Below are 144,179 nucleotides of genomic sequence, written 5' to 3' on the forward strand. Positions count from 1 at the left end.
ACCATTATCTCCCCTCTCCACTGTGTATTGCTATAAAGAAAAGGCATTTGGCTGATTTTTAAAGCAGTTGTGGGTGTTTGATAACCTTAAATTCTGGGTTTGCAAGTGTTACAGGCAAAAAAAGAGTGATGTCAAAGTTCAGAATACCAGAGGGAGGCTCAATTATGACCGTTTCTCACAGATAGGTGCACGGCGGAATTTGTGCTTCATGAATTATTAATCCAACAGGACGACTCCATGGTTTTTTTTTTTTCGTTGAGATTCTCGTGAGCCGGAGGAGTCACGTAGCAGCGTTTTATTAATATCTAGAAGTAAATTGACTGATGTTACTTCTTTCACAGCAAGAACGGTCTTTTTTTCTATAATGTGTTTCTGTTGCTTCTCCTGGAAAGAGAAGAGTCCAGAAGTTTCAGGGAAAAAGTTTTTCAGCCTGAAAACTTCAAAGATGTTGCAGGTGGCCACCGGTGAGTCAGCGCTCATGAATAATTTTCATTTAAAGAACAGTGCTGGGGGGGGAAGTGGAAGCAGTGCTAAAGACAGAAGTTTATATATTTGCAGTAATCAGACATTAAGCTTCTCACATTTTTAGAAAGAAGCTAAACATTTTTCAGGGAGGTACCCCAAAAGTGATTTTTGTCAGTTGAACCAGATTTGATTCACAAGGGAACAAACTAAATCGTCTCTTTGTTGACGATTGAGTCGCCAGTTTTTCTGACAGTTGACTCCACCTCTGCCCATCGAGGAATGACTTGACGTAGTGGAATGATTTTAAAAGCGAGGAGTGTTCATTACGCAGCTCCATCAGTTAACTACACACCGAGCGATCCAAGAAAAACAAGTTTTTTAACTAATTGAACTAAGGTATCGTTGTTCCTCATAAATCCAGCGGACTCAGTTCTCTTTATTTTGAGATTCCAGGGTAGAAAATATCTGCTCTCTGTCTCACATCAAGCGCCCGGGCCTCAGGTTGAGAACCGAAATTCTAATTTAGTAAAATAATATTTACTCAAACTGTTTATCTCCATTTTTCTGCATTGTTTAGTTTCAATATGTCGCAGTATTGTGTTTATTATGAAAGCCTGACAAAACAGTGTCTTGGCAAACAGAAGCCGGCTGAATAATAACTCATCAAAGATGGCTCAGTGGAAGTGGCTGCACTCAGTGAGTCACAGCACCATGGGAGTTTGACTCGCTCTCGTCTCTGGCGGAGGGAAACTCATCGGAGGCTGCTGCTAAAGTAGAGATGAATGCAGTGGATGAAAGCGGAGCTGCATGCAGTTGCAGTGTTTGCCCACATCAGTGTGTGTGTGTGTGTGTGTGTGTGTGTGTGTGTGTGGGCTCAGCAGTGATCCTTCGTGCTGAGCTAATTACTGGAGGTAATTTAACAAAACCTTTCGCTGCTCTGCCTGGCCAGTCTAGATAACTCTCTGGAGGAGGTTGGTCTCGGGGGAGTCGAGGGGCAGGAGCCCCCAAACAGTTTTAGTTTTTTTTTTTTTTTTTTTAAAAGCATTTGCTGAGGGATGTTATTAACACACTACCTCTGAAGAAGCCCACGAAAAAAAAGACTCTGCCTTTAAGAAACATCTTTTACAGAAACACAGAGTTTAAAGAGAGGGATAATTGAATTTCTCAAGGTGTTTTGTTTTTACCCTTAATTACTGCACAGTCCAAAAGAAGGTGGACATGTGTGTTGAAGGAGATAAATGGTGTTGTCTTTTTTTTCTGCGCACAGTTTGTTATTGTTGTTTTATTTTGTGTGTGTGTGTCGCAAATGGAAAGTGACGTTCTCGGCTCGCGCACAGGTTGGAGTCGAGGTGGCACACAGGTTAGAATTGCTGTTCCGGTGAGCGCCCAGTGAACTTTATCACCAAACAAAGTTTGTTGAAAAGAACACTGCTCAGTCTGACAAAACCACGTCCACTTCCAAAATGTATTCGCCGAGCGCTCCCTCTCTTCAGTTGGAATATGAGATGCCGGTGTTGGAAAATGAGAAATGAGGACGTAAACAAGCGAGAACCTAAGAGCAGCTCGCAGCTGCTGCGGTGGAAATTGGACTTGGCAGACAAGTTTGATGACAGCCCTGAGCTGTAAAATTAAAAGCTGCCAGTCTTCTTCTGTATGTGTTTATATCGTTTTTTTACACAAGAGTACAGATATGTTGGTGTTATCATGGGCAGCCCTCGCTTTTTTTTTAATTGTATACTCTCCAGATGAGAAATACATTTTGCTTGAGGCAAAAACAGACGTGTGGACTGGAGCAAACTAATCCCGGCTGGACGGCTCCCGGCAAGGCCAAAGTACTTGTTTCATCTTTCCTCGTACCGAGGGATCCAGGAGCAAAATGAGCCGCGTTGTGTTATTGCACCACCTGATGTTGCATTGGAACAGTTGTCAATATCCTGACCCCAGATCTGTGTGTGAGATTAATATGTTGTGACCCGGAGGAACGGTAAGTCTGGTGGAAAACAAACTGGTAATTTGTGTAAAGTGTTCAATTAGGAAACCTCTACCTGGTTCACTTCCACCTCTGAGTTTTGTTTGTGGGATACAAACCTTTTTGACTGGAGATATAGAAGAAGTTTAATTTTCACCGTCATTTCTATGAGTTGATCAAATTGAGAAAGATTGCAGCCATTTTCTCCCCACGTCAGTCGTGGAGTCACTTAATGAGGTCGATCAATACACGATTTGAATCCTGTAATTGCCACTTTAAACAGAAGTGTTCTAGCCGACGTCCAACGCTGACGGGATTCAAAGGAGAGAAGAAGCCGAACTTCTCTCTCGTGTCAGACGGCGCTGTGGATTTCTCTGGATGTGTTTGTCGTGTTCTTGAAGTGTGAAGTGCGGATTAGACCTCGTTAGCTGCCCCTCGATTGATAGTGTAGATTGTATGTAAAGACGGACTCAACTTCCGCTTTGTGTTTGTTGACATGAATCACCCTCTCCCCGAGTCAAAGCTCCGTGTTAATGATTTATCGTTTAATTTCCAGCGCGTCGTGGGATTCAAACGTGTGTGTCTCAGCGTGTCTGTTGCTGCTGCTGGTTTTACTGCAGTGTGGGTCTTACCCTTCACAAGCTCATTTGTCTGCATCTGAACTCTTCCCCCCTCAGCTCTTAGAGGGGCTGTAACGCTGCTTGTGTGTGTGTGTGTGAGTCCAGGATCAACACAGCTGAAAATTGCTGCAAGCTCTGAGGCTTAATCCACACACCGACACACACACCGACACACACACGTGCACTGCGTACAACCTCTTCATAACCTTTTCTGTCCGAAGATGCATAAACAGCAAGTTCTATTATGCACATACACCTCAGCTCCTCTCAGCCGTGACATCTTTTTAACATTGCTGACATCATTTGTTATTAATAATGACTTTGAAACAGTTGGTTTTCATCACATTACACAATCACAGCATCAACCCTGTGGATCCCGGAACAGATCCTCTCCTCAGCTGAATCATTTATCGGACGGAGATTCTGCAGCCCGTCGTGTGCATAATCTCACAACTTCCAGAAGTGAGCAAGAAATCATTATTTTCTCATTTACTCTCACACGATGCTGGACGTTCGGTTCGGTCGAGAAAGTTAAGAATTCATTGCATCTGGTGGACTTCGGGAGCCGATCAGTCAAATGTCATCGTCAATAAGAATTTGGTCCAACAGATAATGAGGCCTGAGAGAGAATCTGAAGCTCACACTGAGCAGGAAACGATTTCCCATCATGCAACTGATGATGCAAGGACTCACAAAGCTGTCAAGCATATAGTTTAAAAAAAAAAACTCTTCTTCCTATAGCACTATAGGTGTCATCATGATGTCACAAAATGATGTCATACACTGCCGTGACGTATTTCACTTTTGCAACCACACAAAATAAAAGACCCCCCCCAATTATAAAATTCTTTTCCTCCGCCTCTTTCAGTATTTTTTTATAAAACTGATCTGAGGTTGGTTAAAAAAAGAAAAATCACTCAGCAACGTTTACCTGGATCCTCTAACCAGGATATAAAACCTGTGAAGGCTCAACAGAGGTAGATGTGTTGTTGCAAGTGTTATTGAAATAGTTCAGTTTGCCTCATGAGGTGCGTGTGTGTGTGTGTGTGTGTCTGTGTGTGTGTGTTGAACAGTGAAGATAATAGAGACTAAAATGCCCTTCTCTGTCAGATCCTACTTGAAACAGTTAGTTGCACTGATATGAATGTGAAAACACACATCCGTGAGGGCATAAACAAATAGAAAATCCCCCGCAGACACACACACACACACACACACACACACACACACACCCACCCAGAGGCTTCCAGGTCTTTGTGCCACTTCCCCAGCTCCCTGTGTGACAGCCTGTGTATCCTGCTGGTATGAAAGGTAAGCCTCAGAGAGACGGAGCGCGGAATAAATGTGTAAAATGGGTCAGAGCCTGAATATCATCACTGTCCCGCTCCCCATGTGTAGGCTTACGACGTGTGTGTCTGTGTGTGTGTGTGAGAGAGGTTGTGTGTTTGTTTATGGGATAAACAACCTTGTCAGGACCAGTAGTCCCCGTAGAGGGAATAAAGTCTGGTCCTAATGAGGTAATTTATAATCTCCAAAGATTAGAGATGAGGTTTTAATTGACTTCAGATGAAGGTTAACTGTGAATTTGTTTTGGTGAAGCAACTGAATTGAAGCCTGTGCGATGTCCTGACAAGGATGGCGTCACAAATGTGTGTGTGTGTGTGTGTGTGTTTTCAGGGGCGGTGACAGGAGTGTGTGAAACCGTGCCACGGCCCAGTTTTCTGTCCGGTTCAGGAACTCGACTCACCGAGCGAGAAAGAAATAGGAAGGTTATTTTGTATGCGGGCGAGGTGGCAGTGTTCTCCAGATCCTCTGTGGAGGTAAACCTATGAATACTGTACGAGGAGCGGCCACAGATTCCGCCGGTGTTTACAGGAGAGGGAAACCTCATCCCCACATATGGATGAGCTGCTGATAAACGCCAGGAAGTGGTATAGAGTGTGTTAGGCCGCCTGCAGCGACAGGAGTTCACCCGCCAGCACCACTGACACAAATCTGTGCTCCCAGAATCACCGCCGCTCGATTTCCAGTCGTGGGCCACGCTGCACACGAGCGGCATTGTCCTGAAATTGTGCACGGTGGGTTTCCTTCGTGAGGGGGGGGGGGAGGGGGAGGGTGGGGGTTAGAGGTTGGTGAGAGAAATCCAATTTGCGCCTGCAGATCAGTATGTGAATCTCAACGGGGGGGTGGAAAACACTTTTTGGTCTCTGTTCATTTCGCTGACACACACAGGAACAGCAACACGTCTGTTTTCCACGTGTTTGAAAGAATGTGTGTTCACCAGCCTTATTTTTTTTTTTTCTTCTTCTCTTCTCCACAGTCTGTCCCCAAACCCATCGCCCTCGAGCCGTGCTTTGGCAACAAAGCCGCCGTGCTCTCCATCTTTGTGCGGTTACCCAGGGGCACCGGTGGCATCCCTCCTCCAGGACAGTCTGGTAAGACGCAGCTGCTAGTCTCCTCACTCTCTGTCTGTCGCTCGTTGATCTGCCTCCGTCATACAAAACTTTATTAATGGTTTGATTGGATGACTGTTCTGAGCTCTGCAGTAACATCTTCTAACTTGTTCCACTCTCGTTTCTTTATTCTGTCTCATTGATTTTCTGATGATCCATCCCTCACAGTTTTAGGCCGTTCTGGCAGCACAGTAGATAAAACAGAAAATACTGCTGATTGTGTCCACAGTAGTGTTTTCTACTTTTCTAAGTGTTCAGGTTTCTCTGATGTTTCCCCACATAGTTGTCTTGGCCCAGATTTGGCCTCAATTCCACAAAACACACATAAAGCTGCACAGAATGATGTTCACCAGATCTGAGCCCCAGACAAACTGCACGTCAACCAAATATTCCTATAACTTGTTTTCTGCTATTTGAGCCGTATTCACCATTTACCCCATGAGCCACTTTGCGTCCACATTTTACTATTTTACTATTTTAGTGCGCTGTGATTGACAGCTGCCAGCGACTCACGACTGGACCTCGATTGGACCTCGATCTTAACAGTGGCACAAGATGGCAGCGTTCGTATCCTGGAGAGTTTGGCTTGAGGGGACACGTCTTCAATCTTTACTTACAGTCTGTGACATTTAAAGCGGAGGCAGACAATCATCCTAAACCAAGTTGTCTTTTGTTTTTAGCAGGTCTGTGTTTTTATTTGACACAGACGCAGCGACTTGTCGGAGACTGCGGTGATTTCCTGCTCTCTCTGTTTCTCCTGATTCTTTCTCCTCCTGCTGCAGCTTTGTAGTTACTTTCTCGTCTGCTTCCTCTCTTCATCATCTCTCCGTCTGCACCTTGTCTTGTATATATTAAGCTCGCTGCAGCTCGTTTCTCATCCACTCTTGAGTTTTATTTCTATCTCCGTTCTCCCGTTTTCTCTCTTGTCTGGGTTTAACGTGCAGTCTGGTCTTCGCTCCCTGTTCGTCCCTCTGTTCTAATCCTTCTTTCTTTCCTCACTAGTGTGATTGTGATAGTGTCCACTGTCATTGTCTCCCTCTCCTGTCTGTCCTGTATCTGTTTTCCTCGTTCTTCTTACCACGACCCTCAGGTCTGAGCACTTCTTCTGTTTCTTCCACCGTCTCCTTCAAGAACATCTTCCTTTTCTTTCTCTACATTTTTTCCCCTTGAGTTTTTTTTTAGCCTCCCACAGTTGCCGTCCCCAGACCATCCGAACGCCCCGGGCCCTTATTAATTACCACATAGTCTTTTTGTCATAACAAAACTGCCTCGACTCTCTGAGGAGCTTTCCCTCGGGCGGCTTTTGTTGAGTCCATGTCAGCCATGTTCTTACCATCCTCTCATGCCCGCGAGGGTCTTCTGTTATAATGCTTTTAACTCCTTTCCCATCTGGTCACGTTCTTTTTCGATTCCTCGGGCTGCCGTCTGTCGGCGGCGCCGCTACCTCACGGCACATCTGTTTACAGTTTAGCTCTTCCCAAAATGGCTGCTCTCCAAACAGCCAAGAGGAGGTCAACGCCTGGATCGGGTCTGATTGGTGTCTGAGCCTCGGTAGCGTGAGCGAGGAGTCGAAGGCCTGTTGCGCTTCAGCTCGTCAGACTGTGATTTTAGAGGGATGTGATCGTAGCTGCAGCTTCTCCCCTTGGAATTTCGATTTCGCCGTCGGCTATGTGTTCTTGATCGGGGTAAATGCGTCCATCATCGGAGATAAATGGAGTTTATTGGAATTTCACGGCTCAGAGGGTATTAATAAATGTTAATGAAGTGCTGGGATACGGTAATGATTGCTTGCGCTACGAGGCGATGATCTCACCAACTGAGTGTGAGTGTGAGTGTTTTCACTACACACTTTTTCTAAACATGTTTTCAGTAAGAAAAATTATCTTTTTACCAAATCGTCAACATGCGTAAAACACTTTTTTAAATGTTTGTGTTTGCAGGATGCCACTAGTTTAGATTTTTAAAAACATTATCAAACATTTTGGTATAAATCTTTTTTTTTTCCAGATTTGTGACAATCAGAATATTTTAAAGAGTGAAAACTTAATATTTCACGGTTCCTAATTAATTGTGTATCTGTGATTAACTAGAGTTGATTTATTTATCTGCCAGGTTGTTTAATCTGTGACGTGTGTTATTGTTATTGTGTTACTTATTGGACAATATTACACGTTTGCATCTGATATATCATGAATATTATAAGCTGTTATTAGATGTAGTATATGTCCTCCTCATCATTAACGACTCATTTTGTGATTAAATGACAATTGAGGTTGAATGTTTGATTTATCTTCTTAGTTTTCATTCTTCGGGACATGAAAATGTTTTGAAAATGGGAAATCTTGACCTTATATTTGAACTTGATATCTATATTGTATCTGTGTGTGTGCAGGACTGGCAGTGGCCAGTGCGCTGGTGGACGTCTCTCAGCAGTTGTGTGGAGGCTACAAGGAGAAGTCTGGAGGCCTGAGGAACCGCAAACAGCAGCCGACCGCACAACCATCCACCTGCATCTGACCACACCCCCGTCCTACTCCACCATTCCCAGCCAAATGCTCTCCCATTAGCCCCCTGCCTCGGCCCCCTCCCGAAGAGACTTCTGCCGGCTCCGCTCTGGCAGGGACAAGTGCATGCTGGGACACAGGACTGGGACATTGTGGCGAGGGGCAGAGTTGTCCGGTGGACTGAAACCTCGGTGGGCTTCCCCTCCCCTCTCCCCCTGCAGGAACTTTGCAGATCCCTCGAACTGAGCGACAGAAACTGGACATGGATGAGGGGGGGGCAGCAGAAGGAGGGACGGACGAAGCCGGTGCTTCCTCCGCCTTTTTCCATCTAAAAAAAACAAAACAAACAAAAACATTTACATTTGTCGACACCGCCTCATTGTTGTCAAGGCGACCACGGCTTGCTGCTAGAAGAGATCGTCATCTCGTAGTTTTCGAAGAATCCAGAGACTTTGCAGCTCTCTGTGTTGCAGAGTCATTTTACTTAAATTATTGTTGCTCATTGTTTTGTATTGTGTTATTTTGAAGGCAGGAACAAACTGGACATGTGCAGTTGTACATGCAACCCCCCGCACACACACACACACACACACACACACACACGCGCTCTTTCTCTTTTCCAAAAACCCCACGATCCAGGCCCCTGACCCGTTCCTCCCCCATTGCTGTTCTGTTCACAGCTCAGCACTGAGGGCTTCCCTTAAATGAAGATCCACTGTAGGAGGCCGGCCGTCTAAAGAGTGTGTGACATTTGCAATTGGCCCCGTGTCTTCTGTCCCTCTCTGTGGCCTGTCGGGAGCCTTGTCTCCACCCCTCTCTCTCTATCTCTCTCTCTCTCTCTCTCTCTCTCTCTCTCTCTCTCTCTCTCTCTCTCTCTCTCTCTCTCTGTGTGGCCATCTGGCTGCCGAGCCCACCTACACCCCCCCCCTCTCCCTCTCAGCCGCAACAAAACAAGACCACGGCAACATCTCATCCACGTTGGCTGGATCGTAAGCCGATTGAAACTCTTCCAGCTAATTACTCCTCCGGTTGCAGTGAAAAACCAGAACACACAGGTTCACACCGGGCTCTCACACACACACACACACACACACACACACACTCTCACACTCTCAGTAAAACAGTCGGCGGTGAGAAAACCCTCCAGCGTTCAACGATTGTCCCTTTGGCATTGCTGCGCCTCGAGCTCATGTGAAACTTCCTATAGATTGTCAGACTGATGCAGTGATTAGTCTGATCTGCGTGAGGCGACGGTTCAACGTCCTGTGTGATCGTTGCCTGAGAAATCCATCGCCTCTAATTGCTGCTGCTGCCGTGTATCTAAATGCAACGCATGCCCCTCCCCCCCCCCACTGGCCGAGCCCTTCGGTGGCAGCTCTTCAATGTCCCCGAGCCATCGGCAGCTGCAGCGGTGAGGCCTGTGTTCATATCGATGCAGCCACGGTGGAGCTAAAGCCAACATTTAAATGGTACCAGTCCGACAGCTTTGAACATGAAGTGAACATACGTCACCGGGATGAGCCGCCGCTTCTCAAATGTCAGTGTCTGTTTTTTTTAATTTGCACCTTTGTTAAATGGATTTTTTTCTACATGACCTCACCTCAATGACGACCTCTGGCATTTATTCTCAAACACAAAGACAACACGTCCATTTCTTTTTCTTAATATTGTCTCTGAAAACGATCTCACTGCCTGATCTCTGGCTCAACATCTTTTTCTCTGTGAGGTTTCTTTAAGCTGGTCGTATTTTTTTTTTTTTTTTTTTATCTCCACCCCCCCTTTTTTTTTTAATACCTGCTCTTTCCACCGTCCTTATCTGAAATCAGAGGTTTTTAAAGAAACGCTACTTTTCTTCTTTTTTTTTTTTGTCGAGTTGGAAAATGAGGGAAAAGAGAAAGAAAAACAAACACAAGAGACACAAAAAAGGTTCAAACGGAAATTATCAGATGAAACGTTTTGTCAGGGCGTCGCAGTGACGGACCTGTGCTCCGCCCCTTTAATCTTCAGTTGCACAGACGGCTCGCGGTCGTCTGTGCAGGATTTCAGTTTCATACTACGCGTCGGTGAAAGCAGAGGAGCGTCGATATAGCAGATATCTCTGCCTCCCGCGCAGAGTTATTAACTTCCCGCCCTCTGAGAAGTACAGTAATAGAACAATTTAATAACTCGCTCTGTGGCCTGAAGAGCTCGATGTATTTAGTTCCAGGCTCTCACATGTGTTCAGCATACTAGAACTGCTCCCCGCCTGGTTAAAGGGCAAACTTTTAGCACTGGAAAAAGGTCAGAGCAGAAAGCATGAACAAAGTTGACATTCTGTAATTATAGAGCTGGATGTGCTCACGACTCCACTCAGAGAGCAGTGAGGAGTCAGCTCCATTCACATGTGCACACTTCATCTTGCACTCTTTATTATCAATCCCCCTTTTTTTTTTTTAAATGCCATTTTCTCCACCACACTCGGTTTTATTCTCGACATCACGGCTGCTTTAGGTTTTGAGTTTGATGCTTCTGCAGAGACTCGATCGTGGAAAATCACCGTGAGCTGTCATCTCAGCATTCGGTCGGTCAGCTCGTCTGAGCGGAGAATAAAATCATCTTAGTGCATATTGTTTTTTGTTTTTTTGAGGCAGTGGGAGTTTTTATTTTTACAGTTCGTAGCAGTTTCCCTCCCACGCACCTGTCACCTCTTCTCAGCTGGGCAGGATTTAGTTTCCCTGCACTATCAGTGTGTTTGGCAGGTAACCAGCCGGTGTTCGGAGGTTTTGTTCAGTTCCAAATATCTTGTCGGGGGTAAAACGCTGTCGGCGGTGGGAACGTCTCGGAACGTCCAGGCTCTATTCTTCTAACCGAGCAGAACTGATTCCACCATAGATCCTTTTTGTAAAGAGACGAGAAGGACAGAAGATCGGAATTTAACTTGATTTAATCGTTGAGGCTCAACTTAAAGCAACACTATGTAACTTTGACTGAGCAACAGCGCCCCCTGGAGCCACGTGTGAGGAAGGAGATCGAACCCCACTCGTAAAAAAGTTAGTTTGAATAAAAGTGAATCCATCAAATAAATGTGGCAGCTGATTTGAAACCAACACGCCTGAAGTGTCTCTTCAACAAGAGCCGCTCTGAGATCTGCCCACACCTCGGATTTATTTGAACTCTTTCATTCCACTCTACACCTAAAAAAAAAAAATCCCTTTATTCCATTCTTTAAAAAAGAACCGCAGTCGTCTTCAGTCTGAAACCTTCATTTCACACAAATCTCATTTGAGGAATCTCGGCTGATTCAGATGTGACGTTGAAATAATTTCACCAAGAAGCAAGATTGTGTTTGTTTCTTCTTCTTTTTTTTTTTTTTGTGCTTTTTTATAAATGAATGTAAAATCTGCAGCCAAGGTAAATCTGTCACCAGCCTGTGATCATCACTGTGACACGGTGGTGCAGTGGTTAACACAGACAGCACAGTCACAGGTTCAACACCACGATCTCCGTCGAACAGATCTGGGGTCTGATTGTTCCTCTCACTAAATCTCATTTCATTTCTTCTTTCCTCAGTTTCTGGTTTCGGATCAGTTTCACAGTTTTCCCGTTGCGGCCAGTCTCACTCATCTCAAACTGCAGCATCAGCAGAATGATCCCAAACAAACTCTGTTATCTGTGAAACGCCGTTTGACCCAGATCTGTTGTCGGCAGCCTCACGCTGGGTTCCTACACACGTCCCGAACGTCCCCGAGCAACGAAGGGAAGTAGATTCAGCGTTTATCTAAGATTCTTTAAACGTCAGCTTCGCCCACAGCTCTCAAACCACAACTCTTGTCTTTTAAACGTCTTCGCTTTACCGGCTAACACGTCGACGTGTTTACTTTGCCTTCGCCGCCACCTGCAGGTCAGCGGGTTTGTGTGAAATGTGTTTGGACCCGTTGATATGAAAACATTGATCCGCGGAGCCGCACGTGGCCGGACGCCCCGCAGCGTAACTCTCGGTTGCTGCTGATGCAATCCCAACATTTCTTGCTGCCGCTGCTTCACATTAAAAGGTTTCCAGCAGGAAACCGGTGGGAGGCTTTGACTGAGCAGCGGCAAGAAGAACACGCGTCTTGTCTCAGAGCTGCGGAACGTCTCACTGGTGCAAAACCACGGAACTTAAAAAGCTCCTGTCTTGATGTGGCGACGGATTAAAAAAACGCCAAAACTCTCCGTACAAATGCACCTTTTTCATTTAACTGTGGCCTCGACAGAGACGAGGTCGAAGGTCACGAGCACAAACACGAACCTCGGCTCTGTCTCGGTGAAGATTTCTCACGTCTCGGTGTGAAGTTTGAAAAACGGGGGAACGTGTAGGAACCCTGTGCTCCATCTGCCGCTCACACTTTTGATTTGAAGCGACGAGCAGCTTCTCCCGCGCCTCCTCCCGCGCCTCCTCCCGCGCCTCAATATTTATCGAGCAACACTAACTTTACCGCGGCCTCTTTTTCCAGCTCATTCATCTCTGTGTTAACTGAGACAAATGTAGAGCAGACGCATATTTATAAAGTGTTTTACTGGAAATCCTTATATTCACTACACGAGTAGACGTATCGTCAAACACTGGTAATATTTTAAAATGCTTTGATACACAGGTTGAAGCGTGAGAACGAGGTCATCGTGAAACTTGACGTTACCCTCTGTCTTTCTTTGTACAGCGGCATTATATATATACTGATGAAGTAGTTTGTTAATATGTATAATTTAGCAGTTGCAGTTTTGTTTAGTTTTTTTGTAAATAAGGGGAAAGTATTGTGAATGACATTTGTCGAATGGTTTTAAAGGAAAAAACAAACAAAAAAAAGAAAAGATCATTCGTGGCTTTTGAAGATGTGACGCAGCGTATTTTGTATGTGGGACGGCGGCGTGAGGACGAACAAGCATTGATGGAAGCTGATTAAAAACTACGTGTCAGACTTGAGGATAATAGCTTAATGAACTTGTAATTACTGATGTACATAAACAAAAAAAGAATGACACAACATTTTTGTCTATTATTAAATGTGAAAATCCACCCGAGGCTGTTTGTCCTGGTAAATACTCTCAATGTCAAGATTTTCCACCGAATGAGCTCGACGCGTTTCACGTCGGCCACTTTTCACTCGGACGTCGACGCCAGAGATTTAAAAAAAAAAAGTTTGACCTGAGTGTGGCGCTGCAGTTACAGATTCATCCTCTGGGGACCACGATCGTGGCGACAGAGGTAAGAGTGATATTTGCTCGTCCCTCTCTACTTCTTTCTCTCTTTGCTTCTCCCCTCCCTCTCTTTTCCCTCCATCTGTTGCTCTTTTTTCCACTTTTTACCTCCGTCTCCATCATCCCTTCTCCATTTTCATTATCTTTTTCAATCATTCTCTCCCCTCTTTCTTATTCTTCCTCTCCTTCCTTATTTCGTCTTGTATTCTCTCCTTCTTTTCCTCTCCACTTCTCCTCCACTGCCCTTTCTTCATTTGCTCTTTTCTTTCTTTCACTTTCATCACATTATTTTCTCCTCTCTGTTCTTCTGCTCCTGTTTTCCTCCCTATTCTCTCTCTTTTCACTACCAATCCATCTGGCCTCTCTTCTTTTTCTCCTCCTCATCCTTCTTCATTCTCTATCTTCACTTTCCTTCCACGGCCTCAATTGCACTCCCCTTTTATTTCTCACTCCATTTTCTCTCCATCTTCATTTGTCCTCATTCTTCACTGACCCTCTTTCTTTTCCTCTCCTCTTCTGCTGCTTTTCTCCTACAGCCACCTCCTTTTTTTTCTTTTTCTCTCACCTCTCTCCATTCTCTCCATGTCTTTCTCTGTTTTTATCTCTACCTCCTCTTTCCCCTTCTGTCCTTTTTCTCCCACCATCCTCTCCTCCTCTTCCTTTCTCCTCATTCTCTTCTTCTGGTCCTTTTCTCCTCCCAGCACCAGTTTTTCTCATTATCTCACCCACTCTCCCTTTCATAACAGATTCACCTTCTCTCCTTTTCTCCTCCTCTTCTCTTTACCTTCTCTTCCCGCTCACATTTCTTTCTACTGTCTTCCACCTTTTCTTTCACCCTCTCCTTAATTTTCCTTCCATCTTCATTTGTCCTCTTTCTTTCTTTCATCTCTTCATCTTTACCCTCTTCTCTTCCTTGCACCTCCTCTTCTTTCTAATTCTCTCACCTTCTCTCTCTATCCTCCCATTTCCTTCCACTACCCATATTCTCTCTCTTCCTTTTCCCTCTCTAACAACATATTCACCCTCTTTTCTCTCCTGTAAACAGATGATGAAGTTTCACTCTTTGATTCAAAGTCTCCAACGATTTCACGCATCATGAAACCACTCTCCTCCTCTCCCTCCTCTTTCTCCCCCTTCTCCAATTCCCACTCTATCATCTTCTCCACTTCCTCCTCCTATTTCTCATCGTCGTCTTCCTCCTCCTCCTCTTACTCCTCTTCCTCTTCCTCCTCCTCCTCCTCTTACTCCTCTTCCTCTTCCTCCTCCTCCTCCTCTTACTCCTCACCCTTCTCTACCTCTTATTCGTTTTCCTCCTCTACCTCCTCCTCTTCTAACTCCTCTTCCAGCTCCTTGACCTCCTCTTTCTCCTCTTCCTCCTCCTCCTCTTACTCCTCAACCTTCTCTACCTCTTATTCGTTTTCCTCCTCTACCTCCTCCTCTTCTACCTCCTCTTCCAGCTCCACTCGTCCTCCTCTTCCTCCTCCTCCTCACCTTCCTTTTATTCCTCCTTCTCATCCTCCTCCTCTACCCCCTCTTCCTCCTCCTCACCTCCCTTCTATTCCTCCTCTACCTCCTCTTCCAGCTCCACTCCTCCCCCCCTTCTCCTCCTCTTCCTCTTCCTACTCCTCCTCACCTTCCTTCTACTCCTCCTCTTCATCCTCCTCCTCTACCTCCTCTTCCAGCTCTCCTCCTCCTCTGCAGAGGAGAGATAATTCTCATTTCAGATATTTGATGAATAAAGGTGACGTGTAATTCTCAGAAACGCTGCATTTGTGTTTCCGTGCACAGGTTTCTCTCTCTCTCTCTCTCTCTCTCTCTCTCTCCCTCCCCCCCTCCTTCTCTCCTCCTCGTCAGGAGGAGCAGACAGCTCCACACACACACACACATTAGCTCAATTAGTAAAGAAATCTCAGAGGAGTTTCCCTCGATCCTCCCGCCTCCTCTTCATCCATTACTCCGAGCTGTCAGATCGTGAATCTGTCGTGGACCAGAGAAGCTTCCTGCTGATTCCTGCTGCTCCTGAACTGATGACAGGTGTCGTGTCAAACTGTCCATTTCCTCCAAAATGGTTCTAATAGCAAATAATGTCCCTGCGAGGTTTGAGTGTAGCACGACTCAGCTGCGACGACTAATCAATAAATTCATTTGTCGTTCAACGGAAAAATAATCAACTCATAGTTTTAGTCCTTTTTTAAGTGAAAATGTCAAAAGCTGCTCGACTGGTTCAACTTCTTAAATGAAGGAATTTTCTTATATTTGATTATTTTCAGTATTTTTATAAACCAACCAATCAATTAATTCAGACATTAACGTGTTTATATAGAGAAACAGTAGCTTAGTAACAGTTTTATACCGATGTTCCCTTCAAGTGGAGCATGAAGTGAGTATTAATTACTAATCATAGTTTAATTATACTTTATTTATGTTTTCAAAACCTTTAGTAACATTTTCCATGATGGTATTAGTACTTTTAATTAACAGAAAGATTTAAATACCACCTCCATCACAGCTAGATAGTTTAAAAACTTCAAATCTTGTCCTCATGAATGTATTATTTAACAGGTTTCAGTAGTTTATTGGCTTTAATTAGAAATAATAAGATATTGTATGTGTCTTGTTGGTCTGTTTTTCTCCAGATTGGTTTTTCCTCTTGGTGTTAGAACCATAATAACTTCGAGATCTTCCGTCAAACCAACTTTAAAAGAGACGTTTATTACTTTAAAATGTAAATGATGTCAGCGACTGAAGAAAACTGCAGCGGGAGACATTCGATGCCACGTCTCTGACGATCTGCTGACGTGGTGCAATAAAATTCTCATTTTTCACTTTTTAATATCTACTGAGCCGTTAACAAGACATCGGTCAACACGTGCTCTGCCGTGTCGCCATCCGGAGGAAGTTTCCCACAGTGCAGCAGGGTTTCCACACTTCCTCACACTTTACGACGTCTTCTGTGATGATGCGTTCGATTCTGTGTCACCGGTTACTTCTTGCAGAGGACGTCGTGTTTTCCTGCGTCTGTCAGCAGGAAAATGCAAAAACTAGAATTTATTGAAAGTTGGTCGACGGATGGAACTCGGGCAAGAGAAGAAACGATTCAGACAAAGGGGCTGATCCAGGAATTTAACTTGAATTTAATTTAAATCGACACGTTCACCACTTTCCCAGATAATAACTCACATGTCTGGAGGAGAAATGGGCTGAAATCCAGATCTTGTGGATTTAAATATGGTTTCATAAGGTGGCTGTTAAATTCTGCCTGTTTCCTTTGGTGGAGACGAGCTCCTCCACTGCTACAACCTGTCGTCATGTACGTTTTATTCCTGAAGCGGTGTTGTTGTCCTGCTGTTTCTCTGGAGCAGTTGGTAGAGAACAAACTCTCCTCTCGTCTTTTCTTTTACATCATGAAGGTCAATTTTACAGCTCGTGCTCCCGGAGCTTCACAGAGGAAGCTGCTGTAATAACAAGCTAACGAAACACACAAAACCACGCAGTCACACAAACAGCTCAGTGTGTCCAGCCTCGCTCATCGTTTTATTTTTCTACCACTAATCTAATGTGCTGGAATCGGTCCAAATGGAAACAGAAGCAGGAAATGTGATTTTAATGCTGATTGACCCGGCGGTGTTGAATTTCACTCGTCCTGTTTAATCTATTTTCATTTGTTTTTGCACGGAAATGAAAACACTTCTCTTCATGACACGGTTACTTTCGATGGTCTGATTATATCTTTTTAGATCAAGTGTATTGGCTCATATTGTTTTTTGCTGTTGACTACACGCAGTGTAGAAGATGAGTGTTTATTAAAAGATACAGACGGACAAACTTCTAATGATGACAAGACGACAGAAAAGTATAAAGGTAAAGAAATCGTGTTTTAAGTTTTGAAAACCAAACGCCGTCCCTTCCTGTTGCCGCTCAGACGTTCAGCAGCAGCAGTATGTGGGACAGCAGCAGCAGCAGCAGGTCTGTCCCACATAGCCGATGACCCAAAACACAGAGACCAGCACCAATTACAGCCTCCAGATGTGAAGCACAACTGGCACACAGGTAACTGGAGTCTTGCTCGGTCTAAGCACGACTGCCTGAATCAAAGTGGATGAGTTGATTTTTAACGAACTTCTTTTTTTTTAAAAGTTTTTTTGGTTTTCCAGCTGCAAAGTTCTTTACCTCAGCTGCCTCACAAATGCGCCCTTGCACCACAGCCTCGGGCAAGAAGAAAAACAAATTTGCTGCAGCTTTGTTTACACCAGGGGTCTCATTTATTCAGGTTTCTGATGCACACGTCTGTGCTCAGAGTTGTGCTTTGTAAAGTTCTGATGTCAGAATCAACCTCTCTGTGATTTTCACTGTCCACTGACATATCAGAAGCCAAACTTTGGATAAAATCCTTTTTATTATTCCTCAAGGTATGAATGTAGACATCATATATATGGTATACACTGTGCAGCATATACAATATACCATAAGATCTTCACAAGTCACGCCCTGTGTGTGAGGAGAGGAGAAGCCTGATCCTCTGAAACACCGATGTGATGCTGAGAGTCGATGAGTGTGGACGAGCAAAACGTTTCTCGACAGGTGAAAAGAGTCCGAATCCACAGAGTCGTCTATATTTGCAGGAAGTGACACGTGTCATATCTGGGATTCTGCCGCCGCAGACGGACAGGGAGCGGCCCGTCACCGCAGAGGACGCGACGCCCGCTGACTGATAAATCACAGCACGAATCAAAATATGGACGACAGAGCTCGGCCGCGTCACGACAGGTGACAGAGGCTTTGTGACGACCGGAGGGAATCAAACGCCCGTCACCAGGGAAACACACAGACACAGAGACGCTCTCGGTTTGAAGGGTCGCTTGATTCAAATCACAGAAGTGAAAGATTGTGACGCTGCAGAGAGAGTTTATTTCAGCTGCCCAGGCTCAGAGACATCGGCCTTTTAAACTTCTCAACTTCAAAACAAGAACTTTAATTAAACAGCAAAGCTTCAGTTCCACTGTTAAAACTCTTCTTCTGTCTTTGCAGAGAAGTTTGAATCCTACTTATGTTGTGGCCACAGCGCAAATACTACACTCACAAGATACCAGCTCACCACATGAACCGTTAGTTAGGGAGCAGCACGAGTGAATGAGGATGAGTTTAATTTATACATAAGCTCAAAACTCATAGGAACAAAGCGAAGATAGAAGGAGTCGTTGTTGGTGATCACACAGACGATTCTGTGGAAGAACAGGACGGACGAACCAGAGAGCAGAATAAAGAACCCAGAGAAAACAGTGCAAATACAAGTGAACTCTCCGTCTTTGTGTTTGAACGAAGGCAGCGATGTCTGAGAACCTGGACTGTCTGCATGTTCAAACACCACTAAGTGAGAAAAACATGGCGCCGAGGCCCGACCCTTTAAACCTTCATTTCAAATTTGAAAAAAAAAAAAAAAAAAGGGGGGCGTCACGGTTTTTAGTCGGCAGGAAAAATATCCGGCCGCTCTGGTGTTGTCATGGCAACGTCATGAGCTCATAGTATGTCGATTTGGGTCCAGCGTGAAGTGGGAGGAGTCATTTTCCTCAGCTCCGTCTTCAGGTTCATGTTTTCTCGCCGGTCTACGATCTGCAGAACGGATTTTCACAAAAGTTTGAGCCAAGAGAGAATTCAGTCAACTTCTTCTTTTCACTTCTTGTATTTTTTTTTTTTTTTTTTTGACATTTACACAGATTTCCCTGCTGCACATAATTCATGGATCTGGATAATAATTATAATAATAATAATAAAAATAAAAAAAAGATTCTCTATTTAAAGGAAGTGTTCGGCCCCGGGAGCGATTCTGGTTCAACAACGCTGTTAAATAAATGTTGCTGTTTCTTCAGATCGCCACGTGACAGCGTCGGAGACGACACATTCCTCAAACTCTCGCAGAACATCAAACACTTTTCTCAGACTCGTCCACGAAACAGATCTGTGCCTTCACATCTTGTAAATCCTTCTTGGTCCCGCGTTGACGGGAGAGAGTCCCAGCGGGCAGCGACCAAACACCGGTCTGATTTCTCTGCAGCAAAGTCCACATAGATTTTTAAAAAATAGAAACTCGTCTCCATGTTTTTGTTGCTTCTCCTGTTATTAATATTTTTACATTTCTGAAAAAAGGAGTCAAACATTTGTTAGGCCTTCACACTTAAAGCTCAATGGATGAGGATATGAAGAGTCTCCTTCCAAAACATCGACTGTGAATGATTTCAAACATTAAAAATAAATGAAATTACAATACCTTTAAGGATAAAAACATAATAATAATAATAATAAGTAACGTAGGTCCTCGTTAATAAAATAAAACAAGTTCAAGGATCTTCTTAATCTTAAATTTCAATCACATTGTTTTCTGTATATTTATTTGGAAATTAACTCACATCTGCAACTTAAAACACAAAAACAAAGAGAATTTCATTGTGATTCCTTTTAACATGTTGGGAAATCAACATCTGAATAAAATAAAACTGTGGCGTCTGAATAAAGAAGCACGATGTGCTGCATGTGGAGACACACACACACACACACACACACACCTTATGTCTCATGTTACACTTCATCACAGATCATCTGAGAGAAAAGTCTTAACATTAATATTTTTCTTTAACATCGAGGAATGTTCAAGGACAAAAAGTTTTTTTTGTAGTTTTTTATAAGTATATTTATATATCTATATATATTGTTATAGATTTCCTGCACTGCGTCCTCAGTGTCTCTGTACACGTTCTGAACCCACGTTTCACCAAACTTATTTTCCCGATGAGCAAAGTCTGCATGTGTGTCGTCTGTGACAGTTTGTGTTTTTTTGGGGCGTGAGGCGAGAAATGAGGTGTGTACTTCCTGGTTGTCCCCCCCCCCCCTCCCGTGGTGCGGTCACAGCAGCGCCCCCTTCTGGTGGTCGCGTCACGGGCTGCACAACACATCTGCTCCGAGTCATGATTCACAAAAAGAGATTAAGTGTGATTGTTGTGACGGAGAGGGAGCAGGGCGGAGTCTCCCCCCCCCCCCCCCCCCCCATCAGTCATTTGACACATAGAAATGGCTGTTTCTCTCTCTCTCTCTCTCTCCTCTCCCCCCCACCCTCCCCCCCCACCCCCCACCCCAGGTCTGGAGTAGTGTCCATGGAGGCCAAGGTGAGCGAGGCCTCGTATTAGTCGGAGAGCAGCAGCAGCAGCACGGCGGGCAGCAGCCAGCCGAGGCCCAGCAGCAGGGACAGGTGGACGGGCTCGGCCCCGTGGTCCGACAGGCCCGGAGACGGAAGAGTGGAGTCTCCCTCGTCGCCCCACAATCTGTCGTTCTCGTTGACCTGAAGGAAAACAGGAGAGAGTTGCGTTAGTTTCCCACCCGCAGATTTGTTTCAGGACGAGCGGCTGAAAAAACAAACAGATCAGACCGACGGACAAACGATCCACATCCACGGCTCCAGAGTGAGACGAGTGGACGGGAGGGACGTCGCAAATTATCAGACAAGAGACGCAAACATATATATTTACAATAAACTCTTCAGTCGCTCCATGTTTACATCGTTTCCTTCTCTTTTCTCCAGCAGACATCGATTACTCTTAAAATAGAGAAACGATTTAAGAAACTAAAAAAATATTAGAAACAGAATCAACATATAATCATGAAATAAGATTTATGATTGATTGATGTTGGATTCAGTTCTTCCCAAACTATCTGGTGAACTAACTGACGACTTTTCATTCAGGAAGAATAAAAATAATTAAAAACACGTTGAACTGAAGCTCATGATTCTCTGTGAATTCCTGAAACTGCTCCAACTTCAACCCCTCAGTCAATCAGCCAATCAAATGTTGCTTCTGTAGCCGATGTTCACACAGTTCTTCGTATTGTTCTCAACCCCCGACAACAGTAAAACCACCAATCAGCTCCTGTTTACAGGAGAAATAACCTCAGAGACACGAGAGGGATCAGGACGGACGTTGCCTGTAGCGCTAAGACATAAAAATGTGGTGGTGTATAGTAAGACAAATATCTTTAGTCTGTTGAGGCATCAAAAATATAAAAATGTCAGAGTTCAGTAAGTCATAAAAATATATTGTGGGGAGGCACCAAACATGTCATAGTATAATATAGTGGCCATTAAAATGTCATAGTTTAATAAAAGCGTAAAACTTCAAACTATTGACTCAGTCGTCAGGAGACGACGTGTGACCCTGAAAGATCAGATGGCGTTACCATGGTTACTTAATATTCTCCTCAGCGGCGCGGTTGTTTTTCGCTCGTCTTCTGTTTGATCCGGCGCTGATTGAAATGCACGGAAACATCTGCGATGTCGATTTAACTGCAGTTGATCCATCATTGAAATGAGTCGGATGATTTGACCCAACGCAAACTGTCCACAGCTCATTCACCGGATTCTCTCTCTCTCTCTCTCTCTCTCTCTCTCTCTGACGGGCGTCGCCTCGATGACACTGTGTTTATACTCAGGTGACAGAATGTCCACGTTTACCTCAGAGTCACTTCTCTGCGTCTCCGCTCCGTCGTGTCAGACGCAGCGAGGCGACGACACGGAGCTGGAACAGCGCTGCGTGATGCTGCGTGGGATAAATCACGAGCCCCGAGGCCACAACGTGTAATTTGGGCTTTTGGCTCATTTCTTCTCTTCCCCCCTCTGGAAATAAGCAAGTGGCCTAGTTATTCATTTAGCCTGTGAAGTTTATTTATATCCGCTGGCAGATTGTCAATTATGTTATCTGCAGTGTTTTTTGAGTTCCCATTAGGAACCACATGCATGGAACAAACTCCCTCAGCCTGAAATGAAGTTTATTATTTATTAATTTCCCCTCATGATTAAAATGTGAAATTCTGCAGAAACAGATTGTCTGCATTAAAACTGATGTTTACTTCTTCATTGTGTTTGCCACATTAACAACGTTAACAGAGTTTATACTGTTGATGAAGCGGTCGTGAACATGGGACGGTTGTTTTATACGTCTACACTGACAGTTTATATAGAAATACACAGACGGACGTCTTCAGGACGAAGATTCGATTTTAAATAACTTTCGAGGGGAAGAATTTAATCATTTGCAAAATATCTAGTTTCATTGTTGATGTTTTCGAATGATTGATTTGGACAAAAGCATCCGTCAGATAAAGGTGAATGTGAAACGAACATTATTGAGATTTCAAGTCATGATTAGCGCCGAGTAACAAATGTCCAGTTTGAGTTTTCCCCATCTGAACTTGAGTGTAACTGACTTTCTCCCCGACGCAGTCTGACTCCCACAGATTCAAGGTTAAAACAAACACGACCCAGTTCTGACTGAGGCTGTCTCCATCGCTGCCGTTCTGTGGGAGAAAGTTTTGCATCAGACTTCAGTCTCACCTGAGTGGGTATCTGTGCTCGCAGAATGTTCTGCTCTGTTTCCATGGAGACACCTGGGGCGGTGGTTGCCAAGAACGGGCTCTGGTTGTCCGTCGCTGGACTCGGCATCCCGGGCTGACCGGCACCCGTCTTCACATCTGATCCATTTCCGAAGGCCAGGATGGAATTTTCTGGAACACATGAAGGGCAGAGACGTTTTAAAAAGAGACACGAGCGTCACATTTTCCTAATTTCTACCCCCTCTTGTTTCCTTTTGCAGACTGAATGACTGAGTACCTTTTAAACTGATGACTGCAGAATATTAGAATTACCACCCTGCAGTTCACAGATCACAGCACTTTTACTTTTCGACCCTCGACCACCAAAATCCAATCAGTTCATCTTTGAGTCCAAGTGAAAGTTTGTGCTAAATGTGAAGACATTTCCTCCAGGCCTTCTGGAGATATCGTGTTCACAAGTGCATGGCAGATGTACAAATGTTCCAACAACATGAAAACATAACTCCTCAGTGAGGATTTGATTCTAGTTATATTTCGTGTTTGTGACTAAAGGAAGTCGTGCATCGGTGGTTAAAAAGAAAAAGCAAATCCTCCTTCGACACAGAGCAGATTTCTGGATAATAGAATTTTCAAAATGTAAAGATTTTCTAGGATTCCAGTGAGAAGCAGCCTGAAAGATGTGAAACATATGTTATTCATGTGTCCGGGGAATAAGTTTAAATACGTTATTCCTCAGGCAACAAAAATACTGCGGTCTGCAGTGTTGAGCACTGACGGCTGTCTGCCATCACACAGGGGACACTCCAGGGCTGTGTGAGCAGGAAATCCACTTTCCTCTGTATAAAAACCTAAACTGAGGCTGGAAGATCCCGACGCTCGAACAGAAAAGAGCCGAGTCAGTGGCAGAGCGAGGCTTTGGTTTTAATTAGAGAAATGTCAGAGGCCAGAGTCACACGTAGCTTCACTGCATCTCAAACAACTGGAGGACAACTCAGGTCATAAGAGAAAATAATGAACAATAATGAACAATGAACTCAGGCTCATGGACTCGTTTACGTTAACCGCTGCAAAAAAGATCTTCCTATTGCGTCACTGCGGCTTGGACCCGCCCTTACGGCCGTCGCCTAGCAACAAAGCTAAAGACGATATAGTTCTTTGGTTGATTAAAGACGTCGGAAAGATGTTTTTATTTTCAACACGTCGTTATCTGTGCGGTTCTTACATTTAAAGACGAATTCTTCACGACGTTTTTCGCCATTACCTCTTTGAAAAAGCACAATGAATCATGGGATATGCAGGGAAATTCTATGCAAATAAAAATTAGAGTTAGGCCAATAAATTACATCATCACCATCGTTTGGCAGAAGAGTCGTGTGGGCGAGCGGGGATGAGGCGTTGAAGAGTTTAGTCTACGTTAAAAGAAAAAGATCCACAGAGGAGAAGATTATTAATTTACACACACTCCTAAATATCAGAGCTCTGAAGAACCCATGAATGATTCCCTGAGGAACTGGAGAAAAGATGCATTATCTCACGACTTTAATGAAAGTGATAAAAATGTTACGATGAGCACGAAGGTCGTCGGGTCTCCTGAGGACCGTAGACACAACCTGCTTCTGTGTGACTGGCTGAATTTGCAATTAAGGTAATTTAATGATCGGCAATGACGATGTGTACACGTGTGCTCGTGAACACGCGTGCTCGTGAACACGCTGTAATTATTGTTCCTTGTTCTCCGAGCTTGAATTGACGATGTTTTTAAATCACCTGCTCTGTTCGAAGACATTTGATTAGCATTCGTTAGCATCGGGCTCTAACGAGGCTCTTTGTTTCTCTTTCTCGACACGAACACTTACTAACTTGTTGCTTTAAGTGAATCAGGAATTCCACAATAACAAACATTCAATCAACTCAATTAATCCTCCCAGAATCCTTCAGGGCCTAATCTCTCGAGAACACCTGTAGTTGATGATGGATCAACCGTCATCGAGGGAACGAAGGCGATTCTTAGTTTTCTCAAATTTAATTCACACCTCGTGCGATTTATAATCTACATGGAGGTGATTGATTTCGGTGTAAAAAAAAAAAAAACTGAATAGAAAATAAACGAGGCCGACATCACAGGAGGAAAACACACACTGTGAACAGCTGAGTCATGATAACATCCGCTCACCAAACAATGCTACTGTTGAATATATTTCGATTTGCCGACCGGCCCCAAAACAATTATGTTCAACAAATGCACCAAAATGAAAAGTTGTCTCCTGCAGTCGCCACCAGCAGCGTTCAGTCAAACCGCAACCTTTCTCTCCGCTGTCGACTCAAAACACTTTCCTGAGCAGATTTTTAAATGTGGTGTAATTTCAGAGTTTCAAGCTTTTAGAGAACGTTTGATGGACGCTGATGTGAAGTGAACGCAACAGCGGAGCAGGTAAAAATCCATCTTCTATTGTTCATCTGGTTTGAATAAATAAATGTCACTGATTGAAGGAGAGAGAGTTTCTGCTTCTCAAGCTGGAACGAAGCTTTAAACTCAAACACAGCGGCTGAATGTAAAAAAAAAAAAAAAAGGACATTTACTCAGAGACTGTACTTCAATTAATTTCAGAAGACATCACTATTGTACTATTTTCATTACCCCTTCTTAGACTCTCATCCATTCAACCAACAATGGCCTGAAGATGCATTGAGCTCTGCAGAAACTCATCTCGATGAACGAGCCCTTCCACTTCACATTTGATCCAGTACTAATTTAAATATAGAGCTTGTAGCTACTTTAAACACATGATCTTATCCGACTTGTGTCTCGCGGCAGCAGGCGGCCATGTTCGGCTACAGCAACAAGCTGAGATGAACACACTCTACGTTACCTGGTCCCTGCGGACGATGGCACAGACAGTTAACGACTGGCTAGAGCACCGTGTGGAACGCTCGGCAGCTAAAGAGCCAGATACTGTGTGTTGATGTCGTGGCTTGTTCTGTGGAGCCAAGAGGACAACAACCTTATGAATACAAGTACGAATACTACGTTCTGTCAGGTACATGTGAGGTTTTTTATTACTCGTATTTTCACATTGAGCCAATTATTAAAACCAAAAGTCCAGATGATTCAGAGACAAATCTCTAAAAGCAGGGTTTCATCTACTGCTGCGAAAATCTTCAAGCGGTTGCTCTCAGATGTATAATTACCTCCACAGAGGAGCTTATGTTTTCACCACTTCTCATTAGTTTGTTTGTCAGCAGCATTACTCAAAAACTATTTTACGAATTTCCACGAAACTTGGTGCGAAGGTGAGAAATGGGCCGAGAAAGAACCAAATTATATTTTTCAACACGGATCTAAACATCTATCCTCGTTCTAACTCTGAATGTTTCTTTATCATAACAAGAAGAAAAAACTTAAAATATTTATGAGTGTGTGCAAAGTGGTGCAGAAACAAATAGCATCTAGCTATAATTAACTGTTGGTTTCTTCGGGGGACTGATGGCAGATTGTTGAATGTTCAGGTTTGGATGCGAAACATTATCTTCAACGTAACGAGATTCCATCATCAGCTGACCGAAGCTGACAGTAGTTGTCGTCCTTGCCAACACGAGTGCATGAGAAAGTTGATTTCAGGCAGCGGCAGACACACAGGAACACGTCTTATTGGTTTTGAAATATTTATTAGCAGCACGATGACGCGGCCTCATTGTAACCTCAATTTCCCCGAAAAAGAAAAGTAAGACTTTGACCCAGTCCGCGACAAATGAATTAAAATAATCAGTCAGACTTTGGATTTCTCATCTGCCAGTTGTCTGTGATGATGTGATAATATAATCATGATGCATTTTTAAATGGGCCACTTACAGTAAGTAGGCTATGACTGGGAGGAATACTACAGTATGTGCATCCTGTACTATGTATAATTTACAGTCTGCTGGGTTTATATGGTTTTATACAACCCAAAGGAGGAAGAGCATTCCATCAAGTTCTTGGAATTTCCACGAGCAGAATGACTTATGATCGTATGATGAATTAATATTCTATGAGCATTCATTTTCATTCAGTTAATGGGCTACTCGACAGCAATTACGTTTGCATGAAAGTCATTTCAATTATAATGTGCTCAAATGAAAACATGAATGAGAGATTCATCTGTTAATGTCCCCGGCTTAGACTGTGAGATGGATGTGGTGCTTAGACGTAAAAATCAAACCATTATTCCATCTTTTCCCGGCAGAAACACTCAGAAGCCACTGGCTGGTTATTAGTGATGGGATTTCAAAGCCTCCAGTTAAGTATCGGGGTGACACACAAATACCGATTTCTCACAGGGTCATAACAAATTGATCCATCCTCCTGAAGTGTTTCGCCTTTGCAAACAAAATTCTGCAGCAATCAATGCGCAGTCTTGACTCGACTCTCTCCGCTGGTGCATCGCTGAGCGTAACTGCCCGACAGAGATGGAGCAGGTGGACGGGTGACCTGCGCGCTTTTGTCGCCAGCGCTGCAGCTAATTAGAGGAGCTGAAAGTTGCAACAGAACAGAAACGAGTCAATAGCGAGGAAGAAAAAAAGAAAAAAAAGAGAGAAAAGAATCGAGCATGGCTGAGGGTGTGTTTACATCAGCGCCTTTCAGCAGAGGCTGTGGACCGGCATGCTAATGGTGCTGTGGGTCATTAGCATCGGTGGGACAGGTGGGAAAGTGTGCCACCGTGCTCAAAGTGTGCAGTTAGCTCTCTGCAGCGTGGAGTGATCCCCTGGCAGGCTGACGGATGATAGAGGCGAGGGGTGCAACTCCAGCTGCTCGCCACCGCTCCCTTCCACCGCCGTCACGCGGAGATGAAGAACCAATTGATATCTTCAGCGGTAAGCTGTTGTGACAGTTCCTTTGTAAATGTTTGGACACGGATGTTTAAGCGCCGCCATCTCGAATCTCTTTGACTTTCTCCCTCGAGGGGCTTTTTTTTTTTTTTTTTGTAACCCAGTTTGTGGGTGCACCCGAAGCCACGCCGCAGAGCACATCCTGTGCAGGCCGACCCACTTCCTGTCCCCAACCTTCCTGATCTGGTCGCCCTAACTTTCTCCTGTTAAACTACAAATATAACTTCCAGAGGAAATTTAAATAATTGCAGAAACAAATGAGCCTCAGCTCCATCTGTCCTCTCATTTTTTCCTAACACACTCATCTTTGAAGGAGTCCAGAGCTGCTACTCTGCATAGTGATGCGGTTATTACGGCCGTGATGAGGAGGTACGGCAGGTGACAGCTGCTTTTAGAACCTGAATGTCTTCACTCCAGAGAGGTGGAGTTCTCTGCACCTTTTTTTTATTTCCTCCTCCCCTCCCCCCGTCTGCAAACGACCGTATTCTTTCCTGCCACTATTCTCTCTGTCCACCTCATTAGTTCTGAGGCAGGAAACCAAATTACGCTCAATTACAAAGTCATCAAAGGCCATCTGAAGTCCTGTCTCAGCAAGCAGGCCCCAGAGCAACAGCGCTGGGGGGGGGGGGGGGGGGGCGGTGTGCAAAAAAATGCTGAATCCAGTCAGAAAAAGATGCGAGAGACCAGGAGGATTCATTTAACTGACGTTGGTGCTGCTCACTTGTTTAACAGCACCGTCACCGACGGACAGGAGAGCGTCAGAATGAAATTACGCCTGATTCTCTGTTCGCTGTGATTACACGAGGAACGCGGGGAAAAGAAAGAAACGTTGAGGCGCGCACTCGGGGCGGATTAATTTCCCCAATTATTGGCTTTATTCCAAACTCCTCTTGCCAAACCATTACATATATTTTCTCCCCAAAATAGAAGTGTCGCCTGGCAAATGAGACCGAACGCCAATTGAGATGAGAGCCCGACGTGGTTCGCTGGTCCATGAATTGCCTTTCCCATTAGAAACTTGTTCATCCTTATTATCACGTATGCGCTATTTGGCCTCAGCCATTTGCAGAGGCAGGAGGAGGGGAGTGTCTCTTTGCTCAGACGCCGGGAAATGAGGCCAGTCAGTCTGAGGATTGTTTCGCCGGCTCTCTAAGGAGCTTACAGTAAACAGCACACAGGAGCTGCTTCAGCGAGTCGGAGTCCTGGCTGCAGGATGCACATGAGCAGTTTTGCAGAAAAACAAGGCATCCATCAACCGGCCGGAAAACACGCGTGACGACTCCGGGAGGTTCGACTCAGGATAATGTGCAATTCATTTGCTGTGTGAAGATGGTTTGTTTGTTTGAGAACAAACGTTGTGTCACTGACCGCGAAGCATCGGACTTTCAAAGACAAAGTCTGCAGGACGTTTCCTCTGACTTCATCTACAGACAGAAAAAGTTATTTTCCCGCACAAGAAGAAACAGACCTTCACAGCCTCCTTTAGGCTCCATCACACTTCCTCTCTCCAATAACTCTGTGGCATGTGTTTGTATTCCCCTCTGAGTGAATTTTTAAAATGTGGATAACTCTGTCAGTCTCTCCTCCAAAGTGTTTGTGTTGTGGAAAAGAAGAATGAAAGAAAGTGAGAGAAGTTCACACCTTAGCATAACAGAGGGGAAACATTGTTGAATAGGCTGTTTGGGAAAGTCCCAGATGTATATGTGACATGAATAACTGCCTGTGTAACTTATTTATTGTGCTGCGGAACAAAAAACCATTAAAAATCCCTGTTGGGAAATAAATCAGTTGTATAATAATGGTTTGGTTATGGGCTCAGGCACTAATAAGGTTTGGATCAGCTTCAGGGAAATGGTTGCTATTGAAATAGCCACTGGACAAACAGCATGAAAATATGTTTCACTAATCTTAATAACTGTTTTCATTTGCTTCCAGTCTCTCACAGAATAAACTGAGCGCAACGTGAATAATCAAGCTCCTCCTGTAACTTCACAGAGTAATGGAGTAAATCCAGAAATCAATCTTTGATGGCTCCATGATATGTTTCCTGTATATTTGAGCCGTTGGATGAATATGAACAGCTGAGAGCAACTCACGTGTGAGAACGTCCCCCCCCACTACCTTCTGGCTGTCTCACTGTGATGTTGCACCACATCAAAGAATGTGCGACGGATTATTTTGTTCACAAATTCAACTTTGTTAATCCTCACGCTCGTCCTTCTTCTCGTCCTGGTTCTTTGTCGGGATTGTTATTGTCACTGTGTAGCCAGAGGTCTCTCTCTCTCTCTCTCTCTCTCTGTGTGTGTGTGTGTGTGTGCGCAGCTCGTACTCACTCAGGCAGACGTTGTCGTGGAAAAACGTCAGGAAGTCATTGCACTGTTCCCTGTGGTTTCCGCTCGCTGCACAGGAGCACCAGGGTCCCACGTTGGAGGTGGAGTTGTCAAGGTAGTTGGGTGTTATCGTGCTTCCTGTGGAGGGGGGGAGGAGGAGGAGGAGGAGGAGGAGGAGGAGGAAACAGCTCCGTGTGGTTACAGGCGTCTTACAAACAGTTCAGCCTATTAAATTAAAACTTCTCACATTATCGGGTTTACAGCACAATCACGGCGTCTGACCTTGAGATCACATAAACAGGAAGTAATCTCTTCATTGAATCTGAAATGAATATTTATTTTTTCAGCCTGTGGCCCCTTGGAGCGATGCTCGTCTTGTAAACATCTCGTAAAATGAGCAGTTTTTTTAAAGAAAGAAGTTTAATGTTCCAACAAATTGAATGTTTGAGACGATTTGCGTCTGATTTAATCTTGTAACGCTCCGACTTATTAAGACCTCACCCCGATTACCATAATCAAATAAAGGGATTTGCATGTGGCGATTTCTATCGTCATATTGCATTAATCAGGTTAAGTTATTAGCGTGGTGGAGGAAGTGAGAGGAATTTCAAAGCTGGGATAAATACAAAGTGTAAAAAGACAGAGACAGGCAGGTTATTTAAGTAGATCAGGTGTTAACGAGCTCAATCCCAGTTAATGAGAAGTGTTGACACCACAGTCAATCTATGGGCATGTGCTATTTTGAAATCTTAAGTGACATTCAGTTGTTTGAAATGTGATTTTCTCTGTAGGTGTATTTATCATATGTATGAATTAAAGCTGCTGGTAGAAATCAGTGCGTCTTATTTGATTCTCATCCTCCAGGAGATCAAATCAAACAAGCACCGCTGAGCTTTTCTCTGACTTGAGTGTCTGACGTGTGTTTCTGCTGCGGCCGCCGGTTTCTGGACTTTGATAAGTGCGGCGGCTCGCGGTGCAAAGTCCAGGGCCTCATCACAGCGGTGTCTCAGATGTATTCTTTGCCTTCGGAGCTTTTCAGCAGTAAATGATTGGGAAGTCATTTTCCTGGGTGCGGTAATAAAGCCTTGTAGCTTGTACTTTTAAAAGGAGGAGGGAAATAAAATTGCGGCACTTTGCGGCAGAAATTCAGATTCACCTCCATTGATTTTCTGGGTCCCAGCCTTTCAAACAACAACACCTCAGAGACCCACTTCTGCTCCGGTTGTCTAGAATGGCCAATCACTGCTGCTGCTCAGCCTTCTGTCTCCGTCTTCCTTTATCTGTCTCCTTCAGTCCCTCACAGACCAAACCCCCCCCCCCCCCCCCACCCTCTGCAGCAGTGCATTGTTGTCCCATAACGACACGTTTAGACTGAGTGGTTTTTAACAACCTTTATGTGATCTTTTGTCAGGTTTTTATCTAAAGCACAATAAGCCGTGTTGTGCGCCTCTGCCCGCCCCCACTCGTTGTCATGTCGGGGATAATTCTCTCAAAACAGCGGTCAATAGTTGTAATTGCACTACTTATAATGCCAGCAGCTTGGCAGGGCACGCTGCAGCCACATTAATCAGCGCTCCATCGATCATCGCGCTGTGCCTCTCATCACAATCCTCGACTCGTTCTTTTGAATCCTGCTCAGTGCACTTGTCCGCTCCCTGCCTTCCTCCCTCTAAAACCCTTTTCGTTCCCGATCCATCACAGAGGGCGGGTGAGCCAGCGCTGGCACGAGAAGACTTGGTTCTTACCTATCAGGCCGGTGTACGCAAGTAGACACGCTCCGTAGTTCTCCTGCTTGCAGCCGCTGGCGCTCAGCTCGGAGGGTTGGCAATCATACTGGAACTGTGCCCAGCGAGACCTGTGGGAGCAATAACATGCCATCCATCATTTACTCATACTTGGCTGCTGCACACATTGTGTCACTGCAGGTTGGCCGGCACCGGTGCTTTCTCCGAACAGGACGTGCATCTGAAAACCACAAAGCTCGTCTACCTTCCCGTGTTCCGACATCAACTCCCATCGCCCGTCAAGATCCCCTGTTCTGCAGAACCTCAACCCCCCCCCACCCCCCCCGACAGTCGCTCCCGGTGACATTCATCCCTCTTTATTCCGCACTTTCCCCAGCCTGTCGTCTCCTGGAGGGTTGCCAGGCGTTAAAGAGTCAATGAGGGGCAAAGGCGGGCCTCGGCTCTGCCTTCTAAATACTGTGCTGCCTGGCCGGGGAGAGATTAGACAAATATGGATCTTCCATATAAATACTTTGTCCCACAGCCTCTGTGCCGTCTATTCTTCACCTTTCCTGCCAGCCGCCCAGACATCTAGCCTCATCATCATCATACAAGGCTATCGCGGCCATCATATCGCATCATCGGCCCCCGTCGACTGGCATTTGCAACAGGATCCCCTCAGGGGCCCACGGCTCTCTGCTCTCCCCTCGTTTGTCATGTCATTGTAATGATGTGTAAAACTTATAGGCTGTGCTCTAAGTGAAGGCGTCCTCTGCGGGCCGCCGGTTAATGCCAGCGGGGTGGGCGGGGCCGCGCGGAGGCCTTGAGACGCTACATCCATCGGGGGGGGGGGCAGCTGCAGGAGAATAATGTCTGATCGATGGCTGTGACAGATGAAGCCTTTTGTTTTCCTGACATCTGAAGAGGAAGAAGATTAAACGCTGGCGACCATTCGCTGTCAGAGCGAGAGCGGTTTGACTCGATGGGTCTGAGAACTCCATGTTTTCAGTCTCCAGTGACAGAGAGAAATACATCGTCTGAATTATAATGACTTCCTACATTGTTGGTCTTTTGATTGGACGTGTAAAGAAATCTTTGTTTTCATCAGTGTCACACAGAGACAGGGATTTAACGCAGAATAAATATGCTCATCCAGAGGGTCAGTTTTCTCGATGAGGTCTCGGCTGCACGATAATTCACATTTTCGGAGCCATGTTTGAATCCCGAGTGATAATGGCTGTTCTAATAATGACTATTTCACATGGCGGCTTGTTGCTTGGCTGCCTCCCTCGGAAGCTGAATACAGAATTTAATGGAACAACTCAAACACAGTTAATGGGTATAACAATTGAATTAATTAAACACTGCTGACTAATTGAATCTAAATGAACATTTCATACCAGCCAGACTCTTCCAAGATTCACAATCCTACTAATTGTGCTGAGTGCCGAAGTTCTTTCAGCAGTTTTCTTACTAACGTAATGTTTTGGATTAGGATCCGAAGTATGAGATGAGAGTACAGTTTGATACTTGCGTTCATGTGCTGTTGCAAAGTTGGATATAGCCTCTTCTTAAAGGTAGCTAAAGCTAAGTGTCAAAGAGACTTGATACCTTCTATCTTCTAGTTGCCTCCAGTTTACAGGAATAATGTGGAATATCTGTCCGGTGTAAAACAGTCGAGAACAAGCTGAAGCTGTTAAAACATCTAACGAGACAAAGAGTTTTCAGATCAAATAAGATGCTGCACGTGTCGATGACCCCGAACAAGTGTTTGCTAACAAGTTAAACTCAATAATCGTAACTGGATCAGAGTTTATCTCTCAATTCATGTGGGAGTTCAGTCCAACATCTGTCAGAAAACATTGAATTCAGCTTTAAATCTCGGACAACAGAGCTTCAGAGCAGCGGTTTAACAACATGATTTATCAATTTTAAATGTCAGGTCGATACAGAACGACTCTGAGGAAGGTTCATCACGTGTAAAGTGCATGATTTGTAGTATCTTATATGTAAACAAAACACTTTTGTGATCCTGTAACAGAAGCTGCAGATAAACTGTCGGTTCATTGAGTCGAATGATGCCAACTTAGGAAATTAGGTGTAAAATTGTCTTGGCAGCAGGTGTGAGACATTGTGTATTTTCTACCTGCACACATAGTCCGCCTTGCAGATCCGCAGCTGAGCCAGGCAGTTGAGCTTGTCCTTGTCTTCGTAGGAGCAGGACGGCACAATGGTTTGCCTCCGGCGCTCGGCGCAGGCCGTGTCGGTGCAGGGACAGAACAGCAGCTCGTGGGTGTAGTCGGGGGGAACACGGTCAAAGAATTTCCTCAGCGCCTTGTTGCACCTTGGTCGGTTACACGGCCCCGAGCGGGCCGACGGCTGGATGCAGGCCGAGACGTATTCCGTACGAAGCTTCTGACACGTCTCATCTATGTTACACGCCTTGGCGGCATCCAGGCAGCGGTTCACCGTCGTTACTTCAGATTCTAAAAGAGGACAGAGAGCATTTCATCTATCTGCGTGGTCTGACAAAATCAAATCCCATGCAATGTTTACCAAATCATGTCAGGGTCTAATTGGAGTTGGTATTGACTTGCTGCTCTCACCTCTACACTCGGACGCCGTGTTGCATTGATATACAAAAACAGAGTCTTCTTCAAGAACAAACTCAACCATAAGAATGATCATGTGTAATAAACCCTGCTGTAATGAATAGGAAATGAACGGTGTATAAATGTTGCATGAGCCCGGGCCCTGGCTGTGTTTCAGCTGAGGCCTAATGGCTGAATATTTCATTCCGGTGGGTTAATGCAGAGTGGCAGTGCTGGAAAAGCTGCTCCTCCATCTCTCCAACCGCACAACAAGGCCTGTAATTACTGCTCCTTCCCCTTCATCCATCCATCCGTCTCTCAGACATCCCCACATCTGGGTCCATCCCTGACTCACCTGACTCCCTCCTCCCTTTGCCATCTTCCTCCCTCGCTGCGTGCCTGCTTCTCTCACCCTCTCTCCATCTGTCTATTCCTGTCTCCTGTTCAGCTCTCTCTCTCTCTCTCTCTCTCTCTCGTCCTCCATCCATTCTTCCTCCATTCGGTCCATCCCTGTCTCCCTCAGTGCTCACGCTCCCCTTGACTCCCGTGGTAACGAGCCACCTCTCATAAACATCTTCTTTTTTTTTTTGTAACATTATTTCCAAATCTATCATCACGTTTTTCTTTTCTTTTTTTTTTTGTCTGTCTCTCTCAAAGCGACCTCCCAGTCAATACGGCCGTGATGACACTCAGCTCCTCTGGCAGATAGCTCCGCTCATTAGTTTGTAAAATGCCTGTAGTTGTGTCTCTTGGTGAGTTCGGCTCTCAACAAGCTGTCAAATAAAATATGAATGGCCTCGGAGAGAAAGCTAACAACCCTTCACAAAGCACAGGTTATTCCCAATTTAACTGCTAAGGTGGGGGGGGGGGGGCAACTAGACAACTAGTAATTTATTTCAATGCAACTGTAACTTCACAATCATTTCTTAGTGTATATGATAAACACACGGAACGGCTCAGATTATGGCGAAGAAGCCGTTTTTAATCCGTTTCCTTCGACCATGACGCAGTCGTCTTTGTTGTCCTTTGTAACGACGGCAGCGAAGCCGCTAGGGAGGTGAATATTTGATTTTCCTCGAAGTCTTTGAGGTTGGTCACGTTCACATTTGAGGACCAGGGCTGGAAATGTTGCCTTTTTTTTTTTTACACACGGCCCTTTGACGTGTCGCACTGTGGCTTCATCTGCTGCATCTAATCTGGACGTGAGCGCTTCAGCCTCACTCTCAGTGTATTAAAATACTGTTTCTCATTGCCTCACAGAGACTTCGACCAACCAGTTGCACCAAAGACCAAAAGAAACAAAACAGTTTTCCTGTGGTGCATGAAGCAGGAAATCTTAGCACTGGAAAACAATCCCTAGAAACCAGTGATGCATTCAAAGGCTGCATTTTTGTGCGGAACATTTCATAAAACCACTGACTTTATTCAACTGATTAATTGGCGAAGGGCAAAGCACAGCGTCGTTTAAATACGCTTCAGAACATGACGAGCTGCGGCTGCGGCGTACATGTCTGAAAACATCACTGAGTTTGAGGGAGCGATGCTGGAAGGGCGTAAAAACATCCATTAATCACGTCTTTGTTGTTTTGGCAGTCGGCTTGTCGAGATGCATGGCATGGACGTCAACTCTGACCTCCCGCGGAGTCGCTGGAGCGAAATTTACGAGGAGGCTGCACACTGAGGGTCTGGCGCAGCTGTAATTCACGGCAGCCTGAAACGAGCGGTGTCATTCTAATAAGCAGCTTATGTATGAGGTCACAAAACATATGATCAGGCGCGTGAGAGGGGACGTCTCCCAAATTGGAGCTGTTTAGTTTTCATGGTTTTACTGTGCAAATTCTTTTTCCCCTGTGAAAACACAACCGCCGTCTCCCCCGCGCAGGTGAGGACAGTTTATCCAATTTCCCTAATCTATGTTCTCACTCAATCACGCACAACAAGCCCATAGAGAATGAATTGGTTGAGGCGAGTGCGAGCGTTACCCTGTCCTGATGAGTCTCTGTGAAGTATGAATGGTGCTGAGCTGCTATCACCGCTGCACCGCTGAGATTCAAAGTGGGTTTGAAAATAGCTGTGGGAAGATCCATGGAAATGAAGCTGCAGTGTACAGTAGCTCTGCTGCGGGGGAGTACGTGTTTGCTAATGCTACAGATTTAATATACAGAAGAGGAGGTTGTGATGTGCCAGCGTTTGCAGTTGTGCTTTTTTTAGTTCACATTAAATAGACGCTCTCTCTCCCACTCTGTAGGTTTCTAAATGGGGGGGAACGGATTTAAAACTGCACCAAGCAACGGGCTCTGACTTTCACCAAACTAAACGACTGTGCTAGTTTCAAACCATCGGATTCGCCAATTTCGTTCCCGGTGTCCACATTGTTTTAAAATGCAAATGCACTTAAAATGAGACGTGGTCAGTTTCATTGTGAGAGCATCTCTGGTTTTACTATTCTCGCCTGGTGTCTGGAAAAAACTCCTCAAGTGGTATTTTGCAGCAGAACGTGACATTTTGCAAAACTCCATCAAGCCTCGGAATCGGAGTTTTACCTGCTGTTGGAATTGATTATAATGATACAAGAATGGAAGAAAAGGTTCTGTGTAGTAAATACATCCACTAACATTAGAGTTATTCAAAGGCCCACCTGCTGTTGCCCTGCTGTGGTAGGAGAAGCCAAACGTACGCACTCTGCTTTGTGCTATTTCTGTTTTCAGTTTGTGCACAAGCATATTCATTTCCTCTGCAGAGAAGCTCAACTACCTTCAATTACAATCACAGTCCACCAAGATGCAATCGCACCTGGTTTTTAAAGACAATGATTTACGTCCCCTAAAAACACTCACGATTCAAAAAACTGAGTATGACCATTTAAAAACCGTTTGCTCTTGAGAAACAACCTTTTTATTCTGCCTTTAAATCAGCAGATGTGGAATCAGAGACGCCTTGAATACACTTTACGAGTGTTTAGATAATTAGAATCTGTCATCTGTTATCATGAGTCTCCTTTTGTTTTCATTCCACATCAGAAAGCGAGGGTGGAATAAAAAAGAGAGAAAATGTTTCAGATTTTTGTAGGTTTTGGAAAATTATTTGCATAAATTGCACTTTGAGTTTTTATAGCAACACTGAGTCTATGACAATTTTATTAGTTTCGGCAAAATGGCCACAACTGACCAAACGTCTCTGCTTGTTTATTTGTGAAAATATATTTTGTATGAGACGGTGAGGATCCACTTCTGTTCCTCCTGATGTGTAAGGTCAGCTCCTCCCTCCGAGCCGCCATCATCCACTTGTTTAAAGTGTCATTAATCGTCAGACAGTTCTGCACATGAATACCGGAACATACTAATCACTCCGCGTCAGTCATTGTTTAAGTTCCACGGACGCTTCGTCTCGAGTCGTCCTGAGAACAAACGCCGTCGGAGAAAAACAAAACACTTGACTTTGTGTTCTCTCCGGTGGAAACGAGTTTAACTCATCTGTGTGCAGCCGGTCTCCGTCCAAACCTCCAGAGGGAAAAATCTAGTGTTGTTTGAGTAAACAAACCGGCTGCGTCTGTCTTCCATTTTCCGTCTCTGTCTCCGTCTCCATCTCACTTCTGACTTTTCTCTTTCGTCTCCTCACGCTCTGTGCCCCTCCCACCCCACCCCACCCGGGTTTTTCAGCTTCCAGCTGCATTCAAATAAATAGGTAATTAATCTGTGCCTCGGGGGCGAACAGCAGCACATACCCGCCTCTCGGCTTTGCCCAGGGGCTCAGAGGCAAAGACAGAACCAAAGGGTGGGCTGTTACTCATCAAACACTTTGCAAACCCACCTGCAAATCCACATGTTCCACACTCAGAGTGACACAACATCTCCATTTGCTCTCTCACATCTGCAGCTGGGTCTTAAAGTCTGATGCCAGTTTCCCACTCACTTGCGTAACTGGGACGTGATTATGTGAGACACTGATTATTTCCCCTGTCTAGGTAAAAGCAGCGGAAAAGCATCGGAGGATTTCTCAGTCACCTGCAGCGATGGAGGCCAGACGGACGTAGTCGGAGCCCCTCTCCTCCGGTTCATACGGGAAACTCTCCACCAGGCTGAGTCCTGCAACACAGACGAGAGGTAAAGTCGTTCTTTTTGTTGTTGTGTCCTGAGACAAAAACTCAATGAGATAAAGCAGGTAAAACATTTCTGATATCATTAAATCCACACATTTGTATTTAAGAGAACTGGCAAGGATTCCAAGGATTGACAGTTTAACCATGAACTTAATTTCCAGCTTGATTTAAACATGTGACATCTGCATAAACTGAAACATGAAACTGATTAAAACTATTTGGACCTATTTTCAAAAGCAGGAGCCACAGAGGTAATATTCTTCTGAGGGCCGAAGGTTAAACTGAAGTAAATCAATGACTCCATTGGCTTCGTTAAGTCACAGTCTTCATGTCTTTAACATTTAACGCTCGACGTGCAGGATATGGTCGAGCCTGTTTAATGGTTGCCCTAGTTTTCAGTTGTTCTGAATATAAAATGATATGCTAAATGCCCAAATCTGAATATAAATGTACCAAAAATAACTGGGCTAAAAGTAGGAAAAGACAGTGACAGGACAAAGCATTTGATAAAATACACTGAGTGTGGATGGAACAAAAGGAATCAGAGACTCAGTTTGAGCAATGTTTGACACAATAATCACTCTTTTCATTTCTGCTGAGCCGCCTGGAGGTGGACCACCGTGCACCAGATAATCCCAGTAACATACTGTACCTGCTCCCGCCCACCTCCTGGGCACAGAACCATCACAATCTGTGGTCTTACCGTGCAGCACGGACTGGTGCAGGCTCCAGTAGATGCTCAGGCAGTTCTTCTCCTTCTTCATGCCTCGTTTACATTGGCAGCCGTGCAGCGGCGTGGACAGCAGAGCGGTCATGGCGTTCTCACACTGGTTTCGCGCCCCGGGTCCCAGCTTCACGCTGCCGTCCCCCGCCACACACTGCCTGAGGGTGCGGAGCCGTGGGCTGCAGGTGTCGTCGCTGGAGCAGGTGTCTCCAGCACGCAGGCAGTCCCTGCCGCCCAGAGAGAGAGCCACACGTGGGACTCCTGCAAGACGAGACAGACAGAGGACAGGTTAGTCAGTGAATGGACCCCCGCGATCAGAACTGCGTGGAAGACTCAACTGTGGATGACTTGTCTGTACACTTCTTAATATAAACATGAGAAATTCAGTTTGTTGGACCCGATACAAATAATCATCATCATAATAATAATAACTTAAAGTAGAATTAATTGTTTGAGCTGTAGGTTTTACTACAGAAAACACAACTGGAGCTCGCACAGCTAATTCCAGCTGCGGAAAAGTTTGGAACTGAAAGCATGTTCTGAATTTGTGGTTTTTTTGTACCTCGGGTTCTCAAAATGACGCTAAAGGGCATTAACATCAACCAACGACTCAAATCCACCGATTTGTGTTTGTGAGGTCCGCCACGCTGATGTGATAAACCTGCATCGATTAAAATCTAAATACGTAAACGTGCAACACGCAAAAAACCCACAAGCCATGTGTTTATACATTTCCTGTCCCTCGTGTATGAGGATCACGCAGACGACTGAGCAGCTGTGTGAGGCCGGTGTTTGCCCTAATGATTTCATTTGTGCACATCGGTTTATGATAATTTAGCTAATTGCATCATTTACAAGTTAAATAAGATCAAACAATTCTCCATTAAAATTCAACAAACTGGAGATTCCAGCAGTGCAGCTGCATAAAGTTATGGGACTCACGAGAGGCCGATAATAAAAAAAACAGGTAACGCTGATGCAGCCCCCCCCCCCCCCCCACTAACCTCCAGTGAAAAGCTTCATCATTTTAGAAGTTTGGTTGAAGAGCATTGAAGTGTGTGTATGATTCTCTTCTATTCATGCACAGTATGACCTTTATAATATTGGTGTCATGGTTTTTTGGGGGGGCGGTGCGATTGCAGCCACCCCCCCCCCCAGCTCCCTTTGTGCCCGGGGTCCCCGAAGTCCCTGGAAACGCTCCTGGCAGCAGAGGTTGCTGCTCCTTTACGCGACAAACAAAGTGAATCATTGCTAAAATGATCTAAACTGATGTGAATGTAATAATGGGATTAAAATTTTAACCTCCCGTCAGAAGCGATCACACTCGGTCAACGAAGCGTCTCCGTGCTGCGTTCCAGCGTTTTTATAATTCCATTCATTAACCCGAGGGGGGGGGGGGGGGTCGCTACATTATTCATGAATTCAGACCGTTGTCACATGGAATACATCTGACACCGCTGACTGGATTTTGATGAAACTTCAGGGGGGACGACGCTTCTCTCCAATGCATCCTGACGTGTTCGAGATTATACCGAAGTGTTTGCGCTGCAGTCAAAACAAAGTGTCACATTTATCACACAGGGGCCCAGAGAGGGGGTCGCACGGTGCGTGAGGGGACGATGTGTTTACCGTTGTTTCATGTGCCACTAATCAGATGCAACACTCACAGTCTAATATATTCCCACACGTCGAGGAGTCTCAGAAATATTGTTGTATTAAGTCCACGTGTCTGGTTTGGGGAGAACACGATACCATCACGGCTAACTGTGAACTTTTCAAACTTTCCTGGCTCTAACAGGCAGAGTACCTCGTTCCCAGAGTACATCGTTCCCAGAGTACCTCGTTCCGAGGGTACCTCGTTCCCAGAGTGCCTCTCTTATTCATCCATTTGTTTTTGCGCACAACTCGAACAATCGGACCAAATGGAGCTAAATGGCTAAAATAATAATTTACCTGCTTCTGGACGAAAAGGCGAGATGATATCGATCGATATGATGTTTAATTTAAAGTATGAATATCTATCTGCAAATCTTTGCACATCCCAGACGAGCAGTAATTAATTTTACTCCATAAACTGTTTTGGTAAATTGCTTTATGTGCATGAATGCCCCCGACTGGTTTAATCTATTACCGAGCATTGAGAGAAAAAAGGAAAGAAATTGCAGGAACTAGTGGAATTAACAGTTTTTGTGATTTAATGCCTCAGAAATAATAATAATAAAAATCCCTCTCGTAACAAAATTTCGCTGCAGCTCACTCAAGAACCTGAGATGATTCAATCCGGACCAAACTGACAGACTGACAGTCGGACTGACTGACACCATCATCCCCACAGAGCGTGGCTCAGAAAGTTCACTAACTTGACAGTGGGTCAGTCAAGATCTGCTCCGCTGCCAAACTCTGTGGAAACACACACAAACTTTATATTTCTTTTTTTCTTTTAATTCAGTGGAGATCTCACCACATCTGCCAGGTTCTGGTGAAATGTCGAGGAATTATTTGTATAGATGTACTGCTGTTAGCATTTTAGTATGTTTATATTTGAAATGTTGGTATTTTTATTATAGTATTTTATTAACTAGACTAACAAGTAAAAATAATTGATCATCCAGCACAGGACACGTTCCCAGAAATCCTGTTCAAAAGCATTTGTGACTGTTTGGCGAGACGAGCTGTTTCACTAATTACGTTTTAATCTCATTTGATTCCATCACAGCTCAATCAAGAGAGCGAAAGCGGCTTCCCAAAGGACGGAGCTGGAAGCTGGAACGTCTCTGTCTGACGCTGGAACTCAGAGGAGCTCTCGATGGGCGACATGAATTTAGCGATGGTCGGATTAAAACAGAATTGGGTGAAACTTTTATGGATCAACTTTCGATCCTGCTGCACTCTTGGAGAGAAGAGGTTTGACTTGACCGGCGAGAGGCGCCTGTCAGTCACAGTCTAGACAGAGGCGAGAAGGTGGTGACTGTGGGTTTGAGATGTTTGTGCAGCATCTGCCACTCAAGTGAAGAACCCCCCCCCCGGAAAAATATATCCCCTCAACAAGCCATTTATTTCACTGCACCGTCTCGAAACCTGATCTTATTACACGGAAGAAACGTTTCCGATGCACTCGAGCGTTTTCCTGGATCAAGCGACGGCACCTCGGATAAAAGTGGAGGAATCTGCCTCGTGCGGAGATACGTCACTCGCTCTGAGAAAACTCTCAAGATGCAGATTTGCATTGGAAATACTCAAAATCACCTCAGCCCCTCTGGTAGTTTTCTTCACTCGCTGTTAAGACAAACAATATTTCACCGTGAAGCCATTTCTTATGTGGAGCTGCAGGTGGGAGCAGATAAGTGTGTGTGTGTGTGTGTGTGTGTGTGTGTGTGTGTGGGTGGTCTGATATGGAAGGGGGAGCATGGAGGAACTTTAAAGCCAGGTTTGACTTCCCCCTCGGAGGCAAAGAAAAAAGCGCTCGGCGAGCAGCTGCACTGCAAATCTTATTAAATTGTAACTAATCCAGTGTGGAGAGAGGTTTGATATTTGTCTGAGAAATTAAGCAGCACTCCAGATTGCCAGAGATAACTGTTTGCCTGGAAACCGAGCTGCGGCGCACCGGCAGTTCAAAGAGACACAGTCAAAACCAATTAGGAGAAATCAGCTGCCTTGTCATTCAAATTCGTTCCATCCAACAAACCTCCAGGTTTAACCCACTGAGGTAAATAATCCACGAGCTCCCTCTCTCTCTCTCTCTCTCTCTCTCTTTCCTGCTTTTTTTTGTTGTTTCTTCTTCTATTTGTCTTCATCCTTCTGATTTCCTGTCGTCCCATCCGCTCATCTCTTTGTTCTCCTCTCGTCCTGTCATCCCTCGCTCACACACCAGACGTGCTTCAAGCAGATTTTAGATTTAAAGAAATGCTTTCAAGGAACAGGAGGGGGAAAAAAAATAAAATGAAAACCGAATAAACTTTTTATTCTGTGATCTTGGGCAAGTTTGTCTTCGCTCCTGTCGCAGGGAAACAAAAAAAAAAGTGAATCTGTAGTGTTTCTGACAGACAAAGCGTGGGACTGTTCCATTTAACTTGAAATGATCTTTGTGTTGACAGCGCGGAGGCATCGGAATTGAAAGCAATCACAACCCTGCAGGCACATTAAAGTTTAGATTTACAGTCGTGACTACGAGGAAATAACTTTGAGACGATAACAGCAGAGACGCTGATGGAGCCCAGTCCGTCTGTCCACCACCTAAACTAAAGGTCACTCTTATAAGATTCATGACGGTTAACTCCTCCTGGTTCCTCCCTCTCCTCTCCCCCTCCCCCCCCTCTTTCTGAACCAGTGTGAGACCGTGAACCTGAGCTATAAAAACAAACTTCCCTTTAAACAACTGATTTTCAGAGATCTTAAAGGGACGGTTCAGCAGCTCCACTCTTCAGCATTCAACAAAAAACACCATCTCGGTCAAATCTCAAAGTGAAAATGTTGGTGCAGCCTCGGCTCCGAGTTCAAAACAGTGACTGAAGTGACCGAGATGTGAGCTCACGACTTACATGTGAAGTTTGTTCTCTTGATTTAACTCCGTGCTTTTTCGTCTGCTGCTGTTTTTAAAAAAAACATAAAACTTTTTTGTGTCTCTCCCTCTTTCTCCTCATCGCTCGCTGAATATCCAGAATGATGAATCCTATTACAGACAACAGGCCCTCGGATTGTTTGGTAAATCTTTGACGGCTCCGCCAGGGGACTGTGCTTTTGTTTCTGTAGATTGTAGTTCCTTATTAGCAAACTGCGGCTCCCCGAACACTTTTTAACCGAGATGACTCACGTCGTCTGCTGGGGCCGTTGTCTCGGTTTCACCAGCTACTAATAACGAAGCTCTCTGCTCCCCAGCAGCGTCGCCAAAACAAAACAAAAAGCAATATTCTCCCCATAAACACACACTGATTCAAATCCACTCTCACACAATTGCAGAGCAGTGAAACAACTATTTAGACACATTACCATAAATTCTGTTTTCAGCCAGACTTCTCTGGACCGTAATTGGTCGTCCAAATATGCTGCGACGGGTCCTTTAGCTCTGTATCATCGATTCAGCAAAACATGATGAAATTTGGAGGAGAACCAAGAGACCACTCCGGCCGTGATGCAGAATGCTAATTTCTTTCCCACAATCCTCAGAGGCTAATCCATCCTGAAGAAAGTCAATATCACTCCGTTCTGTTCCAGAATCACCGAGCAGCTCAAGTCCAATTTGGACATTTTTTTTCTTTTGTCTCCTCAGAATTGAAAGTACGTGTGGGCTTGTACGTCTGAGTTTTAAAAAAAAACTTTTTCTTTTCTTTTGTTTTTTTTGTTAATATCTCAAAAACCCATTTAGTCGGTAAGGAAGAGAAGAAAAAAACGTTTGACTTTTTCACATTTATGTTTTTTGCGAGATAATAACAACTTGATTTGAGACCGAGCTCCTCGCTGGTGTGAACGATGTGATGGGGAATGAAATGATTATTCCAGTGAAATTAGATTAGTTCTGTAGATCAGCATAAACACACATAAAACACAAAGACTCAAAGCTCCAGAGAGTCTAAACTGGACATTATGATAATGACGACGTTTCTATTTGAATATAAAGATATTTACACTGCATGAAAGCGTGATGATATTTCATAACAATAGCATTTGTCTTTTACTGACAGTTCCAGCAAACGAACACAAGAACTGAACTTATTTTAAATTTAATGAAGGTTTAAACTCCCACTCTTAACAAAGTCAAAATCTGCAGAAGAAGTGAATAAATAAAGAACCTGCACAAGTTCCGTCCTTTCTTTTCTTGTTATATTCCATCTTCTATTTATTTCCCTCTCTCCACCCGTCCTTGTATTACCTGTCTGTTTTGTCAGATGATTGGAGACATGAGTCAGCAGATTTCCACTCTGCACTGGACTTCACTTTTGATGCAGCAGTGATTCTCACTGACAACCTGTTCATTCCCACAGAGACGATTTGACGATGCTGAATCTATTTCCTCAAATAAAACGCAATGCAATCTACACACCACGGCTACTTTTACTCAAACAAAGGTGCGTGATCGCTTCACTGCACATTCGCCTCGATTTGGAACAAAAAATTCTGCTCTGCGAAGAAATTGTTTTCCATTTCCTCCAAAAAATAAAGACTAAATCCTCACATGCACTTGAGGGTTTCCAAACATCTTGTCAGAATAAAACAGAGTCGACTGCTCGGTGATGCTTTGTGTAAAATGAAAGGTGAACTGACAATTATTGTGACGCGGAGCCGAGCCTCTAGAACAGGATGCATGAAAAACCATGCAACTGTAAACTGGATGTGAACAGTTATTTAAGCAAGAAACAGCTTTAACACTGTTATTGTAACTGTATGTTTGTTCTAATGCATCCATCCATTTAAAGGTCTCGGAGCTGAAGCCGTTCCCAGGTGACATTCTGGCAGTGCGAGGTTCACCCCGAGTGCCCTCTTCAATATATCAAAATAAAGTAAGTGAAAGCAAGCTTTAAAATCGGATTAGGAGAGACAAACACCTGAGTAACACAGGAACAGATGACAAACCAAAAGGATTAGCGACGGGTAGATAACAAATCACCAGTAATATTCACACCTACAGTCATTCCCCAATTAAGCTTAACTGCAGTCTGTCTGAGGGAGGGAGGGAGGGAGGGAGGGAGTCAGTCGGAGGATGAAGCTTTGGTTTTAGTCGGTGAATCCACGTCGAGTCTGACGTCCATTGGGACCAGCGATGAACTTCCTCTCCTCTTCCTCCACACAGTCATTCACAGTGTGGTCAAACGTAACGGGGTCTCGTACGTGTCGATGGCCAGCTCATGAAGTTCAGACTTTTTTAAAACTTGAAAAAGAACAAACCCTTTGTGTCTTATTCCTTCAGGAAGTTGAAGCGGGACGCAGACTTTTGATACTGAAACAGTCGAAAAAAACAAACGTACACGGAAACTTCAAATGTCTACAAGCACAGAGGAGTCGGATACAGTTTCAGTACAAAGATTAAAATCTGAAGAAGAACTCGATGATTGACGTTTTGAGGACTGAAGCTACATTGATGTGTTTGGGTTTGATGTTTTGAGTCACACATATTGTTCTGCAGCTGGTTTCAAACTTAATTTATATAAAAATGGACAAAGACCAAGTAGGGATTGAATTACAGTTAGGCTGAGAATATTATTTATATAATAATATTATTATGATAACAAATCATTTCCTGTTTCCTACGTTTATGTCGAGAGTTAAGATCCAGATCACTCTCACATCTGTCCAATATGAGTTGGAGCCTTCAGCTGGTTAGCCTAGCTTAGCATAAAGACTGGAAAGAGAGGGAAACAACTAGCCCCGGGGCTTGTCTGTTTGCTTCCCTCTCCCGAGGCCCCGACAGTCCCCTGATGACACCACATTTAAAACTCAAAAAAAAAAAACGGCTTCAACAACAAAAAAACCCAGTTAAACCAGCGTTAAACCACGACGTGCACGGAGAAAACAACTGATTCGCATGAGTCACATCCACCTGGTCTCGGAGCCCATTAGAGGGCCTCGCTGCAAGATACTGAACCATGTCCACCCTGCCAGCTGCACCGTGTCGCACCGTGCCAAGAGGCAGAGGGAGGGCGGCGGACAAGATGACAACGACGCTGACCGCAGAACAACAGGTTGTCAACACGACGTCCTGTTATCCCCGGCTCTCACTGGGTTATTCTGGTCCGTATTAGTCCGTGTTGAGACGGACCGGGACACAGAGCGGGGGCTTAATAACTGTTGTAGACTCGTGTTGGTAGAAAAATACAGTTAATGTCATCAGTTACTGAGTAAAAAGCTCCGCCGGGAGGGGAGAGGCGGCGGCGAGGAGGCTTTTTCTTTGGTGCCGATAAATCCCGACTTGATAAAAGAGCTCAATGTCAGCTCAGATGTAATTGCTGTCAATTCTCTCAGTCAGAGAACAATCTGGGGAAACAGCCCTGTTTGTTTCATCCACTGTCTGGATGCCGTCGCTCTGACCTTTAAAATCCTGACTCCTGTTTGAGCACAGTGGATCTGACACTCGCAGCCCTCGCTGTCGATTGCTCGCAACGTCTGGGATGTTGGAGTTGAACCTTATTCCCACCGCAGGCCTGTGCGTAAGAGTGTCGGCTCAAATGTAAATGACAGAAAACACAACTGGGACTACAGGAAACACTGTGCTGGCATTTCCTTCCACTTGTTTGAGTAATATTATGCTCCTCTTCTCTCGGAGTCAGAGTCGACCTGAGCACCCGCCCATCTGTCTAGCTCAGGGTTTGGGAGGCAGCAGGGTGAAGCGAGCAGCTCGCGCGTCCTCCGCATTTCCTTATGTGTTCCTGCAGTGCTGCAGTGCCTGCTGGGAAGTGTAATTACACCAGTGGGTCCTGGGTCTGCCCAGTGAGCTCCTCCCAGGCCTGGAACGCCGCTTAAAGGAGGAAAAGGAGGAGGCCCAGGGGACATTTTATTCCGAGAACCCGAATCACCTCGACCGGCTTCTCTCAGTGTGACGGAGCATCGGTTCAACGCTCGATCTTATTATTCAGTCGCATAGAAATGAAAAATCATTTACTCTTTTGACTCGAGTGAAAAAGGCTTTTTAGAGAGATGAATACCAAAGATAACCCAAGACCAACCAGTAAATTAAGACTTTCAGTGTCAGAGCTTTTTTACTTCTGCAATTCAAAACCAATATCAGGATTTAACCAGCTGCACTCACAAGTTCAAGACTAACGAGCCTGAAACCACAAATGACCCAGATCTCATGAGTTCTGTCTTAGACTCTTGGATTTCAGCTAAACTTGGTGGAAGGATAGAAAGAACCTATCCCATGTTTGGAGCAGATTCAGACAAATGGTTGGATTCACTATTGTTCCCCCCCGTTATTGTATTTTTTGTAGTAAACGTACACGCTGCTCCTTGTTTCCCCTCCTGAGCTTCCACTCCTCCACTGTAACGACTGCTCCAACTTGCATTCGGGCACATTTTACCCGGCTGCATTGTTGTTTTCTGTCACAGACTCTTGCCATCGCACTATAATGATATTTTTATTCTGTTGCGTTGCTGCGCTCTCACTGTCTTCCAGAGACAAAGTGCTATAAAGTCAGATTTGAGCACTGAAGGGAGCTTTATAAAAAATGTAAGGATTTAAGCTCCATATTTCTCTCTCTCTCTCTCTCTTCCTAAGCCACTCTTACGTTTTGCAGTTTCTCCAATTTGCAACACGCGTTCTCTGGGTATTGTATATGGTTATAAAGCACATATACAGGCTCTCACCTGCAACCACAGAGTTTTGTTCTCGCTCGACGTCGCCTCTGTGCTTCATGCATAAAACAGTATGAATATCATCACCGAGATGCAGAAATAGGCCTCGTTCAGTTTCTCACATGCCCTGAACATGCTCTTCAGTGAAGCCTCGCCATCACTTCACCTCCCCAGGGTGCCCTTTCATACCGAGTGTGCTGCCGAGAGAGAAAGAGGTTTCTATTTGTTTGTGTGCAATTTACTATTGTTCCTGAGAATTTCAGTGCAGCCGTAAAAAAAAAAAAAAAAAAAGGTGCATCATCCTCTCAGCGTCTTCCTCGTGTTTGTGTATTTACTGTACGTGTGCGCGAACACACTCTCACACAAACATTTGTGTTCAAACATTTTTCCTGTAGGCGGAAATAATCTTATTGTTTGAGTTAATCCCAAGTGAGCGGAGCTACAGAAACAAAAGCTCCTCTGAACGCTCGCAACCGCAGAACTTGAGAGACGGAGATGGAACTGAAACTGTTTTTGTCATTCATCACAACGCTGTCATGTCTCATTCTGAGGTCACCAGGTTGTCTCCTGACAAACATGACTGCGGGCTAATGCAGCTGCTCTTGACACAAGTTAGATTTTATCTCTTAGATTTGATTTTCTTTAGCATAAGAAGCTTCTTTCAGTGTCTCCTCTCTTTAACCAATATGTTCATTGTTTGTTTTTAAAAAATTCTTTTCACAGAAACTATAGAAAATATGTGAAACTGAATAGTTTGATAAGCACGACAGAGTTTGAAGGATTGCCGGAGCTGTTCTGAAAGCGCGTGATGGCCCGAAGTCTTTTATAATAAGATAGTTATGTTCTAGACATTGTCATCATCTGCACAGTTAATTTTCAGGAGTCACAAACTTGTGGCTGTGTGTGTGTAGGTGAGACTTTACACAACTTTACACTGAAGTGTGAAACGACTGATGAAAACATGTGAAAGAGCAACTTTATCAGAGTTGTGTTATTTGTCGCTCATCTGATTCCTGATCAGTCTGACAAACACGTACTGGATAAATCTTCTTCTCAATCTCTGCAAACAAACCGATCACTAAACCTCAAAGTAGTTAATCCGTATTAGGATCACTAACTTATGTATAGACTATATAAATAAACCATCACCCAGTAAGTTACTGCTCCATACTGTTGCTGCAGTACATTTAATACTCTGATAGATTTTGTTGAGCCCTTGATTTTACAGGTTACAGATAAACCTGCCTCTTGTTAAACACGCTAATCTTCCACATACATGGGAATATGCGAATACAAATGTATCTTAGATATGTTTCTGTCTGATCCGCGCCGGCTTGACTTTATATCAACAGCGCCGGCTGGAGAGAGCGTCCACGTGACCTCCAGGGTCGAGCCTTCTGTCTGTTTTGTAAAGCGCTCGTCTGCCTCTGTTCGTGAATGTGCTCGGGTCAGGGGGGGCGACGGGACGAGGACATGTTGATTACAAGCCTGGGCTTTGAATGCATCGCCGACCCCCAATTATAACTTTTACAAAGAGCTCTCCAAATGTATGTTTTAACCTGGCGGGCACAGGTCAGCAGTCAATTAGACCGAGGGAGAGGAAAAAAAAAGAGAAACTTTTTTCCGTGAGAGAGAAAAACTAACCTTGAAACTGGCAAATGGAGTTCATTGTTCAGTCAGATGATTTCAAGCCCTCGCGGAGGCGGCGGCGTCATTACCGCCGAGTTATGTTATCGTTTTTGTTCTCCGCCGCAGATGCCCTCCCTGGCCAAGAATCTACTCCGCATTAATTACTGATTGTGGATGCATGCTAATTAACGGCGTCATTCCGAAAGATAAAAATAGACGGGACTTTGATGTTAGCAAAGCTCTGCGGTCACACACTTCTTGGGAAATGACCCGCGATGAGCAAGGAGGTGAGTTGATGTTTCATTATGTAAGGCGGCGGATTAGAAGACGCACCACTGGTTTTCGGCGTCCCCCTTATCTAAGTCAGGAGAGCGTTATGAGATCAGGATGAAATGATGATATGTATCGACAGATTCACTCCCGTCTCCTTCCATCTCTCTCCAGCTACTTTATGCTCTGTCACTCTTTCACAGCGATATCATTCTGCATGAGCAAATTATCCTTTTGAATCTCTAGGCTTCACCCAGTGGAATAAGTTTGTGCTTTAGTTTGATGTTGTTGTGCAAGAGTGACTTTGAAATTACATTTTTGGGAATATTTCTGCTCCGTTCTTTCCGCCGCTGCCGGTGCTGCTGTTTATGTCGGCGTAGAATGACCTGGTGAGCGAGGGGGGGGGGGGGGGCGTCACAGATTTATCTCAATCCTTTTCACTTGGAGGAGAGATTCTCACTTTAGCTCTGTGGTCATGAGTTTGGGGCCCGAGGCATCTTTTTAATGAGGGAGAGGGACGGTGTGACAGGGGCAAGCTGAGCTGACTCAGTCCAGGCCCGAGCCGGTGGTCTGTCCCACTGTTCTGTGTATGCACACTCTCACTGAGGCGCCAGACAATGAAAACCCACGGACACGAGTATTACACGAAACCCGCAGAGGCAGATGAAGTCAGACACAAATGAGAAGCTCGGCTCTCTTTGTGTCAGAAGCAATTTGAAGTGGCGGCTGTGGACTGGCAGCTCTGGAACACACAGAAAAGCTTCTCTGTGTTCACTCGTATGAACTGAGCGCCTCCATCTGCACCAGTGTTTCACTTCCAAAACACAGGGAGATATATATATATATATACATCAATATATATATATATATATAGGATGTAGTAGAAAAAGCCTGACTTATACAATGTTGTAAACATTTAAAATAAAGTACGTGACAGTAAATCAGTGAAACAAATGAGAAACTCACTGGTTTGGAAAAGAGAGAAACTGTTCTCTGTTATAACTTCATCGAACCTGTTCTCTTACCGTGTTACACATTTCTCTAATAGTGCTAAAACAAATGGGCTTTAAATGAAAGTGTGACTAAGTAGCTCTGTCAGAAAGGTTTTCACTTTGTTTGTTTGTGAGCAGGATTACGTTGGAACTACTGGATGGATTAACTCTTGGTTGAAGGATTTTTTTCCCCCAGTTGTTGTTGATGTGATTACAAAACTGGTCATTCGTGGATTCTTGAAAAAGAGAAGGAACATGTTTAAGGGAGCGGCATTAATCAGTTTGTGCAATTTGGTTCAGAATTAAAGAGAAATCCAGATGTAGTGAATTAAATGTGTCTTTTAAAGTGGAGGGTGTTATAGTGTCTGGAGCAGAGGAGGTGATCGTCTAAATCAAATACATCAGAAACAGACTTTTGATTTGTATAGCTGTGATGGTTGCAGGTCTTGATGAGGACACATTCATTTCTTTTCTACTTGCTGTAGATCTTTGTTTGGTTCTTTGACCATAAGTTTCCTCAAGTAAGGAATCATAAAGTTTCACTGTGCTTTACTAATCTGTCCGTTCACGCCCTGAGGAAAGACTAAGTTTAGTTGGCGTTTTTCCCTTTTTTATGATTTGTTTTTCTTACTTTGACAAACTAAAGGCATCTTACCTACATCCCCCCGCTCGGAGCGAGTGCCTGAAGTGAGCCCAGAGGCTTCCCTTTGTCTCCATTTGTCCAATTTATCTTCTGCAGCTCCTCGTGTTCACGTGGAGTTTAGTTCATCATAACGTGAGCACGCGCTTATTCTTGCTTTTTTATTTTTTATTTTATTTACATGACTGTAGCCATGACTGCAACTTTGGTCTGAGAAGAACAGGAAGTATAATCCTGTCAGATGTGGTTTGTGTCCAGGAGGAACCGATGAAACTATCTATTTTATTTTTCTACATTTGCATGGCTTTCCCAGGGTTTAAATAATGGATCTTGCTAATAAAAATTGAAAATAATGTTTTGGGGACTGACATCTATGAGTGTGAGCACTTTGGTGTGGATTCAATCACCAGGCCTCAGTTTTTCATTAGCATCAGGAGCAAATTGGCAAATTCAATGTTAAACTAAAATGCAGAATGTGATCCCAGCATGCAACATTTCCCAGACGAATAACAAGCAGCCCCTGACTACAGCTACTGTACTACAGTTTATTCCTCACTGATCAAATCACGACAGGATCCAATTTCTCTTGACACCTTTTTCCCCCCAAAGTATCACGACTACTGACTTTGTTCAGCTGAACAACGCGACTTTAAACGAACCTCGTTGAATCTCCAGTCGAGAAGAAAAAGTGAGACTTGAAAGAATTCAGACTGCAGGTGTGACGACGCCTCCGAATCTGCTGCCATCACCAACAAGCTGCTCCAACAGCAGCTGTGAAGCAACACGACAGAGAAACCGAAAACAGGCACTAACGACATTCACCGAGGCGCCGTCCGCCGAGGCTGTTGTCACAACAAAAATAAAACGACAGTAATGATGAAACCGTCAGATTAGCTGACGGCTCCACTGGACTGAGTGACGCACTGTAAGTGTTCAGCGACTTCTCTCTCGGCGACGATGTGAGCGTGGAGGCGGAGCTCGTCTGCTGCTGCTGGCGCCAGGCCGGGCTCAGACACCTCGCTTTACTGAGAGTGGATAAAGAGTTTGTTTACAAATCTAATACTTGCTCTAAAGGAGAAGAAATGGTGAAGCACATTTGATTCACCGCTGCAGACAAGTCGTATTAAAGTGGCACTTTATAGGACAGTTGAGGCTTTTTACAATTTTTTTTTCCCCCTGGTATCAACTTGAAGAGAAAAAACTTCTTATATCTGCAGAGTCATGCTCTGACTCAAATACTGCACACTATCCTAACCTCCCCCCGGTTGTTTATTTGTCTGCAGGATTACGTAAAAAACTTCAAAACAGATCATGAAACCCGGTGGTCGGCCGAGAAAGAGCGATAAAATGTTGGTACAGATCAGAGTCGGACGTCAGATGAAGGATTTTATTTCTCTTTCTTTAACAGGGCAGATCAACATGAAGCAATTCAGATATATTTAGAAAACTTTTATCTGTTAGAGGAATGTGGTGCTGCTCAATTGAATTGGAAGGAACTGTTGCGTCTAGTTACTCGTGTGTTTAAAGGTTTACATTACATTATTACATTAATACTATTAATTTCCATTTTTAAGAATCGAATAAGAGTAATGCTTTAATTTATTTTTGACCACATTCAAGAAAACGTTTTGATATTTAGTTTTTATTTCAAACTGTTTAATTTGCTCTTTTATATAAAAGAATGGTGAAAGTGGATATAATTGCATATAATGAAAAACTGTTCAGGATCTGATGCTTTGAAAATACGTTTTCCTGCAGCGAAATTAGTAAAACTGTTAAAAACTAAAATAACGATGAGACACGCAGGATGCACACGTGTCTCCAACTTTGAGTTTACAACAGAGAAACTGACCAAACTTAAATGCAGCGCGGCGGCACCGATGAAGTTTGTCCGGATCTGGGCTGAGTCATTGATCCACTTGAAGCAAAGTGGTTTTTCTTTCAGCGCAGCAGCAGAAGCACTTTTAATCAAGTGATTACCACCTGATTACACTTTACATGTCTCCTCATTTCGGTTCATATTTAAAGCATCTCGCGCTCCCACTCCCACTTTCGAGCTCGGACTGATTAGAGTGTGTTTGCATCCAAGTCAGTGGAGATTGTGTGAGGTCATCAAACTCCATAAACTCAGAATGGTCGTTCTGATTGAGTATGAAAGAGAAAAAGAAACCGATTATGACTGATCACATTTCAACAACAACGACCAGACGTACATACTTGAAGTACAAGAAACTGTGTGTTGTTGATATGATAAAAACTACAGTTTTCTAAATCACATCAGGAACAAAAAAAAAAAATCCAACAGGATGAAATACTTCTTATTTCCAGACAGACCTGGATAATATCAGATCTGAGAGCAAATCTGACCGAGCAGTCAACACCAACGTCTATAGTACAGGATATTATATGGAGGTTATAAGGTTTGATGCCCGGACCTCGTGTGTGGGAGGAGATGATGAAAATCCTCTCGACAAAACATCCTCTATACCCAGAACAGATTGGAAGCAATTGGACAAATGGTCGAAGGGAGAGACTGAGATGAAATAACCAATTTGGGCTGAAATCATAAAGTAGCAGAGTCGGACTTTACCTCGTTACGATGCAGATCGGAGGAGGAGGAGGAGTTTAACTTTTGTTTAAACTGACCCAAAGCACCGGGTGATACAAAGAGGTTAAAGGTCGATTATCTTTCCTGCTGTGAACGCAGGTTTACCTTTACATCTTTGGCTTTAAAAGATTCTGTCTGGCTTATCGTAAAGAGTGAAGGCTGGAAGTAGGAAAGCAAAAACTCCTGTGTCAGATTATAAATGTTAAATAATCTATTTTGTCCGAGGTTCTGGAGTCAAGCACAGGTCGTGAGATGAAGCGAGGACACTGAACCCTGCTCACGCTCTCCCACTCCTGATATGATTCTGTTCATCTGATTCAAACCGGTCTGCAGCTGCTCCTCTTTAACGTCCAAGCTCCGTTATAATTATTATTATTATTAGAGAGAGAAGAGAGGAAGGGAACGGATCCTCTAATAGTCAGTGCAAGTTACTTGTCGTATTTTGGAGGAAGTTTCTTCTGCACTTTTAAAAATAAACTCTGAATCCTGTGATTTAATTAGCAACATAAGCTACAGTATAGGATTCTCACCTGCACACACAGATTCTCTGTTTGCACACGCAGCGATCTGTCTCATGGGGGCGAACTGAGAGCGGGTGGCAGCATTGACAGGTTATTAACAGGGATGCGTCCGCCCTCATCCTCCGACTGATTATAAAATTCAATTCCATTGTTTGCAGCATTCTGTGTGTGTGTGTGTGTGTGATATCTGTGAGTTTTAATTGGACTATGACTGAGAGGAGGGAGTGCAACGTCTGTGGCAATTGTTTAAACTGCGTAACAAGTCCGTAACCGAGAGGAAATTACAACTAAAACTCAGCGTATTATGCAAACAATGCATCACATCCTCATGCGTTCACACTGGGAAGGTTTTCTCCGCACAGAATTGCTTTGGTTTCATGAAAAGGAAATCAAGACTTCACTGTATTGGACTGTTCACTGTGACAAATGTTCTCCACTTGCTGCAGGAAATATATGAAGAACAGTGGCTCTTCATAAGAGCTTATCTCTGAGGCTGGCGAAACATTTCCTGTAATAATCGAGGCAAACTTTCGAAAAAAAAAGAAAAGAAAAGGAGACAAAGGGCTTCGCAGCTGCACGTAATGTTTTTTTTCAAGCTAAGGATATAAGAAGCTTTGTACCTTTAGCTCCAAAGGAAAAATAACTGATTTAATGCACTCAATTTAGTAGAGTTAGTAGGGAAGTCTGATAAAATGCTCCCAAAAGACTTCACAGAAATAAGCTGTTAAATTTGCTTCATGCTTATTTGTTTAACCCCCCCCCCACCACACACACACACACACACACACACACACACACACACACACTTCACTTGTCTGTCGTTGACCCGGATAAAGCCGAGAGTTTTACTACGAGGCCCTGGGCTGATTCAGAAGAGTCCCACAGGCAAACTCCAGGATTATATAACCTCGCTATCTTTGATACGAGAGGAGGCAGGAGAAACTTTGCGGTCAGACGGCGCTGAGTGGAAAAGTGGGTTTGTGTGTTCACGACCCCCCCGAAAGTGACACAATGCATTCAAATCATAAGGAGTTCTACATGATGTAACGTGGCGGTAATAGAGACGAGCCTGTAAAGAAGTTGGGATGATAATAAATCAGGTCTGCGAGGGTCGTGTCATGGTTCCAGATGATGGAGCGTCTGAACTCTTTGCTGCTGGGAACTCCCCCCGTCAGAGCGCTTTTGTCGGGATGCAACTGTCTGTGACATTAGTTGAACAGAGATGTGTGCGAAGACAGGAGGTTCTAGATTCATCCCTGATTCCTTCGAATAAGACTTTCAAAACCCAATTTTCTTCAGACAGTGAAACGCAGGATAGTTACGAGCGAATGCACGTTTTAAAAACCTCTTTAGCTGTACCTCAGACTTTCTGCTTTTTATTTAGTTTGAATGAGATTTTGAGAAGCTTTTCTAATCATTACAAAAACACAACAACTACACTTCTCCTTCTTCACACGTTCGATTCCTTTCAACTTTCAACAAGAGCAGAACAGGTTGTAACACAACGTCAACACAGGACTTTATATGTCCGACTGTCCCAACGTTCGGGGAATGGAGCCGGATGTTAAAATAGAAATATTACTTGTTGCAGCTTTAAAAGTGTCACTGAGATTAAAATCTCTCTTTTTTTTTTTAAAGGCGGATCTTAAAACCGTGGCGTTAAAGCAACAACAGAATCCTGTCGTCAAAAACAAACTATCACACGTTACACAAAACAGCAGAGAGACTCCAGGACCCAGAGAATAAAAAATAATAAAACACAGATAAAAAAATAACTTTGGGCAAAAGTGCTATTATACAAAATTGACTAGAAATAGTGAAATTAAATTAAATTCAGCTCCTTTTGTTATTTATTTATTCCACATTAAAGGACATTAGACACAGAGCAAACACGGTTCAGTTGCCATTAGCTGCTGCAGTAATTACATTTTAAAATATCAAATAAGAAATAAAGTCTCCGTGCTTATACAACTCAAGATATTACAGCACATGCAAACATTCCCGTTTGAAGGTGTTAATGAATGTGAGGCTGTGAGTGTAGTAGTTATTTACACAATTTACATTTATAGCAGTTCAATACCTGATAAAGTTAATGAAAAGCTTCTGTTTGTGAAGTTTTACCACAGCGACTGGGTTTTTTTATTAGTGTTTTCTCACAATAACTTAAAGAAACTTTCAAAGTACAATTTACGATTCTCTAGATTAAACTTTGAATAAGCAGCCTTGACAGATCAGCTGCGAGCACAGAGATCATCCACCGGGAGAACCGAGGCTTCGCATTGAATTTTATTTTAAGGCGAGAACAAACACGAGCACGTCTCCAACAGATACATTTTCAGCCTGCTTGAGTTTCATGATGACTTCAAATACCTGAGCGCTCACGGCTCGGAAACTCAAATCTTTTCTGTCGCTCTGCGAGAGGCGAGAATTAGTGCGAGCGTGGAACGGTTAACGATACGCAGCGAAGGGAAGAGGAAGGAAATGTGAACAGTTTCAGCCCCGAGGGTTTTTTCAGGAACGGCTGAATATAAATGCGATGCGGGGAGATTTCATTGACCGTAGCCTGCAGCGTGCGGGGTCCTACAGAGAGCGGGAAGTCAACTGGAATCACCCTCTGTCCCTCAAATGGCTGGAATAAAATTGCCCACTTAGAATGCACCAGTGTTCAATATCAACAATCGTTCTGCCGTTTTAAAATCTTTTTCCAATATGGTCTCGTAAATACCCCCCCCCCCCCCGTTCTCTCCTTGACACAAAGCAATATCGACCGTGAGCTATTGACCTCCACCGGCTCCAAATCTGAGCAGGAGACGCACTTGTGCTCCTGCCAAACCAATTAAAACCCCGGAGGGACCTCAGCCGGTTTGTCTTTACAGCGAGAAGTATCAACACAAAACGATGGAAGAAGGAAAAGTTAATTAAAAAGATGCAGTGAGACAGTGAGAGGAAAGAAGCTAAATCAAACACTGACGTGCTTCTGCAGAGCTTCGCTCTCTGTTCTTGAGAACATGCCAGGCTCGCTCGCCGTAGGGCACTTGAGTTAGAAAGACTCGCGTCTCATATCAAACAATCAACAGCGCATGTCTGCCGTCTCCTGGGATGAAGAATCATCAGCCGCTGTTTCAACTCGCTGGACAATTTCAAGATGCTGATGCCAGAACACAGAATTATTTTTCTGGAAGTTTCAATCTCCTGACGTGTCGGACGAAGAGCACGCTTCCGCTGTATTGATCTGTGTTGTCCCGGTGCGAGGAGCTCATGGGAGCCAGGGGCTCATTAATCAAGCCGACGCTCAGAGTGACACACGGGACGCCACTTTGAACAGCTCCTCTTCTTCTTCTTCTTCTTCTTCTGCCCCCCCGTCTTCATCCTCCTACTCTTCCTGTGAGCCATGAGAAGCGGCGAGGTTGTAAATGGATGATGTCAGCAAATCCCGACAACGCCTGCAGCCCTGTCTCTCTCTCTGCGCCTGTATCCATTCATTTTCAGAAAAATTCAAAAAAGAGCGGGGAACCGAACCATCCTGTCAATCAATTTGAGCCAGATGTTGGAGGCGGCCTGTGTGCTGCAGCCCCATGTTCCCAGATGTGAAATCAACAACGCGACTCGTTGTCACATTAGTGGCCTGCGATGAGAGGCAGTGGAAAATACAGTACGAGGCAGTGACACAGCAGATTAACGGGTTTACTCGTGTTAACACAGTAAAAAATAGCAGCAGAAGACGTCTTTGTAATGACAAACATGGCCGAAGGACAGACGGCTACTTCGTCAAGATGAACATTGATGTCAGGAACAAAATGTGAATGTTTTTGCAGCCGACCTGGAGACACAACACCATTCTCAATGTTGTGATGAACAACAAGTTCTGCAGTGTTCAGAGGAGCTGTTGTTTCTGGAGCTCCGCTCGATCAGGATAAACAATAACAATACGATTATTTCCACCGACTGTAAAAACCATGAACACAAATGTTTGTGTCAGAGTGTGTTCGTGCACACGTACAGTAAATACACAAACACGAGGAGGACGCCGAGAGGAAGATGCACCTTTTACAGTTGGAGAAATTCTCAGCAAGACTCAGACACTGAAACTGGCACATGCACACACACACGCACACACACACACACACGCACACACACACACACACAGTATTAAAGGGCACCCTGGGGAGGTTAGTGATGGTGAGGCATCAGCAAAGAGCATGTTCAGGGCATGTGAGGGAGAGCGAGGCATATTTCTGCAATTCAGTGATGATATTCATACTTTTTTATGCATCCAGCACAGAGGAGACGCACAATGAGACTCAGAGGTATGTGAGAAAACTGAACATGCAATAACCAGCTGTGTGTGTGTGTGTGTGTGTGTGTGTGTGTGTGTGTGCTGCAGCCTCCCAGCACCTTGAGAATCATAATTTTGCAGCTCACGATTTATGTCCAGGGCCGACGTTCGATGCAGTCGGGATGCGAGTCGTGACCCAAATCTGCAATTACAATTACCGTTCTGTTGCCTCACAACATTAACACGATCTAAAGCAAGTGTTTGTCTGCAAACACAAACCAAACCTCAAAATAAATGATTATGAAATCGAATCTTCCTCCTCTGTTTGCAGGAGGCAGGAATGTGGAACTGGGGCATAAACAACAAAATACATGAATAAAACCTGGGATGTTTTTTTTTTTCTTCAAAATTGACATTCAATACTGACGTTCTGGTTTGGTGATGAGGTTGGAAGTTGGAAGGAAACAGCATCGCTGCAGCAGAGAATCCTCCTCTCACCCACTGAAGACTGAACAATTAACAAATGATTTAAATGACCTGAGAGAGAGGCGGTGGGAAATGTGACGGGAAGGTTGCTGGTTTGAATCCACAGGCTGATGAAGATACTGAACGGAGCCAAAACTTGCATCTACTGCAGATTGTATCATTCATACTGCAGACGAAGGCCTGATGTCAGTGGTGATGGTGGGTTTCTTGATCAGAGAAATAAAATGTGCTTTCATCAACTAATCTGTAAACGAGGTGAACGAGGCTGCGGGTGAGGAAGAAAATACACCCGATGTCAACATGCCCCGCCCACAATTTCCCACCGCCCTCCCTCTGTTCCGTCAACGTCCCTGTGATGCATCTCTTCTTTACCTTGTCATTTTCTTATTCTGTTTTTCTTTTTTTTTCGCTCCCTCTGCGCTGCACTTTGCGACAAACCTTGCTGTTAAAAGCACTTTATAAATAGATCTCACTCTCGACTCTGCGAGGGAGTCACCAACACCCGGGAGCGTCGTCGCTGGCTGGCGTCACCAGGCGGGGCAGCTTGATAGAGAAGTTTAAAACCCAGCCACGTACTTTCTGTAAGTATCTAAAGTCCTGAGAGGCAAGAACAAAACAGCAGCAAGTGCACCGCTGCTTAAAATCCCTGCGGCATCCAGGGTCACGGCAGTGAGAGGAAAATATAAGCGATGATTCAGGGCTAAGGATTTCGTCACTTGCGGTAAACTTTGATGGTCACTCTGATGAATAAATGATGAAGTTTCTGAGGACAGCTCGATGCAACCGATGGACGACTAATGGTCAATAAATAAATCTTTAGGTGGAATAGACGGACGTGAACCACGAAGGCTCGGATCTGCGAACGAGCCGACAATCTAATGAACCAAACCAGGATAATTAGCGAAGGAAAATTCACAGGAAGAGCCACAAAGTTTCATGCTGTGCTAATTATGTTTATCTTGCTGGTATAATTACTTTTAATACCTCTCGGTTGAAAAAATAAAATAAACACAGGCATATCCAATCCCCCAGTAAAAAAAAAAAAAAAACATTTCTTAACATAGCCCCACGGTGGAGGGACTCCGTTCATAATCTCCTGAGAGAAGAGTCATTATAAGGAAACGCATCCCTGCCTGTTTACTCCATCCGCAGCACAATGGAGTCCTGCACTGCAGCGAGCAGATGCACGGGAACGCAGCGACTAAAATAGGCTGTTGTGTGTGCGTATTGATGGCGTGTCATGTTTGATTCCTCCGTACAATATGACAATGAGAAGATGGTGTTCTGCCAAGCTCCCCGCCGCATTGTGAGCGACAACCCGGGACAATCTGAGCCCAAATCTTACCCTCCAGATATCTTCAGATTTGACGCACCGCAAGGCCCAGCAGAGGGTTTTCTGTGATTCAGGCTGCAGCAGTGTTGTTACTGACCAGAGCACATTACACATTCACCGCAGCACAGATAAACAAGATTTGGTTTGCACAGGTAGGGTTTGGTTAGTGTGAGTCCACAGCATCGAGGAAGTGCAGAAAAAAACAGAAAGGAAATCAGGTGAAAGTCAACAACACCAAGGAAACGCAGCTCGTTTATCCACTTCTGTGAGTTTAATGATGTTGAACCCAACGTTCTTCATCCACCGGACGAGTACGATGAAGACGAGCGACATGACAGCGACAGGGCACTGACACTGAACAAGAACAATCATATATGAGTTATATTCACAGACTGTGAGGAAAAGTGGAAAATCAGCATTAATGTTTCTCAAATGACCGAAAATAAAAGTTGGACCAGTTTAAACCATTTCTTTGTTTAGACATTTCTAAATTTGTCTCTTTCTGTCTTTGCCCGGGACACATGGTTTATTTTCCCAGCAGCCTTTAAATTAAAATAGTGCTTTTATTCTCACTGTCCAAAGAATATTCTTATTTTATTCTTATTTTACAGCTAAATATAAAGTCATGTTATTTTTTTTGTCCAGTCTCCTGATGAGAAATCTCAGTTTATATCATATGTAATGAATGCACCTGATGACATTCATACACGCTCGTGCAAATTCATATCAGTCGGTGAGGAGGTGCTGATTTATTTGCAGAGAAAATGGATCAGGTATTTTGCTCAAGGAAATGTTCGACCTTTGAGGCGTGTGAGAGTCTCTCTGATCTACCAGCCATCGTTTAAGCTCAGCGCTTCAGACAACAGCCTCCGTGTCGGGTGAAATTTTGAGGAGACAGCTCTTTATTTTTAGGGCTTGCAAGCAAAAAAGTTTCTGCTCAACAGGAACTCCTCTGAAGGCCTTTCCCCTGGGTTCCCGACAAACACTGGGGCTTCCCGCAGCAAGTTTGCAGAGTCCCGATGAATAATGCAAATTCATTAAGCCAATGGGTCACAGCACCTTTTCTCAGAATACTGATCATCCTGAGAGCAAAATATCGGACGCCTGCGCACCTCATGTGAACTCTTATCTCCAACGGCTGCAGACATGGACCAGTTGTTTGTGTGAATTTCAGCATCACGCTTAGTATTCTGAAAACACGACTCTGAGTGGCCCCCGATGCCAACTCGCCAGCATGCCCGGGGTCCCTGATGCCTTCCGCTACGTTTAAGCACAAACCCTTATCAGTGGAGCCCAAACGGTTCTGTTGAGTAAACACGTTTATAAAGTTATGATCTCCGATGACGTCTACTCCCCCCGATGTCCCACCACTGGTAAACATGTTTTCTCACCTAAGACACTTCACGCTCCTCCTCAGCTCCGCGCCGCGTAAACACGTCCGCTTCATTTTGCACTGAGTGAAGACTTATTCACGACTGACCGGCTATTGCCTGATACTTGCCTGGCAGCGTGGCCCCGGTGTTATATCAACAGACGTCAGATTGTGTCGACATCATAGTTAGGGTAGGAGCACAGCGCACTCTGCTCCCTTCAAAACTGGGAGTGCCGCACTTGACCTTGTCCGTTCCAATTACAGCAGCCCCGCGGCCGCCATCATGCAGCACGTCTATTGTCACCGGCTTGATACGACCATAACGTGCTCAGAGCAAACCAGCAGCGACACCGCAGGGAAGGTGGGAGCAGGAAAACATACAGAACTAACATCTAACATGAGGAGTCACTGCAAACCGATACCTTTACTGTGTGTCATGGAAATCAAACGTTTGAAAAGACGTTGCTTTTTTAGAGATTTAAAAAAAAAAACTGCTTTTCTAAAGTGGAGGTATGTTAGAATTAAAAATGTGGCCCTTCACCCAAGGTTTTTATTATTTAATCCATTAAACCTTAAAGCTCAGAATAACTGACAGACTCTGAAGGTCGGAGGAACCTCACAACCCCCCGAAATCCAAGATGGCCGCTCCGTGAATCAACAGCAGTTTTTACCGTTTATTAGAACGTCTGTCATTAAATTTGTCCGACACATCCATAAGTATGAAAGAGATTCATATTTATGTTTTACAATTCGCTTCGAGCTGTTTGGCTTGTGCTATTTTCATCTATGGGTTAAAAGTAAAGTAGGTAAATAAATTAAAACAGTTTACATATGTGTATATATACAAATAAATAAACTATCTTAGAAATATTTACCCTCAGGAGTTAAAAAATGGAATTGATGGGAACTGTTTTCATCAGTTGTGCTGCTCAAACTCTGCAGGAGTCTTGTTTATCGTAGAGAAGAAAAATGTCACCCAGCGCTTCATTAATGTGTTTTTAATCATGTCTGGACACCAGAGGATGAAAAATATCAAATTCCACCACTTTACCCTTAAAAAAAATGATTGAACTGGCGGCTTTAACTTTGTCCTGTGTGTTTTTTGTTAATTTCAGTTCACATTCCTCTTGAAAACCCACAAGACTAATTGATGAATTGTGTTTAAAAGAAGTGAGAACAGCAGCACACACCGGTGCGCTGAAGGCAAGATAGAGGAAGATGTTCGGGGAATACTCAGACTTCATTTTAATGGATGAATGGTAGGAAAAAAAACTGCAGCTCACATTAATCTGCACCTTGTAAAAATGTTTGCAACGCAAACTCCCTGAGGCGTTTAATCACTGACCCATCAGAGCATCCAGAGGTGACCTTTAGAGCAACCCTCCTGTCTCACACCTCATACACTGTCAGGTCTAGATTTACTCCCGAGTAAATAATACTATCAAAGTGCAGAATATACAGACTATCTATCTATCTAAGGCAAAAGTTCTGCAAAGGTGAAAAGCCCAAAGTCTACAGTAAAGAAAATATGACCAGTCAGAGCAGACTGGGATTTATTCAGTGGGGGCCTTAACGAGACAGAAGTTAGAACCAAGTGTTTCAGACAGAAAAGAAAGAATGAAACTGGAATAATTACGAGGTGTTGAAATGTTCAGGAGACAGTGTGAGAGAAATAAAGTTATGTTATTAACATGTGCTTCAATGGACCAAGATACAACTATTGCAGTTTGATATACGATCCTGTAAATGTTGCTAGAATGAAGATTACAATTAAAAGAGCGTCGCGTCGTTAACTCGAACACTGGGAAGAAAAACCACACCCGTAGGTGTGGCTGGTGATTGTCTCTGGATGTCGGCACACACCGGAGACGTGTCCAGGATGTTCCCGCCTCTCGCCCCCAGAAGTCAGCTGGGATTGGCTGCAGTCGCTCCACGATCCTCAGGACGAGAGACGCTTCAACAGCGAAGGGAAACACTTGAGAACCGCACGAATAAACGTGACAAATTTGAGTTCACATCAAACTCGGACTTATGATAACTCTATCTACTCGCACTGACGTCCCTTCGACCCCAGCCAGGTAAAAGAGCGCTGAGGTTTCATTTGTTAAACGTACCATTGGTCACATTTAATCTGCCTTTCCATTCAAGGGGACGCATATTCGCCCAAACGAGAGAGTCGCTCGGCCTTGGAGGATGAATTATAATTGGGTTGTACAGGGAAAAATCAGAAAAAGGTCGTCGGTCGCTCTCATCTAATCACACGCCTCTCAGACTTTCAAAAGGTGAAAAACATTCCTGCCGTCCTGACAAACTAACTTTTTCAAATCTGCATTTCAATTAAAAGTCTGTGGTTCAGCGGACAAATGCATGTAATTAATTAAGCTTGAGCGAATACAAATGCAAAAGTTAATAGGCTCACTCATAATTAACTGCAGAGGAGATCAAATGCCTTCACCTTCCTTATCTCGGACGCCCGGCGGGGAGACGATATGATCGATAGTGCGTCTTGTCTGGGATTCCCAACAGTATCAAAAGATCATTTTAATTCTGTTTAAGCCGATTCTGTCCAAGTGTTTTTCTAAACCTTTAGTCTTTGGGGGAAAAGTTTGCGGCACAGACACACTCTTTCATCAATAGCCTACTTTATATTCATGCAGTTACAAGCCATAAATTCATAACAGGGAGCAGCAGGAGGCTTTTACTTTTGGCCACTGAGCAGCGACGGCTCACAGACACCATGAAAATATCTGCTGGAGGAGAGGAAAGCGTTAATTATTTAACCGAGCCACATTTTTCTCTTTTAAAACGCTGCAAACAGAGGTACTGTCAAAGTCAAACCAAGCTCTATATTTCCAGGAACTGGGAATAACAGTTGGTCGCTCTGGTGAAATAACTGAAAAGAATACATTTGTGGTTTATCACTCGTCCTTAGTTTCCAACACTACAGATGAGTGAGTCTATTTGGCTCCGAGACGAGACGCACTGGGATGTCAGAGTCAAAGTGCATTCACGTCTGTTATCAGATCACACCAAGCTCTTTTTTTTTCTCCCCGCAGTGTGAGAAAAGTGACGTCTCAATCTGCGGCCGAGCTCCGACTCGATCTGCCTCATCCTGTGTTGTCAAGTGTTAAGATAAAGGACGGGAATGATTCCGGCGTGCGTCTGACTGGGGCTGACATAAAAGAGAGGGATCGTGGATAAACCCAACATTTCTCAGCGAAGCCCCGGACGGCGTGGCTGGATCTATGGCTGCATTTCAAACATATCACCTCCACGTGGTAGTTGGGAAGATGTTCACGTGTGTGCATGAAGAAATAATTTCTGGTCATGACTCGTACAGTTCTATATGCTCTGATTTATAGTACGACACCTCCGGTCCCTTCATCATCCAAAGAGCAGCGGGGATATAAAACACAATCACAGAGGATTTCCGACACCTCAAGTGGACTCAGGAGCTCGGATTCCTATAGATCTCCACGTTATCCATGCGATCACATCGTTTCACCATCTCGCGAAGTGTCACGCATCAAGAAATCACCTGTTGTTATTGTCGAGCCTGGAACACAAAGATCGTTCCTCTCAGACACAGACGAGGAAGGGACAGACCGAATTCAACTGTGGACTTTGGTCTGACTCGTTGAGGAAAGTTCCTCCTCTTCTCTCAGCAGTCTAAAAACTGAGCGCTGCGAGGAGCTCGGGCTCTGTGGCCTCTCAGCCTCCGTCGATGGGCAGACACATTTTTCAATTATGCACACGAGGGAAGGGAATTAGAGGCCTAATCCCGCCTTAATCCCCAAACAAACAGATCCATGGCCTCCATTTCCAGAGAAACCACCCCAGCTGCCCGCTCTACACCCAGATCCGTCTCCTCCTGTTAAATCTCTGCCCATCCACTAACCCGGTCATGGATGGAAGTCCTTTCGGCTCTGATAGTTCCTTAAACTGATCTCTGCGAGCATTAGCCATGTTTGAATGGTACTTAGAATCCGTTCAAACTACCACTTGCGACTGTGCTTAGTTGTCGGCTGGTCATTAAAAAAATGAAAAAAGCAGAGTCTATACTTTCATAAAGTCTCACCCACTTACAGGTTGTAATTCAATAACAAGAGGGCGGCGATTCAATAGCTTTTTCCCCCTCCGGTAAAGATTACAGTTTATCTTCGCAGGCTTTTCACTATCGATCACATCTAACGAGTCATCCGATGACGAGAGGGATTTTTCAACTTCCACCGAAGAGCAGTTTTCTGCTCAGTGGACGTACACTGAGCAGAAAAAACACACATGGACAACAAGGACAGCTTTGAGAAAATAAAAATGTGATGCATGAACAAAATAGTATTTAACCGAATGTACAGTAGAAGTAGAAACACAGCAAACCGTACACTTTAGTAAACGCGACCAATCCTTTAATTCAGACTAAATAACATGATCGGTTAGTGTACGTGTCACTAAACGACCTGCCTGCCCGACCTGTCTGTGCTCTCGCTGCACGTGATCGCAGTCTTCACCGGTCGGAGAGACGAGGAGAAGTTAGTTTCGAGCAGATGTCCGTCAGTGCACGTTCAGACGTTTTGGGGCCGTAGCTTTGAGGAGAGGTGGGATTTATCGGTTGCACATTTTCAAAGTGTAGCCTGCTCTTGAAAACGTTTCCAGGATTAGAAGCCCGAGCTTTCAATGAAGATAATGGAGATTGTTAATAACTTTTTTTATGCTCAACCAACCACCGCAGCCTCCTCCTCAAGACATCACACTGGTTCCTCTGGCTCAGAGACACGATCGTCATTATTCACACGACCATTAGAGCTTAATTGTCTGGAAAATATAAACACAGGCTGTGTTACACCTTTAAACAATATGTTTTATTATGCTATTATCCTGGTGAGGGTGTGTTTTTCACCAAATACAGTGACTTAGGTCATTAAGTCTGAAGGCCGAAGCATTTAAAGCTTTTCTGAGCAGCAGTTGTGGACGAGTTCGACGTCTGCAGTCAAAGAGATGATAGTTTAAATATAGGTTTAGTGTGTAGCGAGCATTCATTCACTGTCATCCTCGTCCCCCGACAGCAGAGACGTGTGATGTGACAGGTTTTCAGATGCTGTGTGATGATGCCACCAGCACTTAGGTTGAAGCATAATGATTTTATTTTTAACTTTGTGATGCAGGCACTTAACTCCTTTTGCTTTTGAGCAGAGACGCGAATAATTAAAATGCACTGGAAATGACTCGAGTCGACAAAGTAAAGTGGAATGTTTTTGCCTCTAGAAAGTAAGCAAAGGAGAAAAAAGGTATGAAAACAAGTTCTTTGATGCTCAAAACCATCTGCTCATCAGCGCTGTGCACGAACAAACCGCTCCCCCATCAATCCACCACACAAACACACTCTCTGACTGGGAGCTCGCTGCCTTGTTATGATTCTGTCTGTGAACGATAGCAGCCAGGCCGAGGGTGGTCAGATCCCTCTCATTTCCCTCGACTTGTACAAGCAATCGATTCCACTCAAAGACGAAGGCCGCTGCTCATTCCCCGTGCTCGCCTGCCCCTAACTTCACTCGCCATATCTCTTCATCGCCCCCCCTGAATGCAAATGGGTGCAGGGACGTTCGAACAGAGAGCAAAGTGCTTCATCTGCAAAAGATCCAGCAGCACAAGTCTCACGAGGAGCCACTGGGAAGATTTTTTTTTGTGATATCCATTTATTTGGTTTCTTCATCATAAAGAAAAGTCAGTGCAGCATGAACACACATTAAAAGACCAAACTGTTGGCTGCATGTTTCAGTCCATTAACGACCCAGGGTGTAGATTTCACATGACGTTGCATTAGAATCAATATTATCTCTAAAAAAAAAATCTGTAGGTGAATATTCAGAATCTGGAGGTGACTAGTTTGACCAATCACGTTCGAGAAGGCTTTGGTTTTCCCACAGCTAATCGAGCGAGGAGCTTTTTAAATCTATCTGCAGTCATATGCACGAAGGTGTAAATAGAGATTAGACAAAATGTCTGGACCTACGACACCAAGAGACAGTATCGGTGTTTGTATTTTGTGTGGAGAAGCTTTTGTCTTGTGTGATAAAACAAGAACAAAAGACTGAATGATATTTGCTGTCTACACCGGAAGCCACAAAATATTGGCCGTTGCCCCCAGAGGCTGATTTCCAATCAGATGATATCCAATTGGCCCTGAGATTGAAAAAGTATAATAAAAAATTGGATTCCTTTGAGCCATTCTGTATTTATTACAATTCCAACTGTACTTTTAAGTTCACACCTTCTCAGAGTAGAACAGAAACTATTTTGGAGACAGATATATCAAACTAGTTTAAAGCTTTCATCAGGTTAAATAACATTGGTGCCTCAAAGTTCTCATTTTGCACCGTGGACTCAGATCTCAGCAACAAATCAGCCGGTGCAGAGCTCTGAGATCTCCTCCTTATTGGTTTCACGCCGATGAAAATGGTTTTATGGTTTTATTGCGCCCGAACCTGCAGTGAGATCCAACACACTCGGCCTCGTCAAAGTGTGAAGTGTGCGCGTTGTGGAGGTTTAGGAAAAAAGAGACGATAAAACCCAACATTCCTAATAAAGCTGCATCACTTTATGAGGCTATTTTGAGCAGATCGCTCACGGCCAGTGAGCAGAGAGACCTTTGCATGGCTTTGAATTTGGCAGGAGGGGAAACGAAGTCCGGGGCTATGAGGTCAGAGTTCAGCGGGTTAACCACGTCGTCACTGTCGGGTGATAACCTTGATTTCAGCTCTTCAAAATAACCACATTTGATTTCAGGTTGACGACAATGCTCCTTTTAACTACCTCAGCTAAAGTTGTTTGTTTTGTAGCAAGATTAAAACAAAAGCTACCAAACAGATTTCTGCCCGGATGGAAAGAGGCAATAACCCAAAACATGAGGAGACACACTCAGGAGGTTTCTTATCACTTTCTTTGACATTGTGAGATGGAGCGTTTCTCAACATATTCACAGTCTGGGCGGGGCTGTGCCCTCCACCGAGTGTCGTTCTGGTTTATTATCTGCGTCGGCACAGATTTGCTAACCTCAGAGGGTGATGCTCTTCTATGAAATGGCAGAAGATGTCATCGTTCATTTAAAACTCCAAATCACCAAAATGGTCCCGAAACAAGCAACATATTTAATACTGCACTGAGTGATAGCTCTTTGTCGCCACTGCAGCTCAGAGCCACTCAAATCCCTCAAAGTCTTCAAAACACTGACACTGCGTTGGGCTCATCGACGCACCAGCTGCACAAAGAGAGACGACTCTTGATTCCTGTGAAATCTCAACAACGTGGGCAGGTTCCCGTTTAATTTGTTTCAAAGGGACTAATAAGAGATGAGACTCAAATGAGCTTTAGCGAGGACTTCTCCGAGACGGTGCGAGCGCGTGGCGTGACGATCTGTTGTCCTCCGGGCGGCAGCGTGCCGACGTACACAATACCGCCGGAAGAGTTGCTTCACGACATTGTTTATGCGGCCCATAATTACTGCCGGAGGATTTTCACGAGGGTTCGACAGAGATGAAAGCATCTGTGCTGTCAATGCAAGGTTTTTATTTCTATGAGCAGTTGTGTTGTTATTGTGTCCTATTTGTTTGATCTCGATGTTGTCGCTTGTACAATCTTTAACTTCAGCTGTTTACAATGCTGCTTATCTGAGAGCTTATTCAAAGAAATGCTCATTGTAAGCTGCTCTCCACTGAAGGGTAATTTAAATGCTAATTAAAACAACAAAAAGTGGATTTCTGTTTGAGGTATTAAACTATATTTAAGATTCAAGAGATTTTTGTTGCCACTGTACAAGCGCAGTAAAATTGCATAAGAGCAAGTCTCCAGGTTCCTTATTGTGACACATACCAATTAAGACTGAAAAGTCAAAGTAAACATAAGATACCTGAATACATACATACAAAGAAAAAGAAAATTTAAATCTGTGATAAATTGACAGAATGAATTACTCATTATTGCACAATTAAAATAGAAATAAATATTGTTATCATTCCTTCAACGGTTTAAAGAGCTTTAGAAATTTTTCTCAAAACTACAGATCGAACAGTAAACATGGAATCACATGAACGTGTGCTTCAGGATTATAATTGGCTCCTCTGCGTAAATCATGGACCCTGATTTTTTAAAAACAACAACAATACAATAATGTGCCACCGTGTCACTTTATTTTACGTCCACACACATAAAGTCTCTTCGCGACCTCGTCCAGAACGCATGTATACGAGACAGCTGCTGTAAAGCACGCGGGACAATATATTAAAACTATATCCCGGTGATATAAATGTGCTGGTGTTAATGAGCAATATCCATGTTCCAATTACATCCCACTGAACGTGACAAATCATTCCCGTCATTTCATTTTAACTATTGCCTCCGCATTAGTTCTACTTAATATCCCCAAGGTCATAACATTCGATAGATCATAATGTCAGCAGAGCTGGTCATAAGCCCCCCCACCCCGCCGCCCCCTCGCCTCCCCCTCGCCTCCCCCTCCGCTCTGGCAGCTACAGTCTGCTCACATCACACCTTAATTGACGGGGAAAGAGGCAGACGGCACGCTCCGGCCGAGCCAATCGATTGTGACAAACAAATTAGAGGGGAGTTTGAATGATTAAGTTATGTATCGATTTTGATTTAAACATTAACGGCTCGTGTACACAGCGGGATCGCATGGAAGGACAGAACGCAATCAATGCTTCCCTGCACATATCAATGGGATTTAGCATGAGAGGAGCCGGGTCAACGGGGTAATAAGGGGGTGCTCACACAACTGCATTGTGGTGGGTGGGTAATGGATAAAGTGCAGTGGGCAGGATAACGCTCAATTCAATTAAAGATATTTAAATCTGATGTCCTGGGTTGTTTTATTCAGCTGCAGGTGCAGTTAACTCCAGGTTTAACATATGAGGCATTCTTATCACGAGAGGCTTCAGTGGGCAAATTATCCCAAAGAGTAAATCAAAGGGGATTTTTAGTAACTTTAACTCGTACTAATAAATGGCTATAATATATCTAGTGAGTAGCTGATAGGGCTGTTGATCAAAACTAATGACTCAATTAATCGTTGCTCTCGGGAGCTGAGGTTTCAGAAATTCACTTCCTGGCTCGTTCTCCGGTGTGAAGAAACACACGAGTCCAGAAATACACACGTGCAGTAGAAGTATGGAGTCGGGCCTGTTCCTGTGTATTCATCCATCCGTCCTGAACCCCGACCACAGACGACTCTCCATTCTGACATACCCGGACGCCTGTAGCTTGTATAAGAGAGTTCATCTGTAAATACTTTAAAATAAAGTTTCTCAGTGAGAACACAGTCACTTCAATTCAAATGTGGTTCATATTTGCATAAATTTGAAAATCATACAAAAAGCGAGAGAGAGAGGAAAGAGATGAATTTGACTGAAGCAGCAAATAAAGGCTAAGAGGCAACGTGTGCACGCGTGGGCTGCAGAGAGAAGAAGTGAGACTGTACGTCCCCCACGTTGCAGAAGAATACAGCATTGTTCTCTGTTCTTGCAGGTTTGAAGTTTCCAGAGAGGTAAAAAAAAAGTGAATTTCATCTTTCTCTCTCTGAAGTGTAACCCTGTGATTTCTTCTTTTTGCTCTGCAGCGCGAGCGGCAGTGATTCGAAAGCACGGCTGTGGCCTGAATGTTGGACGACCCTGATGTCAGGACAACTTCTAACGTCCAAAAAATACTTTTTGAGGATAAGAAACCCTTTTACACGAGTTCTGTTGGGAAATTTTCCCTGAGGTACGGAGTGGAAGAGAGTCCTTTTTATCTCGGCACAAATCAAACGTGGAATGCGGTGAAATGCAAAATCCACTTTTGCGAGTCAGTCCGATTCTCACACTTTCCCCTGTCAGGTGTTAAAATTGGTTAAAATCACTTTTCTCTGACAGTTGGAATTTTTCAGCTCATCGTCTGTGACGGCTGTAATTCAGGGCTAAAGAACAGATTTTTTCCCCCCCTGGTTGAATTCCTGCAGTGAAGCTGTCGAGATGTAATCACCACCTTCCTCGCCCTCCTCCGTGTTTGTTTGTGCCGCCTTTGTGCACATTTGTGTCCGTGTGCACGGACAAAATATCACGTTAAACAATGATTTGTTGGTTCACAGAAATAAAAGGAAAAAATGATTGTGAAAATAGAAGTAATTGAAATTCTCGTTCGACTATGATCACTCAATGTATTTAATCATTGCTCCAGTGCACAACAGTTACAGTCTGTAATATTACACACTGATTTATTTTATATTCACACACAAACTTTGAATCCACAGTGACCAACAAGCACCGTGCGGCCCCGAAACAATCTCTCAGGGCTAATACACAAACACCTCGGGGTAATTTGGAGTTTTCCTGTGCATCTGACCTAAATGTCTTCGAGTGGGAGGAAACCGAAGCACCCAGAGGAAACCCACGCAGACACGGGGAGAAAATGCAAACTCTGCATCCCAGAAGAGGAAGTAAACAAACGACAGGGACGTTGAGGAATAGATTGTTAAATGAATGATACTATATCACTCTGGTCCATTTCACGGGGTTTTGATTTGAATGAAATGACGCCAGAGGACACTCGCTATATGTGACTGTGATGAGCTGAAGTTACTTGAAAGCTTAATTATCACAGCAATCAATCATTCCCATTATAGCATCCAGCCTCATCAGATTGTCATGTGACGTTGGTGGCTGTGAACACGAGGCCAACGCCATCCTGACCTGTGCGAGCTGTATTTCAGTACATGTCTCAAATTACACAAGCGTCTTCCATGAAAACACAATACACATCTATACAAGTACTTGTGATTATTATGAGGCACTGCAACAGGAAATGCATTAAACTGGGATTTAAAACTAAACAAAACAAAGACACTATTTTTTGTAGTTTTGCCATCATCCCTCTTTGTTTGACTCTCTATTCCGACCAAATCTGGCAAAACCTGGATCACAGCCTGGATGGTGATTGATTCCACCGACAGTTAATCAGTAACAGATGGTTTATAATCAATTACCTTTTGAGAGCGTTCCGCAAATATCCTGCTTTGAAATTGACGATAAAGGAAATCTGTCGTAAGGTCAGAGTTACTCAGCACAACCAGCCGCGGTATGGTTCCGATAAAGTGACGGTTCTGTGCTAAATACAAGTGCTCAGTGAAATCCCACCAAACACAGACCTCAGCAAACTGTTTGTGTTCCACTGAGACTTCAGCCGCCTGGTTTCAAACCCGAGCATTGATGCTATTTCAGTCCCGTTCAAAAACTCTCTCTCAGCTCTGATATAACTTCTGCTACAGCAGCTTCTGTGGTAACCGCTTTAGGAGCCGCCATTTTTGCTGAAGCTGCATGTAGCTCCTCCATAACAGGACGCTGACTGGTCCAAACCGCTTTGTTTTGGGGCTCATGTAAAGAACTTGGAGCATGGTTGGATGAAATCCAGCTGCTTAAAGACATGTTAACGAACAAGACATGAACATAACCTCCTCATGGTGGTAAAAACAGTGATAATAATGACACGTGTCAGTTAAACAGGAGCTTTTAAATTAACTCAAGATGGAAAACACGTTTACGTACATGCTAGGAACCATCAAAGCCATTTGTGCCAAGTCATCCTGCAGATTTTTAAATATTTCACCTGATACTTAAATCATGAAAACCATCAAACAACATTGTTTGAGGACCCTGGATGTCTGAGGCAGCTTTGATGGAAATCCCGTTGTTGTTGAGGAGCGGACTGACTGACTGACTGACTGACTGGCTGAATACACCAGTATAAGTAAAAATGATAATATAATTTCTCTGCTTTAACTAGCGGGGCTGACGTTCTTTCTGTTTACAGCACATGTCAGTGAGCAAACTTTCCGTGTCAGTAAATGTTGTTTCTTGCAAGAAATATCTAGAGTTGGCAGGTGTTGATTGGAGACTAGTTTGTCCACCCAGATATAACTCTGGGGTAAATGTTCAAAACCATCTATGGGTTTAATTGACTCTGATGGGTGTGAATCCATATTTCATAAGAGACGGCAAAGTGTTGACGGTCACTGTCTTAGAGAGCCATAAATTAACTATGCTATTTTGATGCAGGGCTCAATCTAAGTCAGTTTAGTGAAAACATGTCTTGAAGGGAGAGCGGCACGTCTGTCATTGCCACGGCCTGGAACTGCACCACGCAACATCTATGCTGGAACATCACGACCTGGTGTACATTATACACACACCCAGAGCCTCAGCGAGCAGCTAGAGCTATAAGAGACAACTGGCTCGCCACTCTCAGATCATGGCAGAGCCAAAGACAAGCTGTGTAATTGAAGATGTTCAAGGAAGCTTTCGATGGAAAAAAAATAAATTGTTTTGTTGATAAACAACATCACGTTCTTTCACTTCCTGCTGCGCCGCCCCTCACCTGATGCCGGGCTATGTGGAACTTAAGAGAAGCGGCGAGCTGTCGGTCCAGAGGATGTGATGAGCGGTGACACAGTGAGCCAGGAGCAGCAGGCCCGCGTGAGGAGTCGGTGCTGATGCAGGATTTATGCTCGTCACACAGGGAAGTGGCCCTGTCATGGACTGCAATGATGAAAATGACAAAGGCAGCGGGTCTGTCAGCCGCAGCCGTGGAGTGATGGAGTGCGTGTGATGCAAGTGCATGTAGAGCAGCTAATGAGCGAGTCTGGACTGAGCGAAACGTCCGTGGGAGGAAATATGTGTTTTGGGTGGTTTTTTTTTGTAGGTGTGTGCATTTTTGTCAGAGCTGGGAAAGTAAAGTGTGAAGTGTGGAAGTACAACACTGCAGTACTGCTGCTGAGGGACGGACCGGCTGCCATTACTGGTTTCTGTTCCGATTTTGATTTCATGTCATAATACGGACTATTAAATATTACCACGATCATCACCTCTTTCACGTTTCTTTATTTCATGCTCTTCGTTATCTCTGCCAAGAATGTTAGGATTCAATTTTGGTTCAGATCCAGTTTATTTTTTATTACTTTCCTTCACATTCTGAGCATTTTCACACCTTTTTCCATTTTATCAGTTTCCTAAAAGATGATGTTTGTCTCTTGATGTAAAAGAAAATTTATGGTGTTGAGATCTCTGATTCCATTTTCTTTTTTTCCATTATACGAGCTCGACAGACGTGTAGGATTGTTTGGCCTTGGCGGAGGTGTACGCTTCACTGAGTGCATTCTAGTTTCCTCTTCTAGTTCTTCTTTTTTATCTCACTATTTCCTGTTTGTCTCCTGTTTCCACGCAGCTTTCATTTTCTTTCCTTCCTTTTTTCATTCCTCTAAATATCTGAAATTAAAAGGTTTTCAGCTGAGAGACATAATAAACAATCTTGCATCATTTCATTTTGGATACTTGAGGACATTTTACTGCCAAATGATGCATGTACAACAAATGTATTAGTTTATCTGTGGACTTCTTTCTTTCAATTATCTTTTAATGAATCTCTTTATTGTCTGATTTCCCCCAAGCCAAAGCTCTCTGAAGGTCAAATCCCAAAGATGTTTAATGTACAGTAATGTACAACGATACTAATAACAATAATGACAAATGATTAAAAAAAGTGATTATCGGCATCTACGACATTTTGATATGATAAAGATACATTCTCTGCTAATTGCCAATTAAATAAACCAATTAATAAATTAAGTACTGCTGCTCATACTTTGCCTCTACATGCAGTATAATAAAACTTCAACGTCTACGTGTGTGTGTCATTTGAATAGTAGAGCATGTGTCATTGTCAGCAACTGTTTCGTGTGTGTGTGTGTGTGTGTCCAGTATCATATCAGTGTGTGAGACTGTGCACATGCAGTGAGTCCTGTTTTCGTGAGTTTCATTAAACGGCAGAAGAATTCAGCTTCCACCAGCTCATAGCTACAGGCAGCTTCTCACACTTTAAACAGGGTAATACCTCACAAATGATGGCGTGTTAGGCCGGTGTAATAATGAGGAATAAGAAAAACCCACAGGCGTGTATCATCATGAACATCAACCAGCTCGAGAGGCTTTGATAAAGTATCCTGCAGGTCAGGACCAACTTATCAGATCTTGATTTACGGGGAGGACACGTCTTGTAAACAATGATTAATGGCCAAACGTGCCGTCATGCATTATCCTCAATTTCCGTCAAAAACTGGGAAACCCTTAATTTTTTTTCAAATTTTCAATCATTGTATTTACTTCCAGGGTGAGTTTGAGGGGCGGCTCATTTGCAGCCTGCTCCATATTCACTCAGCTGCAAACGCTGAAGCCTCCGGTCCTGAACTACAATCACCACTGTGGGGTAAATCCTTTAATGGACGACACACTCCTTCCCCACAAGCAGTTTTCCAATCAGTTCATAAATGAATAGCCTTTCACTGTTTATCGAACATTTAGAGGGTTTTAAAGTTTTCATTCAACAAGGTATATGAACTTCCAATAATACATTTAATTAAAGTGTTTATTTCTCCAACGTTCAAGTTCTTTCTGTAACTAAGCTTTAATTGACTTCGCCACTTAGGGAAAGCAGAACAAGCTATAAACACAATGCTGACGTCTTAGCCCCTTATATAGTTTCCCTAAATGAGTGAAACACAACCAGCAGTCAGGGAGCAGCATCAGTATTCGTTTGGAATTGTAATTTTGGCCACTTAGCAAACACAAATTCAACGTTTCCTCACTTCTTCAATCGAACAATTAGCTGCTAAATGATCCAGCACCTTCATCGGCTTGTTGCTAACTCTACCTGTCTGCTGTTCGGTGCTAAAACAGGGTTAATGACAGAGACTAAGTCCAACCACAGAGATGAGATGAGAATTTCAATAAAGGGATTTCTGTAGTTGTTGCTCAAGTGCAGTTAAATATGTGATGAGCGTCTACTACAAAAATGCTGAAAGTTATAATTGCTCACTTGTTTTTATGCTTTTTCTTTTCGTGTGTGTTTCTGAAAACGCTGCTGCTCAACCACATCAGTTCCACCTGAACGGTTTCCATTCAAAGTGAGGCTCAGGTGAGAACTAGCACTGAGTGATCGGTCTGTTTCAGTCTGTCGCCTCGTACTTGTGACAAATCAATGAATTCGCCGAACCAAAGTATTTAACTTTACTTTTTGGGAGCCAGCGTTGTGCAAACGAGCCAAACTCAGAGTCCAGAAACAGACATTAATGTGACTCTGCCGTCAAAAGGTTGCAGAAAGTCAGAGACTGTGCGAGAGGAAATGATTTGAATTGCAAATATACGAAATAATTACAAATCCAAATGTTTCAGCATTCCAGCCATTCCCAGTCAGTGTCACTGTCACTTCTCATTAATAATTCCTTCCTCTTTGCAATTTAAATCTTCTCCTCCATATGATATTCAGCATTTAGTATTCTTTGGTGGAAGTGATCATATTTTTCTGTGAGGAGCGTTTGGAGAGAGTGTGAGTACAGAGACGATCCTCTGCAGATACACACCAGCCATCTGGCCACATGCAGTACTAGTGCACCGATGAATACTGCATGTATTACTAATTAAAGGAGCTTCATGTATTACTCACGCACGTTGCTGTAACTCGGTGTCAGACAGGAGACGCAACAGACCGTCCACATACTGTCAGTTTCCATGACGTTATGGAAAACACTGCAAAAGCCAAACCGCGTTCATCGCCCTCTGGTGGCTGGCTGTAGAATAGGTCATGAAGCCTGCCTCCTCCATGTTAGTGGTCATCAACATTTTCTCAAAGCTGGTGTCTGTTTACATGGTTCATATCACACTGTGGTATCTTTAAATCCCTTGGTGAGTTTGGTTTTTATTCATTATTTCGTCCAATAAAAAGGGGGTGACATGTCATGATTGACAGCGGAGACTGATCGGTGATTGGTCGAGAGGGGACGTCGATGGATCCTGTGCAGAATCTGCCTCCAAATGGCGTCGAAAGCACCAAGATTGCGGCACCTGTGTCTGGGATGTTTGATGATCCAGCCCTATTAACACAAAATGTGCACGTGTGTGGTACAGGAACAACGTGTCGTCAGTGCGAAGTCGGGATTTCTTGCAATGACATTGTAAAAGTGTGCAGTTTTCTGAGCGGAGTGAGACCTCCCCCTCGTCTCTGCCTCTGCGTGGCTCAGAGTCCATCGTCTGAATGTGACTCAGTGTTTGAAAATGTGCCACATTTTCAAACACTGAGGTCCAACGTTCAAGCACATCAGTCACGGCCGGTGATTTATTGACTAAAGCTCCGGCTCTGCATTCACATCAGGACTGTAGCTGCTGCCCTCGTCTCCCAGAGGGCCGCGCTGCAGCGGAGTATCCTGGCCCAGGGCGAGCGCCTGCAGGCTCGGTGACCTGACTGCCGGGAGGACTACGGAGAGAGGAAGCGCTTATTAAAGCCGATCCACAGATGTTTGCAGCTTGCCGATTCTCTCACTCTCCTGGCCACTGATGCACTTCATTATGCACTCTCTCGCTCATTCACTTAGTCACTGACTTGCTCTCTAATTGGCCGGGTCACTCACTTCCTTTTTCACGCCCTCAACAAACCTACACACTTCACAAGTCACTCGGTGTTTTGCTCACTACTTGACTTGCTCACAGTGGCAGCGTGCGCAGGGAGCTTTTGAGGAAAACAACCTCAATCCCCGGTGGGATCGAACCATGTGGGCAGTATCAGTTTTATTCGCCAGCATCTGGGAACAGCTGCTTTATCGACTTTTGCCACAAACTCAATACAGATAGAATTTAGTGGAATTTTGTTTGTGGGGATCAAAACAACAATCTCCTGAACAGTATATTTTGTGATATCGCACTTGAGTTTTTATGGGGACGACAGAATTTTCTGCTCCAAAACATTGTGAAAACAAGTCGCGTCCATATCTCACTTTACTTGGCCTACCCAGAGAAAACCCGGTCAGACACAGAGAGAACATATAAACAGATGGGACCCCAGCAAAACCAGGATTCAAACCAGGAAGCTTCCACTGCACCGCTGTGCTGCCCTTGCATTCATTCAACCTACATTTTTCTTTTTTTTTTTAATGGAAACTCTTTATATAAATTATATATAATATGTTTTACATGCATGAGTCGCTCCTTTGCCTGGTTTCAGGGTTTTCTTGTCCCATCACAGTAAATTCAAAACTGTCCGTCCTCATGCAAACACAGCGAGATGAATATTAATATAACGCCACCGACTGTTTGTGTGGTGGAAATGAAAATAAAATCTTTTAAGCTACTGGGAGGAGAAGTTGTTTAAAGGCACAGATCTCAGATCCCCCCCCCCCACACACACAAGGGAACTCTCCCCCAGGTTTTTTTTTTTTTTTTGTTTCGTGAAGATCTGTGGCGACGTTTCTGAGCAAACTGTTTTCATTGCTAATGTGAGCTGCCTGGAGCCGTCCGCCGGGACGTGGCTGGCTGCTCAGTATGCACATCTACAGTGATGCAGGGATTTATATGGGGCTGAATGATGTGGAAACAGCATGAACAGAACGCCAGGTCGAGTGTGTGTGTTCTCTCCGCTGCGTTCGCCTCGTAGGGTTACGGTGTCATTTGTTGGAGCAGAAGTCCGCTGATGGGGCGAGCCTCGAGATCTACGTGTATTTACATTCCACACACTGCCTGTTTTCTGCATGTGACCAGACGCACTGGAAGAGAAGAAGAATGACAGAAACATGAAGACGGGAAAGGTCCTGACTGCTTCTGCTGCAGTGTTATCTCGTGTGTAATCAGCTGATGAAAAAACACACACTCAACTTTTCTTTTTAATCTAAACGACGAGGGAAAAGGACAAAATGCCTTTGAGGCCGAATAATGTTTTTTCATTATTTTGGTCTGTGCTCGGGCTCAGGACGTGACGCTCGTCCTTGTCGCTGTTGTTGAAGTTGTGATTAATTACTGAATTCTGGGTCACTGCTATTAATATCTGGCTTAAATCTGTCAGCTGGGTGCAACTTTGAGACTCTAATTTGAGCTGAGTTTCCAGAAAATCACAGATTGAAATATATGGACTTGTTTTTTATGAATGTTTTACACAGTACTTTTGCAGTTCAACGTGTTTTTTGAAAACCTAAATAGAAGTAAAAGTTATGAAATAAGAGACATGATTGTGGAAGCATTACCTTTTAAAAGCATGTTACCTAATAACGGTGTGACCCACAAGGTTGATCCCAGCTTTGGTATTACGAGAAAAACTAATTAATTAAGTTATTAATTTTGTTAATATGATTTAATTTCAACGAACTTAACTATTTTCTGTTTTCGTGGTGATAAAACATTCGCTGATTATGATATAAAACCACTTCTAGCAATAGACGAACACTTTTTACATTATTCTATATATAAAGTCCTCGGTGATTTGTGGGTGTGAATTAAATGAGCTAATTTATATTATAATGTCTCTTTGCGCTTAATGTCCAGATCTCGACGTGTCACTTTTATCCAGTGAGCATTGGAGTCGTAATTGGAAAACCTCCCACCGTTGAGCGCATGTAATTCTATAAGTCACACTGCTCCTAATAATCTCATTATCATGCTACGTGATCACAGCAGGTTCAGAGGCGCCTGCACCGGAATGACAACATCTCAGTCATCAGTAACACGTTCACAACTCTATCAAACTTAAAGAGAAGTGATGAACAGACGTTCTCACCAGTCGGTAACTGGAGCACTGGAAACCGCCTGGTGAACAACATCATGAACTGACTTCTGCCTTTTTTTGACTCGGCGGTAAAAGTTCTGTTTTCATACTTTTTGTCCCCACCACTGCAGCAGCGTGCGTCCCCGAGGAAATATTCATGCGCCAAATTTATTGTGCCGATAAATCTAATCTGAATCAAGCTCAATTTTGGTCCCTATGATTTTTATCTAATTCTCTAAATCTAATCAAATTGTCAAACCCAGTGACGGTGAGGAGCCGGCAGGTAAAGGATGGGACGGCTGGAGGCCTGAGGCGGAGCCAGGCGGGAGGAGCTGGTTTTTTGGGGTGGGGGGGGGGTGGATGCCTTAATTTGATCCTAACTCCATCTGAATTGTAATCTCTTGGGTAAAGGTCCCTCAGAGGTACAGTGTCCCTGTCGCTCTCCCACAGCCTCAGATTAGACACTGAAACACACATCGTTCACTGCTCCTCTGACTTCACGACATGTTGCTGGTTTCATCCCACAATGCAATTCCTTAATCAAAAATATAATTTCCAGGAAAGTCCTCTGAGAAATAATAACCCTGTTCTAAATCAAGAACACGCTCATAAACACCTCGACCCGACCTCAGACCCACTGAACCTCTCAGCTTCACCACGTCAACACAACCGAGCAGGTTCTTATTTAATCGTGGCCTCTAACGATGGAAAGCGTCTCGAGCTGGAGTGTTGAGCCATGCAGTGATTAACCTGAAGGCTCAAAGACAAAATGCACCAGTACTCACTCAGCAGGTTCCTGTGAAGCATCTTCCATCTAAACAAACCAGGGAATTACATTATGTTTTTTTTCCTCAATCTGACCTCATTAAAGCGTAGGGGTTGAAAGCTGAAGTGCGGCCAAGTCGACGAGTCTTGAGTGCGAGTCGGTGGGCGGTTGGCTGAGGGTGAAAATGTTACTGAATCTAATTTTACGCAGGAGATTCGAAGACGGTTTCATGATTGTGAAGTGGAGAACGGCTGATTGAGATAAAAGACTCTGTCTTGCCTTGGAGAGCTGGCTGGGCAGCAGATCAGAGGAGCGAGGGAGTGTAGGATGAATAGATGGACGGAGGGATGGACGGAGGGATGGATGGATGGGTGGATATGGGCACTGCTGGCTAGGTGTGTGGACAGCAGATGAATTGTGTGTGTTCACGTCCGAGCGGTTGCTTTTTACAAAACATTGCAGGATCCCAGGAAAAGATAAAAACATAATTCCAGAGGAAAAGGGAGACATGTGATCCTCTGGGTGGTTCTCCGCCGATAAACTGTTTTCCTGACAGAACGCTACAAATCTCTACACAGCCGAAGGACTCTGAAATATTCAGAGTTCCGCCGCAACGTCGCCTGGTACATCGGGGACTCTGCTTTTCCCTGAGTCGCTTCCCATAATGTGATTTTTGCCCTTGAAAATGTAATCACACCCTTAAAATAAGGTTCAGAGTGAATTAATCCCCTCCAGTGTGCCTAAGTGTGGCAGCGAAATATATATAAAAAAAAAAAAAAAAGAGCAATGAATCACTCATCCTTCTTTATGACCGTGTTAATTGTCCTTGCTTTTTCTTTTTTGGCATCATGATAATCCCAAATAAGTCGAAATGCATCATCGTTTTCACTATAAAAATTAAATAGCTTAAAAACATGGATTTACCCTTTAACCTTTAACCCATTAGAAACTTATAAAGGCCATAATATATAACACCATTGAAGTGGGTATTTAACGTCTTTCAGTTGATTATCGCAGTATTTCTCTCTTCATCATGAAAAGATCTCACGATAACGAACGCTCATCCTCTGAAATGAACCCAACCGTATATACACCTGCATTATTTTAGGTGTACACCTGTTTTTATTTACTGCAAAAATATTAAAACTTCAAAAAACACAAAGTGAAGCTACGTCAACTCTCAAGACATAAATTGCAATAATCCCTGGAACAGCTGGTTATGGCTTTTGGCGTTGCAGTCGTTACCTCAGACTATAGCTTCCTGACAGCATAAAAGCTGCATCTCAAAATAAATAAATGTTTCAACAAACCATTAAGAAAACTATGCTCTGCTTTGACTGTTTCCTTCCAAGTAGTCTGTGTAGTGCACATGCATGCAGTGCCAGATGTTGGTTAGCATATAGCCTGCATGATTGCTGAGGCCGTTAACGCTAACTGACAAGCAAACGCTGCCTTAAAAGGAAGCCACGAGTCTATTTTTGACAGAAGAACTTGAGTGTGATGTTGGTTTTTCTCCCATCATGTCAATCGAAGCCGTCTTTAAAGCTGCACTGGAAACATCTGACAGTTTTTTTTTTCTGTGATACCTGTGAGCCACAGAAAATGCAGTTCAAAGTGCAATCCTGCCAGCAGCAATGTCTCAAAATTACAGCAGAGCTCAATTTCTTAACTTTCCCTTTTCCCCCTAAAAAAAAAAAATCACATAAGAGCCGAATATTAGACGAAGAGTCCCTGGAGGCTGAGCTTCAGGATGTAACACAGCACTTCAACGTTACGCTGAGAAACAGGAAACAAGCGAACTTCACACGGAACTGCAGCATTAAAAAGATGTTAGCATCACAGCAGCGAATCACGTGAAGCGCCGGACTCACGGCAGCAGGTACTTATGATTTATGTGGTTTATAAAGGTCCTGTCATTCTGAATACATCACTTCTGATTCCTGCTTCAAGAAATACCCAAACACTGGATTTTCCCATTGACAGGAGTGCAGTGATGATGAGTGAGGGCTTGTCACGGCCATGTTTACACCCACGATCATCACAGCCTGTGTGAGACGGGCGATAGCATTAGAACGGATAGAAGACACACGATGCTTTTCATCTTTTCTTTCGTGTAGCATGTAGGTTTTTTGTGTAAAGGTAAAAGGTGATGCATGTTCTGTACATGTATAGCATGCATATAAGTAAAAACACAAATTAAAATGAATGAGCCTTATATGTCTCCTTTAATGGAAAAAAATAAATAGATATATACCGTTCAGGTTTCTACATTTTTTGTTTTTCTGTGTGGAAGAATACCAGAGCCTTCAAAAAGAAAATCAGAATAAGAATTCTTTAAGAAGTCCACATGATACTGATTTCTTCCACGGATGATCAACACATATTTTCAGTTAGTGTCTCTGTGTGCAGTCGGCGGTGAGATAAGAGTGAAGAGATTCCAGCCTCTGGTCAGATTAGCCACACTTTACTGGAGCCCACTATTCAAAGTCCCAGTCAATGAAGCTCTAAGTGTAATTAAATCAGTGTGAGTGTGAATAAATCACTGCATGGAGAAGAATCATTAAAGAAAATCATGATTCTCTGAAGTTTTCTGTTATGCAAAGTATGTTTCTAAATCCAACAAACAAATGAGAACACATTTGTTTTGCTTTGCTGTTTGAGCATTTTCAGACTGTGCAAGGGCGGTCAGGGCATTTTTGATGAATAACCTCAGTTCTCTAATCAGATTAGCACAGTTCAATGTCATCACTTCACAGCCACATCCTGCATCTGCTATAAAACCACACACACACACACACAGTGCATGTGTAGTATGATCACAAACTGCAAGAAGCACACATGAGGGTGTGTATGACGAACCCAGCTGAGACGATCGTGTTCGCTTTGTCACACATGTGACCACGATCTCACAATAAATCAAATAAACATAATACTCGAAAAATGCCGATGAGTAACATCTGAAACTCTAAAGAAAGTTTAGCTAAATAATGCTAAAGAACGGTAAATAGCAAACCAACGAAGAAGAAAGCTTGGTTTGTTAACGCTTCAATGAAGAATAAGAAATGATGCAGAATATAAACTCGTGCATTTCCCCCTGAAAGTGCGTATCGTTGGCAGTACGCTGAATCCACGTGCAGGTGTAGGAGTCTGTCATTGACACAAAGGGCTGTCAGTTTGCCTTAAACATTCTGCAGTTGTTGTCTTGTGAGGTGAGAGGTTTCCCTGCGGAGGAGGAGCGATGGCTCACGATCTGCGAAGCTGGCAGCTCCGTCCTTGTTAGCCGTACCTGACGCCTCAGCTCCTCTGCTGCAATTCCCCCCCTCCCTTCAGATCGGCTCATCTCGCCCGTGATTACACAGGGGGCGCGTGGAAATCCTTGGATTCTTACTTGCACACACATGATAATAAACGCAAATGAAATATTCATGAAGGTGCAGGTTGTGTTCATATGCTGATGGCAAAGTGTATGAGTGTCTCATACATACGGGGTACATTTATATGCATACTGTACATATGCGCAAGCACACACTGTTTTTTTTATGTCCACATACAAAAATTGTTCACATTCATACAGAAATATTCTCCTTTCATTATTTTCATGTTGTGGTCAGAACATCTGCTGGATTCTCTTTTGTCTCAACAGTATTGATCTGTAACCCAGTGTGGAGTCACACTTCCAGGACCCTTTGCTCTGCACCGAACAGATACACGTGTTCTGAAAGCACCAGGTTAGCGCTCTGTTGTGCTTCTGTACGGCTTAACCCAGCTGTCTGAGAGCAGGCGCGCTGCCAGAGCTCACCTGCCCTCCGACCCTCTGGACACCATGGGCGGCACCAATCACACTCCCTCAATGCATCATTAGCAAACGGACTGACCTTTACATCAAAATACAAACAACATCTTATTCAGGTCGAGCCCCCGTAAAGGCATCTGCGCTGAATTAAAAGCATTGACAGGATGATGGATAATCCGCATATGCAAGCTGGCCCCGACTGTGCCGGCGTAGAGATGCTCTATTTCAGGGGGGGAAGCGAAGAGGGAAACCCCAGATGTGATCCCCTGGATAACAGAGGAGGCTGATAATGGGGGATATAAATGTGAAGTGAAGAACAGTCGGCTCTGGGTTTAAAGGAGATTTACCACAGCAGCGGAGCACCTGTGCTCCTCCTGCAGCCCCAAATGATCCGCTTTAATTGGACTGATTTGGCTGACCAGTGCAGTCTCTGCCTGTCTGCAGCCCTGGAGGACGCAGAAGAAAAGGGGAGAAAAGCAGAAAAAGGAGGAGATGGAGAGTATGAAGGGAGGGAGGGAGGAGGGGGGGAGCAGGAGATGCTGTCTGGCTACAGATGAGCTGTTTGCCACCCTGTTAAACTACTCTTCTTATCTTAACACCAGGAAATGGATCACTAAACTCCTTTGTTTAAATCAGACTCCGGGGGGAAGAAATCGTCACATGAGAAATGGTGTCTGAAGAATGCGGCGGCGTTAAGTCGAAACATGGCAGGAAACTTATCTCCAGAAGTGTTTTCTCTCCGTGAGAAGCTGCAGAGAGGCGCCGACCTTCAGGAGAAGAAGAATCTTTTTCATGACTCTGCGGTGCAGCTTTCTAAATATTTGATACCTGGGCTTAAAAAAGGTGACAGGTCATATCGTGGTGACAAATGTTCAAAAGTTTATTTGTTGTTGATGTGAAAACACTGAACACTTGATGTTGCATCTTCATTCTCGTGACCTGCACCCATTGGTGGGTTCCGTGGTGGGACCATAGTTTACGAAATAAACATCGTGCCGTATTCAAGGAAACTTTAAAACGAGAGATTAAGATCATAAACTTCGTAGGAAAGTAGTTCACTGACTTCCACGGAAACAGATTTCTTTTAAAACCTGTGCACATCCAGAGACTTTGTTTTTGTACGTGTGACACGCAGGAAGCACTGTGTGAGTTTACCTTTGATAAAAGCCACTAACAATAATATCTCCATCATCCATCAGCGAGCGAGACAGACAAACACAGGAAATGTGGAAAAGGTTTCAGTTCTAACCTGGTAACAGAGAGCACATCAGTTCCAACTGTGGAGCGTGTAAAGAACTTAAAGAGCATTTATCAAACACTGAATTATTTTTGGACGAAGGGAAATTAGGAGACATGTATACACAAAATAATTTCATGATAATAAAAGTAAAAACTTCTATAGCACTCATCTAAACAAGGTTAAAACAAAATCCATCACAAAACATTCATGAATTTAAATTGTCACTATTTCTGTTTTTATTTCATAATTATATAAATGCAATGGACGATGCCAACCTGATGTTTATCCCAGCATTGCAGTTACTCCCCGACGCCACCACCTCAACCCAAGAGTCGATGAAACAGCCGCTGTGTGACGCTGACGTATCACAGCTGCAGACACCTTTATCTCACACACCTCATTTTTTGCACGAGCTCCTCGATCCCAAACCTGAGGATCATGAAACGTCTGGGAGCTTAAAGTGTTGACGTGTTCTGAACGACACCGCGGACAGTGACGCGACGCAATCCGTCAGAAAGGAGACGTCTCAGTTGGATTTGCAGGAACTGAGGAAACACTCTTGTCAGTTTGTGGTTGTACAGTGCGGAGCTGCTTCCCTCACAAACTATCTTTGACAAGTACTGACAGCGGCGTGCCACGCAGAGAGAACGCAAACACTCAGCAGCCATGTTGAATTTAGACCAGCCACCTAGTCACTGTGGCGAACCGCCGGCAGCCGTCGTGAACTTAACGGCCGACAGTGACGTTCGGCTGCAGCTTCAAATGAGAAGCAATTTGCTAATTATCCGACATGTTGGAGCTCAGAGAACCAACCTCAACTAACAAGACGCAGGCGAAGATGTCCACTTGGAAAGACAGCGAGATTCGAGATTCTTCTTCAGTGGGATTAACACTCCATGTTCTTCCTCCTGATTTACTGAAGAGGAAATTCAGGTCCACAACACAGTGCATCAACCAAACCATGAACCAGAGCGACGCCTAGAAACATCATTGAATTGCAACAATAACAAACAAGGACGTCTCATGAACATTTCACAGTGACAGGCAGTACAGAGGCCTCGCTGGGATGGAGGGATGTTCGCAGCGTTCACACTGTCAGGCCCTGGAAAACCCAAAACGTTCTGCGCACGCCACGCACACGCCACGCACACGCCACGCACACGCATGGCAGCGTGGCCCCGGCCCTAAGCCGACAGGCGTTGACAGACACCAGAGGAACTGTTATTCAGAGGCCCACAAGTGTTTGGATGATCCTTAAGTGTCTGACAATTCATCGCTTTGACACCAGATAGACATTAAACCACAAATCTCTGCCTTGTGCTCACTTACTGCACATTCAGATTACAGAGAGTGACAAAGCTGAGAGCGACTAAACCATTTTTTATTGGGTGACCGTGACACAGCGTGACGATAACGTCCGCGATCCCAAACTCACTCCGGAGGTAAAATGTCAGCAGCTCAAGATTTACACGCTGCTTTAGGTTCCGAGCAGAAGGAAACGCCATTTGATCATAAACACAAACTAGTGATGATGGAGGCGGAGGAGACGTCACCAGGGGTCATCACGACATGACAGCCCATCAAAAGTCTACCCAAGGCATCTTGATCGCCCCCTGGTGGCTGGCTGGCTGCAGTATAGGTCATAACCACCACCTCCTCCATGTTAGTGGATATCGACCAAATTAAAAAGTCTAAGAAATGTTACACAAAGAAGTTGTAATTTTAGGATAGTTCTCATCTCACTGATGTTTGTTCATGTTTCTGATAAGTTTGGTTTGAATTAGTTATTTGATGCTATAAAAACAGGACTCGACGCCACAGCTCCGCCCATCTGCGATCATCTGAGGACGAATTAGCCTCTGGGGGCAACAACGACTCTCCCTCGGACATTCGGCTTCAACGTGTTCCGCCTCTTTAGCTCTCCACACCACGATGGCAGAGTTCATATCCAGGATTTTTTAAAAATCATTTCTGGATAGTGAAAGGAAGTAGAGACTTGTCGTCTTTGGTCCAAACACTGAATGATCTGATGCATATTCTACATCAGTTTTCACTGAAATTGAAATTAGGACACTTTTGGTACAATTCATTTAAATCCTACTTTATAAACCATCAAAGCTTTTATATGCTCAGGCTGAATGTGGGTCTTTGTGGTTCTCTGACAGGTTCGCTCTGTACAGAACGAAGGGGATTTGTCTGATTACGAGGTTGAAACTTAGTGCAAGAGGGAAAAAAAAAAAAAAGACTTGAGCAGAGTTATGAAACAGAGGATCACATTAACGCACACACACGTCGCTGAGTCAGACACATTAACAAAGCTTCAGACAAGCTTCAGTGAACAGTGTCAGCATGAGTTGGCCTCGAGGTCATCAAACTTTCATCCGACTTCCATCTTTATCAGGCTCCACAACGCAGCTGTCAACAAGTCACAGCTGGAAAGTTTTATCTCTACTTTCCTTAAGGTTGTATCATTTAATTTTTAATTTCCAGACGACTATAAATAACAGAGCAGTTATTTTCAGGTGAAAAATCTGTTGTTGGCGCTGATGACACGAGGAATTTGAAACTTCCACGCTCTTGACGCGCCATTAGTGGGATGTTTTGTTTGCGTTTACTCACTTTAGTGGGTCACTTTTGTTGTTTTGATGTCAGACGTGTCGACGTTGACGCTTTCCCAGCCTCCACTGTCAACAGACGACGTAGTTCAATTCTTAAAAACTAGCTGACAGGCAGCCACAGGGACGAGCAGCAATGCCCACAGGTTCCTGGATGGGCGCGTGTGCATCTGTAAACAAAAAACTTCGCCTTGAACTCGTACCCAGCCGCCAGAAAAACCACTAAGAGCCATCTTGTATTCATTAGTGGGCCATTTCGTGTGGTCTCTCGCTGGGTGTTCGGGCTGGTAAGTGACAGGTTGGTGACAAGGCTTTCATCACCACCGTGGGCACGGAAAGCCCAAGTTGCGGCACGTCCCAGTCCGCTCGGTGTGTGTTGTGCAGCCCAGATCTGTCCCAGCCGTCTCGCTGCTTCTCAGCTTTGACTGGGTAGTGATTCCAGAGCCAGACGTGATAAATATTCCATCTGCTGAGAGGCCGTTTGCCTCCCCCGATCCTCGGCAGAATGAGCCATGAAAAGACCAGCCTGTGTGCTGCCTGTCTCTATGTGTGTGGGTGTGTGTGTGTGTGTGTGTGTTTCCCTGTGAGCCTCGTCAGTCCTTAACTTTGTCAGTGTGTCTCGTCTGTCTGTCCACCTTCTTGTCTGTCTGTAAACCTGTTTGTTTTTTGTTTTCTGCCCCAAGGTACATCTGCCTGTCTCGATGTCTCTGAATATACTATCAGCATGTATCTTGCTCTCTGTATGGAGTAATGAAGAACAAATACTTGTACTGTACTTGAATAACTTTTAATGGGATAAACATTATGGCACATTCCCAAACTGTAAAAAAAAAACAGACCCTGGAAGGTTGAAGCTCTGTGTTTAAAAGCTTAAAATATAACTTAAAAAAGTAAAACGTCTTGAAGCTTTGCATAATGTCTTGATTGGCTGAAAAAAAGTCAAACCTCTGCAGACTCTATGATCATAGTTTTTGGTTTCGCTTCGTCAAATCGTCAAAAAATCCCTTTTATTTTCTAAATAGAGGTTTTTAATGTGTTTTAGTTTTCACAACTGTGAAACTTGCTCATATGGTCCTGTAGAGCTCACAAGCTCATATGTTAACAAATCAACAATCCTCATGTGTAATAACGACATCTCTGATTGGTGGTATGATTTTTATCCCATTGTGTTTTCTCTGACACAATATTCATTAAAACATGTGAATTATCTGCAGCGTTGCTCCGAAGCGCAGGATCCCAACTTCTGACGCCGACATGTTGACCGAGGAAGTTAAGCTCACTCGGCTGAGAAAGAGTCGCTGTGGATAAAACTGTCAAACGTGTCCGTGTCCTCTATGTGACTCTGACCGCTTCCCTGTTAGAGTTTGTGTTTGCCTGTCTATACAATGTCCAACGTGTCTCTCATCACTCTGTCTGCTCCATTTTGGCCGTACGTCTTTGCTCCACGTTTGCATCTTCGATGGCGTTTATTCGGAGGAGTGCCCGGGCGGCCGCCAGTGAGATCTGCAGCGGGACTCAGAGACAGAGCGGGAGAATCCAGCTGCACTTCATGCAAATCTTGTAATTTATCAGCAGCACGATAAAGCCGGACATGCAATGAGCCCCGAATGACACCGCATTCCTCCAAATTGATGCCTCTGGGCGGGCGACCTTCAGTGCGCTCCCTGTAAATCCTTACATTTATCTGGCGCATGCACTATCTCAATGCGACAGAGAGCCTGAGCTTTGATAGTGACTTCTATTCAAAGTTTAATGATTCTCGGAGCTCAGACTAAGTCCTCAGATGGAGCCGCGGCCCTGACCTGTCCTCACACTCCACATCTTGATGTAGTGGGGGCTCAAGGAGGAAATGTACCACAAAAGTGCCACTTTTATTGGGATATCTGACTCACTGAGCTGTGAGGGGGGGGGGGGGGGGGGGGGGGGGGGGCTGAACAGATTAGTTATTTTCACAATCCCTGCAGTTAACAGGTTTTTCACATGATCAGTTTTATTGCAAAAAAAAAAAAGTTTCTCTGCCATTTATATATAAAACATGACACCAGGTCTCTTTAAATGAGAAAATATGGGAACTTTGGAAAGTTCCTTGCAGCGGGTTAATAAAGGTGGTGGATCACTTCAATGTCATCGCGAAAAAAAAAAAGATACAAGATTATTGAAAACCCTTAAAGCAAACACTTGAGTTTCATTGAGAAACATAAGCTGCTTTCAGACATGCACTGAACTCCTGATAATCTCCTGAAGTTATCCTGAGGGGCTGTTTCTCCTTCCAGCCCCCCCGGGGAAAAAGAAAACGCCAGATACTGCTCCTCAGAATTCAGATTTGTGGAAATTTGAAGCGTTGGGGCTAAAAAACATCCTCTGAAAGGAGCCACAAATCATGAATTATGGAAATGAAATATATTTCAGCTACAATTCTGTTATTTCATACGATGTAATTGGGGTTTTCCTTCCTATTATAAAAGATTTCTGCACGGCACCGTGTGTAAACCGAGGAAATAAAAACTATGCAGATAATTCTCTGCAGCTCAGGGGAGAAAAAGGATTACAGTACCGGCCCAAATATAAAAAACGTATTTTATTCTGGAAGTTTTATTGCCATCTAATATTTAACGAATAGGCAGTAAAGGATCCACAACATCATTTTGAATGAAGTGGATATCTGTGTATGTAACAGGGACAGCCTTCAGTGTAGTCAGGTCCATTTTCATTGGCTCACTTTAACCTGAGGGCTCTTTTAACATCTGTCGCCGCCGCGGGGGATTTTTTTTTTTATGTCGAGTGAAAAAGTCTGACAAAATACGAAAAGATAATCGTAAGAGAGTGAGAGAAGAATCCACTCACCATATAAACTGAGATAAATAACACCAGCCGGTTGTTTAACTGCTAAGCATCAGTATAGACAGGATTCAGACGTGATTAAGAAGAAGAGGTCGGGATATAAAGTAAGTATTGGAAAGAGAAAATTACAGTTTTTATAAATAAAGAACCAGTAAAAATACTACTGAGAGCTACATTTCTGTTTCTATTCATCCATCCATCATCTATAAACACCTATTCCTTAATGAGCGCATGAACTTAGAGTCTCAAGTTGACCCGAGCTGCAGAGAACCCACAAAAAAACATGAGGAGAACATGTAAACTCCACGCAGAGACCCCGGGGTTCGAACCAGCAACCGTGTTACTGTGAGGTGACAGTGAAAACCACCCGAGCACCACGCCGCTCCGAGCCGACAGTCATCTCTGCGTTTTTAAAGCTTTTTCGAACACCACAGTCCACACAGCAATAGACATCTGGTGTTTGAGGAGCAGCAGTAAAGCCACACAGCGGTGCACACGGTTAGCTTTTAAAGCTATAGGCCACTTTTCACTAAATTCACCCTTAAATTCAATCAAGCCGCACCACACTGCACACGCTGGTAAATACCAGTCGCCTAAATACGCCAGATTTTTTTGTCTCCACCAAGATCCATGAATGATTCTCTGAGAAACCGCTGGATCCCCCTCATCACCAGATCCACGGCAGATCTGAATGGGGTCTCTGTGAGCTCATGTCAGGGCCCCTCCGCTGAGTTTTCTGCAAATCCATTCGGTACATTTGCGTCGTGTTGCCGACAAACAAACAAACAAACAGACACTTCATCAAACTTCACTTCCAGCTCCACTTGCTTGAGTGACTTGATTTCTTAATGCACTTGTCGGGACGCCTGAATTCTCTGTTTGCCTCAAGAGTCAGTGACAAGGCAACAAGAACTCTTTTGTAACAAGAGAGCGTCTTTAATCTTTTAAAAGTGACAAATATGTACGCTTCGGTGGACATCAGGGAGACGTCGTCAAACTTTAAATTCACAGTGATGTTGTTTTGTTCGCGGCTGGTAAAAAAAAAAAAAAAAAAAAAAGCAAAAACCTTTCATCGTGTCAGTGTCTCTGTTCCCGTCCGAGTGTCTGGTAGCCTCGGCTGGAACAGGAACCAGGGATCCTGCTGGCTGTTTGCGAAGGAGGACAGAGAATGGGCTTCGATCTGCGTGTTGTCCTCTGCCAGCTGTACAACTGCTAACTCAATCAAAGCACCACTTTTAACTCTTTAACCGTCTTTTTGTGGACGAGCAACAGAGACGTCCCCCCTGAGACAATCGTATTTTTGAGTAATATCCAAGGACTTTGGTCGCGGTGCTTTGAAACCAAAGGCTTTGTTTTCCATAATCTGCTTCACTTCTGTATCAACGTGCACGTTTCAAACACACGTTTCCTCCGATCAGATGTCTTGTTTTAAAGGAAGTCGTCGTTCTCCTCCTATAGGGAAACTGCGTTGAAAAGTTTGTGGCTTTGAGAGCTGATTTGTTTGAATCCCCCGTTTTCTCGTCCCACGTGAATTTGGATTCATGTTCTGATTCTGACGATCGTGCCTCTCACAGTTTGCTCTGATCCGTCAGATCGCTGGAACAGAATCCAACCGGGTAAAGAACACAAGCTGTCGATGACACGGGGTGTGAACAAACTTAATGTGCTGCGTGAAGTGACTTTGAAAATGAAAGCGAGTGCACCTGAATTGTTCGTTGGCACCTTTTATGAAATGTGAAAACGATTTGGAAACAATACAGGAGGATTTTGCGATCAAACACATTCACACGTTCATTTTGCTGCATTAAGTAGATTAACTAACTTTAATCTGATATATCAACTTCATAAGAGAATCGAAATATGTGGATACAAATAAAAACACGTTAAATGTAATTCATATAAAAGAACCGATTTTAAGTAACGTAATAATATATTTAGACGGAATCAAAAAGGAAATGGATAAGAAATCAAATTAAATTTAAAAATGCATAGAAACAGAAAATAAAGAAAGTGATAAAAACTATAAAAGCACGAGATCCAGTTAAAATGTGAAGAAACGAGAAATTATTCTATTTTTTTGGTTCCAATGGCAACAAGAACATTCTAACATTGTGCTTTATTTACCCACAATTCTCAATGCACACAAATATCTGCTTCAAGACTCCGACTCCTTCAGCCCGGTGCTCTCCTGCGGTGAAACGACATTTCCTCCTTCAGTCAAATTTCCAGTGTAATAAAGAAGGAAGATAACACCCACTCTCACAAAATGACTGTTGAACGAGTGAAACAAATTAAGTTTTTTCCCCCCGTACACCAGATGATAACATGCTTCCAAAATGCAGCTCTGGCACTTTGGCAATGTGCAACGGAGGCGAGTAGGCAGCCGAGCTGCCGAGTGTCGTCTGTGTATCGGCGCCGAAGAATAAGCAGGAAGAGGGTGGAAGACTTCAAAGCGGCGTTTTCATGCCACCAGAGTATTCCACGGATAATAGACTTAAGGGGAAGATTTATCAAACAGCCCAGCTGAGGAGTCGAATGTGAGATGTGCGTGTGGTTTAAGAGTTTCTGGTGTGTCGACTGGCTCGTGTGCGCGTGCTGTTGGTAGCACAGGTTCACGGCGGCCTCACAGCAAACTCATTAATTGTCCGGTGTTCATGGAAAATATGCAAATATGCCGTTGACATTCTGATATGTAAATTTATTTTTTAATAACGTGATTGTAGATTGTAGATAAAGCTGCATAAGAGCTGTTGCAAAGGCCGAACACGAACTCCACAAAGTTATTTGAGCATGAAGACGTCCACACGTTGCACACTTTAATATTTCAGTGGGGGTTTTTTTCTCTCCGCGCGGCGACACCCTGCTGGCGATCGAGCGGACACCTCAGACAAGGTGTGTAAAACTGGCTGCTGATGTCAACACGAGCTGTGCGAGTATTGATCGCGGGTTGTGAAGCTTTCAGGCGGGCGATGACAGGTGAGGTCAGAGGGACCTCGCCGTGGTCAGCGAGACAGAGAGAGAGTTGATGAAGCCTCAGGGACGGTTATTGTTCAGACGAGCCTGGTGATCTGTCAGTGATCTGTAACATGGAGCAAAGACTTTGGAGGACGTGATGGAAAGGCGTCCCAGTTACCCCCTGGTGGCTGGCTGCAGGTTAGGTCATACCCCCTGCCTCCTCCGTGTTAGTAGATGGGACATGGACCAAACATGGTTTTCGTCATTTTAGGTAGTTTTTGTCGGAATCCCGATCACCACTGTAGCAGGACGTTGTCCATCTACATTTACAGTCTACTGATGCACAGTCTTTGTGTTTGTCCAGTGCAACATGAGGAGAAAGAAAGAGTGTGCTGATCTACCACAATGACATTTTGAGTAATTGTGCAGCTTCTTTTTCGGGGGCACAAACAACACAATGGGAGGTAACTGGCTTGGCCATCACCCATAAATCTGCATCAGGTGAGGGAAAAGAATCTCCTGCGAGTGTCCCAGACCTCATTTTGTTCAGAGCACACAGGAGGATGCAGTGTTTCAGTCAGGGAGGATGTGATGCTGCCGCGGTGACGATGGATCAGCTGATAAATCCTGTATTTGTACAAATCTAGGGGAGGATTTAGGAGAATAGGAGGAAGAAGAAAAGATCGCTTTGACAAGCCCGAAAAAAAAAACATGAGGGCAAATGGACAGAAAGGTCAGAGAGAGAGAAAGCGAGTTGGAGAGAGAGTTACACAAAGAAGCAGAGGGTGGGGGGGGGGAGTAAAGGTGAGAAGAGGAACGATAGCGCTGAGGCTTAATTACAGGTCTGTCCCCTGTTCTCCAGGTCAAACCATGATTCACAGCCAATGGACAAGCAGTGTGTGTGTGTGTGTGAGTGTTTTCTACCAGCTACACACAAAGTCCATAACCTTATCGCTGCTGGGAGGGTCAGAGATATGGACTCACACTACTGTAAATAATGATTGTGAGGGGATGTAGGGAGAGACGGGCTGGAAAAAAGGAGGAGGAGAGAAAGGGATGGAGAGGGAGAGTGAGATGGAGGTCAAGTGACAGAAAGTGTAGGAGACAAAGGAAAAGTTAAAGGATTGTGTGCTGATGCTAAAACCAACACAACGTGACGCAGGACAATGAAAACACAACACTCTCTGGCCTCCACGTTATATAAAGTACATGAGTGAGAGCAAAACCGAAACGACTACAGGTGGAGAAGAGGGTTTTTTCTAATTTATGATATGTAAGAAGAAAACACGTTTCCACTTTAGAGGAGGAGGATTAAAGCAACAGTTTTCCCAAGCTTGATTTCTACAGGTGGAAGTAATTTTCTCCTACGGGCATAACCGATATTCACATTAGAATAAGAAGGACAATTTCAATTCCAACCAAAAGCTGACTTAAACTGAAACTAATACAAAGCTGCTTAAGTAGAAATTGAAACGATTTGTCCACCGCTGAATATGTGACTGTGAAATTGAAAAACCTTCCGCAGCCTCTGTTAGCATGTTGTACTCTCACGGCATCCTCCATCACTAAAACAGGAAACGTGCGTGAGAACACAAATGACCAAGTCAGTGGCTCCGGAGAAATTTCAGGAGAACGACCACAGTTCAGTCCACGTGTGAAAGCATCAATACAAAAAAAAAACACCCAGGACTTGTCCACGTCACAGACTCGCTTTGTCCAAAACCCTCTGAAAAAGTATTTTTCTGCAATTCCACCTTGATGCACCTTTGTATTCAAACTGAGAGGAAGAGAATTAACCAAATATAAATGAAGGGATTAGATAGCGAGAGAGACTGAGGGGAGAACAGAGAGATAACTTCAGGGAGGGAGGGAGATAGAGGGACACTATCATACTTGTAAAATAGCAGAGAAAATAAAAGACATCGGCTTTTTTTTAACAACCTGAGGGACAGGGATGGGAGAATGACTAAACTCCATATAACCCGGGGCGCGCTGAAAACTCTGACACGAGACAGAAGAGACAGAACGAGTCAATTAAACCCAACACAGGACTGAAGAGAACGTGGGACCGGATGTGCCGAGGATGAAGCTCCTGAATGAGCCGCAGCTTGTGTCTCACATTCAAAGGAAGTTTTTACCACAACATAACGAATCATCGAGTTTTGAATTTATCTTTGTTTCATTTGATTAGTTTGCTGCGTTTTGTCTTCGCTTACAATCTTCTGATCCATCTGAGACTGACTGTACGTTTCTCTGGGCCATGTTCACCCTTATTTTATTTAAAAAGTTGAAATGCAACTCGGAGATAAACAAATAATCCGTCGTATGTCCGAGAGTTGAGACATCACATAGCGGGTAGTTCTCATGTGTAACCACAGCGACGCTACAAGGTGACAGAGAAACAGTCGACAACTAATACAACACACAGCAGGAAACCAGGGGAGGGAGGAAAATAGAAATACTGTCATGCAAAGAAGCGACACAGAGCTTATACCTCCACAACAGAAGCATCATGGAACTCACTCTGCCATCTTTAAGCCCCGCGAGCAGCAACAACACGACCACAGCTCCGTCCCCTGCCTCCGTCACTTGTCCTTTGGATGACTCAACCCCGCCGCCATCTGACGAGCACATTTATAAAACTCGCTCCGTCGTGACAGACGAGTCCAGCTTGTGAGAGTCGGCAGATCACAAACCAATGGGTGATGTCACGGTAAGCTGACACTTTTAGTTTAGGTCCATGTCCCATCTGCTAACATGGAGGATGGTGGGGTTACTAATTTGCAAACTACTGCAGCCACCCACCAGGGGGCGATCAAGATAAAATGTGCACTTCAGATGCACAGAGGGATTGAATGTGATCAGTTCCTCTCATATTGCAGAAACCTGTTACGTGGTCAGAGGCTCATGTCTGGTGATGTGATATCAGATCAACCGATCTTTAACTTTCAGCTAAATGTCAGGCGACTTTAACATTTAAACAAATTCAACAAATTATCATGAGCGAGTAAAATCAGTGTGACCCTAGAGGGCTCTTATTCAAGAGCACGCTTTGTGAGTTTATGAGCAGTAAATAAATTAATAAATTCAGCGTTAATTTGTTTGCACAAGTCAATGAATTATACTTGCAAAGCATTGAAAGAAAAAACGCAAAAAACTGAAACTCAAGGAGGGAAACTCTTTCATGTCGACTTCAATGAATCCAAGCGAGGGCATTAGCTCTTTTCCATGTGGGAGTGTTGACATCTTGTGCCTTCTGCCTAAATAGTCAGGACTCAAACTGAACCCTCTCCTCCGCTGTGGGCTCGGCATTAACTCACATCCCTCAAATAAAACACCAGTCAACAGACTTTCGGTGGGTTTACCCCCCCCCCCCCCCCCCCCCCCATCACACACACACCTAGATTTTCTTGGAAGCAACATGGTTAAAAATAGATTTCCTCGTTAACATCCACGTGTCTGTGAACTGCGAGTCCGACACCTCCGTGAGATTCACTGCATGAGCACCTGAAGTCTGCACCTGCTTGTGCGGTTCTGGGAATTATGTGCAGGAGGTGTAGGAGTTAAAAACCAGCCGGCGGAGAGATTCGTCGTCTTTATCTCAGCAAATGTTGATTTCCTGAAATGCATCAGTAAGAAAACGTGCAAAGTCTGTTGGACGAACGGGGGAACTCATGAAACAGCTTCTCATTCATGTCATAAAAACAAAATCATGCACGTTTTTATGACGTAATCGTCTGAAGTGAAAACAGCATGTGATGCTTCTTCATGGTGCAAATGAAGAGTTCACACTCTTACTCCTTAAGGAAGCCTCATGACTCTTTGTGTAAATTAATGTCTTAAATTAATGACTCTTGGAGCACGTGTGAAGGTTTAATTCGAGGGGGCTATAGGAAGGTGTATGGACCTGTAGAGGCTGCATTTACATACGTGTGTGTGTGTGAGTGTGTGTGTACTCTTCACATCACGGCTACATGCGTGTTTACTTGCTGGAATGAACTTTACACCTGTATGTCAGTGTTCAAATATGATCATGTGTGACCAAGCTTCTGGAGCATGAAACAAGTAAAAGAGATGAATGCGAGCGGGTATCAGTCGTCAAACAGCCGGTGAGTGAGGCGGTGATTATGAAGCATGACCGAAGGAGCTGATGCTAATCAGCTGATGCAAGAACAACCTCGAGATCTGCCTGAACGTTCGTATGGATCAGTTTAAATTTCACCCACCTCACACTGGGAGGATGTAGAACTGGATAACATACTTATAGACACGTTATACAGAAGCATCTACACGTGTTCATCAGAGAGTTTAAGAAGTTAAAAACAGAAGATGACTACTTAATATGAGCAATAAATACTTCTGAGGGATAGATATGCTTTTTTTTTAAGTGAAAATGTCAAAGAGAAAAATCCAACAAATGGTGCGATGATAAATAAAGCAATACAAAAATGAGCTAACTTATCTGGAGCCGACCCAAACCTCGTCCCTCCTCCAAGATTCACTGTAGTTCTTTTCTTTAATCTTGTTTACAAACAGACAAACTAAAGTCATTTTCTGGAATCTCCTGAAAAGCGCAGGTTATTTTGAACAACACCACAGTGTCTGATGGGTAATTTAAAAGTGTTGATCACCTCGGGGGGAGGTAGAGAATAAACTTAATTTACACTCCCCACCTTTAGTGGCACATGGAGTCACACCTGCAAACTTGTGTCCACAGAGATGTTTGTTCTGTCGCCTGTCGAACACACAGAGAATATTATGGGAGAGAGAAAAGACGATTATGTGAGAAGTCAATGATGTGAAATTAACACTTAGAAATGCACGTGTGAGCTGAACAGTCGCAGGATCCCGTTTTGAGTGTCAGGAAGGCTTTGACATAACGGGGATCAAACCCTGTGTGGTTTTACCACCGCAGCTGAGCATGTGTGTGTGTGTGTGTGTGTGTGTGGGGGGGGGTGAAGGAAGATGTAAAAGATCAAATGGTACAGCTGCAAATACGAGAGAAGATTAACGCCCGGAGGCATTATTGTTGCTGTGTTTGATGATGCTGACACGTAATAGAGTTCTACGAATGTTTAAAAAGCCTCAGAGGGCCGCGGCTGCTGAGAAGAGGGGGAATAACCACACACCAAAATATTCTGCAGAGAGCAGAATGTTTGAAAAACTGCTCTGGGGGAGCGTCAGAGCGTTTCTGCCGACCACCAGGGAGAGAGGACAGTTCACTCCCCTAATATGAGACTTCCAGCTGCTTCTGCTCGGCCTCATTCTCTGCTCCGGCCTCCGACGAGAGCTCCCGACAGGAAGAAGAAAAAGAAAAAGCGAAAAGACCGGTGAAGTGAGGAGGTGAGAAGGTGAGGTCCCTCCCTCCCTCAGAACTGAGACCTCACCTTGAAAAGATATCGGCCTCCTCGATCAATCTTTCAGCTCCTCCATCGCTCTGTGGCGTTATAGACCTGCGGGAGCTCTGATGCTGTGTTTACAGACCCGCCCGCCATCTCGCTATCTGCTGCTCTCGGTAACAGCGTAACAACAGATATCTCCGCGCCGCTGCAACAAACCCCGAGAAAACCATGAAAGCAAACACGGAACAGCACGAACACAATGCACGGCCTGGTGTGTGCAGATGCATATTTCAACACTCTGGAAACATGTGGTGGTTTAAAAATAAAGCTCATGAAGTTTTCAGTTGAAGGCAGTGAGCTGCTGACAGCAACTTTTAATAGGATCTGTTGTTTGGAATAAGTTAATTAATCTCAAACACTTTCTCTCAACCCCCTGCATCACCTTTTAATCCCTCTCTCAGTCAACTCTCTCACTTCATCCCTTCTTCTTCCCCTCCGATGCTGAACCCTCCCTCCTCACCCCACACAGTTTACCCTCCTCCCTATTTCTGTCTCCCAGACAAGAGCATTAAGGATGAAGGCCGGCAGAGATATTTCTCAAAGGGCCCCGAAACAAGAGACACAACATGGTGCTTATACATCTTCACACTTCTTTTCTTCTCCTAGCTCCTCTTCATTTTTCACAGTTGCCTGCAGACAGCTCCTCATGCCACCCTGTCGTTTGACTTACGACCGGTGATCTTGCACCAGTTATTTTGGGAGCAGGTGTCAAAGATGCAACAGCGTTTTGGATTCGAGGGATTAGACGACGACAGCAGCCGTTGTATTTGCAAACATTACTTTCTGCTAATAAAAATCACTAAGCAAAGAGAGGCACACAAAACAGAGCCGGTTGGAGGAAGCATTTCTACAACGCGACGGATAAAAAACTGGGAAAAAAACAAAAGAATACAAATGATCTCATGAAAAACTGGTGAAATGACGTAACGAAGATGACTATAGAGGTTTTTTCTCGACCGGTGTCGATGTGATGTGGAGAACAAGCTCCCAACGATGTGGACAATGACTTGAATCCCACACATCTAGCTGTTAATCAAAGAGTACAAGAAGTTAAAAACAGAAGGTGATTACTAAATATGAGCAATAAATACTTCTGAGAGGGGGGGGACATGCAGTGTTTTCATTTCTACAGGTTCGTTAAACATCAGGTCACATGTGCAGATCATGCTTAACGTGTACTGGCCTTACACATATATCAAATGAGAATCCTTCATCAGTGAATAACGGTGTTGATCTCGTTCAGATTTCCCAGCGGGTCAGATACGTCTTTATCTCCTCGGGTAGAGACTGTTTTTCTTCGGTGTTTTTTGTCTGGTAAACATCATCGAGAAAACTGATTCCGTGAGGGGTAATTACAGCGACCGCCAGAAACAAATCAGCATGGCCAGCAGTGAAATGTACCGCTTTAACAAAGCAGGATATTAAAGCCAGCAGACCTGCATGCAATAAAGTGGCACTAGAGGACAGAGGGAGATTACAGGGCCGAGGAACGAAACCAGTTCATTGCATTTACTGAGCTATGTAGACATAGACCATTACATTGGGGTCATTACACAAAATGATTCAGATACAATCCAATATTGTCAATTATAGAGAGTGAGCATCTGTCTTCATGTGGAAGTCGGGGTTGAGAATTCAAAAAGACACAAACGAAGCCGATCTGTTGATGGTAGCAGCTCTGCTCTCGCTAACAGCGTCAGTAATAAATGGATCCGCGTTGTGAGGTGGATGTTGGGCTTTCAGCCACTCGTCGGACAGCTGTGTAAAGCCCTGGTTCGCTAATACCTCTCCACCTTTGCACAGGTTTGTGGCCACGGATCAGCGGGCTTAGTAACAAGGCTGACAGAGGCTTCTAACAAGTCAGGAGACAGGCAAACACATGAACCTGGCAGCTCCTGTCTCCGAAGAGAGCAGGCGAGCGAGGGAGGGTCGGGGATAAATGGGAATCATTCAGTCGAGCGAAGCTGAACATGCAAGCCCATCTCAATGGGCCCTAATGACTCGGCTGGGGATCAGTGCCACATGACTGTGGTCGGAGGATTCAGAGAGCAGCGAGACGAAATTTCTGTCCGGCAGCAAGAGAGAGGAACAGCGAGCTGGATCACCGGGTCCGCTGCACGAACAAAATAAATGATTCACTACTTCTTCTCGCCACACATGCAGAGAAAGACATGTCCTGCAGAGGATCTCAGGAGATTTGAGTCCAGACTTTCTCCAGAGGTGTATTTGTTCTTTTAATTTTTTGCGTCTGTCGAGCGTTCCCCTCTAAAGAAACTGTGGAGGATCTCCGGAGTTCCAGCGCACGTCTGAAAGCAGCCGATGACTTGTTGATGAAAGTGTGCAAAACCACCCAGCGTTGAGCAAGCTGTTTCTCGCTGTCTGTCAAAATTAGATTCCCTTAAAAAATTGATTTCCAGCAGAGGAGAGGCTCGGCCTCGATTTGATTCTGGGCCAGAAAAGAACAGGATTTCCGTTTGGTTTTCTTTTCATCGCTAAACTATTTCATGCAGTTAACTGGGTTGTGAACATGAGCAGATACAGACGCCATGGAGGCAAGAACACAAACTCAAAAGCTGTTTAGAGACTCTGCTGCATGTCCTCCCCCCCACGATTCCTGTTTCCTGTCCAACACAGAAATGTGTCAATCAGGGAATGATAATAATCCTGATCAGTCGCAGCTTCTTCTACTCGTCTTATTAAATCAGCTGTTTACAGGCACTTGCATAAAAATGTTTTCTACAACATAATCAGCTCGGTCAATACGGAGGCTGAGATTTGACCCGGAGCATTCAGGATAATTTGGCCCTAAAACAGAAATCCTTCACATTTTTTTCAAAAAATACAGCTTCATTAAAGTGGATGGATTTCTTTAATGTTTTCTAGGTTCACAACATCAGTGGAATATTAGAATAAAATAGCAGATACATTTGTGTTTTGTAAAAACCCTTTATGAGTGCAAGGGGGAGTCCGTCACTTTTGATTATACATCCTTGGTCTTATTCACATGTTGGACAGAAATCCCACGCTAAGGTTACATGCATCCTCCATGATGTCAGCACGGTCACGGTCACAGGACATGTTTACCTCAGAATGCCTCTTTGTTGGAAGCTGAATACTTTCACTGCGTTCATTACATGTACAGAGCGAGAGTACTTCATGAGCTCGTCATGTGTGGTATGTGTCGCCGTAAAGAAACTCACATTTCTGTGTCGAGTTCTTCTCTCAAGTGAACTGTGAATGACCATCGTCTCTATTTTCTCTCTCATCGCTCTCATCATTTTATTAAAAACACTCAGTCTCATGTTAGCGGATGACGATACTTCTATTTGGGTGTAATAGCGATGGCTGTGATCGGTGGAGCTCGCTGCTGCCATGGTTTACCACAACCTTAAAAATCAAATGAGCTGAGAATGGGATCGCTCAGCGTTACATTACGTTCCCCCGCAGAGGGACCACGATTTCCTTTCTTAGGTGATGTAGTTGTTTTTAGAGATGAGGAAAAGAAAGTCCAGACAAATCAGTGACAGAAGGTAAATTCAAGAAGAAAAGCTGCCACTGTTGCACTCGATACCGCGCCCTCTTGATCTATTCTTAACCTTGACAACAGAGACCAAAGCCTTGTGTGGACACGTGGACAGTCAAAGGACGGACAAAGGTAAAGCTGTTTGACGAGCGGAGCAACGTCAACTTAACGGACGGATGTTTTCTGATCAGACATTTTCATTGTGGCTCTTACTGAACTTTAGAAAAAACAGCCACTACTTACACAAGAGAGGAGAAGCTGTCCACGTCTGCATATTCACATCCCACATGGGTCCGAATGAATATAATCTCTGGGACCCACGAGGGAAATGTGTGAAAACAAACAAAACGCATCATAATGACACATTGTGTGGTGCACAATTTACAAATCCTATAACTATAGCTTTCAAATGAGACGCAAACAGACGCAGCACGTTTGATATCACAAGTGATTGAACCCTAATCACTCCATGCAAATACCATCAAACTGTGAATAGCAGGGGGATGGATTTATCATTTCGCTAATCAAGGATCAGCGGAGAAGTGTTAGCAGTCGAGAGGCAAGACGGCACATTTCCATACGCTCTCCTCCTGCACGAGAGTCTTCCACGGAGCCGTAAATATATCCTCAGCGCGGTCATATTGATTAGCGTGTTGCGTAATTCCCAGTTCAACAGCCAAATTTGCAAGTTGATAGCGAAAGAAACCGAGGCAACATTATTGCTGTGTGTGAATAAGTAATAATACAATGAGAGTGGAGGGTTGACAACTGCCACCGACACAGAGGATCTCACTCGTTGGGATTTTTCACAACAAGCTGCGCTACAGCCTCAATAAAAACCTTCATAATCTATCACGGCTCGGGCCCTGGCACTTTCTTGGCTCTCTGTCCGGGGGCCGGCCTCACGCTCCTCTAATGCGTTTTGGGCTCCGCTCCGACAACACGGCTCCACAAGTACAACGTGTGAGTCCTGAAATGATATTGATGGCGGCTGAAAGCTCATGAACCCCCGTGAAGGCTGGGGTACGGCGAGGAGCGTTCTTCCGGGGCTTCATCCAATCTAGCGGTTATCAAGATCGGACGGCGTGTTGCGAACACGTAACCCCGGGTTTGTTCAGGTTGCTGATCAGACAAGAGGTTGCGGCAGCTGACAGCAGCGGATAGGGGGGAGGGGCGTTCACTTTATCTGCTGCCTTGTAGCGTGAAGCGATGATACAGTCGATGGCTACTTTACTTCCTCTCCTGTCTTTTAGGGAGGCCCTGTCCATTACCTGACTCAGATATCATCGTGGACTAAGCGAGTGAGTCAAGTGGCTCTGACCTCTGAGGCTATCTCTTCATAATCCTTCATCTGCACGACAGCAGCATTAAGGAGCCCTTAAAAAAAAAAAGAAAGAACCAGAGCTGGGATAATGTATTAAAACCCAAGAAACCCCCCAAAAACCAGCTGCGCTCCGTGTGGCTACTTGAAAACAGATAAAAAATTGAAAACCTCACCATCTGGAGGATAGCTGATACCGGGGATTATCAAATAACTAGAATCTGGGAAAGGTCACCGGCTTAATGGCGATTGACCTTAGATCAATGGCGGCGGGTTGGGTCACACTTCAGTAGCCGAGGCCCGGAGCCACAGAGGACGAGGATGCGGGATCACATGAAAACGGGGAAAGATGGATGGATGGAGTTGAAAGCAGCTAATTAAACCTGAAGATGTGACGTGTGGTGACCAAGGGGACGGCGTGGAGCCAGCGGAAAAGACATCTAATATTTTCACACACTCTCTCTCTCTTCTGTTTTCCTCCTCTCTTCTCTTCCATCCCTCAGTTCCTTTTCCCTTCACTCTGTCTGTTTGATCTCGCCATGGCCCAAAGTCACTGGGCAGACGGGTTTTTATATCTTATATTCACCGTTCCACATGAGGGAGCGGGTCTTAAAATAAATGAGGCTCTCTGAAGGTCGAAAGCACACGATGATGGGGGCCACACCGGCACTGGCCCTCGCAACAGGCATCAGTAATTCAATTTAAAGAAAATATCCAAGTGTGTATATATATATATTTATATATATGTGTGTGTATGTGGTCTATCTTTCCCTCAGTTTTGTTCCAAAGGCTGAATCGGATTAACGACAGGTGTAGGTGTCGACTGTCCGCCTCCACATCACATTTCTTAAATGTGGCTTCTCCCTGCTTTCATCTCCCCGCTGCTTATACACCAAAAACCAGATAAACGGGCTGGTTTGGCAGACTGTAATCCCATAATGATCTGTAATGGATAACGCCAGGGGAAAATATTTTCAATTTTTCATGAGATGAAAGCCACTTCAGCAGCGGGTGCCAGTGTTAATTGGCTGGAGAAGCTGACACGGTACAAAGGGCTGCGTGAGTGTTATCAATATTTTTGAGAGACCCTTCGGAGCAGGGACGGCCGGGTGGTTTGCAAATGGCCGGTTTCTAAATGAACCGGCTGCCCTATACTCAATGAGCCTATGAAGAAAAAATCAATATCTCCGTTTACTGTCTATTGTTCCAAATAGGAGTCGATACGACCGTCATCATCTTTAAAATATAGGCTTTGACTGTGATTGACTGGCACACCAACACACACGCACTAATTGGAATTCGCTGAGGGGAAGACAAAGAGAAGCGTCTCTCTTTGTCACTGACAGGACGCCGTGATGCCGGGGGAAATTGAATTCACATGGAGAGGGATTTAAAGTAGACCACTTTGTACCTTTTATTGCCGCTGAATCCTATTTACATTCATTCTTGTGTTACTAAGCTTCCTTACCTCAGTTATATTGGCTCAACTAATCTTCAGGTCTCAGACTTTAAGAAAAGAGACAAGCGTATATATATATATATATATATATATATATATCGTGTCTGAAGCAATAAGATGAATCTGTATTTAATGGCTCAGCTAATGGCTCAGAGGTTTATGTCATCTATCACTACATGTATAATAGAGAGAGTAACACAAGGTTAAAACGAATGCAAGAAAGTCACCAGTTCAAACCCCACAACAAGGAATACATCAGGTGTAAAAACATGTACCAGATGAAACCAGCGAACAATTCTTTATTACACTGTGTCAGCATGTCACTCACAACACATCGAAATCCCCTTTGAAATAAATCTAAAGAAATAAAAAACTGTATTTAGCTGTGCGGGAACATAAAGACCTTGAGGGCAGGATTTTATCAGCTTAGCTAACGGGAGATGATCCACCGAGCGAAGATAGCAAGGGGTCGCACCGGTCTCATTCTCCAGCTTAACTACAGACCCGTGAAGAGCTGCATATGATATTAACACGGAATCCGTCTCAGTGCCTGTAGGACATCAATGAACTGTTTAACAGGCCCAGTTTAACTTGATAAAACCACGATTAAACCTGCCCTCCCTTCCTGCTAATGTCTATGTCATGTTTCCGACTCGCGGCTTTTGTGGCTCGAGGCCAGAAGTTTGTTGATGGTGGAGACGACCTGCCGCTCAGCTGTCGAGATCTGTGTCACCGCAGCTGCCACTCATCCCGAATAAGTCAAATAGAAGCTTCAGAGGCTGAAAGTTAACGAGGAGAGAAATCCTCTACGAGAAGAAACCCTCTCCGTTAGGCTTAAAACTGCTTCAATTACATTTTTATTTTAAAAGATGGGTTTAATGATGACGTGTGGTGTCAAAGGGCTCTAGCTCCCAAAACACAGAGTTCAGTCAGCGACCAGCCAATGGATATTGTGGAGCATTTAATTAATTTTATTTAATTGATTGTAAATGTTGGTGGAGACCATACCAGAGTTTAACATGAATAATTAATACATTATTAGAGCTTGGCCTCTTTATCAGTTGGCCAATAAGAGCCTTTCACAGATAGATCTGTATCTATGGTTGTGTGTAGTGTGAAAACGTATATTTATATTTTACATTAAAAAATGTTAATTTCATTTTGATATATTAGATTGTGTTTATGTGTTTTTAAAAAAATGTATGATAATAAACAAATAAATATATAGTTAAACTGTCAATTACAAAGCCTTAATTCAATAAGTTCTCTTGCATGAAAGATAAGGCAGTGGTGACCAGACATAACATTTTAAATTAATGTAACACTAATCCTACAGGTTTGTCGATTACAAGCACGTTCGTCACCATTTCTCTCCACCATGTTTCATGGGTACGGACGGGAGCTGCTAGACGTCAACTGTTTCTTCAATCAGCAGAAATAGCTGCTGATTAGTAAATGAGGGGAGCAATTAACTGAGTAAATAACAGATGTGGGTGGTGACTCAGACGTCTGGTGACTTTTTTTTTTTAACACAAGCTCTAGGTCCTCGGTGATCAGAGCCCTGATCCGTGTTGACCACATCAGAACGTCATCCAAAGATAAAGAAAAGTGGCAAAGAAAGTTAATTTTATCAGGGTCTCTTTAACGATTTTGTGTCATTGTGTGTTAGTTAATAGATTAAACTGCAAAGCATCATTTGTAGCTTCAGGTTCTCCGTTACATGTCATCGAGGACGTCTCCTGCTGATGACTTAAACAATTCAACTACCAGGTTTGTATCTAGAACCAGGGTTCCTGAGATGTGATTTGAAATCGAGCGATCATTAGGGAACGGCTGTTTTCAGCTGAATGGTATAATTCGGTTGTGAACACACAGGGTCGCAGAAAAACACAAACTGATACAGTAGAACATATGGTGCTTGTTCTCAAAGATTGTGCAGCTCAGTAACTGAATCCGACTGTGTGAGATAAATATTCTGGGAAAAGAGACAAGTCAGATCCTGTTATCGCTGCCAACAAACTGTTCTTTGCTTCTTGTATCTTGATGAAATCTTGAAGATTTTCCGATTTTTCTTTTTCACTCTGCCTGGGTGACGACGCGGAACGTGTAAGACAAACAGATATAATCAGTCGAGCGGCTCATGACAGTCCGCGGCGTAAGAAACCATGTAAGAGTGTTGGACCGAAAACTCTTTCATTAGACCTCATAAACGTTATCTGGAACATATCTGAGACAGTCTGAGTGGAACGCCTGCTGCGATTTGGCCCGTGCTACACAGCCCCATCCTCCTCAACCTCCTGTTGGCTTAGTCAGATGGCAGCCTGGCGCTGAACCTGATTCCTGAGTCCCGATTTCACACTTTCCCTCTATTTCCGTCTCAATAGACCGAGCAGAACTCCGCAGCAGAAACTGCAGCTCTGATTAGAAACCAATTGGCAGCCCAGATCCCGCGGCCCCTGCAGTAGAGGCTGCAGGATGTCATCTCGATTCAGCTCCTGCTCCGGACGGGGATCTCTGCTCCCCCCTCAGCCGCCTGCTGGTCTGCTCTCATTTGCTGGGAGTTCTCAGGGAAAAGTAAGACAGGAGGTGGAGGAGCCACTTCTGTAATATGACCTGACCTAAAAGCGAGCAGTGGCAGGCGGAGATGGAAAAGCGTCGGGCCCCAGTTTGTGTCTGGTAATTATCTTTTCTGTATCTTTGGCTTTTGCAGCAAAGATTACCTCAGAGTCAATGAAACCTTTTCATTAAAAATTTACAGAAACCTGCAGTTTTTTAGAAAATCCTCACAGACGTCCCTGCTGCTGCCACCACAGTAATAATTTGTCTGGTTTAGATTAAAACACATTTTACAAGGTCTCCAAACAAAAATTGCTCTCAGAAACGAGGAAGCAGTGGGTTCAGCTGCTACTTTTCAAAAGATGAAGGCTTGATACTTTTTCTGATAGTTTATTTGAACAACATTGAATTTGAGTTTGCTTGTTCGCCCAGGGCTTGTGTCTCTTTTGTCTGGGTACTGCAGCTTCCCCTCACAGTCCAAAGACGTCCAGGGTAGTTTAACTGGAGACTCTTAATAGTCTGCAGGTGCGAATGTGATTGTTCGTCTCCGTTGGACCTGTGATGGACTGGCGATCCGTCCAGGATGTAGTCTAGCCTCTTGCCCAGTGCCAGCTGGGATTGGCTCCAGCGTCCCTGCAACCCTCACAGGATAAGTGGTATGGATAATGGATGGATGGATCCATCAGTGTGGTTTTATGTGCCGAAAGTCATCTCAATTCAGCTTTACATCCCTCCTGCTCCTCTCTGGCGCTCTCTAACTCCAGCTGATTGTTTCCTGAGTGACACACAGCTCATTCTGCAATCGCAGTTTGGGAAACTCAAATGGTGATGGTCAGTCTGTGCTGAATAAACAGGTGCCAGGAAAACTGTCTGTGGGTGTTAGAGCATCCAGGACCAGTGCAGGAGTGGTGCAGCCCAGCGGCCGAGCCTTCAGCTCGCTGTCTTCAGCTGCTGCTGCACACGGACACGCTGGTGCAGAGTCCGTCCAACTAGACGAGCGGGGATGGCCACAGAAACACTTTTTGTAGTATAAGTAAAATGAATGTACTTGTCCGTACACCTCAGAGATGAAAAGCTGTGTTGTGTATCTGCAGCTGAAAAATATAAGAGAGACTCGCTCCGGCCTGTGACTGGATAAAGGCTGGAATACAAGCGTGTGCGGCGCGGGGACAGCGTGTGATTAATGCAGGAGATCATGTGAATGGAAGCCGAGGCCTCGTGATTATCTGGGAGAGACTTTTTATGTCACCTTCCTTCTCTGCCAGATGAGAATGTGATTGTCACTTCCAGCGCCGCTCTCAATAAAATGGTGGAGTCATAAGAGCCTTTATTGTGTGGGGCCTGGATAATGGTTTGCAGCGCTCGCAATGAGACAGTGAAAGTTCCTTACACTCAAACACGCACTGACAGATACACTTAAAGGCTGTAAGTACTGTGAACACTTGACGATTGGGCCTTGAAGCCTCGCTGGCTTGTTTCATTACCACTCGTCTTTTTGCCCCCCCCCCCTCTTACTCACAAAACTTTTCCTCCAGATTAAGTGCAGCCTTTTAGGCTCTCTCGCCATCAGCCCGGCGTATTTTTGCAGCCTTTTCATTGCAAAGTTAAACGTCTGGCCACGGCACACGGTGCCAGTAAATGCCGTATCCTTTCAGCGAGGCAATAATAATTGTCTCTGTGGCGTAATCGTCCGTCAACAAAAGCCTGTGGAAATGACGGGGTTTTTAACATAATAAGGAACATCAGCATTTTGGTTTCCCTCCTCAACCGGAATCAATGCTGCAGTTTGATTCCCTTTGTTCCTGGGAATGTTTATCGGCCTCTTAGAGGACTCCATTTTACTCCATTCTACACTGCTAGCCTGTAATTGCTTCGCTCTTCTCTTTCTACATATTACTTGACCTGGTGGAGATAAAGAAGCAGTAACTCATAACCAGTGAAACACGCCTGCAGCTGTCTGACTCCGTTTCAACTCCTCTGTTGAGTCATGATGACAGTTTGAAAGGCATTGTTCCTGAAAGTGTTCCTTTTCAAAACAAAAGTGTTATCTCAGCAAGTCGACAGTTGACAAATTAAATCAACAAATCAATCACACAAGATGGATTGGGTGTCAAAAATGATATCGGCCAGCGCGAAGATCGGAGATGCAGATCGGGCCGAGCGATCGCTACCATCTCGTCTTCAGGGACGTGGAGCGGGTGGCGTTCTGCATAAACAACAATCAGGACGGTGTAAATAGAAATGTGGAGGGGTGGCGCAGTCAATGTGTGGATTAGACCTGAGCGGGGATCTAAAGAGCGGCTGAGCTCCTGTGAGACGCTCAGCAGAGGATACGCGACTCCTCTCTGTTCGATGCCCAACAACAGCTCCAGCCTCATGGAAAAAATAAATCCCCTCTCTCGCTTTCACGTTCACATCCTCTTCCCGCCATGTAACGCTCCGACAGTATTCTGTAGCCCCACTCTCTCTCTCTCTGTCGGTGGAACTTCAAGGCACAGAGAAGTATCCGGTTTGAGGGAAATCGAGAAACTGTGCAACGCTGCACCGGCTTTGGTGAATGAGTGTGAATGATAGATGTGTCAGGGGGCAGCAGTGAGGGGGTGGGCTCCAGATTTGTCAGAATAAAATGCATAAAGCAGGCACTTACAAAACTATATATATAAAAATATATATATATATATATATATATATTATTATCTGCATCAATTTAAGGTCAGCAAACACACAGAGAAATTATTCATCCCCACACAAAGTGATGAGGCTGAATTACTGCAGGAGGCAGTGTGTGTGTGTGTGTGTGTGTGTGTGTGTGTGTGTGTGTGTGTGTGTGTGTGTGTGTGTGTGTGTGTGTGTGTGTGTGTGTGTGTGTGTGTGTGTGTATGTGTGTGTGTGTGTGTGTGTGTGTGTGTGTGTGTGTGTGTGTGAGTGTGTGTGTGTGTGTGTGTGCATGTGTGTGTGTGTGTGTGTGCTTGTGTAGTGTGACGTTACAGTTATCTTATGATCTGGACCCTGTCTCTAACTGTCCCACTGTTCTGTAATATCTGTTCTGGTCTGTGATTAAATCTCCCACAGGAAACTGTCTCCATTCAAAACACATTAATTATTAGTCTTCTATCAACACTGATTCAAATCACTCCGTGGGTTTTCAGTGACAGATGTTAAACCCACACGATAAAAACTTTGCACTAAACTCTTTCACAGAACTTTGAAGCCTCATTATCTTGGTTTTATAAAACATGAACTCTACAGGCTCCTACCGTCGCACATGCGTGTCGGTGTGTAACACGTGAGACTGACCCGCCCTCCTCACTGTGGGTGGGACGGGGGGGAAGAACGGCCAGTTCTCAGCCAACTGCCGGTCTCATTTTTTTTTGGAGAGAGGCCGGGTGAGCTGAGGTGTCAGCTTGTAGCCGTCGCCTCTTTATCGCGGTCACCATTACTGTTTGTCAGCGCTTAATATCTTGTTAAGCTCTGAATACAGCAGAGTTATCGGCCGGCCTGTGAGTTGTGTTTACTGCCACTGCAGAGGAATAAATCTCCTTCATCAACATCAGGTTTCCCCCCCCCCCCTGCGCTTATCTGGCTCGTTAATGCTAACGTCACCGGCAACCTGTGATAGACACAGACTGAGGCTACGTTTAGCTCGAACACAAGCACGTAAAAGACCAGAAAAGGTTATAATAATGTATATAATGTAGTTAATATAATAAAAATAACCTATTTTATAACCGTAACCTTATTCCATGCTACATATTTCATTAAAGTATCAAACCAACGGACTAAAAGATGCACCAGAGTTTTTTCTTTGACTGAAATGAAGTGTAACATTTCTTTTGAATGTTTAATTCTCTCCGTCATTGTCAGTAAGAGCGGAGTGTGACAGAGAGCGCTGCCCCGGCCCCTCACACCCTGAGTGAGATATCGCTCTTCTGGATGGAAATGCATCATAGGCAAATGTCTTAATCAGACATTTAGCCGGTGAGATCAAATGTGCAAGATAATTTTTATGAAGCAATAATGAATAGGAAATCCATTCTCTCAATTTCTCCAGTATTGAGAGCAGAACCAATAACGTCAGCGCTTATCAACACTACGTCTTCTAACGTAGCCACGGGGCCTTTTTTCAGCGGCCAGCCCAACTATTAAATCAGGATCTGTCACATCATGATGAAACTCAATCCTCCGGTCAGTGTGGGTACAAGGATCCTCATCATGAACACTGTCTGTTTCCCAGGAATCATATCAAGCTTTGTCCAGACTCATCATCTGCTGCTGACGGTCAATAAAGACACCGACAGAAGTGAGAGGGAGACAGACAGACACTTTCTTACTTTCTCTACACTGACACTCACTCTGAATACAGCTTGAGAAATGAAAGCTCCTTCAATAATGTGAGTCTTGGGAATCACAAAACTGCAGAAAATTCAGAAAACAGTAAACTTCTACGGACATTCGCTGATCGTCGGATATTCTGTTAGAAATGAGAGATTCTCTGGAGTTTTTCACCGCCAGTCATCGAGTTAAATGTCAGAGCTCATCTGACAAGGAAAGAAAACTGTCTGGAGGATTCGCAGCGAGCGAGCGAGTGGGCGTGTTGATGACGTGTCTAACACACAGCAGGCGAGAAACTGGAAGAATACAAATGTCTCAGGATGACAACGACATAACAGATGCCAATGATATGTGAGTTTTGTTGTCTCCTTTATGCTCTAACCAGACGACACCCTTTGTGTAAATATATCACGGGTCATCTTCCAGATGTTGTGAACGCGTCTGACCTCCACAACCTCCTGCTGCGCTCTTCATGGAAGCAGCTTCACTGTGTTAAAGGCTCTGAAGCTTTTCATTTCTCCTAAAGACGGCTGTGAATAATAATAAGAGCAAGTATTTTAAAATGTATTCAGCTGGACCAGAAAGTTAATCAGTGATTAATTACCTGGTGAGGTGCAGTCTCAACACTATAATTACTTTTGGGTAACTTTGTCCTGAAAACACAAAATCAGAGGGACTTCTTATTCCCATCAGTGATTTGAGAAGCTTTTCTGACCTTAAGCAAATAAAACGAGATTATTTACAGACTAAAGTGACGAATGGTGAAAACACTGTAGAATAATATCAAATGAAATCTGTTATTTTTATGTAATGTGATGATATCATTTTATAATCAGCGTCATAATTTCCTTCACAGTGCAATCAATAAGTAGTAATTTGATAATTGTGCTCTTTCTTCCCTCCCAGCTTCTGTTTTCAAACACTTTACACAAAACGTGCTGATCTGAAATCAGCTGTGTTCCTCCTCATCAGTCCATGACACCTTTATAGGATGAGATCCTGGTGCTTCCCTGATGCATCTCATCTACAGCAGCCTCTGTGCTGGATAATTAAATGGTCACACCTCCCCTCCACCACTGGGAGGATGCGGGCTTCACAAACTCCTGCTGGGAAAAACACATTACCTCTTACCAGCCAATTACAGACGTGTAGCTCTATCCCCCATATGATATGTAAAAGAGTATAAACCTTCTGCCATTTACTGCCCACCACTTAGAGAAGAACAATATGCGGATAAACCTGGTCAACTAATTACAGTAATGATTGCAAAATGTTCAGAGCGGATAATCACTGAAGCATCACAACACTGAGCACTAAATATGCTAATTTGAATCTGAAGTAAACAGAGGCCTGTTTTTTTTTTTTTTTTTTTTTTGCACGAGATTACCCCCACAAGTTAACGAAATACAAAAACACAGCACGGCAGTCTTTCATACATCCACATTGCACAGCACGCTTCATCAGAAGGAGACATTCATTAGATCGGACAGATATCATCATTGCGGCTCTGGCCACCACAGGCATTCAGGCATTTTTAAATACTTATTAGGCTCGGCGAGCTGTAAAGAGCGTTTGTTATTTGCAGCAGGAGCCTGAGAAAGAGGCACAAACACACAGCAGCCACTATTATATACCTTTAAACTAAAAGGGCCTCACAAGGACAGTGGGCTGTCACGTCTTGGTCCTCATAAGTGCAGGGAAGACAGTACACACACACACACAGAGAGGGGCCATATGTGAGAACGCAAATGTCCGAGGCAGCTGGTCCAGAGATTTTCCAGAACCTTTCCTGTCAGCCTCCGGCCAAGATCTCCGGAAAAAATCAGAGTGAGAATATAACAGAGTAATGTCCAGAAGATTCAGGGCGTCCATGATGTTTCTGACAAGCAGCAAACACAAGACTGGAAAAATCCAAATATCTCCGGATGAAGAGAAAAACCATTAACGTGGGAGACGCCGGTGGAGATGTCAGCTTGGGAAGACGACAACACCGAATTCTCAGGAGAGTTCAGGCGAGTGGTGGAACAGCATTCAGGAGGCACGAACCCTCGAATCTCTTGTCGTTCCGTGATGACAGTTTATGACACATTCTTCATTCCGAGATATTTGGATTTTAATTTGTTTATCTCAGTTTCTCGTCCATCTTGTGTTAGAAACGTCATCAACACGCTCACTCGTTCGCTGTGAGTCCTCGGGACGATCTCCAGCTGTTTTCTCACGTGGGTTTACTCCAGCAGACCCCTGGTTTCTGTTTGAGCGACCGGAAGTAGAAACTCCGCAGAATATCCTCAGCAACTGACCGTAACATTTGTGTTCCCACACACACAGACCCAGGAGTTCAGTGTGTGTCTGAGAGCAGCTATACAAAATGTCCACACCCCATTTTCTGGACATGGATACAACAACGAAATACTACAAACGAATCCAAGTGGCTTCATCTTTTTAACTAGTGTTTGGTGTTTTACTAAAGATTCAAGTGGCGATGCACTACTGCATGAGAACATGCATCACAGACAAGCAACAGCCACATACATGTGCACTAAAGGCCGATCATGGACGTAGAATAACGAACCACGTCAGTCGTGAGGATGCAAACCTGTTGTATTTACCGCTTTTACCCATTAAACGCTCAACCTCACACTTTCAAACTCATTCGCTCCTCTCTTCCTCCTCTCTTCCTCCTCCTCTCCTCCTCCTCCTCTCCTCCTCCTCCTCTCCTCCTCCTCTCCTGCAGATCCAAACCGGCCACCGTCCTCTTCCTCTCTGACCTGCAGGCTAAACTGCCTGCGTTACTTGGATCCCTCCCCCTTCTCTCTGCCTCCCTGGGTGGCTGATGGACGGGATCATGAGTCCCTGGGTGACAGACTCTCCGTCGTTTTGACACATCTCTTTGACAAGGTGAGAATATCCACGGAGAAAAGACGGGGACCGACTACCCCGGCCTCTCTCTCTCTCTCCACACATCCCCGCCTGCACCCAGCAGCCCGGCTCACGTCTTGAGTGACAGCACAGAGCTGTGAAACAGGTTTTACATATGATGGGAAAAGTAAGAGAAGACAGGGGACATCTTATAGCGTCACCTTCCATTGAGAGAAAGTGGAGGACGGGATTGTTGCAGGCCTGTGAGCTCAGGGTTCAAACGTCTTGTCTGGAAGCTCGAGAAGCTCCGGAACGCTCCCAGCGTGTGAGGCTGAAATCACAGCTGCACTGAAGGGAAATGGAGTCTGAGATGTAGAGCTGTCATCACCAGGACTATAAACCTCACAGATACAAATCCCTCCGTCTGCACCTCCTGTTTCCTCCCTGCGTCCACACTGCAGGAGGGGTTCCTTCTTAGCATGGGGGGGGGGGGGGGGGGGGGGGGGTTGCAGAATATGAGTTTATACCACAGATGAATTTGAAAGTAGATAAACAGAAAATAACACTGGCATCAGAAACAACTCGCAGCAGCTGGAACAATGAAGTGTACAGGTAACTTGATGAGGAGAGTGGAAGCTCTGAGTGTGTGTGTGTGTGTGTGTGAGAGAGAGACAGAGAGAGAGAGAGAGAGAGAGGGAGAAAGGGAATGTGTGTGTGTGTGTGTGTGTGTGTGTGAGAGAGACAGAGAGAGAGAGAGAGAGAGAGGGAGAAAGGGAATGTATGTATGTATGTGTGACGGAGAGAGAGTGTGTTTGTTTGTGTGTGTGTGTGTGGTCACTGATTCAGTGTCTCTCTCTCTCTCTCACGCATGCAAACACACAAACGACACATTTCACCTGCAAAAGCAGGTGCACACGCGCGCTCACCGCACTCCCGCACGCGCACACCCAACCAGGCGGACTGCTGCACGCGCGCACCAACACTTTGACACACACTTGTCTGCATCGTCAAACTGGGGACCAGCAGCAGAAACAAATCCCGCTTCATCTTTTCCCCCGACATCACATTCGTGCAGGTACACGTGCACAGCCTGCGTGCACGGCCCCCAGCGTGACACGCACGCCAGAAAAATGCAGAGAAAAGACATGCACGCGTATCCATCCAGTCCACCGAGGCTGTCAATCACCAACCAGATGTTTTGTGTGGTCTTATAATAAAATTAAATTAAAAAAAAACCCTGAATCCTCACGTTCTCTCCAGGATGAAGCTGATCACATGCACGCGGCTGATGTTGCAGGAAGACAAATGTCTCATTACGCAACTTTACAATAAAAGAACATCGAGGGATACAAAACATTCAGAGCAAGTTCAGGTCAAATATAATCCAAGTGTTGTTAAACTCACCGATGAGAGCCAGCTGTAAGAAGTACAGTCCGAGGAAGTCCATTATGGAGCGAGACATGATTCAATCCGGGGCGAGAGATGATGATGAGGATGATGATGATGATGGTGGTGATGATGATGATGTGTGAGAATAAAAAAAAAACCCTCTGTTGGTTCAAACTGGCTCCGACGATTAAACACGCACAGAATCGCAGCTATTTCTCAAGAGATGAATCCACAGCAGCGCGTGAGGGAGCAGGAGCCGAGCAGCATCTTTTCACAGTCAAACTTTTGTCACGGGCGTAAAAATGGATCAGAGCTGCGCCAAAAAAAAAAAAAAATCGAGCCGGTGGTTCCGAGTCAATGCCACACGGAGGGAGGAAGGGGAAAAAGAAAAAGCTGTTCGTTCCTTATGTGGAGTAAATGTTGAACATCCGCGGCTGTTCCATCCGTCCGCTTCCTCTCCTCTTCGCCTCCACCTGCGCAACGTCTGCAAAATGCGCATGAATCACAAGGGGCGCGTTGCTGTGCGCACTCCGACCTGCGAGTCACCACAGCCCGTGTGATCCCCCCTCTGCTCCCGGGCGGGTCTGCCGGAGATGATGCCCAGCCCCAACTCGGTTAAGAAAAAAAAAAAGAAAAAAAAATCCAATCTTGGCAAAAAGTTCAAATAGGACAAGTTAAATCGATAGACTATTTCATACCGCCATAAAATGGAAACAATAAACCTGCGTAAAATGGTGCAGAGTCTGGCCGGGTGGGGAGACCATATCCACTGCTCTCTGAAAAGTAGGTTATCCCCCCTCTCTCTCCCTCCACAAAACAGAAGTTGAGAGGGATTTGGGGACAGTTGAGAGAATATTTTCGGGGCCCTACAGGAGGAGCAGCCGGTGGAGGCAGAGCCAGGCTGACTCAGTGTCGGTGCCTCTTCATGGTTAGATCGAAGGGAGCATCTTGCACCCAGCATGGACTGTTGGAGGCTACCTGCTGTCTCATGTCCTCGCTTGGTCTCCTTTCCAAACCTGTCAAAGAATCATCTATTCTGATCTGGGTTTCGGGGACAGTGGGTCTGATTGACGCTCGGACTGTTATCATTTTGAGACATAGCCTACTTTTGTTTGCTGTGCACCCAGAATAATTGGAGTAACCCTGCGGGAGAAGCACCCCATTAATCATGGATGATATTTTAATTCTTCATTCAGTTATAAGTGGCCCTTTTTCTTTTTTTTTTGTCAAACTGTGAATTATCTTAGAACCGTGAAACTGCTCAGGATGGGAAATTAATGTTTGAGCGATTTCTCTGTTGAGAGTGATTTTGCCTCCTCTGGCTTATTTTTGGAGGTTTTACAGCTGCTCGGGGACACTCTCTGGGAGTATGTAAGAAAGACTGACACTCGGAAACTTGGATTCTACACGGTTTCTGGAGAATAAGCTGCACAACCTTAGACGCAACCTTCTGTGTGGTGTTTTAATTTTTTTTTTTTTCCTGAGGAGAGTGGGCAGTTTACTCTGAGGATTTGCCCTCACTGAGACGGGAGGAAAAGATACTGCAGGAGCAGGATTCGTTCTCCAAGGCCGATAACACAGTTTGTAATAAAACTGAATTCATCCCTGTGCAATACTAGAATAGTAAAAGATTCAAAACTGTCTCATCTTACAACACTTAAAATTTGTATGAGTTTAAATGTTGGGTAATTCATCTTATGTATAATTGAATACGACATTGAACATACAGGCATCAAACTCAAACTCCTCATGTTCACAGGGGATGCGCTTGCTGAAGCATTTGATTTTTAGTTGCAGGAAACACAAGAAAACAAATAAGATTTGATAAATCACGTCTTAGAAAAGCAGAATTTGTAGTTTGCCAGTTGTTTTCTTTCAGCAGAGGGTGACGACGGATCGGAAGAGGCTACGTCAGGACCAAACAAGTGGTTGTGAGTGTTTATTGTTTCCAGACATCTCAGTTTCTGCTCGTCCAGAATGTCCCCCGGCAGTTTTCAAACTAAAAGGGGCCCGGCAGTGTTTCCAAACAATAGCAGAGTAACTGTGTCTTCAAACTGAAGTAGAAGTGTGGATGTGAACGAAGCAGATCGTGAAGAAGGTACGAGAGCATCAGGAGGCGACTGAACAGGAGCTGAAGCAGCTCGAGCAGCGATCTGAAGCTGGAGGGAAATTGTAATTGGATTACATCCACATAGCATTTCTCTTTCGTGTTATCGACCACTTAAAGTGCTTCACACTACAAGTCACTTTCACTGGCACACGTTCATACACTCGTTCTATTGCAGATCTCTCTTGGACTGAAGGAAGAGTCATCCGAAGTTGGAGGTTCAGTGTCTTGCATTTGGGATGCAGAGCGGAGGATTCGGGAATCAAACCACTATTTTCCTATGTTCCACTCTACCTCCTTTCAATTCGGCCGACGCTGTTAACGCAGCCATTGGAGGATGCAGCCGAAGAACTTTACATTCACAAAAAAACCTAAATAACACAATATAATATAATATACATATGATGTTTCTCAAATGTTAAATATGTAATTATTGAAATTAACAATTTATTACAGTTCTACACATTTTAAGAGTGTAGCAAAACATGAAAACATTTTATTCCCAGTGAAGAACTAAAAAATATCTTCAAAATGTCAGCCTGGTTTGTCAGGAAGTTACTGTCGCTTCAAAATGTCTCAATTATTTCAGAAAATAACAAAAAAGCTCGTTCAGTCAATGACATTTTCTCTGCAGCTGCTCAGACTTTCATCAACAGAGATTGTTTGTTCACGTCATTAACAGGGAAACACAATGACAGTGTCTGTCTTTACAGCAAACGCACAAAAACACAATCTGTTTACTCTTAAGGAACGAGGCCCGAGTGGCTCCGGTGGTTATGACTCTTGGTTGGTGTGTGAAGTCGCCACTTCAGCAGCCAACTAGGTGCTCGAGTCACAGTAAACCAGACGTTAAAACACCAGACGGCCAACGGGAGGACCAAGGTGATTTGCGGGATGAGGAGAGCGAGTCCGGCAGGAGGCTGAATCTTTTGTGTTGTCGACAGGAGGACAGGGGGACGTCAGGAGACAGTCATAGAGCATCTTTTTCTAACCTAAACCAGATCTTAAACTAGTTCAGTGACCTTTTTAAACCTGCTGTTTGGGCTGTTTTCTGCTGGTTGCAGCTTTTCTCAAGTGCAGAGCGGCTGCGAAGCTGCTGCTGCTGCACAATAGAGCTGTTCACCTGTTTGTACAAAGTTCAGAGAACAACGAAGTGGAGAATCTGCTCTTGTGATCAACAGGCAACACTGTTGAGAGAGCGAGTCGATGATGCTTCTAACACACAAAAGTAACACGAGGAGCCGCGGAGGATACTTCTACTGAGGAGCCACCGCTCATCTGAACGCTGCGGAAATTGCTGTGATTGTGTCTGAGTTGCACAATCTGATGTTGTGTTGTTTCCTGTGTGAAAGGAAAAAGTCCAGAGAAAGTCTGAACCCCTTCATCTCTGCACGCACTAACGTTTTATTACATATATGCTGGAGTTTGGTCTGGAGTCATGAAAATGGAGAATGAATAGCATCAGAACTAATGTACAGTTTGGTAAAAAAGACATTTCTGTGTAAACCTTAAACAAAGGTCGAGCTGAGATGTATGAGAGTGTTGTGCTGCAGTCGGGCCTTGAGACGCGATCATGTAACCGTGCTTTCATTGCCTTTGTCGCGCTGCAAGTTTCTGTCTACATGCTGTGGCCTTGAAAGTTGTTCCATCTCATTCAGCTCCATCGCCGGTCAATGGCGTCTCCATCACAATCGTGGAGTCAAAGTGGAATAGCGACGTGTGGGCAGAGCAGCAGGACGCCGCTCTCTCTCTCTCTCTCTCTCTCTCTAGATTTCTCTCTCCATGTGTCTCGGTGACGGCATCAGCACAAAAAAACAGCAACTCAGGAGCCGGCATTCATTTGAATGAATTAACACGTCTTAATCAGCCGACTGTAGGAGCCTGTCCCACGTACACCTCTGACTTATGACATCAGCATGGCAAATGTTTTAAGGGGCGAGGCGGCGCGTTCGAGTCGATACCCAGCTCGAGCAGAGGCGGGGACGCAGGAGACGTCTCTGGAAGGATTCGCTCCACAGCAGGCAGGGGGACATTAGATTCAAAGGGTCGAGGTGGGGATCAATACGCCTTCGTTTTTGGCACACGCTGTAATTCAGGGGTGTTGGGAGAGAGGGGGAAGGCTGAGTTGAACTTGAATAACCTTCGTGGAAAACCTGTTTTGGAGATATGAATTGAGATTGTTGTGCCCTCCCACATGCACCTGCAGCCAGCTTGGCAGCAGGAAGTGCTCAGTAGATGCGCTGGATGACCGCCAGGGTATGAATCCATGGTGTTGTCTTCCCTCTTGCTAAATATGTACTTGGCAAGAATTTAAAGGTCCAGGGTGTAAGATTTAGGTGAAAGGGATGTATATAAAAAAAAAAATGATAATAATCCTGGTGATGTTTTCACAAGTGTGTTTGTAAGAATCGTTGTTTTCTTTACCCCAGAATGAGTCGTTTATATTTAAATACTTTCAAAGTTGTTTTTATGACAACTGAAGCTACCGCAGGTTCTGTGGAGGTGGAAGGTGAGGTGAGGGGGTGTTCAGCTGCAACATGACACTTCACCACTAGATGTCACTAAATTCTACACACTTTTGTTTGAAAACAAAATGGAACCGCAACTGACAAAAGCTTCCTGTTCCGATGCAGAGACAGGTGCTCCTCTGTTCCGTTCGGGAGGCAGCCTGAAGCTGAACATACACTTGACGCAGGCTTGACGTAGACACCTTCGGTTCAGGTTTCATTGATCAGCTTTGATTCCAACATAACTTATATTCTTTTATTCCCTTGGTTTTTCAAGCCACAGTGTTAAATTCCCCTTTGACTCATTACTGAATAAAATTTCCTGCGTGTAATCACCACATTCAAGCTCAGCTATTCTCTGTAATGTAAATGTGACTGAGGTGTGCAGAAAGTTTGCAGTGGAGACGACCTTGATAGCTCAAGTGAAGATGTATTGAATTTACAATGACAGAAAATGATTAATTAATTAAAATAACTAATTATTTTCTAAGAAATCAAGGAAAATGCTGAAAATCTCACACTGTTGAAAGAATGATTTCCTCTTTAGCAAGTAGTCTTCAAAGTTAAAAAACAATGTTTGTTAATTCAGTTGCATTTGATAAAAAACAAAAAATTTAATTGCAGATAAACCAGGTAGGACGAACACAACCGACCCGTAAAAGTCTGTGCACTCTGCGTTTCCTAGATCCTGATGTTTATTGTTAATTTTATATTTTGACCTCAAACCAGATTAAATTGGCTCCAAGTCTTGTTCTGGTCTTGAAACCATCGAGGAGACTCAAAATCTTCTGTGCTAAAACTGCAGCCACGAGCAAAAAACCTCCTTTCAAACCAATGCTATTTAACATTTTGTTAATATTGTTAATATTGTATTGCTCCGTTTATTACATTTTACTCTTCCTTCCCTCGGGCAGAGTTATGGCAGAAGTTGAAGCCTGTGGTGCAGCGACTGAAGCTCTGGACTGATGGCTCTGCCGTCGGCCGTCACACTGATTCCGTCCCATTTGCAAATTCTGTCCCTGCTGTGGGAAATATTACAAAGCCACACTGTTACAAAACATTTGCAGTGCGTTATGGCCTTTAAAAGCAGGGGAGGCATTGTTTGTGAGCAGTGATACGAGATGTGAGTCGGGGGAAGAGCGGCACGTCGCGTCTCATGTCCACGCTCGGTGTTTTTAGGTGTGACAGTCTCAGCGGACAGAGTTCTGTGAGGAGGGTAAACAGTGAAATCTGTAATTAAAATATGCAGCTTGGTTGTTAATTTTTACTGCATCGCATCTTAAACTTTCTTTTATACATTCTAATAAAACTTTTATGCAATGAAATGGAAGAGAAGAAGTAAATATAATTTGAGTTATGGGAGTTTTGAAACACTCGCACCTGAAAATGACTCAACTGCTCCTGAGGTATATTTATATATTTTATAAATAATACTATATTGTCACCATTATGTATTTTTTTTTTAGTTTGCCATCTCTCTACTATTTGACACCTATTGCATGTACAGTAGTTACAAGCCCCACAAGTTTCTGTTATTCTAGATTGTTGTTCGGATGTTTGTTAAAGTGTTAATTGTTCAGAAGACCTCGGTTAAAATTTAGTTATTTGATGTAATGAAAACGCTCCCGCCCCCGATCACTAATGTGAAGAACGAGGCTCCGAAGGTCGGACAACGCTTGAGGTCGTCGGAAAGGCCTCAGATAAAGTTCCGGGTCAGGCATCAATGAGAACACGAGCAGCAAAGAAGTGATATCTGGTAGTGTTAGAGTAGAGCGTGGTGATAATCTCCACAAGTAAAACCACAAACTGTGTCGTATGAACGTGTAATCCTAGATTGATTTCCTTGTGTTCTCGCTAATAAAGGAGGTTGTATATTATTAATTCTCTGTTTGTATTTGTTTATCAAAGGATTGAACCTGAGCCAGGCCACATGACAGTGATGGAAGAGTTGGCAGCACACAGCTTTAAAATATATTTTTATATGAGTTCTTATCTTTTTTTAAATGCACAGGGATCAGATACTCTGAATCAGTTGATATAAAAAGTATTGAGGATGGAAGAGTTTGTATCAAGCAACATATTTTTGCTTCACTCATGTCATCACAGCGCCAACGTGTCTCTGGCCTTTTCAGCAACAATGAACTCCATTTGATTATGAGGCTGAATATGAGATGCTCCCCCTGTAGTGGTGCCAATGTACTGCGGAATCATCCTCTGCTCTCGTCGCAGGCCCGAGCTGAAGCCAAATCCTGGCAGAGGAAGAAAAAAAAAACACGCAGGAGAAGGGCATGCTGGGGCTTTTCAAAGCCGGCCTGAGGTGTAATTATGAGCATATCTGGCCATCGCGGTGGGCAGGTGATGAGACGAATGTGTCCAGAAAGAAGTGTGACACATACAAACTGAAAGAACCATATGCCCTTGGTTACTCGAGGCTGTTTTCATGGTGTGTTTGCGGCGGCATATTTCAGATTCACCGCGAGGATGCGTGGAAATGGATAAATCAATGTGGCCATCTGGGGAGAGGAAGTCACGATGAGAAATGGTTCAATGCTGACATTCACCCGACAGTAACCCCACAGACGTAATTATTCCATTCATCGCCGAGATGCTAAAAAGGAGCGAGAGCCTTGTTAGTTTCAAGACACAAATCAGATGAGTTATAGGTCAAAGAATGTTTGTGAACGAGGAGACAATTAAAAACATGTTCATACTTTGCTCTGGATCAAATCTGACGTTTTATCGCTTTTTAAAAGAAGAAAACTCGCGCAAAAGATACATTTAGGAATTTTAAAATTACAAAATGACGTGACGACTCTCGTGTGTGACACAAAATTGTTTTTGTGAGAGCAGCACGTCTAAATTAAGGCCGTGAGTGTGACTGAATATCATCATTGTCATTGTCTGACCTCTCCAGCTGAGTCAGAAGTCACACACACACACACACACACACACACACACACACACACACACACACACACACACACACACACACAGGTCCCTGATTTATCATTTAAACAGTAACAAGTGAATCAAGTCTGATATGACACATTTAGTAAAATGTAGAATGAGGTTGTTTGTGAAGAGGCACAACAGAATATCAGGGTTTTACAACAACTCTGTTTCTATTATTATCACCAGCGAGAAACATCTGACTAATCACCACTGACTGTGATGACCGATTGATCATCATCACGTCACAAAACGACTGAACAAACTCTAACTGCCTTCCGATGACGTCCGAAGAGACCAACATTGTAAACACTCGTAAATATCAGCCGTCTACATATTTCTATGATTCTTTAAATCCAAGATCTGAGCACGATTCCCTGGAAAACGTATGTTCGCTGAAGTTGGTAGATTTAAATCAACATTCCTCTTGTTTACTGACTTACATGCTAAATGTACTTATGCTACTGTCACACGGCGTCATCGTGTCTTATTATCCCATCGGTGCCACTTGTGGTCACAGTGTCAGATACATCATTTGTATTTAATAGGATAAAAAGTCCTCTTATGCGATTACTGTATTTTAAACTGGTTGCAAGTATTTAATTCATGCTCTGACCCAGTCTACTTTCTATATATTGACAGTGTCAATTTTGTCACAAGTGTAATTTAAATCTACATAAAGATTCTGTATTTAATTTCCCTTCAAATTCAATTTTAGAATTCATTTATTCAACATAATTCAACAGCTTAATATGAGGGTGACAAATTAAAATTTATTCAACACAAATTCAATCTCTGCTGGCGCTCTAATCTCTTTCCATATGATTTATCCAGGGGAACTTGATTGAGCATGCATGCTCTGTTCCAGCAGCTCCTCGCTTCACATGCACACAATTACATTCACAGCCGGGAGCTCCCCGGTACGACCACAGCGTCGCACTGATGAACATCGAGCAGCTGCACCGGAGCAGCGTGGGGTTAGAGGCACGTCGACCCCGGTTGTTGAATTACTCATCAACGTCCCCCCTCATACGTCCAGGTTCCCCGCAGGTCGGACGGTTTCTGACATCAACCGTCAGGTCATGATTCTGCTTCCCTGATCCTCCGCCTCCTCTGTTACCCATTTGCAGGTGTGAAAAACACAGCTTCGCCTGCTCGCTCTGTATCTCAAGTTGTTTATGACGCTTTTTAGGGATTTTTGCAGTTGAGTGCATTCCGAAAGCGCCCGGCTCAAAAAACAGCTCACAAAATAGTCTTGAAACATTGATAGTGTTTTAAGAGAAAATGTTTTCCCAATGAAAATTCGCCCGGAGATGTTTTCAAACCACCGATTTGTCGACAAAACACGTTTCCGAGAACACAGTGAAGTGAGGTGAATATTCAAGACCAAAACTGAAGCGCTCGTGTTCTGAGTTAACAACAAACCGAGGATTAGATTCCACCATGTTTATAGGGCCCATGTGCAATGAAGAAAAAACTGCTTGATACAAGGGATTTAATGAGTGTGAGGTTAAAACAAAAGCAGGAATGAAGGCGGCTCTGTGCTGCACGATCTGCTTCAGGAGAAGTTATGTCAGGTGTGTAGATTTTTTTAATTTTAAGACACAACAGCAAGATAATTATGTGTTTCCATATAGAATGAATATAAACAAATGTATTAAAAAGTGAATAAACACACAGGGAAAGCAGACGAGGTGTTCGAGGCAGAGTATTAAAATTTACTGTCTTCACTGGTGTTTATGTTGCTGACTCTGATTCGTTGTTTCCCCGCAGGTTATAAACGGTTAAATGTTATCGTCACGCCTGCACAGACACATTCACTTTGTGAGCGAATATCTGCAAGTGTCTGTTTAAGCTGCAAAACCTTTTCCACAAAATGAAATGTGAATCTTGGATCGTGGTGCGACAGGTGCATTAAGTTATCACAAACTATGAAAGAGTAAATTAATCCATTGATGCCTGAACTACATCCAACACAGTTGTCAACATAAAAACAGGAACATTCACTCTGATGCTCTTCTGGTTTCCTCCGGCGACAGGTCGGTTCTTGGCAAAGTCGGTTACGTGGCTGCAATCCAACGTTACTTTCTAAAGACCAGGCTGAAAGCAAAAGCCCCTGAAAGAGGAGAGTGACGGTGGCTGCGCGGCGAGTGAGGGAGATACCAGGTGAAGGCTTTGGTCACAGACTTCAGACACTGACGGCAAAACATCAGCAAACACATGACAAATAAAGTCTCTTCTCCACTGGTCAAAAGAAAAACAAACACTCACTGACATCCGGCTTTTGTCTGCGATCTACATTCATTCCTCGAAAGTGAAATGACTTTGCAGCAGACACAGGTTTCTATCGGCTCTGACTATGAATCTGGATGTAAACAACCTAAAACCAAAGCTGAAACATAAAACAACAAGAGGCACTGGTGTACTTTTTGTCTTCTCTGCACATCTCAGACATGAAGAAACCTTTTCTAGAAACTTCATATCTGAAGGTTTGGTTCTGGCCAGTGTGTCTACATGAGGAAACCAGACATTACATTTGTGCTTCTCTCTTTTCAACACCCCGGACGATAGTGATTGCATGTTGTACACATTCCGTTCTCCAGATGCAGTAATTCATCTGATCCAAATGGAACCCTGTAGCAGAAAGGTGATGAGAGCGACTGACCTTTTCAGCAGATATTTTTTATTCTGGCGTTAGTCAGAGGCTTTCTGAGGTCGCTTCACTATAAAGTGTGATCACATAGTAAGTGGAACAATGAAAACACTGGGATACTGCGCAGCGAATGCAAATTGAACAACAATACCAAACACACGGTTCAGCTTTTTCTGGAGCTCACCAAATTAACAAACGCAGCGTATTCTATTGTCTCCTTTAACCAACGTGAAGCGCAGAAGAGTGAACTACGTTAAGTAGAGTTCAGAGCTTGATCACAGAGCCGGAGTGTGTGCTGAAGAATGCAAACAACACGGGTTGGTCTAAAAAAAAGGAAGAATAGGCAAAAAGATACTAAATAATATATGTTGTATAATAATGTGTTGTATAGCAGTGGGGTGCAGCTTTCAGCAGCACACTAATGAGCCCATCGGGGGAGAAGAAGTGTGGATGAGAAATGGTGTAGTGCTGATGTTCATTCGACAGCGGCCTCGACCAGCTGATTATTCCATTCATTATAGAGATGTGGAAAAGTTGTTATCAGTGTCGCTACGCCGATTTAACAAATTCACTTCTATAAAATGAAGCTTTGACCGTATTCATAGTGAATAACGTCCAGAGGCGTGATCAGAAGAGGGAAAGCTCGTGTTAATTTGTCACAAATCATGTGGAGAAACGGCATAAAGGCACGAAGGGTGTCGCTTTCTCCCCGAGCTGCAGCCGACACAGCTCGGATTGGAGTAAACTAGTGCACTTCCTGTTCTGTTGGGACCGGGCTGTTTGCTCTGGCCTGTGGTGAGACGTGCTGCAGCTCTTTTTCTGAAACTGTGTGACCTGCAGTAATTGAGCTGCGGCAAAAAAGAACCTGCTGCTGGACTCCTGAAGCCACCGCTGCTTCACCCATTCATTCATTTATACAGTCAAGATTTGCTTCCTCTGCACATCAGAATATGTCCTAATATTAATGTACAACCGGTTTCATCATCCTGTGCCACTGCACTTTACTTTCTCTACACACCACTACAGTGAAAGGTGTTTATAAGGTACATACTCAGCATTTTTTTAAAAATCATTTTTATTCTCTCACTCCTGCTGCTGCTGTAACGACTGAGTTTCCCCGCTGCGTGGATCAATAAAGTCTTATCTTATCTTATTCAAAGTTCACTGAAGCTCGATGGATCCAGAACCCCGGACTAAACGCGCCCGTTGTCGCAGCCGCTGCTGCTACAGAGCGCTGATCACCTGTACGTTCAAAGATTATTCATATTGAATGTATCGCGTGTCCAAATTCCACCAAACTCAATAGTGCGCTTCCTTGAGTCCTTGACAACACACATTCCAAGTGTGAATCAGGTGAGATGAACGGTGCTAAAGATATGTGAGACACATACAGACGGAGAGATGTCTCATTTAAAATGTAATGTAATGCACTCAGGAGTTAAATAAATCTCTTTACTCTCTCATCAAAAGTTGAGAGTTTGATTTTAACTTCAAACATTCATGTTTTATTGAATAACACATAGGGGTTTTTAAAAAAGTACAGCATGTTTTAAGGTATTTACTTTAACTTACACGTGTGTCCACCTGTATCACACTGAGCCCAAATAAATCTGAGTCCTGTCCCTGCAACTTATGCTATAACCAGGAGGCACCGGCTGTTTTACGTCCTCTCTGTGTTTACATCACTAAATCTGACTGAGGCTATTTTGAAATCTGGTGATGTGCAGGGTGTTCCAGGGATATAAACACGTCAGGATGAATTCCAAGAGAGAGAAAATTAATTTGATGTAAAGCTGCAGTCATAAAATGTGAATACTCAACTCACTGTCAGCGTTATACACGGTACATACTCCAACTATGATAAAGTGCTGCACCGAGCAGATGCAGAATATATGAGATACTGATACTGGACATTTCAGTCTTTAGGAAGTTAAATACGGAATTCTCTGGGAACCGGTTGGTCCAGCTTCACTCTGTCCATTTGATTCTTTCCTGGATCTTTTTGCAGACGACTCTCAACACGTCTCCTCTGAAAGACATCCAACGTTTGCTTCATACTGACGAGCACAGTTTAAATAATGTTGTTCTCACCTGTCCGACTCAAGTGAAGGAAAAAAGCACCAGACTGAATAAATTGCTCGCAACGTTCTTGAGGCGGACGTGGACAGAGGTTCCTCTCAGCGTCAGTGCCTAAGCACCGTAAAACGCTCTGGATGAAGGCACTGACCAAATGGCACTGTAACGGCACTTGGTCACAGTCAGACTGTTGGTAAATCATCCTCTTGCACTTTTGGCATTTTGCAGTTCATGTGACATTGCAGCTCGTAACAGTCGGTCCACTTACGGAAGCGTGAAGACGAAAGCTCTTTCTGTCAATGTCAAAGCACGTCTCCGGGCAGAGAAGTGACAGCGTATAACATCAGGTCCACTCTGCTAATGTGACCCTCCCCTTCTCCTCCTCCCCCGTGTGCACGGACCATTTCATTTGTAATGAAGCTTGCGCCTCCCACACCTAAATGGATTATGGACTTGTGAACTGTGAACGGCACGAGGAGTTAAAGGTGGCCGGGTAGCCTAGCGGTCGCAAAAGAACGTCCCCGTAATTAAAGGATCACGGGTTAAATTCCCAGAAAAGGCATTCTATCCAAAGGGTCCTTGAGAAACACTGTGAACTAGCAACTGAGGTTAAAAGAGGAAGCATAACTCATCAAACGCTGAAGCGTCAAGAGCAAATGTTGCAGATGAAATGTTTGAGTCCACTTTCCTCAACAGGTGAGTCACGACTCAGAGGTGGATCAAGTTTTCTTATAGAGCCACAACAAAATAGGACGATATAACTATTTATTAATATATAATAAGTTCTATGGGCCGTTATTACTGTAGCAAAACTACTGACTCAGTTTTAGTGAGGGGCCGCCTGAGCAGAGGCTGACGACTTGTCTGTATTTTCATTTCTTGAAGCAAAATACTTTTCAGCCATTAATCCCCATGTATGCGTTTATAGATTTGTTTAAACATTTACAGATATAAATACACTTTCAAATCTGAAAACACATTTCAAGACATTTTCAAATCTGTTTACACACACACACACATTCTAAACAGAGATTTTCAGATCCATGTACACATTCGCAAATCTCATTACACAGGGACGGATTGAGTCTTGTCAATAGTTTTGCTACAATAATGGCCCCATATAGTTCTATCATTTAAATCCACCATGCCATCACTCTGTAATGTATATCTATAATTGTCTGTACATATACAGTAGCAGTAGGTGCAGGTAAAGATGGATGCCGTGTTCCTCCAGTTAAGCAAAATGTCCCAAATAGGGGCGTCGCCATCTTTCCCCTTTGACGTCATTTGAAGGGGTGTAGTGATTCGACCAAGCTCCATCTCAGCTGTCAATCATGACGTTTCTCCCTATTTTCCGCTGGATACCAGCTACCTAACATTCAAGCAACCACCTTTGAGAAAACGTTATTTGATGTGTACGTCCCATCTGCTAACATGGAGCAGGCAGGGTTTGTGACCTATACTTCAGCCAGCCACCAGGGGGGCAATGAAGATGATTTGGCTTCACGTCTGGGGAGCTGTCACGTCATCCATCTTTAAAGATTGTTCGGTCTGCATGCATGTTCAGGTGCACTGGTGGGATGTGATTTATTTATTTTTGTCATCCCTGTTTGTGTGGGCGTAGGTGTCCTCATTAGTAAAGTACATCTCCCCAACCTTACCACCCCCGGCCCACCCCCTCAGATACCCTTGAGGAGATGAGGTGGTCAGTTTCCTGTTTCATTTGCCTCCAGTCATGCAAGGCTGCCTCGGTGTCTGCGGCCGTCTCCCTGCACTAAATCAAAGAGTGAGCCGAGCGCCGAGCCGTGGCGGTGACTCCTTTTATGATATTCTGTAGGATCCCGGTCATTGAGAGGAATGGAATGTATGGCCGCTACGACTTACAGATCCTCACAGGGGTCACAGGCGCTGGCTCGCCTTGTGGATCACATTCTCTGCTGCTACTCACTTATTTCCATTTCACTGAATTGTATCATTGAAAACCTCATTAAGCCGCAACACTAGAGAGCTTAGTGTTTGTTCTGCTCAACCTCCTCTAGGTTTGTTATCAAGCTGTGACAGTTTCCATTTGCAGGTGTTAGATACTGGTTCTGCTTCCCCTCTCCTCTGCCTGCCGACTCTCTGTCTCTCCTCCTCATTGCAAACATGACAGAGTGTGTCACCAGCCGCTGATTTGCAATTTCGTGCAACCCCGGCAAACGGCTGATGTTAAAAAGAGCAAGTTAGCCCGATGGATTGAACTGCAATGCAGCAAAAATCATTTTAAGAAATGCCCTAAACCACAAAACAGACAGTCATGTGGGTGAGTTTCAGCATTTGCATGAAAGCCATTACGGAGACTTGAAATGACATCAGAAAGACTTTAATGTAAATCTGTATGCACTGTCAGGTTGTTCTCTGGTCGCGTTGATCTCACTGGGCAGAGCGTGACACTAATGCTTTCCATGGGGGGGGGAACTAAATTCTGCGTGCAGCTCAGTAGGCAGCAGGAGATTGATATAAATGCTGCGTTCACACTGCAACACACAACACAATCAACAAGTGGGAGAAAGACAATTAATTTATGTAGATGAACCAGCAAACTCTGAATAGATGCTCAACAAGCTTGATACCACAGACGACTCTGTTTCTCTGTCCATGCCGGTAAACAACAGTGGGTCCATCTGTCCGTGTTCAAAATATATGGTTCATGCTTCAAAACTCTCTAACTATCCCGGTTATTATTGGGTTTTTGAAGTATCCCGTCTCAAAGCATGTAAACATTCCAGTAAGGCCTTATCCCGGTTACCGACAATTCCGACTACCTGATGTCCTGCACATGCTAAACTTTTCTCTCCATTTGGTGTCACTGAACTGAATCATGGCGTCCCGATCCCACCAGTCACGGCTGCTCATCCTCTTCCACAGCGCACTGGTTGTGTGGAGGACATGTTTAAAATTTGCCGTCGCTCTCGTCTCCCACTGATGGCAATAAGGTGGATAAGCCAAATCCGCAATGCCATGTTGGTATTTAACTGAGCTGAGCCCGCTGTAGGGTACAGCTGCCTCCTTTTCGGCGATACAGGAATCAAAATTGCAGACGGGCCGTGTTGTTGTAACCATGGGAATGTTTCTTATTTCCAAAAGGTACAGATCTTCTCCCTTCTTTGCTGCGCTGGTCAGTCTCCATACTGAATCCTTTGTCTGTGGTTGCATAAGGAAATTGTGTAGGTGTGAACCTGTGTTGTGCTGCATTCAGGCGGTCTTTAAAATAAACGTCCAGGGACGCGCTAGCAGTCGCTTGAGGCTGGAGTGTTTATTAGGCCTGATACTAAAAGACGTGCTGGGAAGAGCAAAGATTGTGCTGATGAATATGAAGTGAATACAACCTCAAACGTCCAGATGGAGGCCCTGAAGGGAGGAGCACAAATGTATTCAGAAAATGTTTGCTCAGACACGTCTGGTACATATCTCGTAGGCATTTAAAAGTGTCATTTTAACCTGTGAAGGCGACTTTGACTTCTACTTCTTCAGTTGTTCGATTGAGCCGATTCTTTTAGGGTCAAGGATATGAACTAAATGAATTCAGTGTCATAGACTTTTAATTTAGTAAAGTTAAAGTGATGGTGATGGCGTCATCCATGTTGTCTGTTGTCTTTGTGTGTGTGGACTTATCATTCTCGGGGGTCCAGGAAACAACCCGCTTGTCCTACCCCTGTTGCAACGCCCCTGTTTGAGGCGTATCCCTGAGTCGGATACATCTCACGTCTGTATCTATTTTTTAAATACAATCCGCCTATTTAATAGTTGCTAGCTAGGTGCTGTTTGGATGCTAATAGCATAGCAGTGGAACATTTGTGCAGAGGCCGACTGAAGAGAGCTGCTCTCAGCATGGAGGAGGAGTCACACTGCGAAAGGCAGAGGCTGTTTTAGCCCTGAAAAAGTAAATCTATAAACTCATGTTTCAGTAAAGTGCTTCTGTTAAAAGAACGTATAAGGATTTTGTGATGTCGCACAAATAGTGAAGACGCACAACCACTCACTCTCTCTCACACACACACACACACACCAGTGATGAAATGGAAGGTGTGTGTGTGTGTGTGTCTACAGGACTCACCCTCGCTGTTTGGGGTCATAAATATTCATTTAGCATCCATCAGCCTTTAGGGATTAATCCCAGTACGATGGTTAAAATACAGAACACAAAGCAACACCACCGGCATGTTAAGTCCATTATATACTGTAAAGTACCAGGTACTGCCCACAGGAGACTAATGGCTTTTTATCAAGGATCCCTGGAGGGCTGCAGCCTTCCACCTCCAACAGCACGGCTTCCATTAACGCAAGGCAGGTGCAGTTCAAGTGCACAGTTTTTTTTCCCAAAATGCACCTGCTTTAAAAGTAAAATGAGTGACATTATGAGACAAACAACCCACGCGTTTGCTCTTTTTATTTTCACAGAACGCCGCCTTCAAGACTGCAGGTCTGCTCGTAATAAGGGGCTTCTCTCTCTCGTGGCTCTAATTGATGCGGTTAATGTGGTCGCCTTTTTCTCAATGCGAGTGAATTTTCTTAAAAGCATCTGAAATAAAAGATGTGTAGAAATTGTCAAATAGAAAATTGGCAGCGTGGAGGAGGGAGACGTCCAACAGCATCTGGGCTCCGGTTTCCAACGTGCTGCTGGGATATAAGGTCGTTTAATTCAATGTCCTTGTTAAATCAGAAGTACAAACAGACTCATCATTGAACAGCTGCTTTCAAGTGAGTCACATTTACATTTCAATCTAGTTCATTAAGCGCACGCACCGTAATCCACATCGTGATTTAACTGAAACAGATTGACATCCGCTGTACCACACACACACACACACACACACACACACACACACACACACACACACACACACGCACACGTCAGGTTCATTACAATCTGCTGTCAAACATAAGTCACAACACAACTCTGCTGCGGTCCAGCACAAATAATCTTACTGGATAAAAATCATAAAGTTTTGAGATCTTGAATCCAAAAGGCTAAAGCTCAACTTCAAAGTGACATCACAGTGTTCTGCAAAAACACTTTTCTTATTAACTCCATAACTCAGACAGGGAGATTCTGACCATATTTCCCTTTTGGCCCCGATACTTAATTGGCGACACTAATCTTGCAGATCCGCCAACTTTGAAGAGAACCTCCAGGTGCCATCCTGTACTCAAAGGTTTTCATTCCATTGTTATTATCACCGTCACGTTTCTAAATTTAACTTAACTCCTCCCTCCCTCTGAACATCTTAAGACAACTTGAGCACTTCTTTTATTTTCATTCCATATAGATACACCTGTATTTCTAGTATTGACATTTTATCACCTTTAAATCACAGTTTTGCCATCACGGAAACATTCCTCTGAGAAATACACATTTAAAGTACAGTTACTCTCCTGGTAACTTTATTGTGAGCATGTTATTAACACCATCTGTCATCAATAGATTACGCCAGAGGCCACACCTCTCCACCCAACAGCCCCCTTCTGGAACCACCTTTGAATCTTGATGATCGTCTATTTCATTCTTGTTTTTTTGTGTTAATATTTGTGTTTGTGTGTTAATATTGTTCTGCCTGTTGAATTTGCCTTGGTGTCATTTGGTCTCCAACTTTAATGGGATTCACCTTTTAAATAAGGATTAAATAAATTGAAGATAAAAAGAAATGAGTCATGCTGTGATTCGGACAATGTGCAATGGCTCGATTTTATAATCAGCGTTAGAACAGCAGTGGCAGAAGTCGTCAGAGGACGCTAACATTGCACAGGTTCTTCTTTTCCCCGGCCACTATTACTGAGAGAGACCTCTATTTGGTTCTCAGCGGTGGGAGCCTGGACCCAGCAGCGTCCAATCTGTCCTTCACTTTACCTCCTGCCTCTGTCTGCAGCTCTCGGCCTTTAACGGCCGTGGTCTCGCAATTAAGTGTGTTGAGAAATAAAGCAAAGGGACTGACTCTTCCTGTGGGACTGACTTTGAGTCATGAGAGATCACTGTTACCATGGACATGAATAGTACACATGTCCTGCATGTGCCCTAGATCCATGTGTCTAAATCATATTTGTTATTTTGACCTGTTGAATTTCTGTCACTTCATGTCTCTCATACATGTCTACGTGTACTGCAGAGTTTGTGAATCTTCCACGGTTTACATAGGGGAACATGAAACGTTCTGTAGTGCAGACCCACGAGCACACGAACCTGCAGTGAAAACATCTAAAGCGCAGACTTTCTTCTGGTCGTCTTTGAAGAACAGTCATTGATCGAGTCATCATAGAGTTAATTTCCACGAGCGACAGCATTAGTTTAATCCTGGACTCGTGCACTTCTCTTTTCCTCCCCTTATGACTCCGGGGCTCGATGCACCTTCTCATGTTGCTCGTGTTACACTTAAATCTTCCACATTTAGATTGCTGCAGATACAAAGTGAATAACTTCAGCAACATCGCAAAAAATATGTTTAAAATATGTTTGAGCTGCTTTCAGACTTCCACTTAAGTGCAGACACTTTTCTTGCCAGCCTCTTGGGAAGCTGTGAGTGAGCCCGTGTGAGAATTCAGCAGGAACATTCTGGCTGATTCACAGCGAGCGTATATGGGCGTGTTGATGATGTTTGTAACATGCGATGGCATGATCGCAGGATGAAAGAGAGGAGCTATACACACAGAAGACACACAAGGTCTTAACTTGATGTGATACAGCTTTAGATATATTCTTTACATTAACCACCGCCAGCCAGAATCCTGCTCCGTCCGGTCCTGTGCAGTTGACGATATATATTTCAGTATTTCTAAAGAAGTTCCATCTCTGAGTGCTGCCTCTCATTAAAGACGAAATGTAAAAACATCCATTATTCAAACACTTGAACAAAATCACACGTTACCTACTGTCTGGTAAAAACGTGATGTAATTCCTCCTCATTCCTACTGTCAGTCATTTTGAGAGAAGATATGATGTAATTTCCAAACAGTGGCTAATATCTCCACGAGGAAAGGAAGCTCTTTAAATGCAAAGTAGCTGCGGGTGAGTGAGACATCACAGGTTCTTACTCTTCACAGTCATGATATCATTGTCTTGTGTCCAGCTGTTTCTCCCCACCGACTCACAGGGGACGAGAGAGGTTGGTTTTTTTTAATCGTTTTTTAATTTGCAGATCCGCGTGGACAGGTGTCCCTGAGATCTGAGATTTTAATTATTTTTTCGCTAATTAGCAAAGCATCAGAATTGCAGCTAGTTGAATAAACCTCTGAACCACCTGAGGGTCGGCAACTGCTTTAGAACTTATTACAGATGTGTGTCACAGCTGCTTCCCAGACTGTCACGGACAAGAAACACACAAAGTCTAGTTTTGTATCACAGAAATGTCTGTACTTATAATCTTGGTTTGTGTTCTGCTTTCTCTGAAAAAAAAAAAAAGCACTTCAGAAGGCTCTTAACATTCAGAAACCTCACATGTTCTGAAAACTACTGTGGAAATGGTTTTCATCTAAAACGTCTCTTTAAGACCGGCCAGGGAATGAATCTCTGACAGAGGGAGCCTCCGTAAAGAGAAAACAACCTTTGCTGTGAATATTAATTGCAGGATTAGAAGTTGAAAAGAAGTCTAGGTAATAACTGGATTCAGTGAAGAGTACAAGCTTTTTCTACTTGAAGGTTACATCACACAATTGTTCCAACAAAGCTCAGATGATTCGATTCCAACACGTAACCAGGACATGAAACTGTATCGGTGAGACGCAACATACACGTCCTGGAAGTGTCTTCATTTTAATTCAGATGGGTTAGGGTTAGATGTGTTTTCACCTGCAGATTCACTTTTGTTAAAAGCTAAAATAATTGAATGTCTCACATTAATATGTAAGTGAAGGTTAATCCACGCTGGTGGCTCGGTGAGACACAGAGGAGCAAAATATTACGTCTAATGTGCAGAAAGTGAAAATGCTATCATGCTAGTAAGAGTTACCACATTCATCATCTTGTGTTAGCATCCTGACGTTTAACAATAAACATGAGCACAATGTAGAACTGTGACGGAGGGGGAAATGATTTGGTAAACATAAACACATGCACCATCAAGATATTCCAATAATAATAAAACGTTTAAACTTAATCGTGGCAATAGGAAATGTCCTGCAGGATTCAACTAGTCACAAACATGAACTTCTGCACAAATGTCATGGCAACACATCTCGTATTTGTCTCGAAATTTGATCTAAACCAGAAATAAGTCGGTAGAATCCCACAGAAAGAATAAATATCTGATGCAAACTTAAGGACCACAGTAGCGGACCTGACAACTGACAGTAAAGCTGTGTTCAGCGTAACGATCGACCATTTTATCATATCTCAACGAACTTTAATAGCTATTGACAAAAACAGTGGTTAGCTCGATCTGTGCTCAGCCAACGATTACCCAACAAATTAGAGTCGGAGCAGCACAGATGTTTGTTATCTGTTATTAGCACAGATGAATCTTATTGGGAAAATAAAAGGTTTTGAAGAAAAGACTCATTATCAGGTTGTTTTATGTTTTTTTTGTTTTTTTTCAGCTTGCATTATGTGAAACAGTATTTTCAATGAGCCAAGGACTCTGCAGTTGGCGGAGCATTGTCCTTCGTATTGTCATGGGAAGGGATGTATTTGGCCTTCATGCTCCATATGGAAGTCCCTCCTCACCCCACCTGCCTGAAACGTACCTCTCTGAACTCACTAATGAGAAGAGGCAGGAGTCAATCAGCTGCTCGGTCTGAGGGGTGAACCTGTGCGGCCTGCTAATCCGACACGGTCACGTCTTTGTGCACCCATCAGCGTCTCTGTTCACTTCATTCAACCCCCGGGCAGCTGTAGGTGGCAGGTCTGTCCGTCCGCTTGTGGCTGCTACGACAGAAATGAGCTTTCACAGCGGGCCACAGCTTTTACAACGAGCCACAGAACAATTCTTAAAAATATTAAGAGGAAAAAAATTCCCCTCGCTTCTTTTTGAAAGTGAAAGGAATTAAACGACAATGTGTGACATTAACACAATGAGCTGCTGAAAACCTTTAATTTAAAGTCATTTCTCTGTGACCCCCTCATTTCACAGTGTTCTCCTTTATTATTCTTTTCTAGCATGTTACTAACTAAGCTTCCTGCCTGAATCTTTTCTGTGCTCTGAGGGGAGTTGAGCTCTTTATGGTGACTATATGTCGCTGACACTCTTTTTTTCAATGGTTCACCATTCTGTCTATAAACTCAGCTCCATTTAGTCCAATAAACCAAAACACTTTATGATCCATGCTCGCGCTCTTTCTATTTTTGGCCTCTGCAGCCAGACGTCTCGGACCATCGCTCCAGTAAACAAGTGCAAGAGAAGCAGCAACAGAGAACAAGTCGATTTTGCTCTTTTAATGTATAGAGGAGGTCGGCGAAGTGTCGGAGTGCTGATGGTCGTGCGGAGAGGTGAGTAGCTCGAGCTTCACATCAGAGGAATAATTCATAAAGGAAATAACATTCTGTGACATCTGCCTGTGGCTCTGATTATTGTAGATATTTTCCCTGATGCCACTTCCACTGAGCAGAGTGGAGTCTCACTCAACACATTCAGACACATGAAAAACACTGATATTCTGGATGTGGCTTTGCTCACTGCCAAAAAAAACTACAAGTCTAAACAAAAATGTGGTTTATTTAAATTCTGATTCAGGCTGGTTTTACCTCATATGCATTTATATTGTTCGGGGCGGGGCTTGGAAATTGGGACTTAGAAGATAAAGATATTATCTCATAAACAAGCGTGTGCAACGCAAGTACCTTTCTCTGTTCTTTGGTGCCATGATATCTTCGGGACGCTAAGAGAGACAGGCAATCTAAATAATTCCACCCTGTAATCAGCTTTTTGTTTGCACTGCTGACAGCAGCATCACCGGTGAAGAACTTCCACTACACGGGAAAGATACGCCGATACACTCCCAGCAAAAGCCTGCGATAGGAAAAATCTGTGCGATCATGCGGAGAAAATGACACGAGGTAAGTCTCTGTGCAGGATTCATTTTAGGGCAGAAATTGTGTAGTTATCATGAAGGAAATGGAGGCCGGCTCAACGGCGTATCTGCTCACATTTCATTTTAGTGATGGACTTGGCAAAAGACGCCAAAGCTAATTGAGGAGCTCAGCGGGCAGCAGTGCATAACAGGCTTATAAGTTCATGTCTTCAGAGTGAATGTGACTCATGATGTGTAGTGGAGACATTATGGAGACGAAACACTGGGAAAATGTTACGTCTTCAAAAAGGACTTTTTTTCCCATTGTACCGCAGAGGCTTTCACTTTTTAAACTGGCTCCTCGCAGAGACTAAAATCAGACAGGGCACATACTATGTCTTCTGATGTTCTCGTCCCACGTCTGTCGTCAAATGGGAGTTAAATCACGTCTGTTCCCTCTGATGTGGACGAGGGGGAAACGTAAATCACCAGCATTGCTCTTTGCTTAAGGCAGCAACAAAAGTAGAAATGAAATCGAGCTTGAACAAAATTAAACTGCTGGTTTGACGCACAGAGCTGAGAGCAAATATCTGAATACTCACTGCGACTTGACGTCTGCTCATTTAGTGACACTCCACGACTCTTTGCCAGATGGGGCTTCCTCCTAACTACAAGCAGAAGGAGAGATTGATTAAATTACACAATGACAAGAGATCCTGGTGAGACTCATTAAAATCTGTGAAATTAAATATTAGGTTGAGAGAATCAGCATAGGTTAAAAAAAAAAACAATTAAATAAACCAATAACTGACTAATTTAAAGAATATACACGTTTAATCAAATGAGAAAATCCTGATGATGAGAACTACGTTAAATGATATGAAGCATTCATTAACATGGCGGAGGTGACGATTATCACCTCTACTGCAGCCAGCCACCAGGGGGGGATCAAGGCACTTTGGCTTCACCTTTGTGGAGCTGTCATGTCGTCCATCTTTGTATAGACTCTATGGTCATGACACAATGGAACATGAACTGTTTTGTTCACTGCTGTTTAGAAAGTTTAAGATAAAACTCTTAAAAGCATTTTAAATTCTTCAACCCAGTGGCAATTAGGGAAACTCACTCTGCAGATAAGGATAATGTGTATTATGTGTTTCAGCTAAAGTTTCTCCATTAGTTTTTAAATCTGTCACTTCTGTGTCTTTATTTAATAAAGTTAATATGAAAACCAGTGTGGTATCATTAAAATACTTCTTGTACAAGGAGACGTGCAGCTATGTTGTTACACAAAAAGAATTTGAAATGAACTATAAAACACTGAACATTATGATGTCAAAGTATTCAAACTCTCAACGCTGTGTTCTTTGTGTAAAGCATGTGTCTCCCTGCAGGCGTTTTTGTAATCACTAATTTGTGCAATTTAAACCTCTGGCCTCTGATGGAGTAACGACTCTGTGCATGGTATCGATGAATAACCCTATCAAACCCCCACTGATACAAAAGGAATTTGTGGTGCAGGCGGTAAGCGAAAGAACAAATTAAATTACACTCGGCTGTCGTCGAGGTCAGGACAACACCTCAGACGTTCGTCTCAGAGTATTCATGACTTTCAGATCAGATCAGTCAAAGACTCTGAGTCAAACCTTGACCTGAAGGGAGACGCTATTTTTCTTTCGAAAAATGATTCACTCCACATGACATTAACCCTGCCTGGGAAACACGTGAAAAGACCAATTCAGAAAGAATTTATGTCCACTTCACAACACATTTCAAAGTCATGGATGAATTATGACTAGTGAAAATCATATGCTCCAGTGTCTAGCCAATCTGAGGAGAAAGGTGAGACTAAAAAGAGTATTTAGAAATACCCGATCTTTATATAATTGCATTGGGGGGGGCAAGACAATCGGAGAGGGATCCTGCTCGGCTGCAACAGCAATAGAAAATATTATTGCTGTAGCTCAACCCTGCATCTCATTTAGACTCAACATGCAAACAGTCCAATTCCTCACCGACTAAGTGTTCACTCAGTGCTTCCTTTAAATGGGGTCACATCACATTACAGAGTTCACCAGAAGAGTCCGTATGGACGCCGCCCCCCCGACCTCTAGTGGTAGTCACGACCTCAGAATAGTCTAGAAGCTCAGAGATCAGAAGTCTTGGCAGGTGTGTTGAATTTTTCCGAAAAGGCCAAAGAAGTTCTTTTTTTTTTGTGAACAGATGGTGAGTTTAAATATTGTAACTTCATTTACTTTAGCTTTTGTGGTTTAATAATACGTTGAGTAAAAAATTGTGAAGTTGCCAAAGCTCTCATCTTTTCACTTTGAACGCCAAGAACTGTGCAGGACTTCTCATGTCGTAACAATGAGCTCACGAGTTCAACGTAGCTTTAGCAGAAGTCTCGTAGAACAAAATGGAAATAGCCATTAAATGCACGTTCATGGTGTTCTTAGATTACACCTCATGTTTCTGTTGTTTTGGATAAAACCTGTTGCTGACTCTGTAAATTGAAATGCAGTGTATATATGTCTTGTGAGAATGGAAACACATACACATAGTATTAAATATATAGTATTTATATAGTGGACTAAGAGATGTGTCAGTTCTGGTCAGACTAAAGCTTGTTGAAAAATTAGCTGCATCTGACCAATCACTGCGTCTGAGACGAGGGCAGATGGAGCAATCAGCGGACTGGAGCGATGGAGCCGACAGCTGCAGGGTTCATTTAATGACAGTTATCTTCCTCACAGAGACTGAACAAACATCCCTGTCTGCCACGTCTATTAAGGTGTCGGATATGTTTAGGACCAAAGGGCATCCTGAAGCAAGCCTGGACGATCCGGCTTCTCCCAACGACGCAGGTCGATTCGACTGAATCGCCACGAAATGAAACTCTTCATGAGCTGCCTTGTGTCGTCCGTCTCTCCAGACTCCTCATCAAACGCCCACTGAATGCTGCAGAAGAGACGTGAGGCTGAATATGAGTTCATTGGTGCTGTTGGTCGAAATCGATGCATTTTCAAAGAATGCTACTTCTTCCATTGGCACCTGCTGCTGCAGGAACTACACTTTAGATCCAACATTAGATTATTATAACAAGTTCCTGAGCCAAGAAACTCACCCAACACTTAATTTACTGTGTTGAAATCGCTGCTATGTGAGGAATATGGCTCGGAGAAGCTCACTTGGCCTCCAAAACCTCTCTCTGAAGCAGTAAGACAGAGCTACAGTGTGCGGAGCAGTGAAAAGCATGTGAGGCCAAATAAATCAATGTACTCTTCAACTTCAGAGCCCACATCACTGCCTCAGCTCAGTGCAGATCACCGAGATGTTTCAGGGACGTGAGTGACTGGAGAATTCAAACGTACACGATGGGCTTAAGCATTAAGAACAGCAGACGGATGCGATTGCTACAAGTTTTAATTCAATAGCTGAGGTTATGGTGACATGTAAGCAAATCCATCCATCCACCTCTCTGTCTCTGTGTCCATTCATTCCACCAGTTAATGGCCTGCACGCTGCGTGTAACCACGTCACTCTCCTGCTGTCCAAAGGCCACTTTGTGCCACTGCTGGTGCCGCAGTGATTGGCAGGACTAATAGTAACACTGCCACTTGACTGGCGGCTGATTCAGCCAGCAGCAGATGGATGGTGGATGTATTTGAAAGATGGAACTCAGAGAGGAACTGTCGTTGACTTGTCGAATTTCTCTGGTGCAGCGATGTCAGAGCCAATGTGACTGTAATTAATGTTATGTAAAAGTGTATAAGTGTTGTGAAAATACAATATAAATGTTATATATACAGTATAATACCATGGCAGCTAACTCACTGAAAAGGGCAACTCCCCCAACTTTACCAATAACAGTCTGTTTATTATTCATATGTGGAATAAAAA

The 144,179-nt window shown here is 43.9% G+C and overlaps 2 protein-coding genes and 1 long non-coding RNA gene across 3 annotated transcripts in view; 1 reads left to right on the forward strand and 2 right to left on the reverse strand.

The window, feature by feature from the left end:
- Positions 1-8,513, forward strand: part of atrn (attractin) — a 101,126-nt gene extending 92,613 nt beyond the window's left edge. Inside the window, exons 28-29 of the mRNA XM_069536120.1 lie at positions 5,375-5,489; positions 7,900-8,513. Of these exons, the coding sequence (XP_069392221.1) occupies positions 5,375-5,489; positions 7,900-8,024 (240 nt within the window). The 3' untranslated portion in view covers positions 8,025-8,513. The remainder of the gene's footprint in view (positions 1-5,374; positions 5,490-7,899) is intronic.
- An 11,813-nt stretch (positions 8,514-20,326) lies between these two features.
- On the reverse strand, positions 20,327-118,221 carry gfra4a (GDNF family receptor alpha 4a). The gene is made up of 8 exons (XM_069536122.1): positions 118,028-118,221; positions 38,914-39,195; positions 38,116-38,196; positions 33,667-34,006; positions 31,542-31,651; positions 29,800-29,934; positions 22,602-22,771; positions 20,327-20,555 (listed from the first exon to the last, which is right to left on the reverse strand). The coding sequence occupies exons 1-8, from the start codon at positions 118,083-118,085 to the stop codon at positions 20,400-20,402; spliced, it is 1,332 nt and encodes a 443-aa protein (XP_069392223.1). The 5' UTR covers positions 118,086-118,221; the 3' UTR covers positions 20,327-20,399.
- Positions 118,222-138,130: 19,909 nt separating this feature from the next.
- The window catches only part of LOC109641960 (uncharacterized), a 9,402-nt gene continuing 3,353 nt past the window's right edge, over positions 138,131-144,179 (reverse strand). Inside the window, exons 2-3 of the long non-coding RNA XR_011244781.1 lie at positions 140,882-140,947; positions 138,131-139,197 (exon numbers count right to left, since the gene is read on the reverse strand). This is a non-coding gene — a long non-coding RNA (uncharacterized lncRNA). The remainder of the gene's footprint in view (positions 139,198-140,881; positions 140,948-144,179) is intronic.

This window comes from Paralichthys olivaceus, chromosome 12, assembly GCF_024713975.1.
Source record: "Paralichthys olivaceus isolate ysfri-2021 chromosome 12, ASM2471397v2, whole genome shotgun sequence".
Taxonomy (NCBI): Eukaryota; Metazoa; Chordata; class Actinopteri; order Pleuronectiformes; family Paralichthyidae; genus Paralichthys; species Paralichthys olivaceus.

Coding starts and splice junctions, on each gene's coding strand:
- gfra4a (XM_069536122.1), bottom strand. CDS start 118,085: ATGTCTCGCTCCATAATGGACTTCCTCGGACTGTACTTCTTACAGCTG. Junction 39,196..118,027: donor CTTACAGCTGGCTCTCATCG/GTGAGTTTAACA, acceptor CTCGTCTTGCAG/GAGTCCCACGTGTGGCTCTC. Junction 34,007..38,115: donor TCTGGCCTCCATCGCTGCAG/GTGACTGAGAAA, acceptor GTCCTCTTTTAG/AATCTGAAGTAACGACGGTG.